The sequence below is a fragment of the Lissotriton vulgaris genome, chromosome 6, assembly GCF_964263255.1.
Source record: "Lissotriton vulgaris chromosome 6, aLisVul1.2, whole genome shotgun sequence".
In the NCBI taxonomy this organism is placed as follows: Eukaryota; Metazoa; Chordata; class Amphibia; order Caudata; family Salamandridae; genus Lissotriton; species Lissotriton vulgaris.
In genome coordinates, this window is record NC_141694.1 from 613,168,995 (window position 1) to 613,313,173 (window position 144,179).

The following is a 144,179-nucleotide window of genomic DNA, read 5'->3' on the forward strand; positions in this document are numbered from 1 at the left end:
ACGTCTCTTGCCTCAACAATGTGGATTCAGTGTCTCCTCCTTTTGGATTCGGTTTTATTACGAAGAAGACTGTCTATTTAAATTCTGTCTCAGTAAGGTTCTTTTCAATGAAATGATTGACCATCGGCGCAGTTGCTACCTTTGTTTGATTCTTGAGCGGTGTTGTACAATGCTCTGTTTGATCTCTTGCTGATATAAAAATATGACCCCTGTTTGCACGAACCTCCGTTCTCTAAATAGACCAATCCTCCCATGATTGGAACTCAAATATGAACTATTGGATGGTCTATTGCATAAATTTTGCTTGAACAAATCTCGTACTAAGCACCAATACTCGCACCTGTTGCTTCAAAAGAACTTTATTAAAAGCAGGGCGTGTATATTCACTTCAGAATAGTGAATTTTTTGGCACAATTTCTGTCAATTTGTCTTATCTTGTATGTCTTTGTCTCTAAGTGTATTAAGTGTAGTGTTTCGAATGTCCCATGTGTTCACAAAACGTTTTGCAAAATGATATATTTTGTCTTTGAGCTGTGATATATTGTCTATTTTGGTATTCGTGTTCATATTGAATGTTTTGTATATACCTTACAAGTCTCTTCTTTTTGAAAACAAAGGTTCATATAAATATATTGTCATAACGTCAAAAAAGAAAAAAAACTTCAAATGAAAATTTAAAATAAAAATAATTATTCATAAGATTTCAGACTAAAAGATTGGTCTTTCTGAATTGAGGATTGTTACTCAATTGTTGAAAACATTGAATTGAAGTGCAGTACTGGCACCTCTTTGTTGATTCTCTATATAGGCGCAGCCTTACTGCCCAAGCCAGAACCCCCATTGTTGTTACTAACTACAAGATATAAAGCTTTTGGCATGGGCATAAGATAGCATATACCACATTCATTGTTTTGCGATTCGAGAACTCTTTCCATGTCCATTTTATGTTATTACGTGAAAACTCGACTCCTTCCATAGTTGGTTCACACACACAACAATTGCCAGATTTAAGGTGACCCACTATTGTTCTGAGATTCCATTGAGATCTTGTCTTTTTTTCTTCCAGGAAAAGCGATCTCATCCTGAACTATTTGTTGTCCGATGCTGGAACTTTTCCTCATTGCACACAGTGGTGGTGGCAATGGTTGTTCCAAATTTTCCACGAGATGCCAGTTTTTCAAAATGATTTAAAGAAATTTGTTGGTGGCAGGTCCATAGGGGATGCACAAACTAATTTTTCCAAGTGTTGTTTTGGTTTCTTTGTAAGGAGACTGTCTCTAGGTGTGAACCACACTCGTTTCATTGCATGTTTAAGCAATTTCTTTGGGTACCTCCGATCTTTAAGTTGATCGCACAATGCACCAGCATGAATTTCATAATCTACCTTTCGTGAATGGTTCCGCCTGATTCTCAGCAGTTGTCCATACGGTATTTATCCTTTAAGCATCTGGGATGGAAGCTTTTGTAGTGTAGCATGGTATTCTTATCTGTTAGTTTCTTATGAAGAGACGTTGTCAGTTCTATGTCAATGGGCTTGACTTCAACATCAAGGAATGTTAAACACATAGATCTTTTGGTAAGAGTGAATTGAATGTCAGGAATAAATACCTGTGATTGATCTAGTCATGAAAACACACGAGCTCAGTTTCAGTGCCATTTCACAAACACCAGATATCATCAATGTACCAATACCACTGTGTTAATCGATAAGAAAAAGGATTATTGTTGAAGATAAATGTATCCTCAAACTGGGCCATGTAGAGTACGGCCATCTTTCAGGTGAAAAGAAATTCTCTTCAAACTTGAAATAATTCTTTTGTAGTGCTAGTATTGCTAGTAGTACTAAGCACTCGGTAGGTACACAGTGAGGGTGTGGTCTGGTTTCCAAATAAAACTCAATTGCTTCAAGTGCCTTGAGGTTCCGTGACGATTCGAACTCGTGTTTTCGACATCGTCGTAAACCCATAATTTCGGTACCAGTGAACCGTAAATGATCCATATAGTATATCCTGGTGTTGTCGCTATGTTATGAGCAAGAGCACTCTTGTTACGAGCACATTTCCGGTACACCGATGGCATCCATTTTAGAATACGGCATCCATCTTGTATTCTTGCCCTCACATAGTCAATGAACAAACGGTGACCTCTGATCAATTCGTTTCGCTAAAGGACACGTAGGCTTTAGCCGGCGATTCACCTTGTTAAAGGACACGTACACCCTAGTTCAGAAACGCTGTGGCCGCATGACTCGGCAGAAGCTGCCTCCTCTGCCTGAGGCCAGTCCTGCTATACTGGTTCTCGTGCTCGTTGGCCTGATCATGATTAGGCAGCCGAAGTCGGTAGCCTTGCCCATTTACGACCCACAAACATCTCTTATCCTGCTTTTCTATCTTCTACACCTGGCTCTGCCCCTTTCCTTCTGGGCCTTTATTAGGGGGAGGTAACGAAATTTACGATGAGGCGGTTCGGCTCTTGAATGAGAAGATGACATGGTATTATGATCGAACAGTGGGAACCCCTCATTCGTAATGTTTGACATCAGAAATTAGTTAACAGTTCCTGTTTGACGCCAAATATTTATTGTTTAGGATACAAAGTTTAAGAAATGTATGATTATGTGAAGAATGTTGCCTACAGCTAAAAAACGTGTATTTAAGGAGCAACCCACTTAGTACAAATCGAACAGGCTCCTAGAATCTGCCGGTGTGTGGTTTCTGTGACTTCTGTGTCCCTGCAGTAATAAACCTTTGGTCTCTGACGCCACCATCGAGAAGCCCGTGTTTCTGTTTTATTTGTGCACCGAGACAGGTAGAACTCAGGGGTCTTCGGGTGTTTTCCCTGACACCTCTGGACCTTAATAAAGTCCAGAACTCCAGCCTCGTCCTTTGGAATTGGAGTATATAACGAGTCAACATCAAAGGATGCAAGTCAATGCTGGGAGGAATCAAAGCAGGAGTCTTCGATTTTGGTGATAAAATCCATGGTATTCAGCAAATACAATGGAATCTCTTGGAGAAATGGTGTAAGAAAAATGTTGATGTATTTTGAGATTGGTTACAATAAGGAATCTGAACCGAACACTATTGGCCTTCCTGGCGGTTTCTTCAGTTGTTTATGATTTTTTGGTAAAAAATAGATACCAGGGGCCTCATTTATGAGAAATGACACATCGCTGCGGGAAAGCAGCGATGCGTCACTTCTCAGGGCGCACTCCTTGCGACATTCCTGCTGCGTCATATTTAATGTATGACACATCATGTCGCAAGGAGTTACAGATACGTCAATATTTCTCATGTATCTATATGGCGCAAAAGTGACGCATTGCTGGAGTGTGTCACAAAAGTGACGCAACTCCAGCAATGCGTCCTTTCACATGGGGCTTTCCCCATGTGAAAGGACCTGCATCAGTCTTACGCCTGCTGTGAGGCAGGCGCAAGATTTTGACGCAACGGCGTCCTAAAAGTGACGCAGTGAAATCTCATACATTTCACTGCGTCACTTCTACGACCCTTCCTTGCGTCAATACTCCCCCCTTGCATACATTATACCTGGCGCAGGTATAATGTGGCGCAGGGGTTTACAAAGTGACGCATCTACCTAGATGCGTCACTTAGTAAATATGGCGCAACAAGTCGCATTTTTTACGCCACTGGTGTGTCACAAAAAGTGACGCACCGGCGGCATAAAAGTGACGCACAGCCTCATAAATGAGGCCCCTGGAATCTCAGGGTGTTTCTTTACTTAATATTCAGATTCCTTTATTCCCAAAACACCTTGATCAAAGCCATCATTTAAGGTTCTTATGACTACCTCTTGTAGCTCACGTGTAGGATCCTCCTTAATTTGTCAGTACCATGTTTGATTCTGTACATGATTCCTTCCTTCTTTGAGGTACATCTCTTTAGGCCAAATTACTATGGAACCGCCTTAATCTGCAGCTTTAATTACTATCGACTCGTCTTCTTTGAGGTCCTTGAATCACTTTCTGTTGACTTGAAGTTAAATTGTTCTTGATGTAAGATGTCTTCTTTTCAAGTTGAAGGATGTATGTTCAAATCCTACAATCTCCTTTGGCATCATGTGAGTTGGAGGAATACAGTTTGATGTATTAGCAAGACCTGAAGGTTCAGGTGACAAACCGCTGTCTCTTGTGGAAAAGAACTGTTTCAACCTTATTTTACGAAAAAATTCCCCTGCTTCAATCTTTATTTGTTACAGAATAAGGGTTGACCTAACGGCACTGGGACCTGGGTAGTTCAATGTTACATATAAAGGGGTCCCAGTTGCAAAATTTATTTACACCAAAGAAAATTGCTAAATTGAACAAAATAGAACTCTTAATTGTTGAGGACGTGGCGGTTGGCAGCATCTCACACGCTGGCATCAGTGATGCGAGCGTGTGAGATGCTGTCAAGCACAGAGCGGGCCAGTTTTACAGCGATTTACTCTAGGATTTACTCTAGTATCTACCCACGAGGTCCTTTGACTACACAGACCTCCAGGATGTTGCTCTCTTTGATGACTGGAGCCCAAGGGCCCAATTATTTCCCCTTCTCCACGTTGCCACACTATTGACAGTGGCGCTTCCAGTGCCCTTCCCCGGCCCCCACCCCTTTGTTCACCACCTCTCCAGGCCTGATGAAGACCCCGCAGTTAGGTGCAAGTGAACCTACACCCACAGGGGTCGAAACGTCAACGTACTCCTTTTGCTTGCCCTACCCAAGTTCAACACAATATTTTCGACTCTGTTTTAACCATTGGGATAGGAATATATATGTATAGAAGTGTGTATTGGCGATACCAGTATGCCCATGTGCTGTCAAATTGCTAAATGTACCGATGTGACCACATGTGACATCAGTCTATTTTCTTTTACACTACCCTGATCCTCACCAAGCACTTACTCCCCCCTCCCTGTACCCCTTTCACCCTCGCCTCTCTTTGGGCATTTAAATGTTTGAAAATTCGAACAAATGTATGCATAATTAATTTATGACTGAGGATGTGAATAAAGAACATCTCTCAACAATTAAGAGTTCTATTTTGTTTAATGTTGCAATTCTATTTTGCAACTGGGACCCCTTTATATGTAACATCAATCTTCATTTGGGCAAAATCTGTACGTTTCCTGGGAAAGAATGTGAGGCCTACCTCCAAAACTCATTTTTCTTCCTTGGTTAGTGCTTTGTTGACAATGGATGATAGAGTTACGATTTGTGAAACTGACTGACATGTCCTACCTTTTACTTACACATCACCTTGCCCATTTGCCTACTTAGGGCCTACGTTAGTGGCGACCTATGTGCAATAAAAGGGGAGTGTAAGACAAAGCAAGTAGTGTAAAATGCCAAATCAAAGTGGCGGTAAACTATGCACACAGGCCCTACAATGGATGGCCTCAGACAGGTTTCAAAGGCTGCTTCTATGGGTGGCACAGGCAGTGCTACAGGCCTACTAGTAGCATGTAATTGATTTACAGGAGCTGGGTATTTGGGATACCACCTTTCAAGGGATGTACAAGTAAATCAAATATGCCAAACAGGTGTACCTTGTTTGGAGGAGAGAGCACATGCACTCTAGCATTGATTAGCAGTTGTAGAGTGCCCAGAGCCCTAAAGCTAACAAAAACAAGGCCAGAAATTGGTGAAGGAAGGCAAAACGTTTGGGGTTAACCCTGCAGAAAGAGCCATGTCCAATAGTAGGTAAGTAACATTTTTGCTGGATTCACAAAAATTGTCACAATGCATCCAAAGAATAATAGAAGAGCACATTTCCATGTTGCTGGATTCACCAAAATTGTCACATTGCATGCACAGAATAATAGAACACTTTTCCATGTTGAAAAATTAATAAAAATAAAAGGATGTATGTGCTGATGTAAGTCTTGTGTTCTATCTAAAAAAGGTTTTGCACAAATAAAAGTCAATTGGTGTAAAAAAGTTGGATTTGCTTTCACATAATTCCCACCTTGGGTCACACAATCAGGAATTGCATACTTTTTTAATTCAATCTCGAAAGCAAGAAAGTGTACATACTTGGGAGAAGCTTTCACAAGACTATTTTAAATCAGTGAAGGACAAAGGTAAAGAAAGGCGCTGCCATGCAAATTCTTGAACACAAATTAAACCCTTTTTGAGTATTTACAAATCTTTTCCTTGACGTATCACCCTAGAAACATAAAGAAAATGAGTCCTGCAAAAGCATATTGCGTGAGTGTTTCAGGTGCAAAATGGAAAGGAACCTCTGCATGGTTAAGAGAGAGGAAGATAAGTAGCTTTACTAAAAGGAACATATTTTCTTAATGGATAAAAAATGCTTCACATGTAAATGCTGATTTACCGAACGCACAATTGTGTGAGTCACCACCTAGTAAAAAATTCATATGATTAATTGTGCTGCAGCTAAAGTACTCATATACAAGTCAATACCACTCTACAAGGGAACTTGAAATCAGTCCGTCAATCAGTGGTGAGCTCCACAACTAAACTTTCTAAGTCTTAAAGGTGGTCTTTTGTTAGTTGAGTAGACCGCCCCCCTGTTGGTTCATCTGCACTTCTCAACTTTTCCTGGTGACGGTCACAATGGTGGCAAAGAACTACTGAACACATTCCATATTATCGCAGATGACCTATCCTCATAATAATAAGCAGCTGAAGTGCATGCTCCTCAATTACAGATCAGCAAATAAGCATGCAGCAGATATCTACGACCTCATTATCTTACACAAATTCGACATTGTTATCCTCACGGAAACATGGTTAAACGACGCATATCATCCCATCATATATCTACTAGTACCACCTTATCTCATGACCATTTGAATCGATGGACCAGAAAAAATAGGAGGTGATATAGGTTGTATTTACCACAATACACTATCAGTACGCCAATTGGAAACAATAGTGGTCACAACATGCGAATATCTTAGCGTCAACATTTCATGTAATAATAAATCCATTTGTATTATACATGCCCTTTATCACCCCAGGTGATAACTCTTTATTCATTGAACAAGTCATTGAAATCATCACAATGAATGACAATACTCAAGGACCCCAGATCTTCCTGGGCGACTTCAATCTACACTGGAATGACCACAATGACCACTCAGTGAATAACCTAAAAATGTTTCTATTAAACCATGAGCTATCCCAAATCTGTGACAGGCCTACACACAACAAGGGGAGATCCTGGACCTAATTATCTAAAAAACCGACACAATTTCCCAAGAATCTATTAGCCCCTGTGACTGGACAGACCATTATCGCATCACCTTCCTCATCAATCTAAAGGTGATCCCTAACAACCAAAGAAAATAAAACAATGGAAAAGGGATCTTCGTAATATAAACCAAAATGATCTAGCTACCCAGTGCAATAATACCTTGATCCCACAGACCAACATGGAGGATGTCAATGAGATCACTGACTACTACAACACTTCCATATTGAATGTCATGGACTCCATCGCGCCTCTTCAACAGATAAACGTATCAAATAAAAATTCAAAGCCATGGTTCAACAACAACCTGAACACAGAAAGACATAATCTAGAACAGCAGAAAGAACTTGGAGATCCTTGCCATCCCTAGAATTGCTAAAACGCCTAGGAACAATGAGGAATACTTACAATAGAAGAATAAGAACTGATAAAGCTAATTTCTTTAGAATGCAGTTCCACTAAGCCAGAAATAGGCCCAAAAACTATTTGAAATAGTCAAGCAGCAAACACATAACACATATAACTCGGCAGTCTCCGGAACCAACCCCCTGCCAAACTGCGAAGAAATGGCCACCTTCTTCTAAGAAAAAACTTCGCAGATAGAGAACAGACTTTAACTAGAAAAGGAACTACTACCAACTACCTCATTTAATTTCTTGTATACCCCCCAAATCACGAAGGGGATGAAACACCCTGCCCCCTCTAAAAAAACAATGCCTCCTTGAACACCTTCTCCCCGATCAACAAACACAACATGTACAACATTCTCTCCTCCTTAAACCCATCTAACCAATTCACATACCCACTACTTCCTCGCATACTCAAGGAAATCAAATCCTGTGTTATCCCTCTATGAACCAAAATAAATGTTGTTTTATGTTTTTGCTACTTTGAGAAGCATTTTATTTTGAATAGCATGCATAATGTAAGCAGCCGCTCTCTGTGAGCTATCACTCAGCCGTTATTATTCTCATAGCTGGTTTGGCACGCTCCCAAGAACATTCGAGGGATTGTAACCAGCTAGCCCCTAAGTACGTAACCTGTAGGTGGCCAGTAAAATCCTACTGTCCTAACTGGAAATTGCATACCATGCATTCAAGCATGCCTTAAAACGGTGCAGAGCCTTCACAATTGAAACAAAGCAAAGTAAAATAATATTTTTATCCTTTGCTTCCAGAATGTTGTCCTTTGTTGTCCACTTAGCCCTGCTCTCAATTATTCTGTTTGGTAAATAGTTACAACCAACAGTAGATGTAAGAAGAACCATTGGGGACAGTCTGGACTCTTCAGTAGATAATTAACCTAGGGCCATATGTATCAAAATCCTCTTTTGCGATTCTCAAATGGCGATTTTTTGCGAATCGCTATTTGAGAATCGCAAAATGCTATGTATGTAGGATTTGCACTAAATTTTGCGAATCCTACATATTTCCTAATTGGGAATCTCAAATTGCGATTCACAATTAAGGAATAACCCCCCATTTATTCCTATGGGCCTAGAGGCCTATAGGAATGAATAGGAAGACATTCTCAATTTGCGATTAGCAATTAGAGAATCGCAAATTGAAAATGCAATTTCAAGGGTGCAAGGGTGTCAAAAGGACACCCTGTTGCACCCCTGAAATAAACATGGGTGCACATGTGGCACACATACATTCCCTAAGGTCATGTATGTGCTTCACATTGCACTTTTAAAAATGCAAAAAATGCATTTTTCAAAGAAATTGCAAATTACCACCAACTTGAAGTTTGTGGTAATTTGCGATTCCTTAAGACCAAATTGCACTTTTTTGGTGCTTCTTACATTGCATTTAAGGTTTTGCAAAATTTGCGATTCCTTAAAAAGCAATTGCAAAATAAGGAATCGCAAATGTTGCGATTCCTTATTTTACTCGCAGATTTGCCATCATACATACCATTTAGCAAAATTGCGATCGCAAACGCTGAAATTCTGCGAATTTCACCGTTTGCAAACACAATTTTGCTTGATACATATGGCCCCTAGGTCTGGATAACAGACACCTTCATAGTATAGATACCCCAAACTATTTCTTAGGTTGTGTGGGAGATTGAATAGCTCCAAAAGGATTAATGGTCAGTGATTCCAAGGCTCAGCTTGTACTTTTCTCTCCACATGCCCTTCAAAGACCTTAAACAATTTTATGTCAAACTTACAAGATTTCAGTGTACCAGTAAGTTCAAGTTCAAGTTTGGCAGTTATATAGCACACTACACACCCATAGGGTCTCAAGGCGCTTGAGGGAGGTGGGGAGTTACTTATCAAATAGCCAGGTTTTGAGTTGTTTTCTGAAGGAGAGGTGGTTTTGAGTAAGTCGGAGGTGGGTGGGGAGGGAGTTCCAGGTTTTGGCAGCAAGATAGGAGAAGGATCTTCCCCCCATGGAGGATCTGTGGATGCTTGGTATTGCGGCGAGGGCTTGGTTGGACGAACGGAGATTGCGGGTGGGGGTGTAGAAAGAGAGGCGTGTGTTGAGGCATTCGGGTCCTAGATCGTATAGTGCTTTGTGTGGGTGGGTGAGGAGACGGAACGTTATTCTTTTGCTGACGGGGAGCCAGTGGAGGTCTTTTAGATGATTGGAGATGTGAGCTCTGCGGGGGACGTCTAGAATAAGTCTGGCTGAGGCATTTTGGATACGTTGGAGCTTTTTCTGTAGCTTGGTGGTGGTTCCGGCATAAAGGGTGTTTCCGTAATCTAGTCTGCTAGTGACCAGTGCGTGAGTGACTGTTTTTCTTGTTTCGGTGGGGATACATCGGAAGATCTTTCTGAGCATACGTAGGATGTTGAAGCATGAGGAGGAGACTGCGTTGACTTGTCTGGTCATCGATAGGGAGGAGTCTAGGATGAAACCCAGATTACGTGCGTGGTCCGTTGGTTTGGGGGCGTAGAATGCTTTTATTTCAGATTTGCAATACTTTTCTAGCATGAACCTCTCGTAATGTATTCAGAAAGGAATTACTATACAACTAAAGTTATAGTTACCCAAAATTGTTTTATGCACATTATTTTGCGTCAAGGAGGTATTCCATGGGTGGTTGATTAGGTGTTACAAAACAACCACTCATGAGTTTTGACACAAATCCTTATCTACAAAGAACTGTAGACATGGATTTGCATCAAAATGGTAAGCTTACTCCAAGAGGCTCAGCAAAAATAAAGTTTTTTCCGCTTTGCACATTTACTGCATTGTACAACATGCATAAAAAATGAGAAAAGTCCTAAAGCATAGGGTTCCATTTCCAGTACGAAGCCTTTTGCTTCAGACAATGCACTATGGGGCAAAGGTGTCTGCATTGGTGCATGGCGGCCTAATTGCTCCAGAGCAGAGAGACAGGAGAAAAGCACCACATTTTATGAGAAATTACACTGTTCCGGTCTCCTCCTTTCACGCATTGCAATGCAGCAACTTTACTTGCTGTGTTCTGTTGATTGACTTCTTGATAATTCTGAGCCCAAGAGTTTACTGTATGGCCCAATAGGGCCTGCTTTCTAGAGCTACATGTAAACACTGTCATAAACGAGTCACCAGACATCCACAGTTGCCTCTATGAATGTGTCAATGTATCCCCTTAAAGGCAAATCATGTGTAATGTCTTACTGTGAGACATTAGTGTGTTGTTCAGTTTAAAACGGATAACTTTAAAACCTTTTTCAGGGGTCCTGTCTCTGGTTTTATTTAGAATTTTCTTGTGAGAAAACACCCATAGGTTTATCAAGGAATGATAATTGCAATAAGTCCTTGTCTTGTAGGTGTCTGAATCTTGCCAGGCTCTCTGGGGCACATGCATCAAGGTAGGCTTTTGCGAGTCCCTAATTGCGATTACTAAGGAATCGCAGTTAAGGACTCACAAAAGCCTATGCATGTAGGAATTGCTATAAAAATAGTGATTACTAAACATTCCTTAATTGCGACTTGCAAATTGCGAGGCGCAATTAAGGAATGGATTCCCATTCCTTCCTATGGGCCTACAGGCCCATAAGAATTGATGGGAAATTGCATGCACAATTTCAAGGGTGCATGAGTGTCAAAAGGACATCCTGTTTTACCCCTGAAATTGTGACGTGCACCCGTGTTGCGTACACACATGCCCCAAGGGCATGTGTGTGTGTAACCTGAAATTTGAAAAAAATGCACCTTTGTGCATTTTTCAAACTTTCTGCAAAATACCATCAGGTTGAAATAATTGGTATTTAGAAGTCCATAATAGCGAAACCGCTATTTTAAATGCAATCTTGCATTGCATTTAAGGCATCTCCATTTGCAATTCCTTAAATGCAATCACAAATTGCGATTTTTGCATTTGGGATGATACATCACAAATGAAAAAATGTGCGGTTGCAAAGGGGCAGATTCTGCTAATCTGCCCATTTCTGACCTCAATTTCAAATGATGCATGTGCCCCTCTCTCCCCAGATATCTGACCCATCTCTTCCAGGTTTCAACGTTGGAGCATCAGGGGACCTTCCTCATCAGGCCCTCAGAAGAATAGAATGGTAGCTATCAGTGAAAAGACAATAAAGAAAATGAAAACACAAGCAAAAATCTCTATTTCCTATTGGTATTGTCTTTTTTCTTCACCCGTTGAAACTTTAACTTTTATGTTTCTTCCTTCAAGTTTGCCTACAATTCTTTTCATAGGTTTCCAATTTTCCCCTTTCTCTCTAACCTGCTGGAGTGTTGTACTCTAATGTACTTAAGGTTAGAAAGCCAAATAGATTCTTCTTTCCGTTTTAATTTATTTATTTCCTGCTCTTCTGTTCATTTGCCTCTACTACAATGATTTTTATGCAACACTTCAAATGCTGCTAGATAGCAGAGAAAAGAAAAACACAAAATACAATACTTGGAAACTGTGGGCTATTGTCACCTACTAGTAGAGTCTGCTTTGTGTTAATATTTAGGGGGGATTGTTAGGATTTCCTGCAGACTAGATCTTTCCTATCCCTCTCCTTTGGTACCCCCCAAGCGCTCCATTTGCAGGTGACTAAAACAAAACACACACACACATAACAAACAAAAAGAGGCAGGGGTTAGGATAAGGGAGGTAACAGAACGCAAAACCAGCCTGAGTCCCTCCTGGAAAGCCACAACCTGAAATGCCACAAAGGGGTTGTGAATTTCCAGGTGGGAGTTGGGCTCATTACTCATTACGCACCTTGGACTGTGGTGGGTTCAGGATTTGAGGGGGTAGTGGATCCTCCTGACCTGCCTTCTCGTCTCAGGAGAGTGCTATTGCATCTGAGGCTTCCAGTTTTTGTTAGGCATGTCGGCTTTTGCCCCCGTGCTGTGGTTGGTGTCTTCGCTCTCTCTCCTACTTTCAGTATTGTGTACCTTCTCCTTCCTTCCTTGCCATTGGGACAAACAATCTGATGTCCATATCTTACTTTTTTATTTAAGTGCATGAGTGAATCCTACTTCCTTAATTTTCATCTGCCTCTTCTCCCCTGTTCTCGTTTTATGTGATTGATCGTAAGTCCGGTCTCTTGTTCAAATAATTTTTCCTTCTTTTTTCTAATAGGCTAATGCAATGGTGATGAGGTCAGCTGCCGAGGAGGGTCATCCTCCACTTCACCAGGTAAGCATGTTTATCACTGACCTAACAGGGTCCAAATTACACAAAACAAAAAACATTTTCCAAATGAAACTCACTACAAAATATCTAGAACTATTTGGTATGTCTTTAATCAGACGATACAACTTGATAATCAGTGGGAGGATTTCTGATGACCACTAGTTAACTTCCCATTACCTATCAAAGCACTCACCTAGGTGTATAAAGACTTCTAAGGAGTTCATCCTTCATATCTGTAACTGAAAGTCCTAACATACAACCCCAAACAATGGTCATCCCAGTTGCTGTAGATTGTTCATCATTCCATGGCCAATTACAGAACAAATTGTGATGGGTTTCTTACCACTATTAATTTCAAGCTTTGAAATATCATTCTAGAATCTGCCCAAAGCACTTTGCATTCCTCGAGTATCTAAAAATCCATAAATTCTGAAAACAGGCTATCTAGTGGAAAAAAAGAATACAACTATGTGTGAATAGATTTGTCCTGGGTACTGTGCAAATGATTAATCAATCTAGAACTTAACCTACAGAGATCACTATTAGATAGAGAGGCAAGGTTAAACTTTCCAGAATTATTGAACATGTTAGAAGAACAATAGTGCTACAGTCAGGTATCAGTTCACGTGAGAACACAAGTGACAATAAATTAGGGCAAATATTGCTTTTTGATGTAGTTAAAATTAATATCTGTAGTTTTTTCCTTGCATGTAGATTAAACAATTGTTAAAATAAAGAATAAATTAACAAACTAAGAAAACTAAGATATATGTAGATATACAATAGAATAGATGGCATGAAGGCTTCTCACTGATAGTTTAGGAGCAATTGTGTAGACTAAAGCAAAATGCTGCAGGGTTAAAGAATAGACTAACATGTCTTGACATACATTTGCACAGTTGTGAAGGACACACATATATACATGCCCATACAGAAACAGCATGTCTACTCAGAGTCATCCTTGAGAGATTCTTGAAATATACCTCCTTAATTCTAACAAATTACTCCTAAATTGTTGGGTACAAAAGTTTGCTTGTCGTGTTTTTATTTCATTTTGTCATCTTTTTTATAATGTTGAATTGTTTCCCCTCCATCTCGACTTTATTAAACTATTATTTATTTATTTATCTATCTATTTATTGTCTATCTTTATTCCCCTCTGTTTTCCAGTGCCATGAGTAATCCCCAATACCCTCTTTTGTCTCTTCCATACCCTCTCCTCTTTCATTTTCAACTTGTTGCTGCCTTTCTCCTTTAGATTCTTTTTGTTTTCCTCTCCCCCTTCTAATTTTTCCCTGTTTGAGACCTCTTTACAGGCAGCTCTACCTGTGTGTCACAAAGAGAATTGTTTACAAGGCTACATAGAGCAGGCTTCTAGGCAGCCCGTTGCTCATGCTTTGATGGTTTTCTTGTCTATCTTAGTTCCCTGCTCTTTATTCGATTGGATTCCTCTTTATTCTCATGTTTGTCCTTCCCCTGGAGCATTTCTTCTTTAACCCTCAATTTTCATTGGCTGAGTTGTGCCATTTCATGGCTGACATCATGGAACGATTTCTCTCCTCCTAACCTCCCTTTGAGTGCTCGACAATGACCACTGCTGCTGCTCGTTGTGGCACTTTCTTCCCTTCTCTGCTTCACTCTCCCCTTCTCCGACTTTCTCTACCCCATATTCTCTCCCTGCCTCTGGACAATGGGAGAGGGCAGTGCTGCAGACTCACGCCAGCGTCAGGGGCAGTTCAGAGCCCAGCAGCGGCAGGAGCTGCTAAACATTGCAAAACGCGGCAGAAGCTGCGGGTCTGTTTTCAGAAGCGGCAGGAGGCGCAAATCAGTTACCCACAGCAGCAGGAGTCGCCAAGCACTTTTCGATGTGGCAAGAGCCACAAATCAGTCTCCCACAGCGGCAGGAGCCACCAAACACTTTTCAGTGCGGCCAGAGCCACAAGTAATTTTCTTGAAGCGGCAGGAGCCGTAAGAACTTTGCAGGACACCGATTGCGAGTGCGATCAACCGTTTTTTTTTTGCACAGCAGGATCCGGCAGCACCACCTCCAACGGAGGGACCTCTCGTTTGCCTTCATCTTTATTTCCAACCACGGTGCAAGAACCTATTGCACGCCATTTGTTTCTCACACCGCGGAGGTGGTCCCCACAAATCACTGACTACATTTCCTAGGGTGCACGGCAGGAGCCAGGAAACCACTCTTCGGACCTAGACCGCAACCTTGAGAGACATTGTGTGTCAGCTACTGAAATCGACTTTACCTCTCTGACACACTCCTCTGTTCTGTATGGTCACAGACGCACTCGCCAAGGAACCGCCCACCTCCCACTTCTCGCGCTGCACTCTGACCTCCACTCCGGACACTGACCTCCGCTCACGGCTCCCGCTCCTGCAGCCGCCGTCGAGACCTGTGAGACCCGTGGCAGGGGGGCTGAGCGTGCCTTGCGCAGGGCTGAAAACTGTGGAGCTTGGTCTTCTTTTACTGTTGCCTGCAGGGAACTGCCAACAACTCAGAGGGTGGTGCTGTGGGCCACGAGCCTGGTTCCAGAAGTGTTGGAGGCGCTGGCTGCGACCCCTGAGCAGCTTGGTTGGCAGCAAATGCTTGTGTGGGGCTGGAGCACGAGAAATTATAACCGGCATGAGTGAAGGCAGAGATTTGGGTTTTAAAACCCACAAAGGAAGCATTGAATAAAAGAATTGAACACTGAACACCCCGGGAAGCTTAAGCTAGCAGTAAACCTTAAGCTTGAGTAATTGGATTAGAGCCAGTCTGACAAAGGAAAGTAGTCGTAATCGAGAGGTGGTGGAGGCAAGAGTGCGGGCCGACAGAACAGAGGTAAGTGGAAAACTGTGAATAGGTTTCGTCTAGAGGATAATTGAAGGGGGTAAAGTAGACTTACGCCCCACTGCAATATCTGAGCAAAAGTGTCTAAAGAAGGGGGAGTAACTCAGAACTAAAGGTCGATGGCCCCGAAAAGGAAGCAAAAACCAGGCAAGGAAGCTTTGGAGTGAAGCATAGGGAGATGTGAGTTACTAGAGGGGTCTAGGACTTTGGAAGAGAGCCAGGAAAGCCAGGCCTCCCCTGAGGGGAATAGTAAGGGGACACGAAAGAAGAGGAAAAATAAAAAAGTCGCCAAAAAACTCCTAGAAGCCCAAAATGGTTGTACCTCAATATCTACCTCGAAAGGTAGCTCATCAGTTACTAAATCCATAAAGGACTTTTTTTAGGGAAACATTATAAAACTACAGAGCAACCTGTAATACATTTGGAAATTGAGGAGGAGCACTAGACTGAGAACGGCACAGGAGTCTTACCAGAAGAGGAAATGGAGGATTCCTTGCTAATAAACCACTCCCTCCTGAGCCAAAACATACAAATGGCAGTGCCACGTCTTTCATCATCCCCAAAACTTTTCTCATGACAAGCTTCAGAGATGGAGAATGCAGGGCTACCGGGAAATGAAAGCCACGGCTCAAGTTTTGTTTGGGGGTCCTCACCCAACCGACTATCGCAACACCAAAACGGGCTAAAAAACTTAATCCAGCAGGATATTTCAAAAACTGGAAGCCAAGCTGCCATCCAAGAGAAACAGTCTCCAAGACTCTGACATTTCAGCGACACCCTCAAACTCCATGATGGACATACTACTGATGATACAGAAAACCCTTCAGGGGATCCTTGAAGTAACAATGCTGAATAATGGGGTCCTGAAATCACAAAAGCTGTTCTTAAAAAAGATTGAAGAGGAGCTGGTGGGAATTGAGGGGCTAATGCCGCTCATGCTAAGACCAGTAGCTACCCCCAGGCCACAGAACAAAGCGTAGTTAGAGATACTAGTGCCATGCAGGGCTCTGTAGGAGACAGGTGAGACTACTGATGGATAACGTAGAAGAGGGTAGCCTCTTGAACATAGTGGTAAACAACTCAGTAAAGGATGACTCCTGAAGCAACTGGAGTCAAAAAAGCAACCTGAGAGAACCATCCGAGAGGTATATGGAGGAAATGGCAGAAGATGGTGGTCTAAGTGAGGTGGAATAGGATGAGGGGGTGCTGCATAGCCTAAGTCTCTTATCTTGGAATATAAATGGCTTAGGCAATGATATAAAACAAGAGCCTATAAAGAAATTAGTAAACAAAGCTGAAATTGCCTGTCTGCAAGAGACCTGGTTATGCGACGAAACCCCTATCTTCGAGGGCTATCTACAATTAAACCGACCGGCCAAGAGAAAAAGATTTGGACGTCCATCGGGGGGATTTATGACACTCATATCGACAAAAGTAATAAGAAATGCAACCTTGCTAAAAGTGAAATGTAAATGCTTGTTGGCATGCAGATTAGCGCGCCTGACCTAGGACAAGAAATATGAAAATGAAATTGTTATAAACGTATATATGCATTGGGACAATGTGGCAGATTATGGAATTGAGATGGGGAACTTTAAAGAGGATATAGACTCTTTATTAGAAAAACATGCTTTTGATGTGTTCTTCATTCTGGGGGATTTTAACCATAAACTGAACCCAAAGAAGGTTGGCCTCTGGCACAAGGAATTGTTGGATGCCTATGGAATAAATTATGCCAGATTTCCAGTGTGTGAACCCTCGAATCAGGACATAGAATTGGGAAACTATCTAGGGACAAAGGGCCTCTTCTGCCTGAATGGCAGATTTAAATTAGATTGCCCGGCAAAGAAGACCTTTAAAATAGGCTCACAAAACTGCACAATTGATTATGTTTTTATGCTAGCCTGGACTTTCCCACTAGTTTGTGAACTTAAGATACCCCAAAGTGAAGGCAGCGACCACAATCCGTTGCAACTGAAGGTATATGGGGGAAGGAGAGAACATAGAGAGAAAGTGATCCCACAAGAAGTTGATTACCCTAAGAGAACAACAACAAGACTAACTGATGAGTATCAGGAAAAATTAAAGTCCTTTTAGCATAAGGTTAAACTGGAGGATTCTGGAAGTAAAAATCTGGAATGGTATGAGGAGAAGATAGCCCAAGTAGTACAGTGTCTCCGGGTAGAACTAAAAAAATATAAAAGAAAGGGTACAATAATCCCGGTCAGCCGACTGAAATGGTTCTCCGTCGACTGCCAAACTAAAAAAAAGGGAGATAAGGACAGTATCAAGAAGCCTAAGGAAAAAGTTCAACAAAGAGAGTCAAAATTAACGCATTAAGCTGAAAAAGGAGTTTAAAAAAATGGTTACTGATGCAAAAAGGTCGTATAAAGAGAAATGCTGGGTAAATCTGCTAGAATCAATTGAAGCAAAAAACCTAAGACAATTTTGGAAGCTGGTAAAAGCAGCGTCCGTTCCCACGACAGGAGAAATGAAATGTGTCGTTAGCGAGGCAGCCTGGGAGAAGTACTTAAAGGAACTTTATGGACCTCGAGAACACCCAGGAGTCATAGAGCCCCAGCATTGGCAGGAAATAACAGAAGAATTCAAATTAGACTTCACCGAACAGAAGGTAGAAAGTATAATAAGGAACCTGAAATTAACCCGAGTGGCAGGGCCAGACAATCTCCCAGCAATAATATTAAAATCACAGATAAAGTGGTGGGCAAGATTCCTTTCACAATTGTTCCAAATATTATTAGCAGAAGGGATAATGCCAATGAATTGGAAGGGCGCTGTAATCAGGCCAATCCATAAAAAAGGTAGCATGGACACGCCGCAAAACTATAGATTGATCAATCTTCTAGATATAGGAGAAAAGGTGTTCTCAAAAATAGTGTTAAATAGGCTAAATGTTTGGGTTGATGAGTTCTCAATCGTACCTACTGAACAGGGAGGCCTCAGAGAAGGGCATTCCATGATAGACGATTGCTTTGCACTATGGGCAATGGCGCGAAAGTCGACGGAACAAAATGGTAAGCTTTGCTGTTGTTTCGTGGACTTTCGGGCAGCATTTGATTCAGTAGATCGGAACTGTCTTTGGGAAACTCTTATAAATAAAATCTTACCAAAAGACCTGCTGGCTATAATAAAAGAACTACACTGAGGTAATTGGGCACAAGTAATTAAGGATACAGAAGGGTTATTGATGCCATAAATACCCATTAAAATGGCCTGAGACAGGGCTGCGTCCTGGCCCCGCAGCTATTCTCCATATTTATATCTGATTTGCCTGCCTGTCTTGAAGTTGAGGGTAGTGCTAGCCCAAGAATGGACGGTAAAAAGGTGCCCTGTCTTCTATACACGGACGACCTGGTAATGCTAGACCAGACTGAATTGGGCCCCCAAGGAAAGTTGAAATCTTTTAACGACTATTGTGCAAGGAAATGTTTAACACTAAACTTGGACAAGACAAAAATGTTATGCTTTGGGAAAAAGGTAATTAAGTTTAATTGGTTTTTAGGTGATCTCAAACTAGAATCTGTTAACGAATATCGCTACCTAGGGATGTGGTTTGATAAGTCCCTAAAGTGGCAAACTCATCTGGAAGTTCAGAAAGCGGAAGCACAAGTATCAATTTCTGGAATACATTTTTTTAACCGTGATTACGGGGATATGTCTCACCGACCGTTACTAAAGGCATTCAGTGCAATGATACCTTCACAAGTACTCCACGGCACAGAAATCCTTTATTTGAGCGGTAAAGGAGCCTGGGACCTAGAGAAAGGAAAATGCCTGAAAACCCTTTTGTCCCTGCCCCCATTATTGATGGTTCAAGCAATAAGGACTGAATTGGGTATAACAGCTTGGGGGGTCCAATCACAAATAGCAGTGATTCGATTGTGGAAACGTCTGGAAAATGAAAATGGTCAGAAAGTAGCACAATGGTGTAGAAAAGAGATTCAATCTAGTAATCTAAAATGGGCAAAAACGTGTAGGAAACAAATGATGCAGACTTGCGGATGTATAAAGGTGGTTATGTGCCGGTAAATCTCTACGAGTAGAATGTACTAAAAGTGATTTGAAGTTTAACAGGCATGAAGTGTCTAGAACAACTGACATGGAATACCTGGCTAAGAGAAAATCCGTAGAGCATATGATGAGCGCTTGGTCTAAGGAAAACTGATTCCCTTATCTAGATATTTTACCGAACCATTGGTATAGACAGGAGAAATTAAGAATGCGGATTGGGATTAACCCGTTTTTGGTAAACAAAGATTTAAAATAAAAAATGTTGGACAACAAAGGGTGTTGCAAGCGTAGGTTGGGCACCAAAGGTGGCTTAGTGCACATCCTGTTAGGTTGTATAACTATTCTAGAACTGCGTAAACTATTCCTGCGTCCAATAATTTTAAAATATGAAATAAGAACGCGGACATAGGCGGTCAACCTTCTTACGGAAATTTTAGCAATAATAAAACATTTTAAAGGGTAGGGACACCCAAAGAAAGTGATGCTTTTATTGGTACCTTCACTTAAGAGACGTATTCACCTGTGTGAACGTTTTATAAATATGTTGTAGAATTTTTTTACTTGTAATTATTTTTTGGTATTGTTGTAGAATATTTTAAACCTGTAATTACTTCTTTGCACTTGTTTAAAGACTATGATCTAAATAAACATAACCTTGACTCTGACTCTCTGACTCTCTCCCTGCCTCTGTCCTGCTACCCGTCTCTTGCTACCCTCTCCAGCTGCCCCTCCCCCACTCTATGCTGGCCACAGATATTTCCTTTCCCAATGTTGGATGCTTTTAAAAAGCACCAGCACTGGCAAGCTAATAGTGTTGACCGGTCAGCTTGAAAGTCTATTTGCTATACTTTCAAGATGGATGCCACGTTGCATAATGCAGCGTGGCATGACACAGTGTGGTGGTCATCTTGAAATGATAGAAATTAATGTTTTCATTCTTTTAAGATGGCTGCAATGATGCAGCATGTCACATTGCATCCTGAAACATCGTGATCATTGTGAAAGTATGAAAACATTTTTTCCATACTTTGCCACCACATAGCACAAAGCCATGTTGTAACAGGCAATGAACCTTAGCTTGCATTGGTGGCTGCCTGTGGGCCCCGCTGGCACATATCTTTTGGCAGGACTCTTTTCTCACTCTCTCTGGGACATCAGTCCTGATCACTAACAGGAAAATGCCCACAGCTTAATGGAAATCTGTCCTATTAATGTGTCTGAGGTCCAGGCATTACTTACCTCTCAGCAAATTGATGAAAGGTCACACAAAAGACTGGCCTCCACCATTGTCTCCTCTGCTGGGTTCACAGAATGCACACCTGCCACGCTACTGCACATGACTAAAGCCCAGACTCAGCTTCCTTGCTGGGGCCAAGGGGCAGGCTGTGCAGATGAATGATGTGCCTTGCCCCATTGAAGCAGTCCAATATGCTCTCTAAACTCCCAGTTCAGGTGAGCAAAGGAGGAACGAAGAAGCTGGTGTTCCTGCGTGTATGTCATGCTATCCACCCATCTCTCTACTGCCGCTACAAAGTAATTTACTAGAGAAACACATAAACAAACATATGAACAATTTCCTTGAATCCTCCAACAGTCTCGACCCCTCACAGTCAGGATTCCGACCCAGACACAGTACGGAATCAGCACTAGTGACAGTCACAGATAATATCAGAATGCTAGCAGACAGGGGTAAGGCAGTACTCCTCATACTGCTTGACCTGTCTGCTGCATTCAACACCATCTCCCACCAGATCTTGCTAGGCAGACTCAGAGACATAGGCGTGGATGTCCAGCTTCCGAGCTGAAAGAACACAAACAGTCAACCTAGGCCCCTTCAGATCACAAACTACCATGGTCACCAAGGGGGTTCCTCAGGGCTCTTGCCTGAACCCTACCCTGTTCAATATATATGTCACTCCACTCGTTAATTTAATAAGAAGCTTAGGGTTTATCCCAATTTCCTACGCCGATGAAACACAACTGCTACTCTCATTTTACAAAAACTGCACCAACATTCAGAACACCTTCTCAGAGAGAATGAGATCCATCACTGAATGGATGAGCGACAATTTTCTCCAGCTGAATGCTGAGAAAACGGAAATAAAGCTTTTTAGAGATGCAGTAACAAGTTGGTCTCCAAATTGGTGGCCGGGAGACTTGGGCCCAACTCCCTCCCCTAAAACTGTGGTAAAGAATCTAGGGGTAAAAATTGACCAGAAACTTAACCTCGAGGAACACGCCACCAAAACTGCCAAGAACTGCTTCCACATGCCCAGTCTACTCCGCAGAGTTTTCCCCCAACTCCCGATATCCACTAGGAAAACTCTGACTCAGGCATTGGTCACTAGTCGTCTGGACTACTGCAATGCTTTGCTGATTTCCGCTAAAGAATCCTCCCTTAACAGATTGCAAGTGGTCCAGAACACAGCAGCTCGATTGGTGACCAATGCTCCCCCAGAACCCCCTCACTCCCTCTACTCCGTAAACTTCACTGGTTACCGATTCGGAAACGGGTCAAGTTTAAGATCTGCTGCATTGTATACAAAGCCTTGAATAAACTAGGACCCAACTACATCGCCGATAAATTGACCTGGTATAACCCCTCGAGGACCCTTCGCTCTGGGGCCAAAGAGCTTCTCTGTGTACCTCGCATAAAACAAACCCGACTGAGGGGTGCATCATTCTCGTATGTTGCACCTTCTCTCTGGAATCAACTTCCTATACACATTTGTCTCTCCACCTGCTACTCATCTTTCAGAAGGCAATTAAAAACCTCGCTGTTCTAAATTACTGGTTTCAGTTGTCCACAGCCGTCATAGCGCGGAGATACCCCGGTTGAAGGGATTTATGCGCTGTAGAAATGACATAAATAAATAAATAAATGAGCAGTGCTGCATTTGTTTTTTATTTTACAAACTAAGCATTGCATGCAATGTGGTGCATTTTTTTCTAGACACTACAGAAGTTTTGAATTTTAAAATGATACCTTTTTGGTATAGCTGTAACCATTCCTGTTTATTTGGATTGACTTGTGCTGAGATCTGTACTTTTCCATTAGGTGTAACCATGAATTTAGTGCAAAGGGGAGTGTCACCTTTTATCATCATAAAAAAGAGAGAGAAGAAATATGTTTTCTTTATTAAATAGCTTAATATCATTGCTTCAGAACATGCACACTGATGAATCTCATTCCACTGAAGAAATTTCAAGTCTATTTAATACTAGCTCTGGTTGAAATTTTAGATTATGCCAGTGTAAATTGCTAAATTTAGGGAAATATTTGCGTTATTCTTATTACATGAATTACAAAATTACACCATTTCGTCTGGTTTTGCCCCTTTCGCAGTAAAAAAAAATACTGCAAACACAGGAACAACGTTTTGTTCTCGGTGCTCTTTTTTGAATGCATTCACTCAGCAAAATTTAAAATGAGGACGCATTTCACTCTAAAATATAGAGCTAAATGATGGACTTGCATTTCATGTAATTTTTCAGTCATTTTGTATAATTACTTAACAGATTATTATATGAATTTCGATCACACATATTTATCACTGTTTTCCAGAATGAAGATTGTTCAAGCAAGATTCAGTAAATCCTAAAGCTAATATGCAGCAGCATTTGTGTTTTACTCAATAAGGATGTATGATAGACATATGCGATGAAATATCCCCTATTGTATATTCTAATGATATTTCAAGACACATACAGACAAATGCAAACAAATACCAAGTTTTCTTTTAAGGGCCAGATGTATGAAGCTGTGTTGCGTTCACAAACTGTGAAAATCGCAAAAAGCAGCCATTTGCGAATGCATGTATACAAGGCTTTGTAGCTGCAATTTAGGTAATCGCAATTTGTAGCGATTACTTAAATTGTGAATGCAAATAGGGAATCGCAATTTGTGAATCCCTAATGCACATGCAAGAAGCCTTTCCTAAATGCGAAATGTGCGTTTAGGAAACTCTATTACCATCAACTTTAAGTTGATGGTAACCATGTGAAAACTTTGAAAAATGCACAAAACTTAATTTTTCAAAGTGCCATGTAGTGCAAGGCATGTGTGTATTTTACATGTGCACACTTTCTTTGTTTGGGGTGCTTCAGGGGCACCTTAAGCCCCCGGGCACCCTTGGTTTTCCCTTAGCTAAGTTGTATGAATGGAGTAATATTTCCTATTAGAGATTCGCTATTTACCGAATCGCTATTAGGTAATATTAAGGAATCGCAAAATCTTTGGTGAGTCCTACATACATAGCATTTTGCAATTACCAAATAGCGAATCGGTAAAAATGCCTATTTGGGAATCACAAAATTGTTTTTTGATACATCTGGCCTTTAGTCTCCTGGTTAACCTAACAACCTTCTCCCTCTTTCCGATGCTTGGTGCAATACTCATTCTTATGCACTTGATCTTCCACTTGCAGGTGGGCAGAAAATGCATATGAATATACTACAAAAACAACGCTGAGCTGGGCAGAATACATATACTTTTTTTTAAAGAAATTCGAAAAGGTGCTTAAGATGTGTGGCAAATACATCAATATGAATAATTAAAAATTTTGCTCATAAATTTTATTTGGCGCTATGATCACCAGGCATGATCCCTGTCAGACGTATTAACTTAAAAAAATATATCACATTTTGTAATCCTGATTTGAGTATAAATTCTATTGTGCCCAGAGTGAGACTACCAGTGAAGGTGGGCTAAGGCAATTAAAGAAGCACTTTTTAATAAAGCAAACACATTGTTGATATAGCTGCACATTATGGTCGGTTTTCTTTTTACATCTTGAGCCCAATGCAATTCAGTGACAAGTGTTGAACCCACTGTATCGCAAGATGTACTGCCTTTTGCAGCTTCTGATGATTTGTGTCTATATTTCTTCTATCTAATTTTATTTTCACTCTTGCAATGGTTTATCCATTATAAAAAATCCTATAGAAGATTCACCCAGGAGGCTAGAGGACAGCTGACACTCATGGCTGGACCTTAAAGGGCGTTCAACTAGGCTTCCTGTAACTAGTGCAAGCGGCTGATCTACTACTCGTTCACAGCTTGGTTGGTCCTCTAGAGGGTTTACCAGTCTGTGTGTAACAGCGTAAGCCATAAACAACTCCTCGGTCACTCTTGGGGTGACCCTGTGGAGAGATTTTTCTTGCTGCATTTATACAGTTCATACCTAGGGTTGCTGTGGCCTTATGGCCACTGATGCCGACTTTAGACCTGGGGAACCATGTTTGAGCCTCGGCTCAGCATCTTTTGATTCTGCGCAAATCACTTAATCTCCCTGTGTCTACCAAAAAAAATGAATGTGTCCTTGTGTAACGTAACTGTTGCGCATGTAAAGCACTCCAATACCTTCGGGTCAAGTTTGTGCTATATAAATCTGCAAGAAAATAAGTATGAAAAGTGTCTGACGCTGTTATTTGTCAATGGCAGAGAAATTAATGTACTTTGTAGGAGTTAGACATTATCCCATAACCTCTGCATCCACTCTAACCTGTGGATGCCAATGGGGTACTACTCCGTCACCCTTGGGTGGACCATAGAAAGCATTTACCTTGCTGTAGGTAATGAGTGTGCACCATAGACGTCTACTCTTTTGCTCCTGGTTTGATACCATAGAGCATTTTTCCTGTCTATCTGTGAACAGAAGAAAAAGAAACAATTGAACAGAGCATATCATGGACGAATGTCAAACCTCGACCGTGGGAATCTGACTACCTGTAACCAGGACATGTCTGTGCAACTGCTGGATGTCTCTAAAGAACATTTACTATGATTGTGTTTCTCTAGCACTTTCATTGATGTTCCTCCTATTCTCTCCTGGGTGGTTGCATTAGACTATTAACGATGGCTGCCTGTAACCTTTACATGCCTGAGGGCTACTCTCCTGTCACTTCTGGGTGGACCATATAGAGCAGTTTCTCCACCTTCATTTAGCCAGTACAGTGAGACGTCCCCTATCAATGTGCTGAGAAATTTTTTTTCTTTTATTTTTCTGGCAACTGCCTCTATTTAACTTTCTTGTTAGAAAACGACCAGAAGAGGTCAGTAAAATACCAGAATCCTTTAGCATTCTCTAGATTCAAGTCCATTGAAATTGTCTTCCACGAACACCCGTAGACAATAATATTGTTTTCAAATCTTGTATTTTCAGGGATATGCCCACAAAAAGGCCCTAATTTTATATTAAAAAGAGAGCTTTGGACTATACCATTTTCCGCTGAAAGGCAATATTTCTCTCCATGTGTTGCCAAACCTGGCGTGTAATGCAGTTTGGTGCTTACTTTCCCTCCATGTTAAAGAACAGTAGATGTTTCAGCACCCAGGCTAATGTGCTGCATAGCTAAATATATATATAACATCCCAAGACCGATTGCATTGCAAATGCTTGTTTTTTTGTAGTTGGGAAATTGGAGATTTACATCACCCAAATCTCACTCACAAAGCTACGTCAGTGCCTCATCAGTGGTCTGAAGTGCTATGTAAAAGAAATTTCAGAGTGATAGAGTACAGTACAATGTTGCTTATAGAGTATATATAAAACGATGGTGGCCATGTAAGCCACTGCTGGGCTGACAGCAGCATTCTACTCAAGCATTAAAAAAAGTTTTTGCCGAGGGGACCCCTTCTAAGGGCTGTGTTTCTTCTATATCTCCTCACTAAGAAAGGGCTAATGTGTCCTGAATTTTCTCACCTCAGACGCGATCCATTTTCCAATTGGATAGCGCGGCGGTGCCTGGTGTTGCTTTTCATTCAGAGTATTCAATAGTCATGGATCTTAAATTTGTAAAAACGGATGCAATTAATTCTGAAAGGCAACCACAAATCACTGGCAAGTGTGCGTGCAACCTCGGCGTTGCCACTTCGCTTCAGGAGGCTATGGATTGTGTTACAAGGCAGGAGCTGCGGGAACGATTTGACCGCATCAGCATATTGTTTCCTTTGCAAGCATTTCAATTAGGAAGTGATCATTCATAGTCATTTACTGACTGTGGCATTTATGGAAAAAACCCTTGCTCGTTCACAGTGAGCAATTCTTAGTAAAAAATAAGGAAAAGGAAAAGATGAGCTCCAAAAGGGAGAGGATAGGCATCATTTTCGTTAAATGAGAACAGTTGTTTTAAATAAAAATAGGAAAGGCTTTTCCAGCTTCTTTTTTTTTTGCTTGCATAAGATTCAATTGTTTGTGGCCTCATAACCTGGATATTTCGGTCACTGAGGAAGAAGAAATGTTATACATTTCACAAAATAAACTACCTATGCTATTGCATAAGTCCCATTAAATTTCCCTTCCGAACAGTGTTCTTTGCCCTTGATATTGTTTAACCATGCAGTGGTACAGGGTGCATCGATAAAGATCATTAAAAGTGCAATATTTTTAATATCTATTAGCATATATAGGGTCGGATCGCAAGACATTTTTGACTGGTTTAAGACAGTGCTTACTTTTACTACCTTATTATAAAAACAGGCTTCTGGAGGTGATAATGTGTGACAAGAGCGTTTGTGCACATTTGCTATTGTGACATTTTGCTACTTTGCTGATGTGTTGTTACTTTTTGTGCTACATTATTGCAGTTCATTTGTTTTGTTGTGCTGAAGTTTTTGTGTTACATTTTTGTTAGACCTGGCACCATTGGCGTGGGTCTCCCTTCCATTTTTGCTGTTGCCTCATGTGTTTTTGCTGGTGTTAGATGCTTTTGGCACTGTGCCACTGCTATCCAGTGCCACAGTACAAGTGCTCCCTACTGTAAAATGATGTACTAATCAGTGGTTCAATGTTTCGCTATTTGGTTTACTTGTCAGACCCCAGTCTAGTGCACGGAGTGTGCCCAGGGCGTGTAGAAACCAAATGCTGCTGGTGGGCCTGCTGCACTGGTTGTGCCACCCACAGAAGCAGCCTTGTAAAATGTGTCTAAGGGCTGCAATTGCAGAGCCTGCGTGCAGTTGCTACTGTCATGCTAACTGGGCAAGTGCACCCACTTGCCAGTCCCTACACCTTCCATTTTTTTTCATATCAGTCACCCCTATGGTATGCACAAAGGCAGGGTGCATTGCAATTATAAGGTAGGACAAGCCCTGGTGTGTGTGGCATGTCCTAATAGTGAATTACAGTCATTTTTGTTTTTCACTATTGCAAGGCTACCTGTTCTCCATAGGCTAGAATGGGCTGTTATAGTTATTACCTTTTATAATCCTAACTGTCTCAGAGATCATGGTTGAATTTCGAGTTTAGTATGTCTGAACTCAGAATAATAAAATACATCTTTTAGTGAAGTTTATTTTAATATTCTGTGTTTGCAAATACCACTTTTAGAAAGTAGGTATTTGCTTGTCTAACCATTCAAACCTGCCTCTGCTACGTTGTGTATTCTATTGTCTGGTTTTGTGAGTGACAGGGCTAGGGAATTCCAGGAGACAGGCTGATTCACCCAGTGGTGAATAGAGAGATCTACATCTAGATGGGAGGGAGGAGTTGCACCTGAAACTTGAATAGGGCTGTGCCTGCCTTCCACAATGCTGGGTCCACCTCCTGGGGTGCGGCTGATGTATCTGCCCTGCACACTGAAAGAAGAGAAGGAGTCCTGTAAACAAAGTGCTCTAGGACTGTACTTGCCTTCCACAATACTGGCTCCACCTCCTGTGGGGCGTCTGATGTGCATGCCCTGCACTGTGAAAGGAAAGGAGAAGTCTGGTAAACAGAGTGCTTCAGAACTGGTTTGGACTGGGCAAAGACCCTTCTCCACTCAGAGAACAAAGGATTTTGGGGTATAAATATTGGGACCCTGATCCCATGAAATTAGATCACTTTGGACTACAAGAAGAAACCTTTACTGAGAGAAGCCTGAAGAAACTGAGGAGAGACTATTCCCAAGCTGAAGTGCTGCTTGGGGGATTGGCCTGCAGTGTTTGCCTTACTGCCAAAGAAAGGAGTGTACTTTGCTTTCAACTTGTGAAGGATCTACAAGGGGTTGGAAAAGAGCTAGCCTACTGCTGATGTCTCAGGGACAACAGCCTTCACCCCTAAGCTCCCCAGAGTTCTTTTGGAAGTGCCTGCTGCTGTTTTGGGCCTTCTGAGGAACTGCGTGCCGCAAGGAGCTGGAAGCGTGACTCAACGAGAAAAAGCGTGTCGCTGTCGCTGTGCCTGCCGTCTCAAGTCCGAAGGAGGGTGTCGCCGGTGGAACTGTCGCACTGCACAGCATCGGAGAGAAGCGTGCTGCAACGAAGAGGAAGCATGTCGCCGTCGTTGCTGCTACCGTCGCAACTCCGAAGGAGGGTGTCGCCGATGTAGTTGTCGCACTGAACCACATCAGGAGAAGAATCTCGCAACGAGGTAGGAGCATGTTGCCGTCGCTGTGCCTGCCGTCGCAACTCCGAGGGAGGGTGTCGCCTCTGGAACTGTCGCATTGCACTGCATCGACCAAGAGCACCTCGCATCCCGAGTAGCACGCCGCCGTCTGATCTGCTGCTGTCACATCTTGGATGTCGCCGCTGTAGTTGTCGCATCGAGCAGAAGCTTCACGCATCATGGGAGAAGAGCTTCGCCGCTGGAGCTGTTGTCGTCGCATTGTAAGGGTATCGCCGCTGCAGTCCACGCATCGAACCGACAGCCTCTCGCATCCCCGAGAAGCGTGCCGCATCTGGAAGATCTTCACGTCTTTCTTTGTATCTGAACTTTGGCGCATTTCCAATCGCTGCGACATTGCTTGTCATGGAAACGCAACACAACTTAAGGTACATTGACACAGAGTGTTGCATCTAAGAAGTGAACTGAACTAAGCTTAAATCTACCATCTTAAAGTAATCATAGTGTGTATTTTTGTCGTTTATGGTCTTGTGGTAACTCTATATAAAGTCGATTTATTTTTTATATAAATCCTATGTGGTGTCCATTTGTAGTGTTGTCACTGGGTTACTGTATGTGGTCACAACTGCTTCCTGCTGATGATGGCTGATAGCCAGAAACCGGTCCTAGGATGCTTGATTCCGGTCCAGGGAAGACATGGCTTGGCAGTTCGGACTGGACTGTTCCCATGAGGCACAGGGTCAAGGCTGATTTGCATATGGCCATGTCTAAACTGGGGTGGTGTGGAGTGCAAAAAAACGATGAATTTAGGCCCAGACTCTGTACTGGGGTGAATGTATGACATTGTTCTGCATTCTGTCCACCAACTGTTGTTTTTGCACAACTGCCACAACTGCTTAACTTACTTCGCCTCTGAAGTAAAGCCCTTCTGCTAATGCCAAGCTACCAAGGGGGTGAGCAGGGGTTATTTTAGGAGTGGTACCCCCTTACCCTGACTAGAGGAGAGGGTCCCTATTTGTCACACGTACCTACCTTTGCCAACTAGAGACCCCCGAATCAGACAATTTTGTTTTGACTTTTTTGTTGTGAAGTGTCATATTGTGTTTTAAATATGGTCTTATGCTGCTGTTAGACTTGTAAGCCTTAGGGTAGACTTCAGCCAAACTTTTTGCCTGTTTCCCTCCATTTTTAGCTGATATTCGTTTTTGCTGGCTTTAGGACTCTGTGCACCTTACCACTGCTAACTAGTGCTAAAATGCTTGCGCTCACTACCCTAAACATGGTCGAATTGGTTTACACCTGACTGGCATATTTAATTTACTTGTAAATCCCTTGTAGAGTGGTATATCATATACTTAGGGTCTGCAAATTGAATGCTGCTAGAGGACCTGCAGCTCTTATTGTGCCACCCACTGAAGTAGCCCCCTAAAACATGTCCCAGGCCTACCAATGCAGCTGAATTCAGTTTTAATTCCAATTCTACTTAGCAATATAACCCTCTTGCCAAGCCTTAAACTCCTCTTTTAAAATGTATAATTAGGCCCTGGGTAGCCCAGTGGGCAGGGTGCATTGCAATTAAAAGCTGGGTGTGTACTTTTAATTTTACATGGCCTTGTAACCCCTACAGTCATTTTTCACTACTGTCAATAGAGTGATCTGCAGACAGGATGGTGGTGCGGAGCTTTGCACAGCCCCACTTGTAATTGACAGGGCTGTACTTTACCTTCACACTCAGGGCTTGTCACCTCTACCATGTCTCTGCAGCCAGCTTGGTGCCAGGGAAGAGAGTCAGGAAAGTGCAAACACTTCAAAGAGAAACCTCTAGAAACATCTTCTAGCTTCAAAGAAGGCACCAGGTATAAAAACAGGGCCCTCAGACCCACTCTTCAATTCACTTTCTGGACCAGCGAAAGGAATTGCTGAGGACTGCCTTCTGCTGTGGACTGCTGTGGACTTCACTTTCGCTTTGCTGAACCTGGAAGGACTGTTTTGCTGTCTACCTTGTACACTAAGAGGCCTACCCTGCTGCCGCAGTTCTGCTTATCCACCTAAATCCAGGACTAACAGAGGGACTCCAAGTGCTAGTTTGCTGGCCTCCTGCTCAGAGCCACACTGGGATTACAATCATCCGTCATCTTGAACCCGCACCTGGACCCAGCCTGAGTGAATCCTCACTCCAAAAGTGGTGCACCTCTGGTCCTGGACTCTTGGTGGTGGTGCTAAAGGTGCCAGATAGTCAAAATCCAGAACTTGTGACTTAGAAAATGTTTGGCTAAAAACTGCTGTTAAGAACCTTGGGAAGACCTGGACCACCCTGCTCGTCGATTCACCCAAGTTCATCGTCGGTTGACCTCACCAATCTGAGGATACTAACTTAATTTTTAGCCTCCAGTTTCAAATTACTTTAAATTTACAAAATGCATTAAATTTTTTAATATTGCATTTTAATTCTTTATTTAGATACACTTTATTACTCTGTTAATATTACTTGATTTTCCAAGCAGTCATAGACCCCTGAGTAGCCTTCCCGGACTTCCAGGGGTCCGAAGAACACAATTTAAAAATTACTGGCCCAGTCCTTTGTCCATCCAGAAAATAGTCCACTAATGAAAAGCTGCTTGAATACAAATCAGTTCAATTTCTTGTTTGTTATCAAATACAAATTCATATAAGTAGTTAAACTTCAATATGTACACAAATGGAAAGCACACATAGAAAAGGTTTTACATCACATTACACATCACAGCAGAAATCAGTTATAACACGAAGTACATAAGAGTGAGCTGGCGTGAGGTGTAATGACTTCAAATCTTTTGGGGACGCAGAGGTGTTACGTACAAGAAGAAATGGTATAAGACAGTTGTTGGTTGGAAAAGATTAAGGCTGAGATTTGTATTGCAATAAGGATGCTATAGGTTACTGTGGGAGAGGTGAAGTTTGCATGGGGAATTGATTTCTAGTTGCAAGTGGGAGGGTGAAGTTTCCGTGTTTCATTCTAATATTGTGTGTAGGTAGAGATCTGGTGCAGTGAAGGTGTTGAGATTTCTTTTTGTAATGGGGTAGTCGATTTCTGAGGTGATGGAAACGACAGAGGACACTAAAGACAGGAGAGTTCTTGTTGAAACAGAGGAGTTGCACGTTATGTTTGAGGGGATAGTGATTTTAAGGTGTTTTCTGTCTGTGGGACCAGTGATATAATCTTTCAATGTTCCATTTGTTTGCATTCTCCTTGTAAATCTGGATGGAGGTCACACCACGAATTGAACTCAGCAAAAGGTAGAAGAACTTGTCTCATTTGAACAGGTAACCCAGGATTTGAATCTGGGCCACTAATAGTAGCTCTTTTCAGGCATGTCCAAAATGGCCATTAAAGCTTGACAGTGATGAGACTTTGTAATCACTTTAAGATTCAAAAACATGACTCTTAAGAAAAAAGTCCATAAATCAAATAAACCATGGCCAGAAAGTCTTCTCAAAGCGTAGCCCAGCATCAGTAATAATGTGTCATAGGATATAGACACAAACATCAAACATCTTTAGGAATTCTGTGTATTATATGAATCTTCTATGCTAGTCCAACCACAATGGAAAAGCATTGACAGGACTTTGACGATGCTCTTTTTTTTGTGATGGATACCAATGTCATACATTAACTGCTGCAGTATTAGTATGGTGTTTTTTGAGTCTACATGCCACCAGAGTTACCCCAATATTCTACGGGCATGGCTAAAAGGTTATAAACAAATATTATTTCAAAGAAGCAGCTAACAAGAGTTGATTTTTGGCACAAATAAGTGATGGAAAAAAATCTCTTGAAACAACACTCACGGTGGAACAATTAACCATACATGGAAAATGGTGGCAGTGAACAATTAATATAATGCCTCCAACATGCCGTGGCGGTGCCGCCTAAAGGGTGAAAGAGCATTGCCCCGCCTGCTGCAAGCGCAGCAGGTAAATGTAAATTAATAAAATGGTCATTACCATTTTATTATATGATGTGCTGCCGGCCCATGCTGCTCTAGTGTGAGGTTAGAGGAGAGGCTGATTCCTGCTGATTGGCGGCAGCCGCAGGATGACTTGACAGTGCAGAGTGCACTTGTCGGATTGGCCAGCTTCCTTTGGCCAGCCCGGCATGAACGCTTCAGACCTCACCAATCCTAGAGGTGTTAAACTGCAGATGAATTGCAGGCACAGGCCCCAAGCCTCAAAAGAAGTGCTGGGTTACCCTGCTCAAACCATTCCTAGCGCTTCCCTCAAGCTGAAACAGCATGAGGGCAACTGCAAGATTGGTTAGGCTCGCTTTGGCTTTTGTAGGAAGCCAACCCCAGAGGCCCGAGCCAACCATTCTGCCTCACGGCTCCTTTGGGGAGTAACAAAATTGATATGTTTATTGATTTATGGTATTTAGCTGTGCCCCTGGGGCATGGCAGCAGCATGAAGCTACAGGGGCTCTGTCTGGTACATGCTTCCATGGTATGGTGCATAAGCAGTGCCTCGGAACAAAGCACTTTGTGAGGCTGCAAAGTTGTGTCTGTATACATGGAGCGGTACAAAAGGGGGTGGTGATGGACGGAGCATCTGAACCAATCAAACTCTCACACCCAGTAAAAAGATCTGGGTTTAATTCATCACCGTTTTTTAGCCCACTCTGCCACCCTAGTTCAGACATGGCCATATGCAAATCAGTCAGACCCTGTGCCTCATGGAAACAGTCCAGCCCGAACTGACAAGCCATGCCTTCCCTTGACCAGAAATAAGCTTCAGAGGAACGGTTTCTGGAATTTCAGCCATCTTCAGCCCGGCTTGCTTGAATCCAGTGGCAAAGTGAGCAAGGGACTCACGTATGAGCATACCCTGCCAACTTATGACGAACAAAGCAGTACAAAAGGGGGTGGTGATGGACGGAGCATCTGAACCAATCAAACACTCACACCCAGTCAACAGATCTGGGTTTAATACATCACTGTTCTTTAGCCCACTCTGCCACCCCAGTTCAGACATGGAGACATGCAAATCAGTCTGACCCCGTGCCTCATGGGAACAGTCCAGCCCAAACTGCCAAGCCATGCCTTCCCTGGACCGGAAACAAACTTCCGAGGACCGGTTTCTGGCATTTCAGCCGTCTTCAGCCCGGCTTGCTTGAATCCAGTGGCAAAGTGAGCAAGGGACTCACGTCTGAGCATACCCTGTCAACTTATGGCAAACAAAGCGGTACAAAAGGGGGTGGTGATGGACGGAGCATCTGAACAAATCAAACACTCACACCCAGTCAACAGATCTGAGTTTAATCCATCACCGTTCTTTAGCCCACTCTGCCACCCCAGTTCAGACATGGCCATATGCAAATCAGTCTGACCCTGTGCCTCATGGGAACAGTCCAGCCCAAACTGCCAAGCCATGCCTTCCCTGGACCGGAAACAAGCTTCTGAGGACCGGTTTCTTGCATTTCAACCGTCTTCAGCCCGGCTTGCTTCAATCCAGTGGCAAAGTGAGCAAGGGACTCACGTCTGAGCATACCCTGCCAACTTATGGCGAACAAAGCGGTACAAAAGGGGATGGTGATGGACGGAGCATGTGAACCACTCAAACACTCACACCCAGTCAACAGATCTGGGTTTAATCCATCACCGTTCTTTAGCCACCTCTGCCACCCCAGTTCAGACATGGCCATAAGCAAATAAGTCTGACCCTGTGCCTCATGGGAACTGCCAAGCCATGCCTTCCCTGGACCGGAAACAAGCTTCCGAGGACAGGTTTCTGGCATTCCAGCCGTCTTTAGCCCGGCTTGCTTGAATCCAGTGGCAAAGTGAGCAGGGGACTCACGTCTGAGCATACCCTGCCAACTTATGGCAAACAAAGCGGTACAAAAGGAAGTGGTGATGGGCGGAGCATCTGAACCAATCAAACACTCACACCCTGTCAACAGATCTGGGCTTAATCCATCACCGTTCTTTAGCCCACTCTGCCACCCCAGTTCAGACATGGCCATATGCAAATCAGTCTGACCCTGTGCCTCATGGGATCAGTCCAGCCCAAACTGCCAAGCCATGCCTTCCCTGGACCCGAAACAAGCTTCAGAGGACCGGTTTCTGGCATTTCAGCCGTCTTCAGCCCGGCTTGCTTGAATCCAGTGGCAAAGTGAGCAAGGGACTCACGTCTGAGCATACCCTGCCAACTTATGGCGTACAAAGCAGTACAAAAGGGGGTGGTGATGGACAGAGCATCTGAACCAATCAAACACTCACATCCTGTCAACAGATCTGGGTTTAATCCATCACCGTTCTTTAGCCCACTCTGTCACCCCAGTTCTGACATGGCCATATGCAAATCAGTTTGACCCTGTGCCTCATGGGAACAGTCCAGCCCGAACTGCCAAGCCAAGCCTTCCCTGGACCTGAAACAAGGTTCCGAGAACTGGTTTCTGGCATTTCAGCCGTCTTCAGCCCGGCTTGCTTGAATCCAGTGGCAAAGTGAGCAAGGGACTCACGTCTGAGCATACCCTGCCAACTTATGGCGTACAAAGCAGTACAAAAGGGGGTGGTGATGGACGGAGCATCTGAACCAATCAAACACTCACACCCAGTCAACACATCTGGGTTTAATCCATCACCGTTCTTTATCCCGGATGTATGACATCTCAACGCATGCTTTTACATAGCATGCTTTTAGATCGCAAGTTTCACAACGCATGCCTTTACACCGCGTAGTGTTGAGGGGTGCTGGATAGTGAATAGTTTCATTTACTATTCCAACTCCAGTCCCCGTGGATAGTAGGGAATGTGTTGGATAGTAAATTAAATCTATTCCCTATCCTAGAGCCCCCCCAGCGCAATGCGTTGTAATGGTTTGCGTTGTAAAAGTTGAGATGTAAAAGCACTGCGTGGTAAAAGTTGCGTTGTAAAGGATGTTTCCCTTTAGCCCACTCTGCCACCCCAGTTCAGACATGGCCATATGCAAATCAATCTGACCCTGTGCCTCTTGGGAACAGTCCAGCCCGAACTGCCAAGCCATGCCTTCCCTGGACCGGAAACAAGCTTCCGAGGACAGGTTTCTGGCAATTCAGCCATCTAAACGATGGATTTAGGCCCAGATCTCTGTACTGGGGTGAATGTATGACATTGTTCTGCATTCTGTCCATCAACTGTGGTTTTTGCATTTGTCACCCCGAGTGGAACGGGTATGCTCCGACGTGAGTCCCATGCTCTCCATGCCACTAGAATCAAGCTATCCAGGCTGATGAGGGCTGAAAGCCCGAAACCAGTCCTTGGATGCTTGTTTCCAGTCCAGGGAGGACCTGGCTTGGCAGTTCGGGCTGGACTGTTCCCATGGGGCACAGGGTCAAGACTGAATGGATATGGCTGGTTTCAAACTGGAATGGCATGGTGAGCAAAAAAACGATGGATTTAGGCCCAGATATCTGTACTGGGGTGAATGTATGACATTGTTCTGCATTCTGTCCATCAACTGTTGTTTTTGCACGTATACATGGAGCAGCACATCAACGCTGGAGAAGTGTGAGTCTGTGGCACCGCGTGGTTTGTCCGCTGAGCTTTGGGAATGCACTTACAATGTGCAAGTACAGATGGGGCTGCGTGAAACTGTTTTGGCTTGAGGTTATGGAGTACAGAGCTTCACGGATATCTTAGTGCATCGGCGCAGTGATAACTCTGCCTAGCTCCTGGCTATATGGCTCTGAGCTTTAGTAGTGCTCCTTGGGCAGCAAATCAGTGTTTGTTCTTCTGTGCGCTACATTAATGAGAGACTGCGTCAGTTCTGCATTACTGAGGGATACCTGGGTGTAAGTTTAGCCGTGCTCCTGGTTCAGCGAAGCAGTATGATGGTGTAAGAACCCTGTCTGGGTTAGGATTACAAGACACCGATCTGTAGCTGCGCACCGGTACAGTGAAGCAGTGAGCTAGTGTGAGCTATCTGTCTAGCTTGTGATCATGTGAAACAAAGCTTTTGCAAGGTCCTGGTGCAGTGAGGCAGTGTGAGGGAGTAAGAGGGAGTAAGAGATACAAGACACAGACCTTTAGCAGTGCTCATGGTGCAATGAAGCAGTGTGATAGTGTAAGATCCCTTTCTATCCTGTGCTCACAGGATACTGAGCTTTAGCAGGGCAGTGTGAGAGCATAAGCGTCTTGCCCTGCTTAGAGTTCCAAGTCAACCACCTTCCTTCCCTTTTCCCCCCTTTCGAACTTGATGGATCAGCTGGACGGATGCTCGCAGAACACAGTCGTCGGCTGAATGCATCCTTTGACGGCTGTCTTCTAGAGACAGGAGGTATTTCCATTCCACTTCCCACTGATGTTTCACCTAGACTCTTGTCTACTTCTCCACACTGGATGCTCCTGCTGCAGGCCTCTGCTTTCTAACCTCCTGTATTGCAGAGCCCATGTACCTAGTCACACGTGCTGCACCGCGATTTTGGAGTGAAAGTCAGACAGGCAGATTTATTACTTTTCTTTCATCTTCACTTGACTGTGTCAATCTTCCTCATGAGCGCCTGAGTTTGACTTTCGCCCACAGCTAGGTATCAGCAGTCTCCGAATAGCTTTGTCATTCAGGTAGGCTATCAGTTTTGCATGGGTGCCAATTCAGTATGCAGGATAATGTAAAGTAATGTTAGCTACTTTCAGGATTTTGTTTCTGTACTTTTTCATGCAGCATATTACACTTGTACAGGTCATACTTTGAACTGAGTGGTACCACTGTTTGCACAATTGAGAGCTGTGGGTGAAGGCACTGAGAGTATCTCACAGGGTCTGTAAATGGGTCAAAAAGGTGTTCAGAATACATGGTCATTGTTGTATTCATTGGGATTCATTCTAGCTTGTTTAGATTGGGCTTGTATTCTATGTTCTGTCTTCTTGTGGGGGGTTCTATGGATGGGCGGTTGGGAGGCAGTGAGTGAAGGTACTGGAGCATGGTGGTTGTATAAGCTGTTCATCTGCTGTACTTGGAATAAACTTAAGGAAATCATCTCACGCACATTGTTTGGATTACTTCATGAATTTTGGCGACAAGGATGAGATGTTCTGAGACAGCGAAGAAGACAGCGTTCACTTGGCTTCAAGGTATTTTTTTTTTTCAATTTATGTTTGTGCGGGAAAGCACCAGCGGCTGATTGATTTATTGTGCTTGTGATTGCACCAGCGGCTGATTGATATATAGTGCTTGTGATTGCACCAGCAGCTGACTGCGAGCGGATATATATATTTTGATTTGAAAAGGTGTTCAACTTTAACTTAAAGTCATTTGGAAGACAAACTTTATACAGACACACTCGTTACGTTATCACGGTGTGCCGCTTCATCCTGTATATTCCAACATAACTATTTTGGTGAAGCTTAAAGAAAAATATAGAAAAGGTAACCGTTACTTGTGCTCGAGCGTTGGATTTCTCCGAGCGAGGTCCGAGCTCTGGATTCGTCACACAAGGCTGGTGTTGCGCAAGCTCATTGAAGTTGTCGCGCAATGCATTCTGGATCGCGCTGAGCTTTCTGGGAAATTGACGTCATCACATACGCAAGGCGGCCATCTTGGAATGATTTATCGGCATTTGTCAGCATTGTGAAGTGATTCACACACTTTTATGTCCACAATTTTATTGCGAACTTCTGTGATTCGCACACTTTCAATTCCAAAGGAAATGTATCTTGTATTAATATTATTTTAATTCGATACATTTATCTATTGTAAAATTATTTAGGAAATTATTCTTTTTTTAGCATTTCCACAATTTACCTGATTACAGTGATGTATACATTCATATTTGTGTAACCAATCTTATTTTCAGGAAGTTAATACAATTTTTGACATTTATTTCATTTATTTCACTTTATACAATTTTATCTAAGATGTCTTCTATTTTAGCGCCTCCACATTTCTTACCGGTTGCAGGAGAACCAAAAATTTAATGGGAGTTATGGTACCCCATGTTTTTGGCATATGTGGAAGTATTGGAGGAAGATGGTTGTTCTCAAAAAAGGAAACTGGATCTTTTGAGCCATTGTTTAGGTGTCCAAACATTAAATCAGAGCTAAGAGGGAATAAGGAAAGGGTCGCCCTCCACTCTAAACATGTAATTCAACTACAGACCCAGTCCAACGGCGTCCAGATATATCAGTGACTATGAAAGAGGGGCAGTCAAAACATATTGCTCCCAGACACTCTCTTATACACGTTATAAGGAGGTGATGCACTGTACTACGCCTACGTTCAAAAACCTGTTCTCCCCGACAGTACCACAGAACAGCACAAGTTGTGATCCACAACAAAAGTTGGTCGTAAGAGTTCACACCTAGTGTTGGACTAAGCTCTTAATAGAGAAAAAAAATGTGCGAGAAGCAAGAGACGCCTCACGGAAACACCACCAACAGGGTAACTGGTATGCAATTTCCAGACAGGCCCCTGTCTCATCATCGGTAGTCACTTGCTTCTCAAAAGAAATAAGAAGAAAGAAAAGAAATGGCCAAAACAAACAACAGAGAATGTGACAAACAGTGGAGAGCAGAAAAATCTGCTGGTGACAAACACACACATAAAACTGAGTGCCTAAAAACACAGCACACAAGTCCCTTAACCAACTTTATTCATAGGGAGGTGATAGTGTGCTGTTTATATTAAAAAGGCTGGTAGCTATTCATGCATACCATTACCTAATGCCAGTGACGACATGTTTCACTGCTATAATGCGTTAAGCAGTTTCATCAGGGCTGCACTCATATGCTGCCACTCCACTTTTGGACACTAGTTCTGTAATGCACTGCTAAGAGAGAACAGGTGGAAGGGCATTGTTAAAAACATGAGGACCCTTGGTTAGCAATATGAATGGAAAATGTGGTGATATATGGGGAATATTACCAGGAGTCAGCCAAGTTAGTCATACCCGCCGCTCCAGATTCAAAAAGGTAACAGGGTACTCCAATCGTGAGTTTTCCCTTTTTCCTTAGTTTTAAGTTTTCTGTTGAAAAAAGAGTGTATAACAGCTTGTATCATGCAGCTTCATAGAAACCACACAGACTACAATGTTACCTTGTAACACCTAGCCCTTACTCCCTTAGTCACCTTCTGGTGTAGGATCTACTACCCCGCTACTCAATTTGTTTCCACATAGAGATTGTACATGCATTAAAACAATACAGCATCTAAAGGTAAATGCCACCTGTATACTTAGTTATAGAGCGCTGCATCTAGCTCGTGCTGCCGATGTCAAATAGGCGAGCCACACCTCTTTTGTATGTTTTACCGGCGCACGCTAGCCGCCTGTTGAAATAGTTACCACAGTGAGCCCAATCATACACAAGCATAACAATATCAATACCCAGCTCGGGGGCGCGTTGTAAAGTTCGATGCATCAGCAACCACACACACTCTCGTGACGCGGCCACCAGCGTTACACCCAGGACTCCCCTTGGTACTTCCCTGTAGGCTGTCTTCCCAGGGCACCAACTCTCCTCACCGTGACGACAACAGGAAGGCGCCTTTCCTCCGCCGTACCGCTGCCCTAGCAGCTCGCATTGAAATGCGGAAATGCGGTGGGACCCCGCCCATTGAATTGCATCACGTGACCCCTGTGCCGGACGCGGCGGCCATCTTAGCCTAGTCAAAGACCGTGTATAGGTGCCTATATGGGGAACTACAGAAGAGTGTATACAGTACGACAATGACTATGCCACACCTAGCTGATAAACTTCAAGCACAAGCACACTAGTGTATTTTACGTACCAGGAGTGTTTCAAGAATGTGTGGTGAAACAATCATAACAGACTATATAAGATGTATACTGGACAACACAGACATGCCTGGGTTGAAAAGAGCACTTTCTGGTATATTTATATAGTGTTGAAAAAACATCCCCACAGAGCTAGTATCCCCCATTCCCTGCGGATAGGAAAGGGATGTGCACTCCATAATGCTTATATGTAAGCAGCAGCTGCCCATCCTGTCTTCTGGATATCACAGCAACTCAATTAAAATACGCAGGACGCAGATTGTGCCCCATAACAATGTAGACTTTCTGCAGTGAGCAGCACCCAGTTCAAAAACTCATAAGTACCCACTAGGGACATTAGGGTGTAACGCCCTCCCCACCCAAGCCTGGGAGGAGCAGGGTGTGCCTGCTGCGTAAATCTCGGGCCCAGAAAAAATGAATGAATAAGTTACCCTGTTGGTGGTGTTTCCGTGAGGCGTCTCTTGCTTCTCGCACATTTTTTTTCTCTATTAAGAGCTTAGTCCAACACTAGGTGTGAACTCTTGCGACCAAATTTTGTTGTGGATCACAACTTGTGCTGTTCTGTGGTACTGTCGGGGAGAACAGGTTTTTTAACGTAGGCGTAGTACAGTGCATCACCTCCTTATAACGTGTATAAGAGAGTGTCTGGGAGCAATATGTTTTGACTGCCCCTCTTTCATAGTCACTGATATATCTGGACGCCGTTGGACTGGGTCTGTAGTTGAATTGCATTGTTTAGGTGGACAGGGAATAAAGGAATTTACGAATTTGCCCCCAATTGAAGGATCGGAGGGGACTGATGTATTTGAGGTTGCTATAAAACAATTGACTATACGTTTTGGCAAGAAAATAAATACCGTAATGGAAAGATTCAAGTTTTACTCACGAGCTCAGAAAGAAGAAGAATCGATTGAAAACTATGTCTCGGCATTACGTGCTCTAGCAGGTTCATGCGCTTTTGATACCATCAACTATGAGCAAGTTTTACGAGATCAAATCATGATGAAAACAAAAAGTAAGAAGATAAAAGAGAGGTTATGGTTGGGTACTGAATCTTCAATAAGTGCTGTGGTGAACATAGCTAAGGGCATTGAACAATCTGAAAAGTTTGTTAATGAGATTAGAGGTCAATCTCAAAGTGTTTCTGTGAAAATTCAAGATTCCACATCTGAAGTGTCTCTTGTTAAGAACCAGTTCTATCTAAAGAAACCTGTGCATCCTGTTAAAAAAGAAGTTGAGTTAAAAGACAATAAGTGGGGGAAAAGAGAATTCACCTCCGCTGAAAATAAATTTGGAGGGAGGCATAATAATTTTATAAAATGTTACAGGTGTGGCAGCTTGATCCTGTCAGAAATTTTAAAAATTGTCCGGCATTGAACAAAATTTGTATAAAATGCAAAAGAGTAGGCCATTTTGGGAAAATGTGTAGAACTAATCAAAAAGTTAATTGTGTAACATCAGGTGAAGAAGGAATGTTTGAACAATTTAGTGAATTAAACTGCATTTCTTGTGTTGGATGTGGTGACACCAAGAATTTTCCATCTTTTCTTATATCAATTGATGGTGAGGATATTCAAATGATGGTTGATTCTTGTGCTTGGTACACTATAATTGGAAAAGATGTGTTTGTGAAATTAAGGGGCAGTAAAGAATTATTGTCTCCTGATATTAGACCTGGAGGTTATACTGGAAAAAAAATTGATTTGGAAGGTTTTTTTTTGGGCAGATTAAAATTTTCAAGGGAGAAGAAATAGAGGCAAAGTATATGTAGCAGCTAAAGGTCTCCCGATTTTAGGATGGCCTCATCAGAAGGAAATGTGAATGAAGCTTAATCCTAATGCCTCACCATCAGTGTATGTTGTGTCTGAGTGTAATGAACAATTTTGTTGCTAGCATTAAGGAAATGTATCCAAGAGTTTTTGATGAGAGACTTGGTAAATATATTGATTTTAAACATAAAATTATTCTCAAGAGCACTGCTATTCCAGTGAGACATAGAGTACGTAATGTACCTTTGGCTTTTCGTGACAAATTAAAAGAAATGTTGTCAGTATTAGTACAAGGTAAGGTCATCGAACCCATTGAATCTTCACCGTGGGTTTCTCCGGTTGTTCTTTCTCTTAAACCTAACGGGGATCTTCGGTTATGTGTTGATCTCCGCAGTCTTAATAAAGAGATTTGGACTGATAGACATCCTTTACCTAATATACACGAATTAATCTCTACGCTATCTGGGGCTTGTGTTTTTTCAACATTGAATGTGGCTAGTGCCTATCATCAGGTTATGCTGATTGAGGATTCAAAATGTTTAACAGCATTCATAACACCGGAGGGTATGTACCAATTCTTAAGAATGCCTTTTGGTTTAGCTAGCGCAGCATCTGTATTCCAAAGATTTTGTACTGGTGCAATAGCCTTTCAGGACGACATATTAATCTATGGGAAAGATTCTGAGGAACATGATAACAATTTGATGAGGGTTTTGCAAAGTATACAGAATAAAGGGTTGACTCTTAAATATTCAAAATGCAAATTTAGACAAGGAAAGGTTGAATATCTAGGCATGGAATATCTAGCCTGGGCATCAAACCTAAGTTCAACCATGTTAAAAGCATTGCTGGAGCACCCGCTCCAACTAACAAAGAACAGTTATACTAATTTTTGGGACTTACTGAGTTTTATAGTAAATTTATCCAAAGTTATGCTTCAAATGTATTTCATCTTAGATTGTTGTTGAAAAAAAATGCAAAATTTGACTGGAGTAAAGACCAACAAATTGCGTTTGAAATGCTTAAGAAGGAGATTTGCTCAGCACCATTTTTGAAACCATTTGTGGTTGGACAGGAATGTGTAGTAGCTGTTGATGCAAGTGGGACAGGTTTGGGGGCAGTTTTGATGCAGAGAAGTAATGGAACTGGACATAATATTTTGTATGCTTCTAGATCATTGCGTGGTGCTGAATACAGTTATTCCACTAGAGAGCGGGAATTATTAGCGCGTACTTGGGCTGCACAGCATTTCAGACAATTCTTGTGGGGAACGAAATTTTGTTTAAGGACTGACCACAAGCCATTGATTAACATGTTAGATGCAGGTGGTGGAGGAACTTTAACTGCACGTTTGGCTAGATTGGCTGCTAAGTTGCAAGAATTTCAATGTAGTGTTGAGTATATTCCTGGCCGTATGAATGTTCATGCTGATTGTATGTCTCGGTTGCCTCTACCTATTGATGTGGAATCTAGTGATTCTGGGGAAGAATGTGTTGATGTTGCATATACTTTTGAAGATGTCAGCGGAATTGGTTTATCTGGAGTTATTTCAGAGGCTGATTGGAGAAGATAATGTTTTGTGCAGAGTGCTTGGATATTTACGTGTTGGTTGGCCAGAAGAGAGGAAGTTAAATGGTGAGTTGAGTTAGTTTTTTAAGGTGAAGGACGAACTTCACAAGATATTGTTACTAGAGGTGACAAAATTGTTCCTCCGTATGGTGTTAGAGAGAAGTTAATGACCATTGCTCATGAGGGACAATTAGGCATGTCTTGTACTAAGAGGCGTTTAAGAGAATTCTACTAGTGGCCAAGCATTGACAGTATTGTAGATAAATGGGTTAGAGATTGTGTTCCTTGCTCTAAAAGTGATAAGTCGGTCAAACCTTTGTCTACTTCCACAACTCCTATTGAGTATGTTGATGGACCCTGGAAGAAACTGGAGATTGATATCATCGGCCCTTTGTGTTTGCCTTCTTCTAAAGAAGTTTTTGCTTTGGTTTTAATAGACTACTTTTCTAAATGGCCGGAGGTTAAAGTTGTAGAAAAAATTACTTCTTCGCAGGTAATAGAATTTCTTGATAATGTTTTTTCCCGTGAGGATTTACCTTCAGAGTTGGTTTTGGATAATGGTATCCAATTTACTAGTAAGGAGATGGGATTGTTTTTGAAGACTTATGGAATTGTGCACAAAAGGGTTTCTAATTATAACCCACAGGCGAATGGTCAGGTTGAGCGTTTCAACAGAGTTATCAAAGAATCCATTCAACTGGCTGTGAAGAGTAATATTGATTGGCGGAAAGCTTTGCGAGCTACTTTGCTTACTTATCGTACTTCTCCGAGTGTGGTTACTGGTTATTCTCCTTTTGAAATGTTGAGAGGTCGGAAGCCTGGGTTGAAACTTTTGCCTTGGTGGTTGAAAGGGAGGTATTCACAAGATGATGGTGTGGATTTTGCTCAAGCAAGAGAACGTGTACGAAATTATCAAGGGAAAATGAATAAGTATAAGTTTGTGCATCAAGGGCAAGATCAGAGAATTCGAATTGGGGATTTGGTTCGAGTAAAATTTGGAGGGACTTATAATAGGAAGGGGTCTAAATGGTCTGATCCTATTGAGGTGATTGAGCTTTTTTCGAGAGCTGTGAGGGTAAAAGATGGTAAAGTTTGGAATTTCAGACGTGTTTCTCTGTTCAGAAATAGGTCTCTTGTTGGGAAACCTCAATTGCCTGTGGTGCATTCTAAAAATGTAATTCATGAGGATTCTCAGAATTTCTTTGACAGTTTCTGTGTTCCTGAACCTATTTCAGATAGTGGTATTGGGCATGGTCAAGTTCCTGGATCCATTTCAAGTGGCCATATTGGGAATGGTCTTGAGCAAACTCCTTTTCCTGTTGTGGGTCAGAATAGTATGATTGGGGAAATGGGAGTTGCTGATGGTACCTCTAAAGATGCAAACAAATTTGTGTGTGAACCTAGAAGGAGTTGTCGTATTAATGCTCCGGTAAAAATGAAAGATTTTGTGAAATACTGTTGAATCTATGTTTTTTTGTTTGTTGTTTTTTGTTGGTTTTTTTTAATAGGGGGAGGTGTGTTGTATTCATCGGGATTCATTCTAGCTTGTTTAGATTGGGCTTGTATTCTATGTTCTGTATTCTTGTTGGGGGTTCTATGGATGGGCGGTTGGGAGGCAGTGAGTGAAGGTACTGGAGCATGGTGGTTGTATAAGCTGTTCATCTGCTGTACTTGGAATAAACTTAAGGAAATCATCTCACGCATATTGTTTGGATTACTTCAGCCATCCAATCATTGGCCTCTCTGCAGAGTGCACAGGACATTGGTCACATATTTCAGTTGTAATTGTGGTTTTATGCAAAGAGGTGCAATGGTGTCCCCATCATGAACGAAAATGCAGAGGTTGCTTGCTACTTAAAGCTCATCCCACTTTTATGGGCTACCACTTTCTAATGTCACCAGCCACCACTCCAAACATGCATCTAATGTAGCTGTTGTAATCATTTTGTTTATGAATTAGAAACATATGTGAAGGACATCCACATATTTGTCATGGCTCCCTATTTATATTTTTACCTCTGGAGCAGCTGGGCCTGCTAATCAGCTCACAGCGGCATGTGCTGTTTGCTAAAACTGAATAATGTTTCTGCATCAGCTATACAAGTATCCAGACATTTTGCACAGCCGCACAAAGTTCAAATCTATTTTCCACTTGCATCTGAAAGAAGGATGGCATCTGCTTCAGGGAAGACCTGGCTTGGCAGTTCGGGCTGGACTGCTCCCATGAGGCACAGGTTCAAGACTGATTTGCGTATGGCTTGGTCTAAACTGTGGTGGCGAAGTGAGCTAAAGAATGATGATGGATTCAACCGAGATCTGTGACTGGGGTGTGTCTGAAAAGCTTCAGCATTGTTTGGTGTAATATGCTATATGTATGTGTGTTTAAAAATAAATCCACTTTTGTGTATAATTTGCCTTAATTCACACTTAGATAAGCGAGCCATAAATGTGTGGAGAGGTTTTTCACAGCACCTGGAGTTTACGTATGAAGGAGTAATTTTCCCCACTTACACCTAAAAAAGGTAACGTATTTAAGAGCAGGTTTTGGCTGTCCTCATGTAACAGCAGTCTGCATTTTTAATCTGTGACAAACTGTCCGTAAGAAAGCTTAACCCATGGTATTTCCAATTCCATATATGAACTCAGAATTACTAGTACAGTTGGTGTATTATCACCCTGTATCAGTAATACTGGATGGGTGTTCAGACAAAACATCGGAGGAAAAATATTGTGTCTATAATATCCAGGACAAAATTGTTTCTATCTTCAAAGCACATAGATGTGGAGTTAAGAATATCAAATCTGTACTTACCTATTTGCACTTACCTTCTTGATATTTTGGCCCTCAATATTTTTATCACGATGTTCTGTCCACACAATATTTCTGTTTCCAATATACTGTCAAGAATCCTATTGGATGTGACATTACAATACCAGGTTACCACTACCAGTCCACTTGTGATGATCAGTCCATTTGCAGATTACACAGTCAGACCTAACTATAAATACATTGGTGGCATTAGAAAAGGCATGTTCTTTAACACTATCAATGCTGCAGCAATTCCCCCTCTGTGCTGCAGATCCATGGAATACATTGTTTCATTGTGGTAAATAAAGTATTACCCTGTCATAATTTCTATACTTAAACAAGGGGTCATTAAATGAGAGGCAGAGTCCGTGGTGTCCGATTCAAAAGGGCTTTATTTCAATAACTCGAGTTAAGGGAGAATCGGGTTCCATCACCACTAAGGTTCAGGAAGGGTCTTCTGAACTTTATTCACAGAGTACAATATTTATACATTCAATCTTGTACATAGGGAGGAGCGCTCCAGACAGAGCAAGAAAAAGAGAGATAAGAGCATGTGGGCGTTTATGAGGGCGTACATGTGGGCGTTCACTTGAGGAGTCATAGGTGAGTCATAGGTGGGTGGATACATGGAGGGGGTCGCATGGCCAGCTGGAACCTTTGCCCTACTTGTGTGCGCAACTTGGTCATGACGTGCAACTAACGTGTAACTGGGGGAAGCTGGGGGGAGCTGACTTTCGATCTAGTAGAGAGGCCTTCAGTGTCAGGACGACCTGCACGTCTGGTATTATCTGATATCTTAAGTCCGGGGATGTATTATCTGAAACAAAGGTCGCTCTTCACCAAGAGCCGGTGTGGGCATATAGTTCATATATTTCTTCGTTCATTGTGTGGGGGCCGTGGGCTTTCTAAGGATGTGAGCTCTGCAAATCACTTAAACGGAGACAGAAAAGCTAGGCCCTATCTCTGCAGACGGGTTCTGTTTACCTTCTTCATCAGGCAGGAATGTGATTCTGTAGAGCAAGCAGATAACTCTTTTGCAAAATACTGTCTTGGCAGCCCGGGCTGGGCCTCTCTCAGCTGAGCCAAAAGTATGCGAGGGGTCAGGGATACGTAGCTGAGCTGCAGCTTTCAGAGTGTCTGGAGGCATGAAAACCTTAATTCGGGTCCTGGCTCAGGCTGAGCCACAAAATGGGTTCATCTCGATATTAAACGTGCACAATACAAACACATGCAAACATAGGCCTCAGTGCAGAATTAACGTTTCTTTCATGGGAGACTTGGTAACTGGCATCCTAAAGTGGGACGGAAATGCAGAGGCATTATTATTGCAGGCCATAGAGGGAAAATACATGGATGACATGCACATACACTAAACGTGGGGTACACGCAGGGGACACATTGGCCATGTAAAATTTCATTTTCCTCATTCCCTCCTTGTCCCCTACTGTACCCTTCAGGACACATCTATATTCATGAGACCGTATATCTGATCATACAGCAACATTTGTTCATCTTTTATCTTTTGTATACGTGGATGGGGAACACAGGCAGTGGCACACAGACCGCAAATCGCCGGGCCACACTGCAGACAGAGACAGCAGCCGAATATCATAAGCAGTATCATTCCTAGGAACGACAATACTTTCCATCCCCATGCTGAGATTACACCCCAGAGCCAACCGGACCAAGTCCATGTGCCTGGGTATTGATGTATATCATGAGCAATCTTGTGGAGCCTTGTTATTGCTGCGTACACAGATGGCGCGTTATTCGGAATGAAAACGCAGCAACTGGAGCCAATCACTCTACAAGCCCCGCCCCTATCTGCCAGGATGACGTCAAGAACAAGACGGTTCTGAAGAACAACAAGTCTCATGGCAGACTGTTCCTGGGTCAAGTTAGCCAGGGCAAATGCAGTCTCATTCACTACTGCTTCTAGAGTTCTTGTTAACCTGCGTATGAGTTTACTGTTTTGGACGGGACCTATGAAGAAAAAGAATCCTCTATTGAAATCTGTATATTGCTCCCAAGCTGTCTCAGTCTGATCAATCACAGAGGAATCGGTCTCTCTCCGCTGTCTAACATGCTCTAGTCGTGAATCTCGATGATAATAGGATGGGGCTAGAAAGACGGGTGGCAGTAGGAACGCTATATAGCACGTCCCACTCCAGTCTAAGGGCAAATGTACATAGGCTGTCTGACCGCAAATGAAATAGGTATGGCGTGATGCTTTGAAAGAAGACTTTCCTTTATCATTAAACTCGACTACAGCATTACACTCGCTGTGTCCCATATGTACTGATCCTTTCTTTCTAACGCACAAATCACCTTTAACTGGTAGGACTGTAATAGTCGGTGGTCTGTATTTTGCTTGGGCTGAACATTCAGAATCATAAAGCTAAGGGAAGCATTTCCTTGCTCGTACTCTTCATTTTCTAGATCGGTCCCCTTCCTTTGGGGAAGACCGTCATCGTCTGGAAAACATGCCTCATTCATTACTTTATTCAAATTACCCCATACCCAGTCGCCCTTGTAAACTGTGGACTTTCTGTCTAGTGATGACATTAAAGCAAACCATGCTCCGCACGAACCATTGTGGGAGAACGGAAAAGGGAAGAAGGGCAGAACTCCCTTTGTCTTTTGATAAGGTGGTAGTTGGCCACATACCCAGCAATCTGTTGCATTGCTGGTCTGATGAGAACGGTGCAACATTCGAATGAAAGTATTGTTGCGCAGGGCTAGTCGATATGACAGTTCATGGGGTGGCAGATCACTAAATGTATGCTCTACAGTGTCATTAATGGAAAAGTGTATATGTGAGGCAATAGGAGGAAAGAAAACATGTAGTATTAAGCTGATACATATTATAGTGATGCACAGAAGAGACAGAAAAATCAGAGTTACTATACATCTACTGCGTAATATCTTGCAGTATTTTTCTTTCATTTTGCTCTTTTCACTATTATGGCTGTTATGGTCTACGATCTTATACATGTCAGGAACCTGTCTAACCGATTCACCACCTAGTGGACTTAAACAATTAAATGCTGTCTGACTTTCTAGATCGAAATTTGGACCTATACTCTTGCTGCAGAGTCTTTTCTAGCAAAGGGGGCTTAAAGTCTGTAATGTCTTTGTTCTTTACCAAAGTTCCAGAATCTCCAAAGTACTTTTTACAATGATGGGCATGAAGCCATCCTTTTCTTCCTTTGACTTTGATGGCTGTCCTTGTGGTCAGTAGCACTAATTTCGGTGTCTTCCAACGCGGCTCAAGGGGACTTGATCGATCAAAGTTCCTCACGAAGACAAAATCTCCAGGGACTATGGCATGCTCCTTAACCTGGGTGTTGTCAGGGAAGGCGGCGGCAACCTGTGAACGACAAGAGAGGAGTGCAGACATCAAGGAAGCCAGGTAATCTGTCAGCATGTTACTGTCAACATCAGTTATTTTCTTAGGCATAGGCGTACCCCACATATTTGGCGGTCTACCGAAAACCACTTCATACGGAGATAGGCCTGTTCTGGAATGGGCTACCATACGCATGTAAAAGAGGGCAACCGGCAAGGCTACCATCCAATCCACGCCTTTTTCTGCACAGATCTTTGCTAGTTTCGTCTTTATTGTCTGATTATGGCGCTCGACAAGGCCTGCTGCTTCAGGGTGTCGTGCACAATGAAACTTCCACTGATATCCTAACAGAAGGGACACTTGTTTCATTAATTCAGAAGAAAAAGGTTGACCATTGTCTGAGTACACGACACGGGGCAATCCATATCTCGGGAAGAACTCTCGTACCAATTGCCTGGCTGTTGTCACAGCAGTATAATCTGGGACTGGGTACGCTTCTGTCCATCTAGATAGTGCACACACAACTACCAGGACATACTTGTAACCTCTACATCTGTCCATTTGGATATAATCCATCTGGAGGACCTCAAAAGGGTGGTCAGGAGGATGAAATCCGCCTTGTTCCACCGGAATGCCTTTACCTGGATTGAACTGGCAACAGATCATACAAGTTTTAACTTTTTACTTCGCTGCTGCACGCAGGTGCTTGTTAAACCAGATATTCTGTAAGCTGTCTAACATTGCCTTCTCTCCCAAGTGTGCTGGACTATGTGCTGTGTTTATGATCACTTGTACCATGGCATCAGGAAGAAACCATGTAGCTTTGCCTTTAGTCATCCAACCTTGGTCAGTCTGGACCCCTCTTTGTTCAGTCCATTTCTTTATTTCATCTGAAGTGGCATGTGTCTGTATGTCGAGTACATCCTGAGAAGGATCCCTGACTGTCATCCTTTTTGTCAATAATGGTACCTCTGTCTTTGTCGTGTTTGTTGGTGTCTGGGCTGTAAGTTTAGCAGTTCGGTCTGCCAGGTCATTACCCTGGGAAATGGTGTCTGTAACTTTGGTGTGTGCTTTGCATTTCATCATAGCTATGGCTGTAGGTAAATGTATTGCTTCTAACAGAGCCTGAATAAGCGGGCCATGCTGAATTTTAGTCCCATGGGAGGTCAAGAAACCTCTCTCTCGCCATAATACTCCGAAATCATGAACTACGCCAAAAGCATACTGTGAATCTGTATAAATGTTCACTTTCAAGTGTTTAGCTCTTGTGCAGGCTTGTGTCAGAGCGATGAGCTCTGCTGCTTGTGCTGACAGTATGTCTATTCTTTGTGTCTCTATGACTTCAGTATCAGTGGTCACGGCATATGCTGCTACTAACTCTCCTGCACTCATTCTCATGCATGAACCATCTACATAAAGTGTCAGGTCAGGGTCTGTCAGTGCAATATCTGTCAGGTCTTGTCTTGGTTTCGTCACTGTATTCATTACCTCCACACAGTCATGTGGTGCGGTGTCTACTGTACTCGAGTGCAAAAGTGTAGCAGGGTTAAGAATGTTACATCGTCTGATTTCTATGTGTGGCTGAAATAACGTTAGTTCATATCCTGTCAGTCTCGCTACGGTCAAGTGTTGTGTCTGTGTCCTGTTCAAGAGAACTTCCACTGCATGCGGTACCTGTACTGTCAGGGGGTGTCCCAGCACTATGGAGTCACTTTGTCTTATGGCTAGGGCTGTTGCTGCAACTGATTTCAGGCACGCAGGCAGAGCCTGGGCCACTGGATCCAGTGTACTAGAAAAATAAGCACAAGGCTTGTGTTTTCCTGCTTGATCTTGTGTGAGGACAGATAGTGCTGTTCCATCCCGTTCAGTTACGAAAAGCATAAAGGGTTTGCTGTAACTAGGAGTCGCTAAAACTGGCGCTTGACATAAGGTTCTTTTTAATTCTTCAAATGCCAAGGTATGTTCTTGTGTCCAACGGAGGACAGTCGAAGACGCTGCCTCCTGTGTTGTCAACTGTATGAGTGGTTTGGCTAGATAGGCATACTGGGGAATCCATTGTCTGCAGTATGAAGTGAGGCCAATGAAGGCCTGTACTTCCTTTTGTGTCTTGGGCTGTGAAAGGTTAGTAATTAACTGAATACGTTCTTGTGTCAGCTGTCTACCCCTCTTGGACAGCAAGTGTCCAAGGTACACCACTTGCTGTGCACAGAATTGCAACTTTGAAGGGGACACCTTGTGCCCCTTGTCTGCCAGAAAGTGTAAAACTATCAGTGATGCATTTTCACAGTCTGGTTCTGATCGTGCTGTAATTAGGATGTCGTCTACGTACTGGAGCAGTGCAGTGTTGGTAGGCATGTTAATACTGTCCAGCTGTCTCTTTAATGCTTGGCTGTAAATGCTAGGACTCTCTGTAAAACCTTGGGGAGCTCTCGTAAATTTAAAGCTGCGTCCATTTAAACTGAACCCGAAAAGATACTGGCTGTCTGGATGAATGGGAACACTAAAGAAAGCATTCTTCAAGTCAATGACAGTAAAGAACGTTGCTTCAGAATCAATAGCAGTCAGTAATGAAGAAATGTCTGGGACCACTGGGTATTGAGGGACTACACATTTGTTCAATTCTCGAAGGTCAACAACTAGTCTGTAAACTGGTGGTGCATTAGGGTCTGTTCGTTTAAGAATAGGAATCACAGGTGAATTACATACATTCGAGTCAGTCTCCACTACCACCCCATGTGCAATGAGTTCGTCAACAATTTTCAATAAGGCCACTACGGCATCAGGTGGTAACTTGTATTGTCGTATACGTGGTAGTACTACTCCTGCTTTGAGTGTGACACTGTGTGGTGTTATGTTCATGTAACCTACATCAGTCGGACCTTGTGCCCATAGGTGCTGGGGTACATTCTGGAGTCTGTGATCAAAATCTGTCAACACATAATGTCCATTAAAATCACGTAAGAACAATCGCACTCCTTCTGGAGAACAACATATAACTGCTCCTAGTTCTTTTAATGTCTTTATACCCAGTAAATTTTCTGGCATGATTTAGTAAGTAGCAAGTCTGTGGTACGTGACAATGGACCAACTCCTAAGGAGACTGGTTTCGATACTTCATTATCAATAGGCTTTCCTGGAAATCCCAGGGAAACATTCTGTGAGCCCGAGAGGGGTGCCCCTGGAACCTCGTCTTGGCTGATGGTAGTTCTGCTCGCCCCTGTGTCAATCAGAAATTTTCTGTCTTGTCCCAATACACAACTATGTACATAAGGACCCTCTTGATCTACAGGAACCTCAATAAGGGGCAGCCCAACTTCCCTCTCAAGGCTGTTTCATGAGTATGCTTGATATTCTGGATAGTCTGACTGTGTGTACTGATACATTTGCTGTGTGGCATGAACAGGCGGTGGTGGGGGTGGAAAATTTGCTACTGTCTGTTGTGTGCTCTGTGGGGTGCTATTTTGCCTAGGAACGTGTGGTCGTTCTTTGGTTCTGCCTGTAGCTATATTGTGTTTCAGGACAGCACATTCATTTACATAGTGACCTGGTTGCTTGCAATAATTACAGTTCCCTTTGACAGGTGTCGTGGTATTTTTGCCATTTTTGTTCATGTTTGCTGGTACTGATTGGGCAACCAGCACCTTCATTTTTGTCTCTTTCATGCGTCTCTTTTCCTGATCCTGCTCTTCTCTAATCCTGTTCTGGTGATATTGTAACATTTGCAACATTTGGGAAGGGCTGTTTGCTTGCCAAGTACTCTCAACCTTCAGTACTCTATTCTTGATCTGAGGTAGGGAATTCTCTACTAGTTTGCTCACGAAAAGATGAGGATATGATTCACTACTGGGCTTAAGGCCACTGTTAATAGAAAAACATTTCTCGAATCTAGAATAGAAATCACTTGTGTCCTCGTCTGGTTTCTGTTTACAGGCTGAAATAGCATCCCAGTCTTCCTTTTTAGTAGTCAATAGTCTCGGCAAAACCTGTATTAGGAGTTCAGGTAGTTCTCTAGCTTTGTCCCCAAGACCAACCCCCGGAAGTCTGGCTTTATCCTCTATTTCCAATTCTGCCCAACTTAACTTTTTCTCTCCCACCTCCCAGTCTTTTTCCTTAAGCTTTTCATAAATACCAGCAGGCAAGAGTACTTTCAATAGTTTCAGAATGTCAGCATACGTATAATCTCCGATGCGGAGAATGTCTTTTAATTCTCGGTGAAACCCCCCCGGGTCCTTATCATGGCAGGGCAGCATCTTTTTCATTTCCAGTATTTCTAATTTCGTCAAGGGGGTGTAAACATACACACGTTGAAGCTCACCAGATGTACTTTTAACTGGATGTACCTCCCGTAGGGGATTCTGTCTGTCTATGTATAGGTGCTTTCTGTCGTGGTGTGGGGCGGGAAACATGCATGTGGTCAGAGAATTTAAGTACTTATGTCGTTGATCCAGAATCACATTAATTAAGTCAGTACCCAGGCCTGTCCATCTTTCTAGAAGTATGTTGTCCAGTAATTTATACAATGGACCGGGATCAGAATATTGACTTTCATACAACGTTATTAAATGTTGGACCATGTAAATACCGGCCAAACGCTGATCGTTCGGCGGAAGGCTCAAGAAAGTCTGAGCCACTATATCATTACTATATATATTGGAATTGGACACCCATTGGGTGGCTGACTGGGCCAATTCCTTTTCGTGTGGGGTGTGAGATCGCTCGCTCTCTATCCGTCGTTTCAGTGCCTTTTCAGTAGCTTGGAATAGATTTTCAAGGGAATATCTTTCTTTTATAGCCTGTCCCTGTTTACGGTAATCGAGGCACTTGGGCCTGTCAAACTGTCGGGCCTTGCCTACATAATTTATCTTGTCCTGTTCCTCTTCTAACTCTTCCGTTGATGACCCACTCTTCTCGTCAGACTCTACTCTGTGTATTGCTACTATATCCTTTCGTATTTTCTTTGTCATGCTATCTGTCTGTCCCTGTTTATCATGCCGACCGGCATCTATGTTATCACTCCATTCTATCAAACCATGCTTTACATCTCCGTCTCCTTCGTCTTGTTCCCTGATGAGGCAGTTAATCATAAAACGTAGGATGTAGTTCTTAGCCCCTACCTTTCTGTGTTCCATGGCCTCTTCTATACACTCGGGTCCCTCCCCCGTTCTAATGAAACAGTATATTTTATCTAGGTGTTCTTTCATGTCTGGTAGTGTGACCAAATAGTCGACGGCTTTTCTTAGTCTTAGTGAAAACACGAGCATTGAACCCTTTCCTGGTACTGGATCATATATACAGCGGGCGATTGCTACATCTACAGTAAACTTATATGGCGTTGACGTTGGCGTTGGCGTTAACGTTGGCGTTGGCATTGGCCCCCCTCCCCCTACTGCACCTGGCCCTACGTCGTCTTTCACGACCTGCTGGAGCTGTTGGAGCTGAGCCGCTGATGGGGGCGGAGGGAAATCCGCGTTTACATAGTCTGGTGCGGGCTCCTCTAGATAGGAGGAAATAAAAGCTTCAGAGGCTGTCGGCTTTTTTCTACGTACCCTAAAGGGTACAGGTGGTGGCGTTCGCGACCTACGGGGTGTTTCTGAGGGAGTCACTCTAGCTAGTTCTTCTGAGAGGACGGGATAAATACCAGTAACGACGGCATTTCTTTCTCTATCAGTCTGTTCTGCCTTGACCCGTTCCCCCTCCTCCCGCAGTTCTTTTTCTTTGGCTTTTTCCGCTGCTTGTTTACTTCTCTCTGCTTGGTGGAATTCTTTCTCTGATCTCCTATGTGACTCTTTGCGCCATAACTCAATGGCATCTTTCTGAGAGGGTCTTACTTTCCTTTTCCATAGCGCTTCCTCTACTTTCATAATGCATTCAGAATCCCATGTTCCTGAGGCAGGCCATCTGTACTTTTCCTCTAAATCCTTCGTGTAATCTACCCATAAGTCTAAAAACAATACGGCATCTAGCCCGTGCTTATTGTACATGTAATGGCCAGGTGTGTCTCTAGGCGGGATGTTAACTGACTCTTCGAGTATGCCTTTCCTAGTCCCTATCTGACGTAATTTCGAAAACAGTGGCATGTTGAAACCAACTCAGGTTACAGATTCAATGAAAACACAATACACACAAAAATACTCTGACTGAAACAATCATTCACACTACAACACTAAAACATTAAAACAGATACAGTTTGACTAGATACATGTACTTGAAAATAGTTAACTTTATGCACTGGAATACAGTACAACCATACCGGTCTCGTAAAGAGACACGTCTTTACCGTGCCCACGTTTACCGTGGACCCGTCTTTACCGTGTTCGTATGAACGAACACGTCTTTACCGTGCCCACGGAAATGGACCCGTCTTTACCGTGCTCGTATGAAGAGACACGTCTTTACCGAGTTCAAATAAATGAACCCGTCTTGAACTTTATGCGTTCCCCATAGTGGTACTCACTGGGAAGCAGAACTTGAAGGCCTCGGAAACTTGATACTGCGTGAACTTGATACTGCGCATGCGCCGCGGAACAGGTGGACCTTCGGAAACCTCGGACCTTGCTCTCTCACGGGTTGGGCTCTGGTTGGGATGATCCTCGATCCTCACCGCCTCGTGTGGATGCCTGGTCACAGTCCGTCTCCTCCGTGGGCCTGAGGGAGTAAGCAGGAAATCCCGCTGGCGTGTACACTTTGAAGTCCGTCACGGCTGTAGAAGGGGGCAAGGGCTGGACCTACATCTCCGGCGCGTGGGGAAGGGGATTTGTCCCTATTCGGGCGCCAGATTAATGTGGTAAATAAAGTATTACCCTGTCATAATTTCTATACTTAAACAAGGGGTCATTAAATGAGAGGCAGAGTCCGTGGTGTCCGATTCAAAAGGGCTTTATTTCAATAACTCGAGTTAAGGGAGAATCGGGTTCCATCACCACTAAGGTTCAGGAAGGGTCTTCTGAACTTTATTCACAGAGTACAATATTTATACATTCAATCTTGTACATAGGGAGGAGCGCTCCAGGCAGAGCAAGAAAAAGAGAGATAAGAGCATGTGGGCGTGTATGAGGGCGTACATGTGGGCGTTCACTTGAGGAGTCATAGGTGAGTCATAGGTGGGTGGATACATGGAGGGGGTCGCATGGCCAGCTGGAACCTTTGCCCTACTTGTGTGCGCAACTTGGTCATGACGTGCAACTAACGTGTAACTGGGGGAAGCTGGGGGGAGCTGACTTTCGATCTAGTAGAGAGGCCTTCAGTGTCAGGACGACCTGCACGTCTGGTATTATCTGATATCTTAAGTCCGGGGATGTATTATCTGAAACAAAGGTCGCTCTTCACCAAGAGCCGGTGTGGGCATATATTTCATATATTTCTTCGTTCATTGTGTGGGGGCCGTGGGCTTTCTAAGGATGTGAGCTCTGCAAATCACTTAAACGGAGACAGAAAAGCTAGGCCCTATCTCTGCAGACGGGTTCTGTTTACCTTCTTCACCAGGCAGGAATGTGATTCTGTAGAGCAAGCAGATAACTGTTTTGCAAAATACTGTCTTGGCACCCCGGGCTGGGCCTCTCTCAGCTGAGCCAAAAGTATGCGAGGGGTCAGGGATACGTAGCTGAGCTGCAGCTTTCAGAGTGTCTGGAGGCATGAAAACCTTAATTCGGGTCCTGGCACAGGCTGAGCCACAAAATGGGATCATCTCGATATTAAACGTGCACAATACAAACACATGCAAACATAGGCCTCAGTGCAGAATTAACGTTTCTTTCATGGGAGACTTGGTAACTGGCATCCTAAAGTGGGACGGAAATGCAGAGGCATTATTATTGCAGGCCATAGAGGGAAAATACATGGATGACATGCACATGAATCTGCACGAAACTTTCCCAAAAATACTCCATTCACTCTATGGAAAGTTGCATGCTGATCTGTCAAGAAAGTCCAGTAAAAAGGGGGATCTCAAAACATAGATTTTTTGTGTTAATTCCTATAGGAAACTTTATTCTCCTGTGCAGAAAAAACTGCAGAACAGAATTGTCCCAAATGGCAGAAGGTTAGAAGTTAAAGAGGTTCTCGAGTGGTCATAAAGGGGTTAATCTCCTGGAGAAGTTAGTGATCTGAACAGTAATGTACCATAGTAGTATCTCAGGACTCCTTCTGAACCAAAAATGTAAAAAAAAACAAATTTCAATACCAATGGCTGATAGAGACTTTTCTCCTATCAGCCAATATAGTGCTGCTATACCTCGTGATCAGATTGATCAGCCACAACAAATCAAGAAAAGTTTGCTGCGGTCTTTACAGGACCCGGGGTGAAGTGGCAGAGCCAAAGCCATATGCAGGGGGGAGGGGAGGTTGCCCAGAGAGGTCTGGCCAACTTCTTGCTGCTGGGGGCTTGGTTGTGCACTGCAGGGCGTCAGCGGTCTACAAAGGGATGTGTACAAGTCTGGTCCCATTTGAGATGTCATCAGTCATGTCACCAGTTATGTCATTTAATACATCGGGAGTGATATCATATGTGAGGTCATAAGCAGTGCATGGCTGGGTTCAAATTATAGTTAGTACACTAAACTATAATAGGCGAATTTCAGATTTTATCAGTTCTCAAATGTTAGCTCTCAGTTCATTTCAACACCGAACGGTAACATCATTTCAACACTTTTTTCAGTGAATTTCTTGGTCACTTTAATCTTTGTTCTTTCATTGAATTTCAGTGTTTTTAGAATCATATTAAAAGTTGGGTATATGCCCAACCCCCTCGAGCAACCTGCACCCAGCCCCATAGAGGCACATAGCCTTTAGCCTGGTGCACAGCCTTTAGCATACAGCCATTAGCCTGGCCTGTCCCCTGCCCCTGCCTCTGTGCAGAACGCTCTGTTTGTACCAAACCCCTGATGTGCATAGCCTTCAGCTGTGCAGAGCGTAGGTTTGGCCCATCGTCCAATCCACTTCAGGCAGTCAACCCTCACTGTACACAGCCTACAGCCTGCGCAGCCTGCTGCAGGGTCTGATATATTACTAGACCATTCTCATTTTTTGTACTTCAGTACCAATACCGGTACTGAGGTACCTCACTGGGGCCTCGCTGGGTAATGCGGTACTGGCACCACAGTTCTAGGTTTGGCCACAGGATCTAGCTTCTGGCTAGTCACTGCGGCCAACTTTGGGTGCCCAACCCCAGCAGGCTTCAATCCTACGGCTAGAGCCTGCCCAACCCCCACGTTCACCCAACCACCACTGCAAATGGTTTTCAGCTATGTAGTGTTGGTTGGTCCAAACCCCACTACAAGCAGCCATCTCCCACTCTGCACAGCCTAAGGACTGTACAATGGCAGTTTGCCGCAAGTTCTGGTCTATGACCAGACCATTCTGTTTTTAAATAATGTTTTTTGTACTGTTATACCACGGCAGCACAGTACTGTCACCATAATTGCAGCACCACAGGGGGTACCATACTGGGTTCTGGATTACCAGTGCTGGTACTGCAGTACCCATTACTAGAATGTCTGTTTCAATCTTGACTTAAGGGGAGGTTCCTTTGGGGGCCCTCCCACATGACTGTGAGGGTGTACCCACCCTTTCCCCTTTGATTTGTTTTCAGGACCAAGTCTCCGAGTCCTGTAATGGCTGTCACAATATATTCTCCATGTTGAAGCTAGCCAATCAGGATCGACCCATCCACTCTGAAATGGCCAATCAAGCATATCTGGAAAACAACTGTGTGCTATTGCTAACATTTTACCAGTGATAACCCCTTCATGCCCACCCTGAGCACCTTTCAAAAAGCTAGTTTCTCAAAAACATCTGAACAGATATACCCCAAATAACATAAGGCATGCCATATGAGTATGTATACCTTAGTCATACCAAGTGTTGACCAGTCTCCTTTAGCACCTTGCCCATAATGGTATCCTGTTAACACTGTAAAGCAAATGAACAATTATAAAAAGCAAAGAAAGTTTACAAAGTGTACGATGGTAGGAGTAAAGCAATACCAAAAAGTCTATGAAGAGCTTACTATTTGATTTTCACCCTGTAGAACGATAGTAATAGCCACCAGTGCTCTTTCTTCCCATAACTCTGTCTTCTTACAGCCAGAGTATGTTCCATTTGTGTTGCTCTATGAGTTCCATATAACAATGGGGGAAATCCCTGTGTCCAGATCAGCAAAAGAGAGAGGAGATTCAGACCACCTTCATTTTACCAGTGCCAGCATTGCCTGCCTGTCTGCCTCACACTTCACAATTTGCTGCTGGAAAAGTATGCGTGCCTTGCTCCTTATCATCCCTCCAGTTCTAGTGCATTTTTACCTTATTTCATAGTCTATCTCATCCCACTATCGGCACTAATGTTTAGCCTTCCCTGGGTGATCCACATCTCTCTTCGGTTTTTATCCCTTCTATCTCTGCTCTGTCTCCATCCTCTTTCTCATCTGAAGAAAAAGGAAACATGTACAGTGAATATAAATGTTACTGCAGAGTATTGGTGTTTCAATGGTGCAATGGGCCCAAATACCCGCTAGGAAAATGAACCCATCTACCTCTCCTTAGTAAAAGATAGGCTAATTTGCTGGATGTGAGCTACAGGGACACAACAAGCACCAACAACCTTAACCCTGCACCTGCAATTGAACTCGTTGGCATACTGGGAGCCAGAGAAGGTCCTGAATGCCTGTCGCTATTGGCTAATATTTGGGAACATCCAGGATCAATCTGGTGGCAGCATTCTGTAATGCCTGCAGCTTCCTAAGTAATCTGGCCTGAAGATTCATATATAGGCCATTACAGTAGTCCAGCTTGGACAAGGCTAGCGAGGTCACAACCGTTTTTCTGGTGTTTCTAGGAATAAAGGGGAGGATTTTTCTTAGAGTTTTGATGGTGAAAAAAAGAGGAGGACACAACCTTAGACACCTAGGTCTCGAATTGAGTTTCTCATCCATGATAAAGCCATGGTTCTTGTTTTTTGTTACTGGGATGGGAGATGGGCCTAGGTTATCTGGCCACCAGGCAGGAGACCAAGTTGGAGAAAGATTACCAAACAGTGCCACCTCTGTTTTGCTTGAATTCAGTTTTAGGCAATCCTTGCTCTTCCAGCTACTCAGGGCAATCATGCAATCATGTAGTTTTAGAGAATGGTTAGCATCCTTATCACCGCAGAATCACCAGGTGGGTGTCGTCAGCGTAGAACGTTGGATTCAGGTTAAAACTTCTAATCAGCGGGCGAGTTCAGAGACATATATATTAAAAAGTGTTGGGCTCAACAAGGAGCCCTGAGGGACCCCACAAGGCAGGGTAAATGGTGAGGATTTAAACTGACCTAAATGTTCTGTTCGGGATCTCCCTGATAAAAAAGGATGTTAGTAGAGTGAGGGCCTTTCCTCTTATCTCTATAGCGTTCAGACGGTGGACCAATAGGCCATGGTCCACTTTATCGAATTCTGAGGACGGGTCCAGCAAAATAAGAGCCGGAGACCCTCCACTGTCTCATATCATGCGTATTTCTTTCGTAGTTTTTATCAAAGCAGTCTTAGTGCTATGATTTGCTCTGAACCCAAACTGACGGTGGTCTAAGAGCTGATTTTCTGAAATAAAATTAGAGAGTTCAACATTGATTATTTTCTCCATGATTTTAGCAGGAAGCGGGAGTCTCGATATGGACTGTAGTTAGCAGGATTACTAATGTCCAGCTTTGGCTTTTTATTAAGGGGGAGGATTCTGGCCTGTTTCCAAATGCTGGGAAATGATCCTTGCATAAGCATTTGATTAAATACTGATGACAAGTAGGGGGTGATGTACTGATTTGCGAGTTATAAAATCGTAGGGGGCAAGGGTCACCTGGGGATCCAGATTTAGCAGCAGAGAGAAGCGTAGCTATTTGGGTTATGGATGTTGGAGTGAATTCTAAAAGCAATGTCTCATTGGTTGCTTCCTGATCTTTATGATTGGTATTAACCTTAGTTTTGTCAAAAAGGTAAAAAATTTGATGAACTTTATTTCTGAATATCTTTCCAAGCAAGTTACAGAAGTCCTGGTTGTGACTAGAAGAATTATTTTTTGTAGCTGTGGTAAGTTTCTTCAAGACCTGAAACAGTTCTTTACTGAAATTGCCAACATTTTCAATTTGTTGCGTGCAATACTGACTTTATTTCATGGATGAGCTTTCTTTTTAATAATTTGCATCAATAGCTTTATAGCAATGTATTTTGAGTTCATCATAGTTTTTTTCCAGTTCCTCTTTTGCCTCCTACATGCTTGTTTTTCCAATCTTAAGGCCTCAGAAAACCAAGGAGCCGATGGTGTCCTTCTGTATTTATTCACCGAGATGGTGGGGGCTAGCTTTGCAAAATTAGATTCAAGCCATGTGGTGTAGTTTATAGCTGAGGAATCAGCTTCCATTTCAAGGTCAGGTTGGATTTGTGTCGCAGAGTTGCTAATGCTGTGGGATCAATTTTATGCCAGGGTCTACTGAGTACCTCAGTGTCTGGTATGATCAAAGTTTTAGATGGGGACAGCTTATAGCTGAATAATACTGCGTGATGATCCAACCACACTACCGCAAGTGCAGAAGGATTGGAGATGTCAGGATTGTTAGTAAAAAGGCCATCCAGCATATGACCTGCTAAGTGTGTAGGGTCTTGTATCAGTTGTTTGAGTCCTATTTCAGATGTCATTTCAAGAAGGTCTGATGTGTCTTTATCTGGGGTTGATTCTAGATGAAAGTTCACATCTCCTAAAATGGTGAAATAGTTGGATTGGAGACCTAATTCTAACTGTGAGTGAAAGCTAGTCAGAAATGTGTTTTTAGTACCAGGAGGATGATAGATTAGTATTCCTCTAAGCGTCTCTAGCTTAAGAGGTGTAACTTTAAAAAGAAAAACCTCACATTCTGTGGAGGGAATCTCTGAGCAATGTGTACTTAACTAACTCCAGTAATTAAAGCCAGACCTCCGCCTATTTTTAGTGGTCTATCAAGTCTAAAGATTTCATATGCTTGAGGAACTGCTATATTGAAATTGGGATCGGTTGCATTTCCTCCCCAGGTTTCAGTTACAAAGAGTACATCTAATTTATTATTTGAATAAAGTCTGCTACTTCGTATTTGTGTTTGACTAATGATCATGAATTAATGAGGGCAAATCGAACCTCACTGCTCATCATAAAGGCCTCAGAGGACCTTGTGGTGTAAACTTTTATCTTGAGTGGGACCAGAGCGATTATTACCTTGCAGTACGCGCATTGAGTGTTTTCTAATGCGGCTATATCATAGATATTTAGTTAATTGCATGTATGGTGTACAGAGGGACATAGAGCACGCAGGGTCTGACTGGTGTATTGGCATGAGGTTTTTTCTCTTGAGAAAGAACCAGAATTTCTGGCCCTGGGCATGGTCCAGGCACAGACGGGTGCAGACAGGCTAGCCTTAGGCGCGCCTTCAGCACACCAGTGATGCATCTGATGTGCTCCCTATCCAGCATCCACCTAAATAAGTGCTGCTGGGAACTAGAGTGCTGCCCCTGCGGAAGCGTATAACCGGAATTGTGTCAACGAGGACTTCCCTCCGCAAACAATCGGGGTGAAGACGCTGCGGACTGGGGAAGCTGGAAGAGATAAGGGCAGATTAAAAAAACAGTGACTGTGCAAACTAAGCATAAGTGCAACTAATCAGATTAAGAGACTTTACAGTCATACAACTATTAAGAACAAGCGAGGTTAAAAATGCGAGCAGTATTTGGAGCGAGTAGTCTTACTGTGGCAGGAAGTCTTACTGTGTTACCTATAGAACAGCAGTATGTCTATTCCGCTGTGTGTACATTCCAGCATCCACCTAAATAGGTACTGCTAGGAAGTGGAGCGCTGACCCTGCTGGAAGCATGTAGCCGGAAGTGTGTCACCGAGGACTTCACTCCGCAAACAATCAGCGTAAAGCCGTGGCAGACCGGGGATGCCGGAAGAAATAAGGGCAGATTAGAAAAACAGTGACTGTGCAAACTAAGCAAAATTGCAACTAATCAGGTTTAACAGACTTTACAGTCATACAACTTTTAAGAACAAGCGAGTTATAAAATGCGAGCAGTATTATGAGCGAGTAGTCTTACTGTGGCAGGAAGTCATACTCTGTCAACTATAGAGCAGCTTTATGTCTAATCCAGGTGTCCCCCGTGGTGAATACAAAAAAAACTGAACTGGTGTTTAAGAGTCTGTGTGGACCTAAGATCATTAAACCAATGCCTAATGATGGACAGTTTTCCCCTACAAAGCATATCAGAGATGGTTTTGCTCTTATGTGGTGCCAAATACTTTACAAGGTTGGATTTAAAATCTAGTACCACCAGATTAAATTGCATGCAAAATCTTAAAGCTTAACAGCCTTCATCACAATGAAATGAATGTTCCAATTTACAAGGCTTCCTTTTGGGTTAGCATCAGCCTCTGGTGTTTTCCATTGGATGATGAATAGGTTATACCTACAACAAATGCCATAGGTCAAGGGTAAATGATGGTATCTAATTCCCTCCTCGACTGAAGCAGGGAATTGCATGCACACATAACAATCTCTCACATCCATAGTATTTAGATATTCATAAAGCGACTTAGCATAAGCATTCAACGTATAATCACCTTTTGACAAATCTACACAAAGAAAGTGACTAGTTTGGTAAATTAAACCTTTTTCAGATCCTAGTGTACCCTCTTTGGAGACAGCAGTGCTGGTGTGTATGTCCAATGTAACCCCACTGCATGTACCTCACTTTTAGGTGTGCTTAAAATGGACTCAGTGGTGACTACAACTATTACTATGATTACCCCTACAATGAGTCTGCCTATAATACATTTGTGCCTATAATTCGAATTTCCAGACTCCATTTTCAAAGTGGCTCAGGTTGTAGTTGTATGAGGATCAACACACAGAGTCTCTTTTCTCTACCTCCTAACAAAGTCTTTGAGCAACTTTCTTTTGGATCTTGAAGATTTTTTAACAGTCTTTGGCACAGTATTTACACAGCTTGGAAGACTTCCCTATCCCTCTTTCTTCTTTTAAATGGAAAATCCCTATTTTTATTCTTTTTCCACTCAGGACTAAGTTATCTTCTTTCAAGCAACTTATTTACAGTTCAAAAGTTCAATTTACATCCATTATGAGATCAGAGCCAATCTCCTCAATTACTCATTGTAATAATACAGCTCTTAATGCTGCAATTTTTTGAGGAGACTGTGGAGCTCCATAACTCGCAAATTCAATTTCATCCTGAATAAAAGTCTGTACAAGACTCAACCTTGGTGTAAAAGGCACAGTCAGTGACAGAAGTGCATTAGCATTTATTCCAGGAACTCTCAACAACATCTGGGTAATCAGTATCGAAAATCTCAGGCCTCGCTCTCCTTCGCAGTTGTTGCTTCAACCTGATGAGACATAGAACGAACCTCAACAGTCAATCTTTTACAATAGCCAAGGATTAATTCATCTGTGATATTGATCAATGCAGTGGCAGGCACAGCAGGCAATCGTATCGATCTTCCCATTAAGATTTCATGTGGCGATAACCTAGTCCTCCTGTCAGCAATTCTGCGCAAACTCATCAGAACCAGAAGTCAGTAATAGGGCCATTTCACAGATGCTGAAGTATATGCTTTAGCCAGTATCTCCTTCAAAGTCCCATTCACTTGCTCCAATATGCCAGATGCCTCAGGCCTGTTACTACTATTTAGCCTTTGATCCACACTCAAGGAGGTACACAACAATTTCATGACTTCGCTATGGAAGTGTGTTCCTCTATTCGATTCCAATGTAGTTGGAAATTCATATCTAGGAATGAGTTCCCTCAGCAATAACTTCGCTACTATGATACTATCAGACTTTCTAGTTAAATTAGCTTCCACCCATCAGGAAAAGATGCACACAACAAGCAAGATGTATCTCAATCCATTACACAAAGGCATCTCAACAAAATCCAAATGGACCCGATTGAAGGGACCCCTGACCTGGTAATGTGGCTCAAGGCATCAACAGTCTTTTTCCCAGCATTCACTTGTTGGCACGTAACACACCAATGACACACTGCTTCTGCAATCACACGAAATCTCGGATTGAACCAAGTCTGCCTGAACAATCTCACCATTGCATCCCTTCCTATGTGAGTCCTGATCTGTGGCTTACATTTGCAAATGCCTGACTTCATCCCATGTGTCTGCAATAGCACCATGCTGAGTTCGGTCTTCTCTGTATTCTCGCCAACGTATTTCCCATTGAAAATACATGCATGTGTAGCATAAAAGCGAGCAACTTCCTCAGCATAGCAATTCCCTTTGGTAATAAAGTTGTCCCTTTTACCATGGGCTGCGCACTTGACTGGGGCAGAATGTTTGCATTGTCAGCCTTCCGTCCGTCATTTGTTTGCTGTAACATTTTTTGCCCTAAGTGGGATGGGTATGCCTAGACGTGGGTTCCTTGCTCACTGTGCCACTGGATCCAAGCTAGCCTGGCTGAAGAAGGGTGACATACCTTGAAACCGGTCCTAGGATGCTTGTTTACAGTCCAGGGCGGACCTGGCCTGGCAGTTCTGTCTGGACTGGTCCCGTGGGGCACAGGGTCAAGACTGATTTGCATATGGCTGGGTTCAAACAGGGGTGGCGTAGTGGGCAAAATAACAATGGATTTAACCCAGATCTTTTGACTGGGGGAGAATGTTTGCATTGTCAGCATTCCGTCCATTATTTGTTTGCTGTAACACTTTTTGCCCTAAGTGGGATGGGTATGCCCAGACGTGGGTTCCTTGCTCACTGTGCCACTGGATTCAAGCTAGCCTGGCTGAAAAAGGGTGACATACCCTGAAACCGGTCCCAGGATGCTTGTTTCTGATCCAGGGAGGACCTGGCCTGGCAGTTCGATCTGGATTGTTCCCATGGGGGAGAGTCAAGACTGATTTTCATATGGCTGGGTTCAAACTGGGGTGGCATAGTGGGCAAAAGAACGATGGATTTAACCCAGATCTTTTGACTGGGGGAGAATGTTTGCATTGTCAGCATTCCATCCATCATGTGTTTGCTGTAGCACTTAACGACAGCCACTTCTCTTGGTAATTGCAATGCTTCCAGCAGCTGTCTCACATATTTCCCATGCCTAATGGGAGAACCTGATAATGTTAGAAACTCTCTCTGCGACCATAGCTGTCCGAAGTCATGAGCCACCCCGAAACCGTACTGGCTGACTGTATAGATGGTGACTCGGATCTGTTCAGAAACTCGACAGGCACGGGTCAAGGCAATGATTTAGGGCTCTTGTGCAGAGTGTACTACCTGTAGACAAGCATCTCCCACCACTCCAGAGATGGTACAGACAGAAAACGCTGCTCTCAAATTGCCTTCATTGACTCCTAGGCATGAATCATCAACAAAAAGGTCTTGATCGTGATCAGACAATAGTTTAATGACAATGCCAGGTCTTGGCTTGGTGCAGAGCTTAAGTACTTCCAGACAGTCATGGTCATCACAATCTTCCCCATCCACATTTGGAACAGGTAACCAGGTAGCAGGATTTAACACAGAACAATGCTTCAGGGTCATTGTCAGTAGGAAGCAAAATCTGCTCATATCTTTTCAACCTGTAAGTTGTCAAAAGCTGTATTTTGGTCCTTGTCATCAGGAGCTCAACTGAATGTGGTACATTTGCAGTAAGTGGATAACCCATCACAATTCTCTCACATCATTCAATACTGACACCTGTTGTAGCAACGGATTTGAGACATCGAGGTAACGCTGAAGCTACATGATCTAATGCCGCTGATAAATGGGCCCCTGGTCTACGGGCATCTCCATGTGTCTGGGTGAGGACAGAAAAAGCACAACCTCCCATTCATGACAGAGTAATGAGAGTCCTTTGAATTCTCATTGATTTATTTTAACTATTGCGTTTAGTGTTTAGGCAGAACAAACAGCTTAGCAAAAGCAGCAGTGGAAGCTTCATGCATGCTGTAACATAAAGCAACCATCTTATTTCTAGTGCGCAGAAGCAAATGTTTCCCTCCAAGCTAGATAGTACGTCATGTCACATGAGTATGACAGACTCCTGCGCAATAAGAAATCCCGCGTAGCAGCAGCCATTTTATTATAAGCGGATTACTGTTAGTGAAAGCACATAGAAAAACTTCCCCTAGATACCTAGTATGTTGTGTGGTGCAATTATTAGTACACAAAACATATTGATTAATATATTACATGTTATTTAGAGGGTGTTGAGTCCGAGCAAGTTGTTTTACATGCGCAACCTTGCTCCATCAATCCCCTCTTTGATGATATTTGATATCATCACTAATTATTTAAACAGATGCCGACTTTCTCATTTCTCCCAATTCAATCTCTTCAAACTTTCTGTTTTGTTTCTTTTCATTATTCATGTGAAAGTTTTTCACTTTCTTGAATATGTTTCCATTCAGTACGTCTAACTCAAGTTCATCAATATTTCTCTTTTTCCCTCTCTTATTCACTGTATATGTCTTTTTGTGCTTACGACATTTGCAACAAATCATTATCCCTAAGATTAGTAGGGCTATTGCCACCATTACCCACAAAACTTTTCCCTATATTAGAAAACCAACTACCTATAGAGGAGAGACCATCTAAAAGTCTCTTCCATGCACTGTCAACCTCCAGTGGTTTGAGTTCTCTATCCAAATGGGTAATGTTCTTTACATACCCTTTGATTTCAATACTTTTATGTGGTATGTAAGTGGAACAATGTTGCTCCTTCAACATTCTACAGACTCCGCCCTCTTTTGCTAATAGGGTATCAAGAGCAAGTCGATTTTGTAAAACCATTGATCTGATCGCAACCAATTCGGTATTGATCATCAAAAATCCTCCAGCAGTGTCAGTCGATAAGCGATCCACCACTGTTGACAATTTACAGATTCTTTCAGTATTCAGAACCACTCCCACTGAAGGTATTATTGCACTAAATATATCACCTACTATTTCAGCAAAAGTTGCTTTTTTACTATGTATTAGTCCATTAGTTTCAACTCCCATACTAATGGTCAGGCAACTTAAAATATGCTTTGTTTCCGCAAATACAATAAATTCCAGGAAACACAGGTTCAGTCCCATATTTGAATCCCCAACCACCTTATAATTGTGTTCACATTCACTGGAACCAATGAATATATTGTTATAATAACTTGTTCTCTCTCTGTGGAGACAGAGTTTCCCTTTCTTTTCGAAATCCAGCAACATAGCAGCTTGAGTCTTGCCATTTGAGGTAAACCCTGCATTTTTAGCCCATTTAGGAATCTCTTGTTTCTGATCAGTGGCTTTTCTCTGGAAATCCTGTCCCCTTTTCTCAACTAAATACAAAAATATTTTCTCCTTTTCATGTAAAATGCATGTTAAATTGTTCTTGTGTGCTTAAGCTATATCTATTGTACCTATTGTTAGGAAATACTCACCCCTATAACGTGTTACATCACTTTTAGTATGTACAGGATTCAGATTACTACGTATAGGAAGTTCAGCAAAGATTACATCTGAGCTAGAATAATAATACTGTAAAGGTCCTTTCTTATAAAACAAACTAGCTAAAATACTACCTGAAATACCATATGTCAGGGGCAAGTGATGATATGTCATGCCCTTGGCTACAGATGTCGGTAATTTCATACAGACATAGCAATCACTTATTTCCATAGCTTCTACATAGTGTACTAATAGATTAGCAAATATATTCAAGTGTGTCCTATTTCTAAATCTAGTATAGTGTAATCCTTCTTCATCTGATGCTTCTAAATCTACCTTCTGTGATTTAATGCTAAGTGCCTTTTCATGTGTAACTATCTTTTCAGGCGCATGTTAGTGTTATTCTTTATGTCTTTACTCATTATATAAGGGATGGCTACCGTCAATCATAACCATACTATGAGTACTATCACTATACTACATGTGCATATTCTACAGCATGTTTTTATACAGTTTCTTTTCGGTCTTCCATTAAGAGTATGATCAGCCATCTCTGACTAAGGAGATTTAACCCCTCTTTGTAACTTTTACAGAGTCTTTTGACCTGTGAACATTTCTCAAGTTGGTCACACTTCTTCGTCAGTCTGATCAGCAATTAATTCGTCATCACTTTCGTCACTTATTTCTAAGTTTTTGAAATCTTCAAGGATGATGTAAGTCCATTCAGGACCTCTGAATTTGTTATTCAGCCGTTTCAGTCGTGGACTTCTCTTTCTTAGTTGTTCTGTAAACGGTTCTGCTTGACTTGTTTTTTCATTTACTTGTTCTGGTTCTTCAATTTTTGCCTTAGGTGAATTCTCAGTCTTTTGATAAACCTAGGCCACTTGTCTGCTTTGCTGAGTCTTTTAGCTGGCACTGTGCTCTGGCCTTCTTCCAGTGTTCTCTTATTTTCCTTCAGTTGTGGCACATCTATTTCAATGTTGTCCTCTGTATCCCTCTCTGTCTGACTTGGTCCAGGTCTTATTTCAGTTTCTTCTGCCTGGTTACTAATCTGGTCTTGTTCAGGTGTTTGCTGAGTTTGACTTTGATTTGATTCACCTTCTTCTTCCTGAACACACTTTTCTACACCTATCTGGTCCTGCTCAGGCTCTTCAAACTGTTGATTTTCTTTTGCTTGAGATTTCGCCCTAGTACCTATCTGTCCCTCCTCAGACTCTGGAGTTCTTGATGGAGTGTCGAATGTCTGAGTGTCTTTTTCTTCCCTTATCTGGTCCTCCTCAGAATTACTATTGATTTGGATTTCTGTAATCTGAGTACGTTCTTCAATTCCTGACTCAACCTCACTATCACTCTGTCTATCTAAGTAGGTTTGACTTCTGGTGCTTCCGAAATCTGCAGGTATGTCAACTACTGGAATCCAATCATCCTGACTGGTGCTTGGTTGTTCCTCTTCAGCTACTTCAGGATCAATATCTTGAGACCCCTAGGCTGCAAAACCTTCAGGTTCAGTTTCATCAGGTTCAGTCACTCTTTTCGTGTAACTGGCATGGATCCAATTTCGAATTCCTTTGGACTGTACAGCTGTGGTGGTAATCAATATCACTCAATGTGGTTTTCCCCACCTTGGTGCTAGGCAAGAGTTTTGAGTATGTTCCTCTATCACTACCCAGTCACCTGGATTCAAGTCATGTGCTGGAGTTGATTGTCTGGCGACAGCATCTTCCCCAACCTGGTGAGAGACAGAACGTGCTTGGTCAGCCAGTTCTTTGCAGTACTCTAGTACTAAGTTATCAGATATATTTATCAGCTTGTGTCCTGGCACCCATGCCTGCCACATTGATCTTCCCATGCGTATCCCATGAGGACTCAATCCTGTGTTTCTGTCGGGGATGCTTCTGAGTCCCATCAGAACAAGAGGTTAAGCATCAGGCCACTCTAATCGGGTAGATTCATCCATCTTTCCCAATCTTGACTTGATTGTGCCATTCAATTGTTCTACCTCTCCAGAAGCCTCTGGGCGATATGCACAGAGCAGCTTTTGCTCAATTTCGAATGCTTCATAGATTAGACCAATTATTTCATTATTAAAACCAGACCCTCGGTCTGATTCAATCATTACTGGAAAACTGAACCTTGGTATAAGCTCTCTGAGTAGGAGTTTAGCTACAGTGATGCTATCATTCCTACGTATGGGGCAAGCTTCCAACCATTTTGAAAACAGGCAAACAATGACAAGGATGTATTTTAGTCTTCGACAAGGGGGTAACTGGATGAAATTAATCTGTAGTCTTATAAATGGGCCTTCTGCTTTCCCAATCTTTCCTGGCAATACTACAGTTTTCTTTCAAGGATTCATTTGCTGGCAAACTAGGCACCTCTGGCAAAGACTCAAAGACTACATTCCTGAACCTCGCATTGAACCAACTCTGTCTGAACAACCTGATCATGGCATCCCGCCCTAATTGGGAATCTCCGTGGTACATCCTAGCCATAGGAGCAAGCCTACAGTCTGGTAACACAGGCCTACCATCAAGATAAACAATGATACCATCTTCAGCCCTTCTCTGACAGCCTATTTTTCTCCAATCTTCCCTTTCTTTTTGTTCTGCTTCATTTGTCAAATCTCTCACTTCCTCCCACGTTCTCACACTTTCAAGCAACATAAGTTGGCAGCTGTTTCCACATGTATCAATTTTCTTGTTTACAGCCATTTTATATTTGGCACAATGTTGGGCTAATTAGTCAGCATATCTGTTACCAGCTGTCACTTTGTCATTACCCAATTGGTGAACAGCACACTTGACCACAGCCACTTCTTTTGGCAATTGAATTGCTTCTAGCATATCTTTTACATAGTGACCATTTTTAAGTGGAGTACCTGAGGAAGTCAGAAACTCCCTTTGCATCCAGATTTCGCCAAAGTCGTGCACAACCCCTTAACTATACTGGCTATCAGTGTAAATGGTTACTTTCCAATTTTTCCCAAATTTGCAGGCTTTTGTTAATGCAACCAATTCGGCTACTTGTTCAGACTTGACTCCAGGTAAATAGGATGCTTCAACTGGACCTCCCAATGTGCACACAGCATAGGCAGCACTTAGACCTCCTTCCTCATGTCTCATGCATGAACCATCTACAACTAGCTCATACTCTGAATTTATTAATGGTTCTTCTTTTATGTCAGGACGTGGTTTAGTACTGTATTCAGTCAGGTCGATACAATCATGTTCGACTTCTCCTTTTACTTCTGCAAAATGTGAATCAGGTAGCAGGGTTGCTGGGTTCAAAATATTACACCTGTCAATGGTTACATTCCCTGCACCTACAATGATTTGCTCATACTTAGTCAGCCGACTAGGAGTTAAGTACTGAGTCTTGGTTCTCGTCAACAAAATCACAACTGCATGTGCATGTGGAATAAACACTGTCACTGGAGGTTCCATAATAATGGACTCACTTTGTTCAAGGCTCATGCAAGTTGCAGCTACTGCTTTCAGACATCCTGGAAATGCAGATGCCACTGGATCTAGTGTGTAAGAAAAATATGCCACATGACATCTCATTAGACCTTGAGTTTGGGTCAGAACAGAAAGTGCACAATTATCTTGTGTATCACAGAATAGTGCAAAATCTTTTGAACAGTCAGGCATCCCTAATGCTGGAGCTGTATACAGACATTCTCATATTTTCAAGAAAGCAGTCATGCTTTCGTCATCCTTTGCTCTCTTCTTTGTCATTTGTATTAATTGTTTTGCTAGGACTGCAAATCCCACAATCCACTGCCTGCAGTAACCTTCAACTCCAAGAAACATTCTGATCTCTTTCTTAGTTTGAGGTAGATTCATGTTTTTGATTATTCTGATTCTTTCTGAGGTAACCCTTCTGACACCTCTTTCTATCTGGTGCCCCAGATATTTCACTGATGTGGTGCAAAATGTTATTTTTTTCAGGTGACACTTTATATCCTCCTTCACCCAAATGATTCAGTAAAGCAATGGTATCAACAACACAGCCATTTCGAGTTTTGGACGCTACCAATAGGTCATCTATATACTGCACCAGGACTGACTGTCCAGGCAGTACCAGAGATTCAAGGCACGTTTTGAATATCTGATTAAAGATCGATTAACTCTCTGTATACCACTTAGGAACGTGGTTGCAGACGTACACATGACTGTCGAATTCAAAAGAAAAAATAAATTTGCTATCTGGGTGTAATGGAATCGAGAAAAATGCGTGACATAAATCTATTACGGTGAACCATCCAGCTTCCCACAGTATCTGATACAGAATCACTGCAGGATTTGGCAAAACTGGGCAGCATGGGACAACAATCTTACTAATATTTCGGAGGTCTTGTATGACCCTGTACTTTCCGCTCGGTTTCTTTATGCCAATTATGGGCGAATTACATGGAATGCTCATTATTTTTTGTAAAATGCCTGTTTCAACCAAGTAAACGCCCACTACTTGCAACGGGGTAGGGGGTAGGTTTGGAACGTCTGCTGTTCTCACAGTAGAACGGGTAATGCCAGTGTCCAATAGAAAGGTGACATCATTTCCCTCAACCTTTCCTTCAATATATGGACCTGACTGATCTACCGGCAAGGATTCGCCAAGTACGCACTCCTCGTCCTCCCCTCTCAGGCACCGTCAGTGTGTCTCCTCCTCGAAAAATGTGTCACTCAACAGGAACTGTGATGTCACTGCGTCTCTCCTACCATTTCCCTCCCAATTTGTGGTATTCCCACTATAGTTTGCTTTGCTCCCAGGATCTGGCATAGGTGCAAGGGGTAACTGGTTTTGTATTACCTGCTGCTGTTGTTTCCTTGGCACCCCATTCTGCGTCTGTGTATTCAAATCGTTAATTTGAACATTATTATTTTGCACAGCTAACACTTGTTCTTCCAGTGCCCCAACTTGCTGCACCCGTGACAAGGGAACTTCTTTTTGGCTTCCTCCCTATTGAATTATCCCCTTTGCTTACCCCCATTACCATCTCCTTGAGTCTGGTTATTGTTCATTTGACTTTATTGAATTTCCTGTTGCTCTGCTAATTTTACATGTGCCCATATTACCTTTTCCTTTCATTCTTTTTGTTTATTGTCAAGTTCATCTTCACAATATTTTGCATATTTAAGTATTTCATCTATCGGCTTGGCCTGCCAACAAATTTTATGATCTTTAATCCATTGTGAAATTTCTGGTCTTAATCCTGACACAAACCGATAGATAAAATGTGTCATGTCTTTCATATCAATATTGTCCAGGCCACTATATTGTTTAATCAGTTGTAACAGACGTACATAATATGCATGCACAGATTCATCTTTACTCTGAGTAGTTCTATCTATTCTAGTCCAATCAGTTTCTTTTGCAGGTACTTTCCCTTTTAGGTACAGTATTACTTGGTTATACCTTTTCATCACGTCTTCTGAGGAGGCTCATGTCTTTGGGTCTCTAGGGTACTCATCACTTAGCCAGTCAACTTTAGTGTACGCCATCCAATTTTCTAACCACACACGTGTGATAGCCCCTTTCAACCATCATGTATGATGCAGGCGTATTTGGTGGGGGAATATTAATCCCTTCTCTTGTTTTTATTGCTTTATCTTTCTTGAAATTTTTTTTAATCCTCTTGATAAATGAAATTTTTCTCTCTTCTCCGTACATGATATAAGGTTTTCCTATTATGTACTGCTATTGCGCAAACCCTTGATATTTTCTGTCGGGTCTACCTCCTACAATCGGACCTATATGCCACATATATTTTAAACCAAATCTTTAGGATGACACTCAATTTGTTTACAAAATACTTTCAATACCAGCGCGTCTTTTATTTTTTAGTGACCAATCAAAAATTTGAATTTAAATGTACTCAACCAATAGTTGCCCGGCTTTTCCCGTAAGACTAGTTCTCACGCTCCTGTGCTCACCCCTCCTTTACAATTACTACCTTATCTACACACCCGCTGTCTCAGCAAATACCAGCGTGGCTCTGAGTGACGTCAGTGCAGCACCACGACTGACTCCCTCCTTTGCAAGGTAATACGAAAACTTTCTCCTTTTCACTTAAAAATGCGAATTTCATTAATCAACAATGTAGAAACATTTGCCACTGTGCCTGAGTGACTAATTCGAAGAAAAGCTAATTTTCACACACTGCGAGTAAATCCCTTCCGCTTACTTTTCACACACTACGAGTAGATCCCTTCCGTCTACCCTTCACTTAAACATTGGAGAACCTGTTACTCCCTCGGACTTACCATTTCTAGGTGTATTTAAGGCCAAAGTTTCACCAGTGAACCCCTTTGCTGTCAATCAAGCTCAGAAGAAAATGCTACTCCTCCAGTGTTACCCTTTCTAGGTGATATCGCACCAAAGTTTTGCCAGCGAACTCTTTGCTATCTATTATTCACGCATTTATACAGAAAATTCTCTAAAACAGTGCTTCTGGTCCTACCTAACCATGCCCTTACTTCCTACAGGCAAGTGACCTCACTGCAGTGTGGCTTCCATTTACCACCCTCTATTCTGCCCCAGGGGTCTCCAGACAAAACATAAAACGGATACGATCAACTTTGGTTAATACATAAAACCAATAAAATCAATATTTATCAATACAATCAAGAATCAAACTTTGACTAACTTGCTATCTTAACTAAACCCTAACCTTACCTCTGCTACCAAAAGAACTGATGGAGTGCGGGCTCACCTGCCCGAGATTTTTTTTACCATACTCACCTGGGCCCATAAATCAACATACACACTTTGAACAGGTAAACCTATGCTCGATCAAATTTTGCTTAACCATTCAGGTCCTATACCATTTGACTTATCAATCCTAGTCACTGGTACCTAGAGACCTATTGGATCAGGGAATTAGCAAGACAATAGGTAGCAAATAACATTTTCTGTAATAAAATTACCACAAACACGGGAAAGGTTTAAACTCTTTATCTATGAAAATTATTAAATGTCAGTGTCCATACTACATTAGTTGAAACTTGATCAATCAGCAAGAATATGATTAAAATGCGAAATGTTCTTTAAGCATTGAAACATAGGAAGGGTAGAGAGGGGAAAACAATACAATGACGAACCCACATTAATTATATTTACCTAGAGTGGTGTGATGATCAACCCTGGCCAGGGGCTGGGATAAAGGACAGAACCCAAAGATGCAGGTGCCAACAGCAAAGAACAGGTGAAAACCAGAATCAGGACAAGTACGGACCAAATTGGATCAGGACAGGACCACCTCAGGCTAGAACCGGCACCCGCAGCTAAAGGACAAACGCCTGCATTGGACCCTCTCTGCAGCTAACAGTAAAACCCCGACTGGGTCAGCAAATCTTCGGACAGAGTGCTTCGCCAGCACCCAGCTCCCAAACCCCGATTGGGTTATCGAATCTTCTGACAGAGGGCTCCGCCAGCACCTCTGCTCCCGATCACCTATTTAGTGCGTTGGGTCAGTGACAGGTCAGCTATTCGGACAAGTCAGACAACTAGCTAACTAAGCCTACTCTAGTTATGCTCTTTTTCTGGGCAGTGTACCACCCCTCCAATGTTGCAAATGTAAGGACTCCCAATTTTGCTTGGACATAAAACGGGGAGATGTCATCGCACCATACTAAAATGAAACTTTTTCTTCTGAATATTAATATCAGCGTTCCTGCCCATCAATTTATTTTTCCCATGCATTTTATTCCACCCAACAATGAATGTTCTTATAGAAATACAATGTTAACAATTTGTCTTCCGCTTGGGGTCATCTGGTTAGGTTCCCAGGCGCATCTTCCAGTGTGCTGTAAGCTTGGCTTTGTTTCAATGACGAATGACTTTAGCTTCTTCCTGAAGTTTGACATGCGCAGTGTGGGTTCACAAAATGGAGTCATAGCACATCCCAGGCCCAAAATAGGATACATGTAAGAATAGAAAAGAAACAGTTTTAGACCACAGAATAAATGCAGGCACTGTATACCATTTATCTCTACTCTATTCCAATTGATTTATTTTAACTATTGCGTTTAGTGTTTAGGCAGAACAAACAGCGTACCAAAAGCAGCAGTGCAAGCTTCATGCATGCTGTAACATAAAGCAGCCACCTTAGTTCTAGTGTGCAGAGGCAAAAGTTTCCCCCCAAGCTAGATAGTACGTCATGTCACATGAGTATGACAGACGCATGCCCAATAAGAAATCCCGCATAGCAGCAGCCATTTTAATATAAGCGGATTACTGTTAGTGAAAGTACATAGAAAAGCTTACCCTAGATACCTAGTATGTCGTTTGGTGCAATTATTAGTACACAAAACATATTGAATAATATATTACCTGTTATGTCGAGGGTGTTGAGTCCGAGCAAGTCGCTTTACATGCGCAACCTTGCTCCAACACTGCCCCCTGTCCACTGATTGCGGACTGTAAAGTGAGGACGCTCAAATAACAACCCATCCAACAAACATTCTTCATTGTTCAGTTCAGTTCATACGTCTTTATTCGAAATATTTCATCATAAAAGACGACAAATAAAACCATCCATAATACAATGTAAAAAGATACATAAAATCACAATGTACTTTGGCAAGAATGACAATGATAAAAACTTGATACCCCATGTAATTTGCATTTTAAATAAACTGTACACTACAATAACACGAGGGTATCGTACTTGGTTTAAGACGTGATTAAATGTACAGAATCAGACGTATTAACTATGCTAAAAATTGAATATAAGTAAAATATACTCAACTCCTGGATAGGTACCTTGTTCTAATAAGCCATGACCAACCCAGAAACTTTGCAATAATCACAATCTCTGTTGCGTTGGTTCTTAGAACCCATAGGGCTTCTGAACTCACTCTCGTTCTTAGCCTAGAACATATTGGCTTTAGCCATTTTCTCCGTGGTGCAAGGTATGCTGGGCAAGCAAAAAAGATGTGACCTATTGATTCAGGTTTATCCCTGCACCACGGGCAATGCTCAGGTGAGTGGTCACGCCAAGATCTGGTAAAAGTCCTCACCGGAAGAGTACCAACCCTAAATTGGTGGAAGAGTTTTCTATCATTACTCCTGGTGATGGTATCCCAATACTCTTCTAGATGGGGGTCTAATTTATGTGCCAGGAACCTACCAGTTAGGGTGATAGAGTCTGATTGTGCAACAATTTGAATTTTAATGGAGGCCCAATAAAGTTCTTTGAATTGTTTCTTCAATGGAAAAGCATTAAGTTCAGGCGCCGTCCATAACCAACTGAGACCCATATTTACCAGCATGGACTTAACAGCTCTAAACCATGGAAGATTGCTAGATCCCAGAATTGATCTTATTTCTAAAATTTCATTAGCAAAGATAGCCAGTTCCGGTGTTGTCCAGATTCTCCTCCACAACCCCAACATCCTGTACCGGGCTACATCTATAATCGACCGTTGGCCCAGATCAAGCATTAGGGGTTTCATCGGGGAGGATTGCGGAAGGCCCACCAGATGACGTAGAAATGTGTTTTGGATTTTAGCCAGTTGGGAAAGGTCAGAGAAGCCTCAGAGATCCGCGCCATACAGGATGGCAGAGCTTATTTTAGCCTCATATATTTTAAGCACCGGTGCTATCCTTTTAATTTGTGACATTCTTTGCTCTTTAATAAGACAACCAGTTAATCTAGCACATTTTAAACAAATGGCATCAAGTTGTGGTTTCCACCTAGTCCTATAGTCTAATACAACTCCGAGATAAGGCATTACCTCTACCTGCTCTAAGGCCGTGCCATTCATACAAGTATTACTCTTTAGTGGCTTATTTTTGGTTAATACCATAAATTTAGTTTTACATACGTTTAACTGTAGATCATTCCGTTTACAAAAAACCTCAAACGTATTTATCGCAGATTGCAGGCCCTTTCGAGTTTTTGAGATAATAAGGGTGTCGTCTGCGAAGATAAGGAGGGGAAACTTTTTACCACCTAATATGGGTGTGTCAGTTGGAAAGTCTGCAAAGTACTGGGTAACCTGGTTGATAAAAAGGAGGAATAAGGTAGGAGCAAGTACGCATCCTTGCCTGACTCCGCGGCTACCCGGAAAACTTTCAGTTACCTGGCCCTAGTTACCCCATCTAACCCTGGCAAAATTTTCCTCATGTAAACGTATTACTAGGTTCGGGAGCTCATAAGGCATTCCCATTTTACCTAGGACCGCCCAAAGCTTTTCTCTATGAACAAGATCGAATGCGGACTTCAGGTCCACAAAAGCAGCGTAAATGGTTCCTCCGCCCAAGTGCACCACTTTCTAATAGATCAAAAGAAATCTAAGCACTTGATCTATTGTATTAACGCTGGCTCTAAAACCTGCTTGCATAGGCGATAGGATATTCTCATTTTCGACCCAATCCTGGATTTTAGCCAGTAACATTCTGGATACCACTTTTTGAATAGCGTCTATTAGGCTTATAAGGCGGTAGTTCCCTGGGGCGGAGCGATCCCCCTTTTTAAATATCGGTAAAATTTTGGCCCCTTTCCAGGAGTCCGGGATCCTAGCCCCATTAGCAATGGCGTTAGCTAGTGTCATGATGTATAGGACCCAGTTCACCAGGTCAAATTTAAATAAATCTGCAGGGATGCAGTCAATGCCCGGGGCTTTACCAGCCTGGACGAGACCCAAGGCAAGCTCTGTGTCCCTGCTCACAAACACTAGTGGTGAGCTTACCAATGAGGACCTAGGAGCTAGAGTTTCAATACCCCATTCTTCAACTGATTCAAAGGCCCTAAACTGAGACGCAAAATACTCCACCCATTTCTCAACTGGGACATGATTCGCCGGAGTTTGCGAATCCAGGTTTCCACACGATCTCACCACCTGCCAAAACTTGATCTGGTTAGATGACATACTCGCTTCATAAAGGTCCTGCCAGCGTCTATAGTCCCAGGCTCTTTTAGCATCCCTTTGAGCTTTCTTATAGGTTATCCTAGCCTGTCTGATGTTCATTACCACCATTGATTTGATTGCATTGACCAGTGAGCTATAAGCTGAACGACATGATTTATTGTACCATTTCTTCCCCCGTGGTGGCACTAAGTCTGTCCCGGGTTTAGGTGGTTTTGTGAGCAAAGTTTTCAGTTTTACAAACAGCTGCTCATGGAGCTCTATCATATGGTCAAGCTGCCCTTGAGTATTTAACTGGGCCTCTGTCTCAGCCCGAGTCGTTAATACCTCCTTAGTTATTCTTTCTAGGACTGTGTGGTCATCAATGACCTTACTCCAATGAACCCTTCGTCTGTCATTACTTAGGAAGGCGTCAGTTTCACATGCCTAGTGCTACTACAACACCCAATATTTACTTCCAGTTTTAAGCTTAGAACCAAGGGGTTATGGTCACTTTCTGGGAGCACTATGACTGCCATGTCATCCAATAATGACCAAAACTCTATTTTTATTACAATATAATCAATACGACTAGAGCAAGTGCCATTATCAAAGGTTGGGCAGCCCATTTTGTCAGAGTGCGAGCGGCCGTTTACAGCTCTCAGCCCCCACTCGAAGCATATTCCCAGCCATTGGATGACAGCCTCAGTCCCCCTCTTAATAGGGTTTAGTGCCAAGTGTGGGACATTCCAAAGTGCATCTTCTTCAGTATGGATGTCATCGCCCTCACACAGGTAAGGTTCGAAGGTACAGTTGAAGTCCCCGGCCACTATCAGAAATGTATCTGACCCGATGGAGTTAAAAAGTGAGTCTAAATTGTCAATAATAGCTGTCGACCGACCACCTGGCAGGCCGCGTGCATATATGTTGACAATAAAGATTTCCCGCTGATCTTTCCTGGCAAGCCTAATCCCTAGGATGTCAGGGATTTGCACTACCACTTCAGAGATTTTGTAACTAAGGGACTGCCTCACCCAGATTGTTAGGCCTCCTGAGGCTCTACCTTTTGATCCCCGAATCCCTTTTCCCTTTCAAACCAGCAATATTCCAAGAAGCAATTTTAAGATGTGGGTCCTGAGGGTAAGTTAAGCTTGGGTTCTGGAGCTCCATAAAAGGACTGGAGGGCTTCCCCCACCCACTGGGGACTCACTAACTGGGGAGTCTCCAGATAGGCAGTCTGGAAGTAATGTTATAGCCCCGTAAACTTCTTTGTATTCACCTGGAACCTTACTCCTAATCCCAGTCTGATCCAGTTTACTAGCTTCAATAATTTGGGGTACCTCGGCCACTGGGAAACAAACCTCAGTAAGACTCATGCTAGATCTCCTGAGCGCTATTGAATTTCCAGAGCTGCCCTGGAGTCAATCAACTCCCTCTAGACCGGAGAGGGGCTCGAACCTATTGAACAGAGGGGGGTATTGGGGGAAATGTGTTGTCCAATCATGGGTTGGTCTCATGAACGGTCTTATCCCTCTGGGGTTAACCGGGGCTCTCCTATTTTTTGGGTAGAAGTAGTTAAGGCCTAACGATTGTACATCTATCTGGGTTCTCTAGGAATAAAATCTACCACCCAAGGATCTTTAAAATTAATAATAACACAATCGCCCTCCAGATCCTTAGGGCAGTAACCCACCCAGCCTGTTCTTCTGACATTTAAAATCTCAGTGTTGGACATTGGGGGAAGGGGTCTGTTCTTATTCAACCAAAAGGTGACCTTATTTATTAGATCTCTATGGGATTCCATTTTATCCACCCCGATAGTCGTGACTCCCGTCAGGATGATTGTGTAAGGTGCAGACTCGGGGGGTAGGTTTACACATGGTGGCCTCTGCTTGATTGCTTCTTTGCCCATTATGCCAGGCCCCGATGGCTGACCACCACTAGCAGGATTGCTTGTAGTAGACCTAGGGTTAGTCGATACACCAACCTGCGGTAGCCTGCTTTTAGTGGGAGCCCTAGGGACTGGTACTATGGGAGCTTTCTCGTTACATGTTTTTTTGTCCTGTGATAACTTTGGAGCCGTTATAGATGTAGGGTCCCGCCTAGTTGTGACCCTAACCCCCTTATTCTGATGTCCTACAGAGGGTTTTGAGATGTTTTCAGAACCCTTAGCTAAGTTACCCAGTCTGACTGAGTTATCTTTTACTAGGTTCTCCAGCAGATCCAGTTTTGTAGTTATCAACCTGGTCCGTCCAACAAGGGTAGCATCAGGGATTTAACTAGATGTTCGATTTTACCCAAGAGTATATCATCTGTACTAAGAGACTGGGGTTGGACAACAGTATCTGCAGGGCCCATTATCGAAGTTGTGGGGCTTACAACAACCAGGGGGGGGCACTATATTGTTGGTTTTAGATATCTTAGCGTATCTCCCTGTCTGGGTGTTGTCCACTCTTTTTCTTTTGCTAGATTTGAAGTTGAGTAGTCCTCCCAGGACTATGGGGTTTTGAGCAGGGCTCGGTGGCAGTGACAAGTCTCCAAAACTATTTAGAGAGCTGTCCATAGATGCACTAATTGTAGGTGTAACCGAGTTTCGCCCATCAATCTCACCCTCCAAGGCCACAGGGTGCGGTTCCAATCTTGGGCATTGTATTAAGCCGCTGTCTGGGAGAATAATTTGAGGTGGGGATAATGCTAACCCAATTTTACCCAGCGACCAGCGTTTGCCATTAACAAGATCCACTGATAATCTCTTTTCAGCGTAAGCAATTTCCTTTTCTAGGATGACAGTAGCCCGCTTAAAAAAGTGATCAAGAGTACCTGATACCACCCCATTCTTGGTAGTGACCTGTGTCACTCTTTCTTTCCCCGAGCGTAAAGACCTAGGGGCATATTACCAAGGGCATTATCGCCGCATTAGCGGGACTTTTTCCCGCTAATGCGGCGATAATTTTATCGCCCTATTACCAAGCTGTGGCTAACACCAGTTAGCGACAGCTTGTAGGCGATAGCGGGCATTTAGGGGCCCACTTTGCATGTCAGCGATAATTATCGCTAATGACATGCAAAGTGGGCGTGCCAAGATGTTAGCGACTGAAAACAGTCGCTAACATCTCTAACTCCTATTAACAACTTTTGGAAATATTCGCGCTAAGCGCGAATATCTCCAAAAGCTAACGCCTGCTAAAAGCAGTTCTTAGCCATGTTATCCAATGGAAGGTGGATAACATGGCTAAGAGCATTGTCACGATAATGCATGAATATCGCAGATTTTTCTGCGATATTCATGCATTTCGCAGGATTTTTACTGCTTTTGAGATAAACCTTGATAATATCAAGGTATCTCAGCGGTAAAAATCCTCGTTGCTCGGCGATATTTTTTTCCCGCTAACCAAGCAATAGCGATAATTATCGCTATTGCTTGGTAATATGCCCCATAGTTAATAAAAAAAGCCCAAATAATTGCCCAGATAACAACACTAAAATATAGGAATTGCGTAACCCTTAATACAATAGATAAAGATTGATAAAAATGTTCTTAGCTCAGCCCAAACAGATTCTTGAAAAGGGGGTGGCCCGACCCGCCCACGTCCGACCTCGGACGGCCCCAGACGGTCCACCCTTTGCCCGGGCTTAGCCCGCGCGCGTTCCCGCGTGCGCGGGTATCGGAGTACCTATATACAGGGGAGGAGTGGGGCAAGAAGAGTCGCAGGTGCGCCTGGTGATCTTTGCGCTCCGCCTGCTGGGACTCGCAGTCCCGCACCCTCTGGTAAATGATGCACAAAGTCAAACACTCCCCAATAGTACTAGTCCGGTTGGATTCCTTGCGGGCTCCTCACAGAGTCAGTCCTCTTTCTATTGGAAAAGCAGTGTTCACCATCAAACGGCTTCGAGAGGCCTTCATTGTCACTGCAGTTACTTCCATTTGCCTTTTTACTCCTCTCCTGGAGACCTCCCTCTTCTACCAGAACCGGGGATAACCTTTATTTTCTATGGTAAGCCCCCCCCCTTTTTTTAAGCTGTGCGTCCCACTGTGCATTCTGATATGAACTCACTGTTTTCTTATTTCTCCCTTCGTATTTCTCCCACTGTTTAGCATGTGCTGCGCGCATCCAGGTATCTAACCTTCAAACTGTGTTGGTCCATGCAAAGGTTGCAGCGCAAACATTGCTACTCTTAACTGATGCAATACATCCAGCTGAAATGAACCAAAGCTTGTAAAAGACTATTCACCCTCCTTTTCAGTGATAGTATGCCTATTTTGGAGCCAAATTATAGTATAGAGCCCAACTTTTATCACCATATAATGTGCTGGAGTACCCTAGGGTGGCGCCCTTTTTCCCACTCAAGTAACAACCCCTTGATCACATCTGAAGAAATCCCGTAACACCCTAATACATCACAGGATTTCAATTGTAATTTGTTCAAAATATTATGATGGAACAATTCTTTTCCAACCACAATTTCTCGATGACTACCAACCAATCCCAGTGCAGAGTTACACCAACTGACCTTTTGCATCGCACATTCTGACGCCACCTTCACTCCTCACAGCGGCTCACCCTCCTTCAAATTTTCACCTACACATCCTTGCATCTCCTTGCATGAGTAATAAAACAAAGATATTATTCTAGCTAGCATGAGCGCTTCTCCACCTGCAACACAAAACATGAGAAAGAACAAATTGCAATGCTGTTTTCTTATGTTAGCAGGCATGAAATTTAAGCTTTACGGGTTTCATGGGAAATGAGACACATTAAAATAATGCATTTACCTACATATAAGATGATACAGTCAATAGACACATTTAGTACATGAATAATTGTTAGTTTCACAACACAAGTTCTTCATGTTAATGTTTCTGCTAGTTACATTCACTTTCTATGTTTAATCTCCATGTTACTTGTCAATGGCCTAGACACATCATGTTTCAAGTTAATACATTTCACAATTCTAATACTTCAAGTTAATTCAACGAGGGATTATACGCGGGTGAGCTCTACACTCGTGTGATTATGATGCACCCCTACAAACAAAATACGATTTCTGATACATCACAAGATAGAGCTCAAAGGATATGGTGGGGACAACATTAAAAGTTTGCATTTAAAGGAAGAAAATCTGAAGGATGTCCAGGGAGGTTCCAGCAATTTTGGGTTGGATACAACATTATGATTTGCATGTTATATTGGACCCTAAAACTAATGAATAAGTGCTGATAGTGCAGGATAAGGAGGGGCTAGACATCATATTCATAACATTTTAGGAATTATTCAAGGATTGAAATAGGACCCTAAAGGGATATGTGCATGGAGTAAAGTTAAAAGAAGGTGCCATGCCGATTAGGCACGGGGTGCTAAAAAGCTCCAATAGTGCTGAGAGCTGAGGTGAAGGAAATAAGGAAATGTCATCGAACAGGTTGAGGCATCAGAATGGCTGTTCCAGTGGTGATTACTGAGTTTCTGAGTTTCTGAGTTTTCGAGTCTTGGAAAGAAATACTAGGCGGCGCTATCCTTTTTTTTTTTACTGCCACGGCGTCGCACGCTATCAGTGTAAGGAGGAAGGCTGTGACTACACAGGCTGCACTACTTTTGAAGGAAATATTTGATGGCGTTTTCTATTTACTGCAGCGGAGCTGTGACCACAAAAAAAACAGCTTCGCGCTTGGGAATTGGGCTGATCTTGGACTGTCTCGAACTCTGTAGTTTGGCTCTAACTGAAAGTATTGCGGGGTGCTGCATCGTGGAGGTCTTTAGGAACACTCTTGTATGCGAGGAAGGGACGGTCCCTGCCTGGCAATTCTTCTGCTGCGCGGACTCTGGCGGGGGAAAGAGGGGAAAAGATATTGCGATGCTGGGCTTGTAGAAGTCTCGCTGGAGCACCAAGGCGGACTCCAAGTCCCAGGAACCCTTACCTGACACCACCTAGGCCGGGAGCAAGCCACGCCTACATGACTCCTCCTATATAACTTTTCTATTCTCCCCGCGTCGGGCATTTGAACAAGCATTTGGGTGTTAGTTAAAACAAATTAGTTTAAGGATGACCTCCCGGGAATTGAGAAATAAAACTATGGCCGCAAGGGGACAGCTTACAGGCACCCTGGATAACTTTATCACAAGGGCTAATTCAGTGATCGACCAGGGAATATCGCTGATGGAGCGACGTGTATCGCAGGACCTTGCCTTGGCGAAACGCTCCTCGATGGTCAAAATTGCTAATGCTCGCACGCCGGAGCGCGAGCAACCACCAGGCACGTTGTTGGTTTCAGCCCTTGTCCATACTTCACCTGCAATCCACATAGAGGAGCATATCTCCGCACCTGGCCCTCAGCAAATTGTGGAATCCCCAGTGACTGTAGACACATCAATTCGGGTCGACCCTCCTAAAGATCAAACAATCTCTTATAATAAGCACAGTCAGAGGAGGGCCTACCCAAAACGTAAGCGTGCAGTGACTTGTGTGGGTGGCAGATGGAAAACGAAGCGTGCCAAAGCCGCGACTGCTAAAGTTGCCTCTGGAAGTGTCACTTTATCTGTGGGCGAGGGAGCTTGTGTGGAAAACATCCGGGGAGTGCAGGGGCCAGAGACATTGTACCAAAAGGATCCATGCCAAAGCACCATGGACATGGCTCACCAGGACGCAGATTCTATCGTAGCTAATGATCATATAATAACTATACTGGGTGACCTGCTTAAGACCTTGGTGAAACCATTGGAACTCCGTCTTCAGCGCATTGAGCAGAGGCTCATCCAATTTGATCAGGCTAAAAGGGACATCACACCAAAGGCAAACTCTAAATTAGTAGAACAGGGGAATCCAGCAGTAAATAATAGGTGTGAGGGTGCCCCTGTTCATAATGCACCCATTCCAACTGTTGGCGTCATTAACAGTAACAATGCGCCCTCAGGCTGTATCCTAGATCCCCCTGTAATTAGCCATGAAACCCCGAGTAATAGTAGCCTCACGGGCATGACAAATTCAAAGGAAAAGGGGCAGACTCAGCCCCGAAAACATCCAAGATGAACCCCAGTATTGATTTGCCACCGGAAACTAGTCCGTATTTGGTCATTCTGACTGGTGTCCCTGAACTAAGCAACATGGAAATGGAAAAGGAGTCATGCATGTCCCTAAAAAACAAAGTGGGCAATTGGCTTAATGTAAATAGACCATTGCCCACTATTGTTGCTAGTGAAATATTAATGGTAAGAAGAGTTCCTTGGGTGGGACGTAGGTCTAAAACTATAGCGGGCGACTGCATTCTGGTTAACTTTAGGAATCCCCGCACTGTTGAGCATATTTGCAACTGGAGTTACAACAGTAGCGGGTCTACAATGTGGCGCTACCCGCTATCCTTTTTCTACCCTCCAGCCAACTTTCAAGATAGGGTAGGAGGTTGGCATTTAATGCAAAATCACTCCAGGGTTAGATTAGAAGGGGCTACGCATAATCAGACGCACACACAGAGTTACCCAGCCCTGCAGAACAGGTTTTCATGCCTGGATACGGTGGACTGACTGGACTGTAACGAGCAGGCCAAAGAGATGGGACTCCAAATTGACAATATGATGGGGGACGACCGGGCACTAAAGAAGCAAATGAGTGGGTCCTCAGGTTCTCAGTTGGATATACATGTATCCACTGGGGGATCTGATCATGTATTAGTTTCGGAGGATCTGGTTGGGCCGGTCTCCCCAGGTGGGGACCCCCCCACTGAGGCAGAACGTGATGGGGAGCCCCGAGTGGGGAGTGTGGCCACTCCGGATCCAAAGAGGATGACTATACTCTCATGGAATCTGGCAGGTATTGCTAACAAATTTGACTCCACTGACTGGGGTTCCCTGGTGGATAACATTGATATCTGTCTTTTCCAGGAGACTTGGGCTAGGGGAGTCTACCCCAGGGAGGGTTTTGCAACTTTCTATGTTCCTGCCAGGTGGGCTGGTCATGGGAGGCCGTCAAGAGGCCTTGCAATTTGGAGGCCGTCAGGAGGCCTTGCAATTTGGGTTGCTACTCATCTAGGTTGCACAGCGGAAAATCTGCTAACTTATTCGGAAGATATCCAATGTGTACTTCTCAAATGGCCCAACACTTATAAATTAGCTGTCGTGAACGTGTACTCACGTCCAGTCAGTTTGGCAATGGAATCACCCACTATAGACGAACTATCCCATTTTCTAGGGTCATTACCAGCTGACTAAGCTTTTGGTGGGAGGGGATGTCAACTGCCAGTTCGAGCCACTATTGGGACCAAATGAGGGCGCCTTCATGAGTGAGAATGACTATTGGGGGATTCCCACTTGCCAATCGCCGAGTCCGAAATCATGGTCTCCCTTGGCGATACAGATTATGTCCCTCACCCTGAACAACGCCTTGAGGGCTTGTAATGGGCGTACTCTGTCCGCTAGCCCCTCAAAGTGTACCTTTAATAGGAAGGGCCATGAATCACGCTTAGACTACATTCGAGTGGAAACAGGTATGTGGTCTAAGGTTCTGGACTTTAGTGTAAAGGAGAGGGCTGATAGCGATCATAATGCCCTCTGTCTGGCAATGGTCTTTCCAGGGCCTAGAGAAAGTCCCACTACTAAAACAAATGACCGGGACACAGGGGCGTTATTACTATCCAATAACAGGCGAAGGATTAAATGGGGGAAACTAGTGGACTCCACAGACAACATAGCTAAAATCTATGATCTAGCCCTACCCCGATTTATTGAGTTGGACAATTTGATCAATCAACAAACTGGGGCATATTCATGCTGAGCTAGTTGATGGGCTGGGAGAAGTTTTTTACCCAGTGACCAATCGAAGGAAGAAGAGGACACCAACCTCAGCCTGGTATAACTCTACATGCATAAAAGCCAAGGCTGAGTTGATCTCAGAGGTTAAGTCTGGCACCAATAAGCATAAAATGCATGAGCTCAGACGGCAGTATAAAGAGATCATGGCCCATGCTAAGAGTGAATGGGACTGGGACAGATGGCATAATATAACATCAGCCCTAGAATCAAGGGACTCACGAAAATTCTGGTCGCTAGTTAATACGGGTTCAGGGGAACCGGAGGAGGCTGTAGAGCCAAATATTGCTCCCTCAGTATGGGAATCCCATTTTAGTGCACTATATTCTGAAGGTCCAACTGTGGCCAAAGAGGCACCCTCCCTAATTGCAACTGCACAGTGTGAGCCATTGGAGTTCACATTGGGAGAAGTGCTTAACACAATAGGTAGACTCTCAAGGGGGAAGGCCCCAGGTCTCGATAAACTGCCGGGAGACTTATTCAGGCACCAACCAGAGATTTGGGGTCCCTACCTGCATATTATTTTTAACTCAATCTTGGGGGGAATGGAGATCCCCTGTACTAGGCTGGGCGCAGAGATAGTCCCGATTTTTAAAAAGGGCTCACCTCTGCTCCCAGCCAACTATAGGCCGATCAGCCTCATAGATGTCCCCCAAAAACTTTCTGCCCGCCTTCTGCTGGATCAACTCTTGGACTGCATGGAGGACAATGCGATCCTTAGTCCCTTCCAGGAAGGATTCAGGAAGAACACATCCACCATGGACCAGATCTTTCGCCTTCTTCTCCTTTTCTGGAAAACGGCAAAAATAGAGGGAGGCAGCCTGTACATGGTGTTTGTGGATCTCAGGTCCGCTTTTGACCTGGTGCCGCGAGCAAAATTGTGGGCGGTTCTTGGGGAATTGGGCGATCCACCGCAGCTCTTGCATGCATTGATTAGGCTCCATGATGGGAACTTCGCCCAGGTCAGATGTGGTAGGGACGGGGCACTGTCATCTAGGTTTCCAGTTGGCAGGGGGGTGAGACAGGGTTGTGTCCTAGCACCGACCCTGTTTTGCCTCTATGTCAATGGTGTAATATCTTACCTTGACAATGTCCCTAACAATGATGCCCCAAGGCTGGCAGGCAGGAGGATTCCGGCAATCATGTTTACCGATGATACCCTCCTGCTCTCCAGATCCCCAATGGGGATCCAACGGATATTGGACGGGTTTGTGGATTTTTGTAGAGATCATTGCCTCGATATAAATGCCTAGAAAACTAAGTTTACGGTATTTAATCCCTCGGCAACCACCAGGCCCAATCCGACTCTAGGGTCGGACAGGTTGGAAAGGGTCACGACGTTCCAATACCTGGGGGTTACTCTGCACGAAAACCTATCCTGGGGACCACAGATAGTAAGATCTCGTTTAAAACTATCGCAACTACTGGGGGGCATTCTGAAGGTCACAAACTTCTCAATCTTCAAGCCAGTAAGCCCACCGCTAGAGATGTACAAACCCCAAGTCAGAGCAGCTGCACTTTACGGCGGAGAATTATGGGGGAACAATGGTAACATAGAACTCACCAAGGTAGAGACAAATTTCCTCAGATGGTTGTTGTCGCTACCACAAGGCACTCCACTCCTACCCCTAAGATTAGATCTGGGACTGCCTTCTATAGGTGACGAGCTCGCACTTAAACCCTTGAGGTTTTGGCATAGGTTATGGTCCACTACAGAATTGTCACACTACAGGCAAGAGCTGAAGCACATACTGAGCTTAAGCTGTTCTAATAGAATACCTTGGATGGCATATGTCAAATGAGAATCCTCACGACTGGGTCTGGATCTCTTGTGGGAGGATCCTGAACGGGGTTGTTGCGCGGTCTCCTGCAAATCCCTGACCAGGATCTTTAAGGACAAAAGTCTAAGTACGCTTGTGTGTGCCCATACAATCGGGACCCTAACTGATCAATTCCTGGTCTCCAAAAGTTCTTTTAAGTTTGAAGAATTTATGGATATTATTTTTCCTATCACCGCAAGGAAACTTTTTATCCAATGGAGGTATGGTACCTTACCTCTCAAAGTCTTCACAAGCAAATGGTCTGCCATGGACGATAAATCCTGCCCAGGATGCAATGCTAGCGTGGAGGATGAAGTTCATGTGCTCTTTTTTTTGCCCCGCTTATAGCAGACCAAGGAGGCATTGGCTGGTACCACTGTGTAGGCATTTAGGTTTCAGAAACTGTTTACATTCGTTCAGAATCCTAAAAATTAGCACTTTAAATTGCATTTTTTTTGCACTTTCCAAGTTCCTACTAGCTATGTGGATCACTAGAAAAAAATTACTGCAAAGCCAAGAATTAACTGGAAGATAAAACCCTAGTGCAGAGTATGTTGACTTTTTTTTTTAATTCATTTTTAGAATGTAATTATTGTTTTTAAGAGCTTTCCTTGCAAATGCTTTTATTGTTAATCTGAATTTTATGAATGGATGATTTTAATGTGTTTTACAGTATCTTTTATGGCCTTGAGGGCCGAAATAAAGAACTTTTGGATTGGATTGGAATACAAAAGAATGCATTGGCGGTTAAGATTCTGTGTGGACCTAAGAGCATTAAGCCATTGCTTAATTATGAACAGTTCATGCCTAGCTAGCATATCAGAGATGGCTTTACGCTTATGTGGTGCCAAATACTTTACAAGTTTGGATTTAAAATCTGCCTCTCACCAGATTAAATTGCATGCAAAATCTTAAAACTTAACAGCCTTCATCACAATGGAAGGAATGTTCCAATTTACAAGGCTTTCTTTTGGGTTAGCATCAGCCTCTAGTGTTTTCCAATGATTGATGAGTAGGTTATTTGAAGGGTTTCTGAATGTACGATTTTTCCAAGGTGACCTATTGGTCTTCATTGGCAAGAGGAAAGAGAAGAATGGAGCACTAGTTAGAGTATTGGAGATAAGTTTTGGTTTTTGTTGGAAATAGAGTATTTGGGTCACACCATCTCAAAGCATGGAGTTGGTCCTAAGAAGGATTTAGTTAAATCCATAAGAGTAGCTCCAGCACCAAAAGGGAAAGTTCAACTGAGGTCCTTCATGGGGTTAATAGATTATTATTCAAAATGTATGGGTAACTTTGCAGAAAAGACGGAGGCATTATGGAAACTGTTAAGAAAAGGGAAGGAATTTGTATGGAGTGAAAGGGAAGAACAAGCTTCTGTAAGTGTTAAACAGGAAATTACTAGTGCAAAGTTTCTAACTCTATTTGAACCCAAAACAGGACCGAAGTAACAGTGGATGCCAGTGTTCATGGCATTGGGGCTGTGTTATCGCAGTACTAAGATGAGGTAGAAAAAACAGTGGCATTTGACTCATGGTCATTAAACCCAAATAAATTGGAGGCATTAGCAGCCGCATGGGTTGTTAAACATTTCCTTATATATGTGTGGGGAATCTATTTCACATTATATATGGACCACAAACCTTTGAAAAAGTGTTGCAACCCGAGGGTACTGATAAAGTGTCCTCTAGGTTGGCCTGGTTTGCATCCAGTCTACAGGAATATCGATATACCATAGAGTTTCTGGCAGGATGGAGGAACATACTGGCAGATCACTTGTCGAGTCCGGGAATCTTAGTGGCAGACAGTGGAACGTAACTCACATCTACTGTTAAGAAAGACTTCTTGAAAGAACATGGTATTAGACATATCCATACATCGTTATATAACTCACAAGGAAATGGAATGGTGGAGCGGGCCAACCACATGATTAAAGGTAAAATAGAGACGGCGGTGAGGAGTAGAAAGGGAGGGAGAGATGTTGTGGAGAGACAGTGTGGGCTTACAATACGATGTAGAATGGCGTGTCGGGCAAAACAGCATTCGTGGGAATTAAATGAAAAGAAGCTAGAACTAAGTTGTTGCCTCAATGGATGAAGCAACATGGAGCAAGGAGAGAGCAAGGGGCATCGATCTAAAGGGAGGTAGGATTGAGAAATGAGATTATGTGGAAAACACATTGGGGAAGAGAAGTGATGGCATCAGCAATTTATTTGATCTCATTGAGGTACAGGTTGTCCATGAGTGGCCTGTGGTGCTGCGTAATGGACAAAAATAAAACAAAAGAAGGATGGCATTGTACTGTAAAAAGAACAATGTAGCACTGGAAAATCAGGATGGTTGGAAAGAAAGGAAATAACAATGCACAGGATTCATTTGGATGGATGATAAGAAATTAACAAAAACAAGGTGTAGTACGAATGTAAGCGAGGAAGTAGAGTTGATTAAAATGAGGAGAAGTTGGTGTGGAGTGAAGGGCGAAGATGCAAATATGAGGAGTAAGGAACAAAGAATATGTCATGTTCCTACCAAGTTCCAAGATTATATAATGAATGATGTGTTCCTTTATCAAAGGGGAGGAGAATCTTGAGGCAATGTGAAGGAAAAGGGGGCTGTGTTGGTGTTGTGTTAGGACAGATATTCAGTTGTGTTAGTGTAAGGATTTAAGTTTAGTTAGCAAACATATTTATGTTATATGTACCTTATTTTATGATTTCAATTGTTAAATGCATTTATCATAATATGGCATACTTTAATGTAAATTTGTGATTTATGTTTAATACAATGGGTGATGTAGAGCATTTCTCAGTTGTGTAAAGAAAGGGGATATGTTATAATGCAGCCACTGCCTGCATAGTTGCCCCTGAAATGTTATTCATATACCCCTATAGAATCTCCAAGAAGAATTATATTTTATTGCAATATAGGCCACAAGTTACCCTAAGAAATTAGCCCTAATCAGGGGCATCAGGGATAATGCACTCAATTACAGGATTATTCCTCCTTAATCAGCCGAAGTGTCGGGATGAAATGCACTAGATTTGCGGAGTTATGCGGATCTTGTAATCTTAACAGGGCTGGTATCTGCTGGCATTGTGATGAATATAGGACTCTTAAAGAAACCCTAAGTAGCTTGTGATGGGTGAGCTGATGCAATATCAAGGAGGGTATTGCCCTTCCTCTGTATAGACCATCATATAAGGCTACTGTACAAGAGCGGCTTAAGCAGGTGATCCAGGCACAAGGCAATAAACTGATCACGGATAAATATTCAACAACATCACATGCTTTGGCCCATACACATTCACCCAAATCCCTGATGCACAGGGGTTGAGTTTGTTAACTTTACTTTAATTTACTCTTGTTTACTCCGACACAACATTTAAACATCCTGTACTTTTGCTTATCGACCAATGTTAATTGACTTTTCATCTATTTGGTTGATGAACCACCTAGTTGAAGAGTTGATGGCAATGGTAACTCTCAAAGATGTAAATCATAAAAACTGGCTAAAATAACCACAAACTCTTGTTGAGAGTGAATACTTTCATATAGTAATAATAAATTCTCATAGCAATTACATTCATAATTTCAAATATACTGGAAACCTCATGAGAGAGAGTAACATTCTAATCATAGAAACAACTGAACTATCAATTCAAATATACATTGCTAAGAGTGGATAGATGAAGAGACATTAGAGTAACATTCTAATCATAGAAACAACTGAACTTGGCTTGGACGGCAGGAGGAATGGCCGCCTAAACCGAGTGCTCCGTGGAAAGGGGGAGCGAGCTCTGTGTTACCACTGCTCCCACCGCCGCTATTCGGTCCAGATCCAAGATACCTGCACCGGGACCCTCGCTGCACCCATCGATGCCCTGAAATCTGTCTGGGACCGCTTTTTGGGGACTTTGCTGGTCTTCGGGCGGCCGCGCGACCCTCGCTCCGGACTTTGCCCAAAATGGCGGTGCCCGGTCGCGGCTGCAACGCCTGATCCCCGCGAGCGCTGATAGTGCTCCTAATGACATCGGACGACCTCCGCCGGCAGTAAAGGCAACTCAGCCTCTGAAAATACTCCTCAAGCGTTCAAATGCCGTCGGAGGTTGGTAGGTGATCAGCAGTGTAGAAATCACCCGTCTCCACGCGCCTGACCCTAAAATGGCGGCGGCGACGACAGCGATCTCCACGAGGACTACACGCTCCGACTCACGGTGAGCTTCTGGGCCCATCACAAGCCCATCCTCTGCCATCCAGTGCCTTAGCCTCCTTCCAAGTGAAGGTATGTGCAGCCCCACCATGCCTCGCCACTTCTGACTGTGAGTGCCTGTGCCTGAGTCATTAAGCCCACGAGGTAATTCTTAACCGGCCTCACTGCCTCATGGTTGCATTACCACCTTAAGAGGAGATTCTCACCCATGATCTAAACGAGCAGCGCACCCCATCTTCTAAGCATTGATCGGTCTCTGCGCCTACATGTTCCTCAGTGCGCTCCCTGCTTTTCCATAAACCTGTAACCAGTGTCATACATCCTATGGAGCCTGGTCCCATCCACTCAACTGTTCCCAGGCGCATAAGTAGTCCTGCAGCCGACTCTTTTCGCGTGGGGGCCCAGTCTCGACAGCCAGCAGTGTCCTCCTACAGTAGTTAAGGTCTGGCTGGTTCCCAGCAAACGTGAACATAATCCAGATGCATTAGTAATCCTGCGGCCGACTCTTTTAGCGAGGGTACCCAGCCTCGCCATCCAGCGGTGTCCTCCTACAGCATTTAGGGTCGAGCAGGCTCCCAGCGAACGCGAACATATACCAGGCAACAATGGCGAATAGAGAGGACAGGAATAATTCTAAGAAGGCGAAACCAGACTCACTTTTGGACTCACCCATCAAAAGTAAAGCCGATATGGCAGCCAATATGGAAATGATTCTCAGGAAGCTGGCAGACGTACATGAACTTTCTAAATCCACCAAATCCAATACCGACTCTATGCAACTTGAGCTCACTGCGATCAGAGCTGATATAAATGTAATTAACACGGGCCTGGGCGCGGCAGAACAACGAATAAGCGACATGGAGGACATCTCAAAGCAATCAGTCTCCAAAATCAAATGTCTAGAAAAGACCACGGAAGAGTTGAAATGCCACAACACGGAGTTGGAGGACAGGAACAGAAGAGGTAACATCAAGATATTTGGCGTTCCGGAGAATTCCGAAAAAGATGCGGATTCCTGCATGGCATTCCTTGAATCATGGATTCCCATGATCACCAAATTGGACTTCCCACACGGCCTTGAATTGGATAGGGCGCACAGGATCCCCACCTTCGCTACCAAGAGCTCCAATGGCCCCAGACCACTGATCTGCAAACCGCTCAGATTTCAGCACGTTGAGATGATCCTCCAATTCGCAAGAAGAAACCACTCCATCTCATGGGAAGGCCATAGAATCATCTTCACACAAGACTATTCAGGAGATACAGTGGCAATCCGCAAAGGTTTCCTGGAGCTCAGAGACAAGCTAAGATCCAAAAGCATTCCTTTCTCCTTTGCTGGTCCAGCGAAATTCAGGGTTGTATTCAACGGCCACCCGAGATACTTCACAGACCCCAAAATCCTTGCTGATCTTCTGGAAGACCGTCGCGAACAAGAAATGGACCTAGCGTCCGGCCTCTCGAACAAGAGGAAGACATGATTTCACCCTCAATCTGGCTCAATCTCAAGTGTCACTGTCATTCTAATTTCAATTCTACCTTTAACAACCTAATTCCGTAATTGATGCCCAGCGCCTCAATGTTCGCCCTCCTGCGTAATATGCCTAGTTGTTCTTAGTAGTGTGCCATTGTTTCCTTTGCTGGACACTTCCTTGCGGATGCAGGTACCCACATCTGTACTGTGAGTAGGCCTTGAGCCCCAATATATTGCTGTACTTTCGTGTTCTATTTACGCATGATGTATGTTCCACCCTATGGTCAATGTTTCTTTCCTTAAAGTTTGCCTATCTGCGGTGGGTGTAGCTACAGCTTTAAGGCTAATAGGCCTGTGCCCTGATATAGCGTCGTAATATTGTTGATCTTTATTGCTCTGTATTGCTCTTTATTGCTCGTCGACACAGATAATTCTATGTGCTATAGTTATATTCATTTCGCCTTACTGCGTAATGCCTTTGCTCTCTAATCACCACCCATGTGCACTGTTATACTTAATGGGTCTTTCCTTTCAACGTCACGGCAGTTTGTACTGGTTAAAATATGTAAAATTACAGAGATTTTTACTACCATTACATTATCTTAGTCTAGGGAAGCTACTAGCTACCATCTATGTATCCCTGACTTCTGCCTTGCACGGGACTGCCGTCAGACTCCCGATGTACGTATATGGGGGGAGGGAGGTTGGGACAGGGGGAGGGGGTTGGGGGAGGGGGGGGGGCAGGGAGGGGAGAAAATGGAGCTAAAAGAGTTCAAAGATCCTTAGTCTTTTTTTATGTTCTGTGCTGTTTTGTACTTATGTTTACCTATTCCACATATGTCAGGTGTATTTTGTTGCAGTCCACTGTACCTTCACACAATAGCCCTCACGTTGTCCGCGCTGAGCAGCTTGGGGAGCTACCCATTGTCTTCCTTAGATCACAACGCACTTTCTCAGCGATGCTCCTCAACCCCAATGGCTAAGACAAATTCACTAGCCGATGATCTCACGATAGTCTCTCTTAATGTTAAGGGCCTCAACCATCCGGTAAAAAGGAGGAAAGTTCTCGAGTATATTACCAAATCCAAGGGGGACATTATTTTACTTCAAGAAACCAAACTGTCCGAGGATGATCTACGCTTCTTGAACATCCATTGGGCGTCACACATCCTGTCTTCACCAGCTTCTCACAAAAAAGGAGGGGTTATCACCCTCTTAGCGAAAAAAGCTAACCTTACTCTAGTCTCACACTCCCACGACGAAGTAGGTAGACTTTCCATTACTAATCTTCTAAGGGAAGTCAACCCCATTCATGTACTAAATATATACGGCCCAAATGCAGACGACCCGGAATTCTGGGACTCTGTCTCCCGCTCATTAGAACCTATTCCTACGGATGACCTGTTGATAGTGGGAGGTGACTTTAATCTCCCCCTTGACCCAATTCTCGATGGGCAATCCAAGTGTGCCTTCCACCACTCCCGCTCGCATGACGCCCTCCTTCGCCTCTGTGACAGATACCATCTGAAAGACTCATGGCGCCTACAAAATCCAGACGGTAGGGATTATACATTTTACTCTGCACCACACAATTCCTATTCACGTATCGACTTCATTTTGGTCTCAAGCCCCTTCACACATCTTATAGAGGAGACAGAAATAGCCCCCAAATTATTCTCTGATCACGCCTGTATCCGCACCAAACTGGCTGGTTCCAGATCGATTCTCCCACCGAAGAGATGGCGCTTTAACGATGAGACACTTTCAGATCCCACGAACAAATTAAAAATATCGAACGCCATTGAGGAATATCTTTCCATAAACGACACCCCCGACACTACACCTAATACCCTGTGGGATGCTCTGAAAGCCACAATTCGCGGGGCCATCATCACCATTAGGGCCAGGACAAACAAGGCGCTTAATAAAGAACTAGAGTCTCTGGAACACCAGATTGGCACACTGGAAGCCCAACACAAATCCAACCCGCTTGATTCTATAGTTTTAGATACGTTAACCAAGAAAAAATACGAATACGACACCATTACCAGCAAACGGGCGGGGGTATGGATTAACCGCTTTAAGGCCCTAAAACTATGCGAGGGCAACAGAGCTGGGAAACTGTTTGCCTCCTACCTCAAACATAAACAGAAACTGACTACCATATCGTCCATTAAAGATACCAGCAACGTCACACACACTAAACAGTCTAACATCCTTGACACTTTCAAAACATTCTACGAAGATCTTCACAAAAATGACAAAATATTAGACGAATCAGCCTGCGCGGACTACCTCAATTCACCCCACATTCCAAAACTTTCTGAATCTGACAGGTCTCATCTGGGCGCCCCAATCTCTAGTTCAGAAATCAAAGCTGCAATTAACACCCTGAAGAATAATAAGGCCCCCGGTCCAGACGGCTTCACTGCACCCTTCTATAAGGCCTTTGCAGACCAAATTAGCCCCCCGCTCCTTAAGCTTTATAACTCTACTGCAGCCAGTGGCGGTGTTTCCCCTTCAATGAGTGAGGCCACGATTATAGTACTACCCAAAGAAGGGAAGGACCCACTACTCACTAAAAACTACCGTCCCATATTCTTGATAAATCTTGATTGCAAGATATATGCTAAAATCTTAGCGACCAGACTAAATTCCATCCTCCACAAATTAAATAGCCCCTCGCAGGTCGGCTTCCTAAAAAACCGGATGTCTAATGACAACACGAGACTATTATGTCATATTCTAGAAAAGGCAAAGCCCTCTCCCGTGCCAATGGTAGCGATAACCCTGGATGCGGAAAAGGCCTTTGACAAGGTCTTGTGGTCCTTTCTACGTCAGTGTATGCACTCTTTCAACCTTGGCGACCCCTTTACCAGGATGGTGATGGCCCTCTACTCTGCCCCTTCTGCCAGGATAGCTATAAACGGCACCCTCTCGGACCCTTTCCGCCTATACCAAGGAACCAGACAAGGTTGCCCTCTCTCACCAGCTCTCTTTCTACTAGCCCTTGAGCCCCTCCTTATAGATATAAAAAATAACGGGGACATTGCGGGTATTTCTTTTGGGGACACGCGAGTCAAGTTAGCAGCGTATGCAGACGACATCCTGATCGCGACGGAAAACCCTGCTAACTCCATTGCTGCTTTAATGACCTCAATAGACAAATACTCCTCCCTCTCCGGCTACAAATTAAATAGAGATAAATCCGAAGTAAAACCTCTTAATGTCCACACTTTGAGAGAAGTGCTCGGCGACTCCGGCCTATTCTGGCAAACAGGCGTGATTAAATATTTGGGGATTGATTTCACAGATGAGCTATTGAGTACCCTTAAACATAATGAAAACAAAACCCTGGACAAAATCAAAAGTCTGTTTGACAGATGGTCACCCCGTTTCATCACCTGGTGGGGCCGTATTGAAACCATAAAAATGATGATATCCCCCCTGGTTAACTACCTCGTCACGATGCTCCCACTCATCCTCTCCAAAGAATTCCATACCAAATTGGAAAAAATCATCTCGGCATTTCTTTGCAGGGCAAAAAAGCCAGAATCAGTTTAAAAAAACTTCGATTAGATAAAAAACTAGGAGGAGTCAACCTGGCGGATTACAAAATTTACCAAATCGCCTTTTTAGCAAAACAGGGGTCGCACTGGATATCCTCCCAGCCTGATTATACCCCAGTGTGGCTCTCTGTGGAAAAGTCAATACTGATCGGGTCTCAGCCCCTGCGCCCTACTCACCGTCAAACCCCATCCCAGCCTAGGTCCGGGCCCTATCTTCAAGAACACTAAAATGGCTCTTCTAAAAGTTAGTAATTACCTGCCACAACAATTCCGACACTCGTATTGGGAGTCACTATGGCACAATGCCGCCATTACATACAAAGGGAAAACTCTAAACTACCCCTCCTGGATAGACAGTGGTATCATATTCCCCCACCAACTCGTCGAAAACTCGCTTCCACTAACCTTTAAGGAAATTCAGGATAAGTTCCGACTCCATAATGTGGAATTTTATAACTTCTTACACATTAAGGTAGCACTAGCGAAGGCTAACCTGAAGGCCGTCACTCCCTCCCTCCCAGGCTTAATCACCTCCCTTAACAAATTGGGGCACCAAGTCTCTAGACTGTATAAATTAATGCGGCCACAATCGTCCTCCCTAAATGCACCTCTCCAACGCTACTGGGATTCATTCTCCTCCACACCAAACTCAGCCACAATCTGGGCCAGTACTTGGGAGTCTACCACTCGCCACAAAATATGCCCTACACTATCACAGACCAAGTTCTGGCTTCTACATAAGGCCTTCTGGACACCTAGGAGGTTGTTTCTTCATAAAATTAAGCCCGACGACACGTGTTGGAATTGTAGAGGTGAGGGAGGAGATCTGGAACACCTAATCTTCAAATGCCCCTGTGTTACCTCCTATTGGGACAGAATCTTTGGTTTTATGAATAAAGTCCTCCATATCACCCTACCAAGAGAATTTTAAACCGCTTTTTCAAGGTTTTGCCAAAGCCGTCACACTCAATGATGATGACAAAGCCCTACTGGACCTATTGCTGACGGCTGGGGTTAAAATCATACTTAATAACTGGAAAAGCACGAACAAAGCTTCTTTTCCCCACTGGTTGAACTGGGTCTCTCACTTAAGAGGTGATGACAACATATCCTTAACTTCTACCCCATGGAGACCGCCACTCAGGAAAATCTGGTCCTCACTAGACGATCACTTTGACTCATACAAACCTCCTTGAAACTTGGTTACTTGGCACTCAGAGCGTTTCATACCGTAGGGTTCACTGCCTATGCCCCTGTACGGCTGGCATTCTAAGCTTTGTACACTCATCGTCACAGTTTGATAATTCCATCTTTCCTATGTATTATAGGTTTGGTTTACGCAAATGTATAACTCATGATGCTTCTGCTCTTGTGTGGTGGTGCCAATTTCTCTCCAGGTCATGTTATACAAGCCGACGTGTAACCTTGGACGCAACTCTCCTATATCTGCCTGTTGGACAGTATATGTGAAACCTTGTTTGTTTTACTGGACTCGATTTGTTTTGCTAGTACCAAATTTTATATTTCCTAATCTTATGATTTTTTTTTTTTACTGTACTTAATTTGATTGAAAATGATTATTCTTGTACTGATGTATCTCTTTGTAGCTCCTAATAAAAAACTTTGAACACAAAAAAAAAGAAACAACTGAACTATCAATTCAAATATACATTGCTAAGAGTGGATAGATGAAGAGACATTAGACACAAGTAAAAATATATCGATTTAATACCACCAATTTGGAACGGACAGATGAAGAGACAAAAGTTTCATAGACAAGAAATACGACTGCAAAATAATTCTACAATGCTAAATTAGATCAGATACAAACCCAAGAGATCTGTAAGGGAAAACCACTACCCAGGCCTAGGCAGCAGTGGGAGACATCTGAACCAAGAGTCAGGCATCAACGATTTAAGAAGCAGGACAGGAACAGCTAGGCTTCTTTGCAAACCGACGAACAGCGACGCATCCCTCTCTCGGACACCTTCAGCCTAAGTGACCTAAATCATACCCCTAAAGCACCTATTCCTATACCCTAAAAGGGCATGTCCATCCCACAATAGTTGCTAAATTCACAATTTCTAGCTCAGGGATTGGTTGAGTTTAGAGGTGGGATGTCACCCCATTATGAAATCATCTACTTTTGACTACACTGTTATTCTAAATATTTTTTTTATATAGTCATGAATACAGCTCTCTCTCATAAGTACACATGTACCAAACGTAACATAATTTTATTAAAATTCATAACATTTGTTAACTTCTTGTGCCGTTCCCACGATGATGCTGGCTTTGGCTGGCTTTTCGATGTTCTGTCCTTCACCAGGTCAGGCTTTTTCTACATCTCTACCTTTTCACCATCTGTGTTTTGTTCACCATTTCTTTTACTCAGTCTTCTTTCTATCTGTCCTTCACTGTTCCCTCGTATTTCTGTTCTTGCAGGTTCAGTTGTTTCTGATCAGTCTCAAGGCCTGGACGGTTGCTTAAGAAAACATCAGGTTGGGGACCTAGGCTGTACGTGTAGGCCATTTGAGGGGGACCTCCTAGTGTCAGGAGAACCGGGGGTGTCTGTAACCAGAGCTCCAGTGGTTCAGGTGTCTGGCGGTACTGCTCCATTTGGGAGGGTGCAGAAGTCCAGAGTGAGGGGTGAGAGGGGGATGTATGCCCCAGTGGAAGAACCAGTGAGTCAGGGATCAGCCAGAAGGGCTGAGTCTCCCAGGAGTGACCATGGTGACACCACTTCTGTCCTGGGGGATCTTCGAGCATTGTCAGGTGGACAGGGGCCGGGAGATCTGCACCAGGCAGACTGTCACAGGACACATGAGTCATGTGTCACCCTCAGGGGTGTACTGCACGAGTCCCCAGAAGTCCTTGCATGCCGGGCAAGTGCACAACCACAGGTATTGGTCCCTGGGTTGGGAGACCAGGTTCAGGATCTGCCTGACATGGAAGGAAGGACATCTGTAACCAGTGTCCTGACCAGTTTGCCTGCCAGGGGTACCCCTCCAGTAGAGAGGGTGCAGTACTCTGGTAGGAGGTACAGAGTGAGGGAGTCCTCGCCTCTTACCCCGGTGCAACTCGAGGGTTTAGGCCCTAGGTTGGGAGACCAGTTGCTGGAGAGAGGTCCTGAACTGATAGGAGAATTGTGTTCTGAGGGTGACTCTCCTGGGAGGAGAGAACAGGACCCCAGAAGGAGCGGTAGGTAGAGGAGAGCCTCGCCTGTGCCCTCTGGTCAGCCTGAGGGTACAGACCCCGGACTGGCGGGATATTGTCAGGATGTCCTACCTGACTTGGCCGGAGGGAGAGTGGAGGAATGGCGCTAGGCACCTGGGGCTACTGCCCCCTACTTTCTGACGCCACAGAGGTTAGAGAGGCCTGACAGGCATGAGGCCTGGCTCTCATCACTGACAGCTGTCAGTGGCCCTGTGGCTGGTTGTCCTGGTGGCCAGGGTTGCCCCTGGCAGGGGGGCAGGGGTCAACCCATTTGGGTGGACTGGGCCACACCATTGTGTTGGCCAGGTGGGTACTGTGTGAGTCCCCAGAAGTCCTGGTTTGTCAGGCAAATGTTCAACGCAAGGGTTGGTCCTTAGGTGGGGAGGCCAGGTTCAGGTGTTGCCTGACCTGGAGGATTTAGAGCCTAGGTTGGAGGGCCAGGTCTGGGGTGTCTTCCTTGACCTGGAATCCCAGTTGCAGGATAGAACCCCTGAAGTGGTGAGTGAATGGTGTAGGACACCTGCCACAGGTGCCCTGACTATTCTAGAAGGCGGCACCACTCCAGGTGGGAGGGTACAGATCCCCAAGGAAGGGGAGGACCGGGTGTGGGGAAGCCCACCCCAGCCTCCTGTCCAGCCGCCGGAAACAGGCCCGGGACTGGTGGGTCAGTGCCAGGATGTCAGACCTCACCTAATAGGAGAGAGAGTAGACAAAGGGTGCCAAACACCTGGGGCTACTGCCCCCCACCCTCTAACGCCACAGGGGTTTGAGAGCCCTGAGAGGCATAAGGCCTGGGTCTCATTCTTCACTACTGTCAGTTGCCCCTGTGGCTTGCTGTCTGCCTGTTGGGACACAGCTGTGAGCAAATTAAGTTTAGATGCTGCACAGATGGTGTCCACAGAGGTGGAGAAGGGTTTCACATGGATTGGCTTGGTGGACCCTGCGAGTATGGATAGAGTGAACCAACTGGTTCAGGAAGGTTCTAGAACAGTAATAGTGCCCTGCTGTTTGGGCCAGTTTCCATTTTCTATCGCCCTAAGCAGGGAATCCCATCGAGGTATTGTTTGGTCTACCCTGGCTTTAGACTGGAAGGGGGTGTGTTGGAAATGGCCCTTTTTGCAGGATTATCCCCAAACTTTTTGCTTCTTCCTCCTTTATTTTTCCTAACCTGTGGTTGTTGGAAATAGGATTCTGGGCACTTTACCACTGCTGATCAGTGCTAAAGTGCATATGCTCTCTGTATAAATTGTTATTGTGATTGGTTATCCATGATTGGCATATATGTTTTACCAGGAAGTCCCTAGTAAAGTGCACAGAGTGTGCAAGGGCTGGTGATTCAAATGATACTAGTGGGCCTGCAGCACTGATTGTGCCATCCACAGGAGTAGCCCTAAATTGGTGTCTCAGGCCTGCCACTGCAGTGCCTATGTGCAGTTGCTACCTGATATACTGACCTGACCAGTGCCCACACTGGCCAGGCCTAACCCTTTCCTTTCTGTACACATTGGACACCCCTAAAGAAGGCCCTAGGTACCCCCCTGGGCAGGGTGCAGTGTATGTGAAAGGTAGAGCATGTACTAGTGAGGTGACATGCTCTGGTAGTGAATTACCGCCATTTTCGGCTTTCACTATTGAAAGGCTATCTTACCCATAGGCTATAATGAGGAATACTGTGTATAATGTTTACCTGCATATCTTCCCATAGGAGCAAGATAGAAAATTGAAGTCTGGTATCCCTGAACTCAGAATGTAATAACACATCTTTTAGGAAGGATGTTTTTTAAATCCTGTGTTTGAAAGCAGCACTTTTGGAAAGTGGCTGCTTTCTTGTCTGACCTTTCTGTGTACCTTTGTCGGTTTGTGAATTGACTGTCTGGTTTATGAGTGACAGGGCTGGGGAATTCCAGGAGACAGAATGAGTCCGCCCAGTGGTGAATAGAGAGATCTAGATGGGAGGGAGGAGTTGCACCTGGGACCTCAAAAGGACTGTACCTGCCCCCCACAGTGCTGGCTCCACCCCTGTGGTGTGTCTGATGTCCCTGCCCAGCACTGTGAAAGGAGAGAAGGAATCATGTCAGCAAAGTGCTCCAGGGCTGTGCTGTCCCTCCACAATGCTGACTCCACCTCCTGTTGGCGTCTGATGTTTCTGCTCTTCACTGTGAAAGGAAAGAAGGAGTCATGTAAACAGAGTGATCCAGAACTGGTTTGGACCGAGCTCAGAGCCCTCCTGCACAAAGGGAACAAATACTTTTTGGGGTATAAGTACTGGACCCCAGACCACTGAACTTTAGATCATCCTGGAATCAAAAAGGAACCTCTGTCAAGGAGAAAGCTGGAAGACTGAAGAGGAAGGACAGTCCTGCTGTGTGTCTGTGGGCTGACCTGCAGTTGCTTTGCTGCCAAGCAGAGGGGAAGGACTTTGCTTTGTGCTGTGTCCCCTTGCTTGAAGAGATCTCCGAGGGCCTGAGTAGAGCTGGCTCCCTGTTAAGAAGTCCCAGGAACAAAAGGACTTCAGCCCATGCTTCCCCCTTAACTCTACTGAGAGAGTTCTGTCCTTCCTAGAGTGCTTGGGCCAGTTGTGGTGCCTCTGGAAGTTGTACCTGTTGTTGGGAAGCTGGACAAGAAGAAACTAAAAACATTCTGCAAAGTTTCACGCCTCGCTCGCTGGCGGAGCGCATCCCCGACAGTGCGAGGAAATTCCTGCCTCTGAGAGATCGATATTGTCGCAGTGCCTGTTGCCACTGCAAGAACCAACGCTTCCTTCGCTAGCGGAACGCATCGTCCCAGTGCGGGAAGATTACCATCGCTGCGAGTATCATCGCAGAGCCTGTCGTCGCTGGATCACTGACAAAATATAGAATACAAAAATATAGAATTCTAAAAATATCAAAGTAAAAATATAGAAAGCAAAAATATCGAAGTCCAATCTACAAACAGGTAAGTACAAAAATATTGAATCAAAAATATCAAAAAAGATATATATAGTAAGTCAAAATATCGCATTTTTTTAAATGTCTTAAAAGTAATTTAAAATTAATGAAATAATAACTATAATTAACTAAAACATACTTAAAAGTACTTAAATAACTTTAAAAGTATTAACTAATTAATTTAATTTAAAAAAATAGACACAATTACATTTTTTAACACACACATATATATATATATATATATATATAAATATATATATATATATATATATATATATATATTAACATAATATTAATTAATAATATACAATATTTTTACTGTAGAATAGGGGGAGGGTAAAATTTACTATAACCACTCCAGCAACTGCAACAGTAGGATAAACGATGGATAGCGTAGGGGTAAACATTACTATTCCCACTCCAGCGAGTGCAACAGTAGGGAAAGCGTTGGATAGCGTAGGGATAAAAATTACTATTCCCACTCCAGTGAGTGCAACAGTAGGGAAAGCATTGGATAGCATAGGGGTAAAAATTACTATTCCCACTCCAGTGAGTGCAACAGTAGGGAAAGGGTTGGATAGCTTAGGGGTGAAAATTACTATTCCCACTCCAGAGAGTGCAACAGTAGGGAAAGCGTTGGATAGCGTAGGGGTAAAAATTACTATTTCAACTCCAGACAGTGAACAGTAGGGAAAGCGTTGGATAGCTTAGGGGTAAAAATTACTATTCCCACTCCAGAGAGTGCAACAGTAGGGAAAGCGTTGGATAGCGTAGGGGTAAAAATTACTATTCCCACTCCAGAGAGTGCAGCAGTAGGGAAAGCGTTGGATAACGGGAGGGTAAAAATTACTATTCCCACTCCAGAGAGTGCAACAGTAGGGAAAGCTTTGGATAGCGTAGGGGTAAACATTACTATTCCCACTCCACAGGGTGCAACAGTGGGGAAAGTGTTGGATAGCGTAGGGGTAAAAATTACTATTCCTACTCCAGAGAGTGCAACAGTAGGGAAAGCGTTGGATAGCGTAGGGATAAAAATTACTATTCCCACTCCAGAGAGTGCAACAGTAGGGAAAGCGTTGGATAGCTTAGGGGTAAAAATTACTATTTCCACTCCAGAGAGTGCAACAGTAGGGAAAGCGTTGGATAGCGTAAGGGTAAAAATTACTATTCCCACTCCGGAGAGTGCAACAGTAGGGAAAGAGTAGGATAACGGGAGGGTAAAAATTACTATTCCCACTCCGGAGAGTGCAACAGTAGGGAAAGAGTAGGATAACGGGAGGGTAAAAATTACTATTCCCACTCCAGAGAGTGCAACAGTAGGGAAAGCGTTGGATAGCGTAGGGGTAAAAATTACTATTTCAACTCCAGACAGTGAACAGTAGGGAAAGCGTTGGATAGCTTAGGGGTAAAAATTACTATTCCCACTCCAGAGAGTGCAACAGTAGGGAAAGCGTTGGATAGCGTAGGGGTAAAAATTACTATTCCCACTCCAGAGAGTGCAGCAGTAGGGAAAGCGTTGGATAACGGGAGGGTAAAAATTACTATTCCCACTCCAGAGAGTGCAACAGTAGGGAAAGCTTTGGATAGCGTAGGGGTAAACATTACTATTCCCACTCCACAGGGTGCAACAGTGGGGAAAGTGTTGGATAGCGTAGGGGTAAAAATTACTATTCCTACTCCAGAGAGTGCAACAGTAGGGAAAGCGTTGGATAGCGTAGGGATAAAAATTACTATTCCCACTCCAGAGAGTGCAACAGTAGGGAAAGCGTTGGATAGCTTAGGGGTAAAAATTACTATTTCCACTCCAGAGAGTGCAACAGTAGGGAAAGCGTTGGATAGCGTAAGGGTAAAAATTACTATTCCCACTCCGGAGAGTGCAACAGTAGGGAAAGAGTAGGATAACGGGAGGGTAAAAATTACTATTCCCACTCTAGAGAGTGCAACAGTAGGGAAAGCCTTGAAAAGCATAGGGGTAAAAATTACTATTCCCAATACCAATAAAAAATTCATTAAAAGTAATTACCAATGTAATATAATATAAGCTTTAATCAATTAAAAATACAAATAAAATTAATTATTAAAATGCATTACTATTAATACAAATTAATCACCAACTAAAAATTAATTAATTAGCAATTAAAAATTAATTAAAAATTAATTCAAAATAAATACCAATAAATAAACTAAAGTATTTAATTATTTACAATTAAATTACTTCCCACCCTATTCCCCTATAAACCCACAACCCGCTACGGGAAATAAATGTATAAAAATAACATAATTATCAATTAATCAATTAATAAAATGTATCTACCAATTAAAATGTAATAATTACCAATTAAAAATTATTTGACAATTAATTCAAGATAAATACCAATAAATAAATTAAAATATTTATTTAATTATAATTAAATTACTTCTCACCCTATTCCCCAAATAAACCACAACCTGCTACGGAAAATAAATTAATAAAATTAACATAATTATCAATTAATCAATTACGTAAAATTAATTGCCAATTAAAATTTAATTAATTACCAATTAAAAATTAATTAACAATTAATTCCAAATAAATACCAATAAATAGATTTTAATATTTAATTAATTATAATTAAAGTACTTCTCACCCTTTTCCCCTATAAACCCACAACCCGCTACAGAATTAAATTACGCAAAAATTAAATAATATAAAATTCATTACTTAAAATAAATTATAAAATAAATATACACTTTTCACACATATACAAACACTTTAAAAAATTCGATATTATTAAAAATTCGATATATTTAATACCTATATTATATACTTTGATATTTTGACTTTCTATATTTATGAAAATCGATCTTAAATTGCTTATCTTAAATTCGATATTTTTGTTGACAATATTCTGTCCATTCAATATTTTGTCCATTCTATATTTTCACTTCGATATTAGTGCTATTCGATATTTTTGATATTATATTTTGGCTGTATACCTTCGTCGCTGGGTGAGATCGTCGCACCACTTGCTTGCGGACCGCATCACGTCGCTGCGAGAGTCATTGCAGAGCCATCGCTTCGATGGGCCGCGAGGGGAGAAGATCGACGCTGCGCTGCGCATTGCTGCCGCACCTGAGATCGTCGCCGTCCCGAAGATCATCGCATCGTACCTTTGCAAAACGCTTCCTACGAAACCCGCGCACAGGAATCCACACAAGGTATCGCATCCCTCCCCATACAGACCGGAATCATCGCAACACGCCTCCTCCGTCCAGCCGGGTTGTCCCATCGCCTCCCCAGGGTCTCAGGAGTGATGCATCGCTTGCTTTTCAACGCTGAAGCTTTCACCTGGAACTTTTGTCGCATCTAAAGGTACTTTTGGCTAAAACGTGATGCAACTGTGGATTATTTTAACGCAATCTTAAGAACTCTTTTGGAACCATATCCTTGAACTGTGTATGTTGGATTTTTGTCGTTTTGGTCTTGTTTAGTTTAGATTAAATACGTTTATTTTTCTAAACTGATGTGGAGTCCATTTGTGGTGTTTTCACTGTGTTACTGTGAGTGTTGTTACAAATCCTTTACACATTGCCTTTGATAAGCCTGTCTGCTCGTGCCAAGCTACCAAGCGGGAGAACAGGGGTTATCTAAAGAGTGTATCCCCCTTACCCTGAGTAGAGGCCAGGGTCCTTATTTGTCACAAGTACCTACCTGTGCCAACTAGAGACCCCGAAATCTAACACATCTGTTATGAAAAACTGTGATGTTATGAATGGACTAACTATGGAGAGGTGCTTACAACTCTGTCACACAATTTGTCTATAAGTTGTTTCTTAGTATGTGCATATGTTTAAGAACTGAGCCCATTATTCAAAGTATCTGATTCACTTTGTTGCTTAATAAGATCCTATAAGGTTCTGCAAAACAGAAACTCCTGTACCGAAGAAGTGCGTTTATATACCGAAGAATGAGAGATAAAAGATTACAAATATGTTTTTGAAATGTTCGAAGGCAGAATGTAAGCATAATTTAAACATAACAGGAGTAACAATCTCAAAGGCTAATGCAATTTTCCGTACAAGACTTTATGAGTCCACTGCAATCATGCATTTCACTAGTGCACTCTATAGTTATATCATATATAAAGCCCCTTTTACAATAAACATCGGACCTTCTATTGAATAGAAATGGTCATTTCACAGAATAGCACATTTGCAGTAATATTCTTTGACACAAGCAGACAGACAGTATTTGCCACTTCTTTTTAGAGGCGATTCTAAATAACAGAGCTCCTGTATAACAGCATGTCTACACTAATGGTGGTTTTCTAACCTAAGTGCTATTATTACGGAAATGGTATTATAATAGAAGCCTGATTATTATTATTATACCCTGCATTGTGAGTCCATTCGCATTACAGGAAATTATCTTCAATCTCTACTTCACCAACTTAGAAAGCGCATCCTTTCCGACTTCTCCCCGCCACAGTGTGCATCCGCCGGACTCCAGGGCTCTGAGTAGGACCCGTGACCAGGCCTTCGTTTCCAGAACACAATGTACATGAGGGTTCTTCAAGAGACGTGTACTTTACTTGCTTTAGTGTTGTATAAGGCCATACTCTTCGCAAAACCTTTTAGCTAGACAGAACAAAATGGATGTTGACCAATATTTTTTGCAATATTTTGCTAATGTTTCTATTTTTGGACTTGTCCCGTACATTCTTGTAATAAAATCAGGTTCAGACCAAATATTCACTTTGTTCCTGAACGTATTTCGATATAAAGCAAACCGAGTGCTGCTCACAATGCATCAATCATAACAGCTGTCTTGTGGGTAAGATATATTTGTTTAAGCCTCGCGTGAGGCGAAGGCACCATATTTTAGGGTGCACTGGCAGCCATTTGCTGTTCTTTGCATAAAATCATCACTTTCCGTTTATGGTCTCGTACTTACTTCTGATTTTAAAATGATTTGCAAAACGTTATTTTGAGAGTGATTACTTCTGTGCATATTTATATATAAAGTACAAATGACATCATTTTATCTATAACACTAGTAATGGCACTATCAATGACATCATTAATGTTATTACTGTTGATTTCACTAAAGTATCAATGTTTTATTCAACGGTTTCAAGTTTACATTAATTACTTCATTGAAGCATTTGGCACTCAGTACATCGCTTTATAAGGTAGAATTTACAACTTGATTTTTTGAGAGTTCACTAAGGGTGGTGGTGTATGAATAGAGGGTTGGTGGACAGCAGCTCTCCATTCCTGCATTCTTTTTCCTGGCAGAAAACCCATTTCAAGTTTTGCCAACTAGTAAGAGCACGAACTGTCTGTTGAGAGACATATTGCCATCTTACAGCGACAAGCTTAAAGACTGCCTATTGCTTGCCATTGGTTGACTTCATTGTCACTCTCTTTTGCTTTTCTACTTGTTCATTAGCTTGTGTGGGCTTTACTTCCTCTCCATGCATTTGTCCCACGGAACATGGACGCATTACGTTTAGCCTATCACTGATCACTTTTCAGGTGCTACTTTTTTTGTTTGTTTAAGCACTCCACAAGAGTGCATGTGTTTCCCAGCTTTATCCCTTGTGTACCTCCCTCTTCTACTGCACTAGTGTTGCTATTTCTGTGCCCATGTGCATATCCCCTCCATGCTCCACGATGTGCTCACCCATATGTGCCTTTCACCCTCATGTGGCTTTCTTACTTCCTTACTTTCTTGCTTCTCTTCCCAGCTCTATGTTTCGCTCTCTTTGATCTGTTTGCTTTCAACGCTACTCCATGTTCCTCTCTCTTCATTTGCTTCCCTCCTCATGCCCTCCTTCTTCCTTACCCTCCCAGCTCCCATGTGTTGCTTCTGTCCACCCTCCTGTTGGTTTCCCACCTCCACCCTCTGTGCTCTTGCTTTTGGAGAAGTGTGGCTCAATGGTTAGAGCGGCAGACCCTGATGCAGAAGTCTAACCTGGGACTAGGGTTCAATTCCCTGCCTCAGCGGGTGTGGGGCTCAAAATTCCACGGACCTGATAATTCTCGCCTCGGTGCCTATTCCAATCATGGAGACCCACTCTACAACTATGGGCAATAGCTTGCTTAATCTCCACAACGGCCCCCTCATCGCTAAGGATGCCTGGCCTCCACCTTGGGGGTGCCCAGGAGTGGACGCCTCACAGGGAAAGCCAGGATGGGTTCCACAGCGGTATTTGTGCAAGCGCCTTGAGACCCTTGCGGGTGAGTAGTGCGCTATACAAGTATCAATTTACATTTACATTTTAGATTTTGTTTACTGATCCTACTCGAATCAGTAAAAACAAAATAACTAAAACCTTGTATAATTTTGCAAGCGTGCATGCTTTTTCCTCTTTTCTTGCCATGCCAAACAGCACCGCTTAAATCATTGGCAAAGCCAATAGGTCCAATGTCAATCCTAATTTCTAAAAGAAACCCTTGCTGCTTTTTCTGAATAAAAAAATGTGGGGCATATTAGCAAGAACCTCGTTAAAATTTTTGTTGTTTAACGGCAGGAAACTGCCTCTAAAAAGGTGATAATGGGCTTGCTAATATGCGTTACAGAATTCCAATAGAAGCCCAGGTTAGATGTCCTGCACATCTAACCTGGGCTTCTATTGGAATTCAATAAAGCATATTAGCAAGCCCATTATCGCCGTTTTAGCGGCAGTTTCCTGCCGCTAAAACAGAGTTAATGTTAACAAGGTTCTTGCTAATATGCCCCTGTATTCCAGACAGGAATGGCTGCAGGGTGAGCAATCTGACTACAGAGCCTGCCCTTCATGTACTGCTAATGTGCAGCTCATCCAGGCAAGGCCTCATACTGCGGCATTTATCAGCTATATAAAGTGTACAGGCACAGGAAGTTTTTGTAGGTACTGTACACACACGACATGGCCAAATATGTTGCCAAACTGAAGGTGACATGGTATGTCCATTTGTCATCTATGGAATGAATATAGTCCAAGACAGTGCCCTGTGGGCCTAGAGTGCAATACACATTTCATGGTCACAAATCCTGCAAATCACAAATGTGTTTTGTTATTTACTAAACCCCTTTCATTAGTCGTAAAAGTATTTTCAACTCTCGGAACGTGCTTTGTGACCCATTACAAATCACAAATAAGGGGCAGGGATGGAGGGGAGAGTGAATGGGCCTTCCTCTTCAAAATGGAAGTAGCTATACTATCTATCGCAACTTTGTGACAGCAAACACATTCGCAAACCATTGATTAAATATTGATTCCCTACTTGGGGTGGCTTCTGTTTTGCACAAGGGATGTTTTCCATCAGGAAAAGGTTCTTCTTTGGGGATCGCCACTGCCAGCCCGCACAATGGTATGTTTTGGCTCCTCGCTCTGTAGAGAGTACACACAGTGCACAGCCTATGGCCATGATCCTTACATAGCACACAGATAGCCTTTCACCATGACTTGCTTGCTCAACATAGAGGGCCAGATATACGACGCGCAAAATAGCGCCTCGCAAATGGTGAGTCTTTTGCGACTCACAATTTACGAGGCGCTATTTTGCATGTCCAACAGTGTGTTTAACACTGTTTGCGATTCCCAATGGGGTCGCAAATTGTGCGGCTCATGAATATTAATGAGCCTCTCATCCATTGGTAATGCCAGGCTCTCCCAGGGATGGTGGCCTGCTGGGCTCAGCAGACCACCATGTCTGGGATTGGTTTTCAATAAAGCAACTTTGGGTTTTTTTATGCCATTTTCCTTAAAAGAAAACGGGATGCATTTAAAAAAAAAAAAAATGAAACGTTTCATTACTACTCTCTTGAAAGGGTGGTAATTTGCAATTACGGTCGCAAAACATACATACATGTCTCTGCAGTTGGAAATTATTTGCGAGTCGCAAAATGGTGTAAGTACATGGCCCAGACTAAAATTGCATGCGCAAACGGTTTGCAATTTTACATCGTACATCTGGCTCATAGTGCACAGACTTCAGGCATGCCCAGTGCAAGATTTAGCCTGTAGCTTTATCATATCCATTTTAAATACAGGGCACAGACCATATTTTGGGGCCGATCAGGATTGCGGTTTTTCCGCATCCTCGGGGCCGGCGGAAGCCACCGCCGGCCCCGAGGATGCGGAAAAACCGCAGCGGACTGACCAAGGACCCACCGCCACATTAGGATGGCTGGTGGGTCCTGGTTTCCGTCCGCAGCTTTTCCGCCGCGGTTGGCTTACAACCGCGGCGGAAAAGCTCTAATATGGTGACGGTGTCTCTCAGACACCGTCCACCATATTAGGATGGGCAGTGAATTATGCTTTTCCGCGGCGCGTTTCCCGCCGTGGAAAAGCATACGGAACTTCACTGCGGGGGCCCGTTGCGGGCCCCCTAGGTGAAGGGGGGGTGGGGGGTGCACATGGGGGGTACCTATGGTACCCCCCTGCATTTGCATGCAGAAAGCGGCAGGCACCGCACGGTGCCTGCCTCTTTCTGCATGCAAAAGCAATGCGTGCATTTTTAACATTGCCGCGGGTGCAGCTTGAAGCTGCACCCGCCGCAATGTTAAAAATAGAGGATGTGACCGCCAGGGTGGCGGTCACATCCTAATTGCACAGGAGGGAACTCCGCATGCCATGCGGAGGTTCCCTCCTGCTCTGGGGTCGCGGACGGACGCAAGTCCGTCCGCGATCCTGATCGGCCCCTTAGTCTGCATTCCCAGTGATGCCTGCTAAGGAATCGGTCCATAATCTCAGTGAAGTCTAATGAAAAGCAATTATAGGTATTAGGCTCTGATATGAATATCCAAACAGCTTTTCTGCAACCTCAATTTTCACCTCCAATAAAGACTGAGGAATGTTGTTTTTCCCCAGTCCTTCTGGGTTTTCCTTTCTTTCCATCACCACTGAAAACGACACACTGGTAGCATGAGTGTGCGCAGTGGTACCAGCCAGCAATATGGGTTTGTACATTAGAATATAGTTTTGTATTAAATCACACACCAAAACGTGTTCTGGGTCATGTTACACTTGGCACTCTGTACAAATTTGAAAAGTGAAACATAGACTGTTTAAAGAAATAAATCTATGTATCTATCTGCCCTTGTGACACACTCATGCCTACAGACCATATCCATGATAACCTCTATATTTACCTGGAAACTCCAACTATATACTTGAAAACCTGTAGATATGTGTAGGCTTCTATAAAACGAAAACGAATTGTGTATTTATTTAGAGATCGTTTTAAGGATATACATGTAGAAGATTAGATTGACGCTGGTGCAATCGTGTTGCACACAACTATATCAGCAAACTAAATTAATGGAGGCGCCTTACATTGTATTGTCAGTCCAGTACAATTTAAATAGTATACATTTGCTTAACTATCTTTCAACATTCAGTCGCTTAAAATTCCACTTCTAAATGAGAATCATTTAAGAAAAAAAAATCCAATACATCAGCTGTTTCGTGATATAACTTTGCTTTCTTAAGGCACCTTAATACATTAAAAGATTAAAAGGTTTTTTCAGCAGTAATAATACCAATTCAGTGGGTTGTCTTCTTTGCAATCTCTTATGTTTTTATACCTCATATAATCTCTTAATCGTCACTGAAGGAATCACCGCATTTCTATTGGTAGTTAAAATCACATAGAAAATTGATTTGCTGCACCTTATGCAAAGGGTTCAACATCTGATTTGCCTTAGCACTAAAGGAGGAAACTTCTAACCTATGTATAGTATTACTAAACGTTTTAGACAATGGAGATTTACCTGACTGCCTTACCTGGATTAAAGGTCCTAGCCGTGATTGAGGTATACAAACAGAAAAGTCCCCATATGGGTCCAAGTAAAAGAATGTACATCTGGAGATGAGCAGCAGTGATTTGAGGAATGTAAAATGACCTTGTAAGACTTAGGTGATGTCTAAGTTAATTAGGATTCAAAAAGCCAGAATGCAAAGGAGGATGTCCTTGAAGCAAACATTCTCTCCACGTTCCCAAGTATTGGAAAATAGTTTTACAAAAGCATCATCCCAGAGCAGTCGGGGGTATGGGGGGCCTGAGGGTGTTTACTACAACACCTAGGTGGAAACAAAAGGATATAATATATCTCTTACATAAAAAAATGCTATCTGTCATGATATATTACTATTACCAAAGATGTAGCTGAATTTCCTTCTAGAAACTGTGCAACAAATGTGTTTCTTCAGAGGATGCCCCTTAGGACGAGGTATGGGGTCCCAGGACCCTCTATCTATTTTCCTAACAGGTGGATGTAATACAAAACTGCACCCACCTGTGGGGACATATCTGCTAACTCCCTAAACTCCTGCTAGTCCTTCTTTATTGAAAGATGGACTGGTAGTTTCAAACCTACCTTTTTTAAAATGCTAAGCTGTCCTCTGACAGCTGAATTTTTGGGGCAAATAGTAAATATGTATAATACATTTCTATATAAAATGCAATGGGTAAAGGGTGAATGTAGTAGGAGGTGAGTAGTAGGGATGTAGTGATGGTGATATTACTCAAAACAAGCACTGGCAAAGCCAATAGGTCTAGTTTAAATATGTTATGGTATGCAAACAGAGTGTGGTATTTTAAGGAAGTATGCAACATTACCCCTCAACACAGTTATCAAAATATGACCTCGAAACCTCAAAAACCCTTTTCTTTGTAACATAGGATCTTTGACACATACAATTTCCCCAACCCTAACTCTAGACTTTTTGACAACACTTTCATTAACAACCTCTTCTCTCTGATATCGTAAAATGCTGCTTTTGTCACTCAATAGCTTAGCCGTTTCACTACCACTCGAAACGTCACAACGCTGACGCATAATGTCCATCTTCCAAAAAGGGCATAATGCAATACCACCTTTCTTCCTCTCATGAGTTCAAATGTACCTCTCCCGTGACCCAATGGGGTGTAGACCTGTAAGCCCAAATCAACTCTCTTAACGCAGTTTCACAATCCATTTTAGATTTGATTGCACTTGTAAACTTTCCACTAACACTTTGTTTAAACGTTCAACCTTTCTGTTGTCTTGAGGATGATAAAGAGGAGTGCATAGATGTTTCACACCACACTTATCCAATAATTCTTTCATGGGAAGAGCAGTGAACTGAACTCCATTGTCTGTAAGAGGTTCCTCTGGGGCTCCTTCTCTTGAAAATACATCGCAGAATACATTAATCACAGACTGTTTGTTAGGTACTGCCACTCCTCACACCTTAACCCACCTTGAAAGATGATCCACCAACACTATGAAATATCTCATTCTGAGAAGCAAAATATGAAACGGTCTAAAAAAATCTACAGCAATCCTCTGTCACACTTTACTAGAACTATTCACAGGAATGGGGGTAGGTATAGTAGTAATCAAATGCTTGTCACTAGAAAAACATTATGTGCAGTTTCTCTCCAACCTGTCTACTTCAGAATCGAGAACCGGCCACCAGAAATCGTTTCTTATTCTGCTTTTAGCGGCAGTCATGCCTAAATGTCCAGCATGCCCCTCTCTAGGATCTGTTGGTGAAAACATGAGGTGGGACCAGCTTAACACCTCTCACCAACACTTCACCTTCCAAAGACAGCTCATCTGCCACTTTGCAGTATGGTTGTAAAGACACATCAAGAGACTTTTCTCCCAGCTATCCCGATTTCATCAATGATACTGCCTTGCTTAATTCCACATCCTCTTGTATTCTCTCACACCACTCAATCTTGTCAGCACAAATCACTCGGCCTTTAACTTTTGCAATTATACACTCTTCAATTGCATCATGCACAACTTCAATACCATCATTTTCCACAGGCAGACAACATAAAAAATCTGCTCTAATGTTTTTTCCAACTGCAATATGTCCTATTTTGAAGTTAAATTCTAACAAATTTGGTCCGGCTAATCTGGCTGGTCATTGTTTTATCTTCATACCTTATAAAATGTCAAATAACAGTTTGTGATCCGTTCTAAGGTCGAATGCTCTTCCAAAAAGATAATTTCTTTTTCTATTAGAGAATATCTCTTTTCCACACAGAGGCATTCCATTGCTTGGAAAAAGCAGCAAACATTGACTGTTTTCTGTATAAAGTGTGTATAGGAGATTGGGCACTGAATGTGACAAAAAGTGTGAGGATTGAGTTTAAGTATCAGATGTAAAATAGTCATCAGCCAATAGCATACAGTTAGAGAGAAATATGCCTCCAGGATGAGCCAAAGCCAACTCTATGTATAATTGAAAGAACTGGTAACAATTAAGCATGGGCGAATTTTGCGAATCTCGCGTTCGCGAATTTTGCGGATTTGCGAACTCGCAATCCGCAAAATCCGCGAATTCTCGCGAATTTGCGGATTTTTTTTTGTGTGTTTGCGCGGGTTTCTGCCAGTTCGCGAGGGTTTTGTACAATGTCGCAAATTGCGAACTTATCTGTCGGGTCGCAAGTTTCGCGAACTTGTTGTTTCTACGTGTCCAGCCTGTTTGGGACACTCTTCTTCATCACTGCCACTCTCTGTCACCACTGCCACTCTCTGACTACTCATGCCACCCTCTGGCCCACCCATGCCACCCTCTGTTTCATCACAGCACCCTCTGGTTGTCCAGTCAGTGTACATTATTGTGGCAACGCAAGCACACCTTCCCTGCCTCAAGTGACCTGAATTAATTTGGGGCTGATTAATGTGTCACAGAATATTTTTTTAGCTGGCACCTGCTTCCTTAGTGCTTCCTGATTAGTGATCTTTTGCACTTGCTAAGTGCTTTCATTGTTGCAAAATTAGTTACAACACCTGCCCTGCCCCAACTGACAATAATGAATTAGGGGCTGATTAATGGATTTGAACTTCCAGCCTGGCTCCTGCTTGTCTCCCTTAGCTGTAATTCAGGACCTTTGTGGCATATGTGTAACTATTCTGAGGTTCAGAGCAGGGTCACATAATAGTTGCAACTGGCAACTGAACTCTGGAGGGGCCCCTCAGGAAGCACTACAGGAAATGGCTACTAATGATGAGCCTGAACTTTTGAACCTGGTAAGTAGTTTCAGTTTTGCTAAGATCGTATTTCTGCAATTTTGCACTTATTCGCGGGGCGCGAAGTTGTACTGGGAAGCCGCGAACTCACGCGAACAGTGCGAGCAGTGCGAGCAAAATCCGCTGCTCGCGGATTTGCGGATTTTGCGGGAGATTCGCGAATCTCGCAGATTGCGAATTTACCGAAAATCCGCAAAATCCGCGAGCGAAACGGATTTTCCGCCCATGCTTAGTAACAATAAGTCTTACAGATCCAACAACAGACCTTTAGTTGGTGATAGGCCTTTAAAAACAGTGACCTGCCACCTTGTAACTACATAAATAGCAATGGCCTACTAGGGACGCATTGCACGATCCTCTATTGCAAAACAGGCACTGTAGATGGGCAGGTAATTATAGAGGGAATTGCGTAATCTTCAGGGAAGTCACATCATCTTTGTCTGTGGTGCAGCGTAATTTTATTTCCACCCTTTTATGTTTTTACAATGCCATATATACGTACACATAGTCTCATGTATTTTCGTGATTTAAGATCATTTAACATAATGTAGTGCACTTGAACAAATACAGAAAGTGCATTTACTGTATACTCTCAACATTTATATGAGTCTGCATATATACCATTGTTTCCTAACTATGTCTCTGATTTGCAGTTCTCATATATATCTGCATTTGTGAGGTTTGAATAATATTGCTAATTCCCGTGTAATCATATATTAATTTAAATGGTAATCATAATTTACCTTATGACTGTATATGTATCCATACCCATACATTTAAACTTGTATTAAATGATTGCTTTGTTAACTTGACCAAAGATCTTAATCATTTGGATTTTAATGTTTTATCTTCTTTTTTTTTTTTTTTTTGGTGTAAGACATTTATTGTGCAAAAGAAAGGTTACACTGCGTCACGCCAACAACCCGGAGGCAGGCCGCGATAGCAACAGATGTTTCCCAAGAAGGAGTACCATATGAGGAGTCATAACAAGGTCAATGTCTGTCCACTCAGGGAGATGCAGGTCCTTGACCTGGGCAAGGAGTACAAAAGTATAACCAATGCAGAATGGATAGTCTTACATTTTTGGGTGCCGTGGACTGGCAAACGAATCCCAGGCTCTCGGTCTCGCCCCGCCATTCCAGGCGAGTGTCAGGGCCGCAGCTCATGAAAAAAGGTGATGCATAGTTAAAACGTCCACGGGCACCTTTTCGCCCAACCCCCCCGCAACAATCGAAGGGAAACAACAAACTTCGGTGCAGAGCTATTCCCAAAAACATATATCACATCTCACATACGCAGGGACACGCGCACAAGGACCAGTCAGCCATAGAGGGACGACAACAGGTGGCACTGGTAGCTGTTGGAGGACTACAAGGCAGCAGCCGTGGGGGCGGGGGCAGAGGGGGGGGGAGGGGTCGCAGCGGGGCAACGCAGTGGGGCGCCTGGCCGGGAAGGGGGACATCATGTCAAATCTGTCTGACACGGGGCAGGCAAGGAACCTGACAGTAGCAAAACATTCCACAGCCCTCAGGCACATCTACAAGGCATGTATCCATCCATCCTAGGAATTGCACACAGGGGCCAAGGTTTTCAGCCCATGTCATCCGAAACACCCGCCCCAGGGGAGTCCACAGAGGCGTCTGAACCCGCCCGCCCTCTAGTCCACTGAAGGAAGGGTTCCCAGATGTCATTAGGCCTAGATGCGGTGGGCATCGTTTCCCAGTAAGTCGTAAGTTGTGTCTGACCATATGTAACGTCACCGACCCATGCGGTGAAAGTAGGTAAGGCACCACGGCCCCAGTGTATCACCACCTGGCGTTTGGCGTAAAGTAGCAGCATCGCATGTAGTTTCCTGTCACAGGGTTCGGTGTCCTTAACGTATCCCAGGAGCCCTAGAAGCGGAGTGGGTTCATCTGACCTGTGTAATATGTGGTTTATAGCCTCAAAGATGCTCGACCAGTACTCAGCTAGCTTAGGGCAGCTCCACACCACATGGAGGAAGGACGCGTCAGCCCCACCACACCTCCAGCATGAAGCATCAGTGCGGAGGCCTATGCGATGTAGCAGTACCGGTGTGCGATAGTACCGGTGCAGGAACTTAAAATGGACCAGTCGTAGCCTATAGTTCGGGGAGAGCGCTGTGAGCTGCTTGCAGCAGTATTCCCACATGTCATCCGTCAGGGTCTCGGCCAGGTCAGTGGTCCAAGCTTGTTTGGCCATTGGCACGGTGAGCGGGGCCTGCTCCTGCATGCAATTGTACAGTCTAGAGACCAGTTTCGCGGGGGAGGGTCGTGATAGCAAGTTTTGAAGGGCATCTAGTTGCGGAGGTTCCTCGGGGAATTGAGGCCACATCTTCTTGCAGGACTCTCGGAGAGAGTGATACAGAAGCGTGTCCGAGAACAAGGTAGGCTGGCCGTCCTCACGGACACCCAACTCTCCAAACATCCCATCGGGGTAGATGTCCGCGAAAGTGGACACTCGCCTCCCCTGGAGCGTGATGGTATCGCCCCTAGCACACAGGCAGGGTAGCATCGGATTGCTCTGCAGCGGAATAGCCGGCGCATATAGCAGGGGAAGGCCCGCCCTGTGTCGCAGCTCTTTCCAGGACCAGTGGATCATCTCCACAGTGTCGACCTCCTTCGATGGGCGGGAAACCTTACCATATAACGCCACCTGAAGTGGCAACGGGGCAACCGCGGCCAATTCTACCGCCACATGCGGCTGGTAGGGGGTGGGGAAGACCCAAAAATGCAAAAATTGAGCCTGGGCGCACAGCGAGTATAGCTTTAGGTCAGGTGCTCCGAGGCCCCCCTGTCGCAACGGGAGTGTAAGCAGGGCCCAAGAGGTCCTCGCCTGCCCCCCAGCCCACACCAGAGACAAAAGTAAGGAGCAGACGCGTGCATGGAAGTGTGCAGTCATGGGCAGCGGAAGATTGACGAACAGATACAAGAATTTCGGGAGGACCACCATTTTCGCCAGGGCAATCCTCGCAACCAGGGACAGGGGAAGCGTGTTCCAGACTTCCACCCTCCGCTCCAGCCAGTCAACTGCTCTGCCGAAGTTAAGGGACCACAATTCCTGCGTGTTACGACTGATCCAGACCCCTAAGTATTTGACCGCGTCAGTCTCCCAACGCAGGGGGTAGTCCGAGGGAGGTTGAACTGTCTCGTCAGTTAGAGGGAATGCAACCGACTTGGACCAATTGATAGACACGCCCGCCAGACCCTCGAAACGTACAAATTCCCGGAGCAGTGGATTCAGATTTTCTGTAGGGTTGTTGACATACAAAGTGACGTCGTCTGCATAGAGAGAGATCAGCAGACTGCGGGAGCTGAAGCCAATCCCTCTCGCCGTGTGGTGTTGGCGTATCCTGGCCGCCAGTGGCTCCATTGCAATAGCAAAGAGGAGGGGCGACAATGGGCACCCCTGCCTAGTCCCTCTGGAGATGGAAAAGGGCTCGGACACCAAACCATTCACTCGTACCCGAGCTCTGGGCTTGTCATACAGCAGTTTGATGAGAGTGAGGAAGTTACGACTGAAGCCCATCCTGCCCAAGACACGAAACAGGTACGGCCACTCTAAAGAATCAAACGCCTTGGTCGTGTCCAAGAACACAACCGCGGCCTGAACGGAAGGGTGGAGATAGTGTAGGATGGAGAAAAGTGTTCTGAGGTTGTGCGAGGTGGCACGGCCAGGGATGAACCCTGATTGGTCCGGGAGAGCGATGATGGGCAGCATCGGTTGTAATTTGTCTGCAATGATTTTGGCAAAGATTTTAGCGTCCACATTAATGAGAGAGAGGGGACGATAGGAGTCAAGGTATAATTCGTCTTTGTCGGGTTTTAATAGGGTGACAAATAACGCCTCGTGCATGGAATCTGGGAGGGAATTCAGCTCCAGTGCCTCAACGAATACTGAGTGCAGTTTCGGGGCTAGTTCTTCAGCATTTGTCTTGTAAAACATTGTGGTCAGGCCATCAGGGCCAGGAGCTTTGTTAGCTGGCATGCTCTTGATAACCTGAGCTATATCTTGGACCGAGACTTGCAGGTCCATGTACTGCCTATGGTTGTCATTGAACCAGACAAGGGCGATAGAGTCAAGAAAACCGTCCAAGGAAGCCGGAGCAGCAGAGTGTTTGGACGTGTAAAGGGAAGCGTAAAAGTCGGCGAAGGCCTGCAGTACAGCCTCTTGGCCCGTGACCAGGGACCCCTCACTAGTATGGATAGTGTGTATATAGTGTGTCTGTGCCTGGGGAGCAATCAATCTGGCTAGTGTCCTGCTCGGTCTATCACCTTCCCCATATCTGCGGGCCTCAGCTCGTTTCCCCAGGAACTTCACCTCCCTCCGCGCCTCCTCGTTGAAGTCCAGCAGTTTGGTCTTAAGGCTGCCTGCTAGTGCCAGCGTAGGGTCACGGCAGAATGCCAGGTCCAGGTCTTTAAGTTCACGTTCTAGCCGGGCTAGAGTCCGACGTATGGTGTGTAGTACCCCTGCCTGCCGAGCAATACATTGGCCCCGTATTACCGCTTTAAAGGCGTCCCACACTAAAGCCTCAGAGGAGGCCGAACCCTCGTTTTCGGCGAAGTATTTGACAATGTCTTCTCTGATCTCTTCAGTGAACACCTGATCTGTAAGGGCGTGAGTTGGCAGTCGCCATGAAAATGCCCTAGGGGCAACATTGGGTGTCCGCAGCTCTAGCATGCAGGGGGCGTGGTCCGAAAGTGACCTAGCTTGAATATCTACCTCTCCCACCCATGTAGCTACCTCAGGAGATAGCAGCCAAAAGTCCAGGCGGGACCAGGCATCATGGTGACATGTGATACAGGTCCCCATTTTCTCCCCAGGGTGACGAAGTCTCCACACATCAGTCAGTCTTCCCTCCTCAAGCACATCAAGCAGCGCCTGTCTCGCTTTAGCATGTGTAGGTCTACTCGCGCCCCTCCTGTCCAAATCATCGTCCAGCACCACATTAAAATCCCCCCCCATCACAATCAGGTTACAATCTAGCAATACAATTTGCGCCCAGACATTGCGAAAGAAATCAGGATCGTCCACATTTGGGCCGTATATAGCAGCCAGAACCAGCGGCCTACCCTGCAATGACCCATGCACAAGTACATAACGACCCTCTTTATCCAGTACACAATTGTGTTCCCTCCAGTCCAACCCCTTTCGTATTAGGACGGCAACCCCCCGTGCATAGTTAGAGTATATAGCAGAATATATATGCGACCACCTGTGATGTTTTAACCTGGGCGATGGGGTCGAGTTTATGTGCGTTTCCTGCAAAAAACAAATGTCCACATTGTGTCTGGTCAACACATTATGCATCAACTTGGCTTTTTTATAGTCCCCAAGGCCTCGAATGTTCCAAGTCCACAATTTAACCCCCCCCATTCCTGTTGCGTATCCAGGTTGACCAGGCCTCCGCCCCGTCCCCCCTCATCATACAATCAAGACCAGTACGTCGCCCGCCCCCGCACAGCATAGAAGTGAGAAAACATATCGCATTGCACCTTTCCAGCACCGTTAAAAAAACTCTCAACAGCCCCCCCCATCCCCCACCCACGCCAACCCCCCAATCAGGTTGCGCTAAAATCCCATTCGTGCTACAAATCGCACTTAAGTGAACTGAGAACAAAAACCACAGGAGATACCCCATGGGGGCGAGGTGCTCCTCGCTGACACCCCTGAGTGCACAGGGTGGCTGCACACTAAGGATATCTGCAACACCCGAGGGGTGCCCGGCCATGCGGACCAAACAGTAATGGCGTAATGGTCTTACAAAGTCGCCACAGACCTGGGACACAGACAACAACCAAAGCTTTCCCAGCGTGAGCAGGCCAGCCCCGACAGTACCAGCAGTGATCTCCATTTTGCGTCACATGAGAGTCGACCAATGCAGCAAGCGCAAGCTGAATCGGAAAGGGGCAGCACAGACCCCATGATCCCAAAACCCTCAATCGTTGTCGCTCATTCGGGCGGCGTCTTCCTCCAACCTCGGCGATTTGCGTCTGGCGTCGGGGGTACAGATGTGTTTGGCAAACTTCAATGCCGATTTGGCGTCAGTGAAGAAGTGAGCAGAATGTTCATGAAAGATTTTCAATTTGGCCGGGTACAACAAGGAGTATTGGACTCCGGCTTGCATCAGGAGTTTCTTCGCAGGCATGAACTCTTTCCTGGCCGCTTGGACGAGGGGAGTGAAATCAGGGTAGAACGAGATATGATTCCCTTTGTGGATAATTTTGCCTTTTTCACGGGCCATCTGCAGGATGCGATCTCTGTCCTGAAAATTGAGTAGCTTGGCCAGTATAGGGCGAGGAGTGGTGCCTGGTGGTGGTTTCTTGCCCAGTGTTCTGTGCGCCCTCTCCACTGTGAATACCTGGGACAGGTCCGGGTCAAACAGCTCGTGTAAAAGGTCAGTGACAAAGACCTCCATTTTCCCGGTGTTATCCGTCTCCGGAATGCCAGTGATTCTGATGTTGGATCTCCTGGAGCGTGCTTCTAAGTCATCCGCCTTGGCACGCATGGATTCCAGTTCGCGCTCAATGTTAGTGATGTGTTGTTTAGCTTGCTGCTGGAACTCGGTACATTCGGTATGTCTGTTCTCCAGACAGTCTAGCCTCGTCTCATGGACATCCACTTTGGACTTGACCGCCTCTAGCTGCGTGGCCATTGCGTCCAGCTTAGCGTCGATACTTTTCAAGCTAGATCTGACCTCCAGCATTAAGGCGCCAAAATCTATCTCAGCTGCAGGGCTTTTGGGAGGGGGTGACGCGGCTCCCGTGTCCACTGTTTGTTGCTTGGCCTTCTGCTTCTGGTCAAACGTTAGTTTGGGCTGCCTCGCATCCTTCGTGCCCCCCATCTCGGACACGCGTGGGACGGGGTGTTCAGGGCGTGGTGTGGCGCACTTACCAGTGCGCCGTATCGGCTACCCAGCAGGTCCGGCAGGCACTGCCCGCGCCGCCGCAAGAGGGAACGGGGGGGCAAATAGCCCCGTTTCGCGGCAGGCCGACCAGCGCCCCACGGCAGTCCTTTCAAGTCCTCACGCGATCCTCAAGGAAGGGGCAGAGTGTGGGACTGGCCCTGGCAGGATCGGGCTGAGTCTTCCAGCTGTTTGCGGCGCCCGGGACCGGAGCGCCCACCAATAGGATTCAATCGCCTCTCTCCCTCCAAACGGCGATCTGCAGGGGCTCTGGGGTATGCCAAGGGACGCGCACAAGGTAGACTTTTGTTGCGCCTCGGGTCAGCAGCCTCTCACCCAGCGACCCGGCCGCACCACAATATGGCGGCGACGCGCGTTCACCCCAGCCCCGGCCGTCCCCAGAGCCGTTACCTCAGTCCGATGGTCTCTCCGCCCCCGGCCGCCGTCCACAAATGTCTCACTGCAGCGGCCACCGGCGGCATCCGGCCCCGCGCCGAGTGTGTCAGAGTAGGCGTCCCTCCGCCGATCGGCGATGGCCCAGAAATCCCCAGGGTCCGGTGAGAGGACACCGCCGCCTCGGGCTCCACAGCAGCAGGCGGGCTCCAGCGCACGGGCCGGCGCAACCCGCGGCCGCCAGACCCGTCGCTCAGCACACTTCGAGCGTTGAGGATTCAGTCGATTGCGCTCCCGGTCTGCAGCACTTCTTTCATCCGCCAACCGGTTCCCTCAGGTGCGTGGGGAAGGATAATGAAGGATTTATTGGCGTGCAGCCGGCGGAGCTCGCTCACAGAGCGGCCATCTCGCTGCTCGGTTAGCCACGCCCCCCCAATGTTTAATCTTCAAAGTGAAAGATTGCTTTGGTTGCAATGTTTTTACCTCCTCTGCAGGTGCATTCATATGATCTCACACCTAGTGAAAGGCACATTGTGAATGAGAGATAGTGAGACTCAAAAGGAGTATCATTGACAAGGACGAAAAGCGCTAACAAGGAAAGGGAGGACCAAGGTCTGTGCTGTATCTGGAGACAGAAGGAATTCAAGGACATTCTAATGTGTGCATTAGAAGAAAGGAGTTTCAAGTGTAATTGCCAAAGTTTTACCATGAGAAGGCATACAAGCCATGAGACACTTGATATGAGATTCTTGAATGTGCTTTGTGGATCATAGAGTCAGAGGGTTACAGACCTCTTTGCTTTTTCTCTGTTGTGTGACTCTATGCTATCCAATGCCCTTGATTTGAGATAACTTCTACAGAAGCTGACACCGTAATACTTTATTGGATAAAATGAGGGTTTCCCCAGTCATAATAATTAGGTTAGGCTTAGTTAGGTAATCTAACTTTACATATGTATGGGCAAGGGGAACGTAAAGTATATTTTGATCATCACATTCAGTTTTAATCTTCTGCAATGCCATTACTGAATTTCTTGTTTGTTTCATGTTGTTATATTAAGATTTAATTTTGTTGGACAGTTTGGTTTGCCAGTAGATATTCTGTATTTTTACAAGTATTGTTACCACTAGTGTATATCAGCTTTGTTCTGAATTTGTAATACATCTATCATTACTCTCATCTACCGACTTTGTGTCCTCACTGTGCGGCCAAATAGGTTACACTGTAAATTGAATTTGTGGATGATCCTAACAAATCTTTATTCTTCAGGCACCTAGAAAGTTTAGTTGAAGGGAGGTTTGGACAAAGGGCCCAAAGTGCTCTAGCTTCTGTAATGCGGACTGAGTAAAGGTCAGCTCTGCACTCCAATTCACGGTAAAATAAAAATGAATAACATTTACTGACATTAATTATTTAAATGAACAAGAGTAGGATTCAATCATTGAAGTTCAGGACTATGAGTCATGAGAATGCCGCACCTTCTCACAGAAAAGTCTACATAAATTTGTCTTAAACTCTATTAAGAGCTAAGTGGCCAAGACTAGGCGCAGAACATCACTTTCATTGAAGTCGGAGATAGTTCGACTCAACTAATGGGATTATAGTTTGGATGCTATAATTTCCAGTTCAGGGAAGTGTGCTATTTGACCAGTACATATGGCAATGTCTACCCTGAAGGCAGTGAGCGAGGCTCACTTCTACAAAGTTTTAAGTATGTAAGTGAAGGAAAGTAATTATCTCTCCTCCTTCTTATGATCCGTGACTAGCATCTGTGCCGAAATGTGCAGTGGGTGGTGAATTAGGGAAGCTTCGGACCTGATCGTCATTTTTGTGTACAGTTACATTGCTTAAGAAACCTACAGGGTGATCTCTTGATAAATTGAGGCCCTTTAATGGTCTCATTGTTTCATATGTCTTTCCAGTATAAAAGGTTTACTATTATCATGATAATTTTGAGAAGAGGCTAGAAGTCTGAAGAATACACATTTGGAAATACAATTTTAATATCTGATAAATACACCTTAATAGTAAAAGAAAGTCTGAATGCATGAAAATAAAATGCACTATTCAATATGTTTGGAAATGAGGAATCACGAGTCAGCAGTACTCTCATATGTCATCGAGTGTATTAATATAGAGTCCGCTCAGCTTTTGAAATTTGATATTATAGTGTACAGTGCATATGAAATATGCCTATAAACAGTTTACCAGAATATATAGGAAATGAAAAGAAAAATTTATTTTTATGAAATGCAATTTTTTTCATATGAAAATCCATTAGATTCTTCTTTAGTGTTACCTTTTTGGTGCAGTAAGAATAGAAAATAATCTAAGTTCCAAAGATGATTACCTTTTTAACATTGAAATAAAAGTCAAGATACAATTCTTTTTTTCGTGCTACAATTCAATTGCACAATCTGCTTAAGATATAGTCTGTGAAACTTAATAATGCTGTATCCCCAGAAGGAATTTTGTTTTTGGATTTTGTCAACAGTTATGATACTCCAGGTATATATTTGTGTAAAAAGAGTTTAATTCACTGTCAATTTTTGGTTGAAAAGAAAATATTTGAAACTGTTTAGTACTTCAATGCATTACCTTATAAGAAGAAAATAAAACTGATATACAATCCTTTCAAAACTTTCGAACACTAAGTAGTCTGTGGCTGAGGAATTATATCTCTTACTGAATTTATTTTGGCTTTTTCTATGTTCACAAACAGTTCGAGAAGTATGACTGGATTGTGCACCAGGTTCAGATTTTAAGGTACACTTCTGGCAATGTCATGTGTGATGCTCCTCGGGTTCCTATGCTTACTGTGTGCAATCCTCCATAGCATAGCATTACGCACAGGTGAAATGGAGCCTGCTGTACAAATGCACAGTTTTTTCCTTTTTTTACTCCATAGGGAAATATTTTTTTTTTTGCGTGATCAATTCCACTTCCGATTCTGGAAGAGAAGCTTTTCCGGCCATTGGCTAGACTAATTTTATTGTCCTTATCAAGGTGGGTAGGGGTCAGATTGAATTTTGTGCATGCTCACAAATGAGGATGTTTGAGGATGTCCACAAATAGACAAAGTTAGCCACGCCTTGTAAAATCCACTTTCCACTCATTACCTGGGATTTACTACTGGGGGTTTTGGCACTTGTGGAGGAGTATTCTGTGGTAGTAAGTGCACCACTTCCTGCCAGCAATCATTTTGTGAATTCCTGACAGGAATTAAAGAGGCACAACTTCAACAGTATAACAAAGAAATTGGCTGCTGATGTCTTTTTGTATTAACAAAACTGCTAATAAAGCTATTCTAACATATAAAAGAGGCACAACTCTATATGGGATTATAACAATTAAAATAGCATTACCAATATTAACAATGAGGAATTAATCTAATTCTTCCAACTCATCACAATGAGTCTAAAAAAGTTTAAAACTAGTAGATCTATGGCTAATGAACAGCGAGTTAATATTTAAGCTAGAATTAGATAATTCAGAAAGTTCTCTGTGGCAACATGTTAGATACATGTTGACATTGTTTGCCCTATTTGGCTTGGCATTAACAAGTGTCTTAAATATCCAAGGAATATCCAAAAGAGAAGAAAAACTGCAGCCACTCCTTTCTGATCACAACAAAGTCATCCAAAATTGTGGCACATCTGCAATCAATGGAGAAAGCAAGTTTTAGTGTCTCTGCAATGATGTACAAAATTGGATCTGGTTGGATTCCATGTCCTCCATTTCTCAGGCTACCTGTGTATCATAATAGACCTTCATACAGAGTTATTCTAAGTGAATGTTTTCCCGGAGGTCATAGTGTATGAAATGTGGCCAGGTTTTTGTTTTTCGCATTATCTGTTATTGACTTTTATGCATTTTCATGTTGTTTTTGCACCAGGCAAAAATGTTCTTTCCAGTGCCCTCCAGCTACCAAGAAGGACAGGGCATAGCAGCCAGAATGGGAAAACTGCTTAATGCTCGCCTTAAAGTTAAAACCAGTCGAGCCCTTGCTAAGGAAGCAAAGAAGGTATCCCGATTGGCCAGCAAAGAGAAGGCCCCAATCTGCTTGGCCTTGATTCTACACTAGAGAGTTCGGAAGAGGAAGATCCTTCCTTTGTTGCATCTTCGGAACAGGTGGGTACGGCAGACGTGGTGGACGGGGCAGACAAGAACATTGTTACAGCTATGCATGCATCATCTCCGCAGGATAATGCGGGGTCCGAAGGTCCTATAAAGGTGAAACCAAAAAAAGAAGTAAAACAAGCAAACAATTTGCACTATTTCTGAAAAAGACTACGCTGCAATTTCCCTCTTTAAGCTCCAGCCCGGCTTCAAAACTCCTTATGGAATCCTCACCTGCTACAATACCATTAACTCCTGTACCAGCAGCAGACCTGGCCTCTATGAGTCAGAATAATTCGCAAGGTAGCCTGAGAGCCGACTCCCTTACAATCATGGAGACATCCGTTGGGCAAACTCCTAGTCCGGATGAGCCAACCCCTTTAATTTCACCGACTGTTCAGATTAGGAGTCAGGCGGGGCATCCGGTTATGTTACAAACTCCTGGTCAGTTTGCTATCACCTCAAGTGCCCCTGATATATCATTATCTCTCCAAGCTCAAACTGAGACTTTGATACAGCTTCAGGCTTCTCCACAAAAACTGGCTCCCCTGACTGGCTCGAGGTCTCCTGAAGGGATTATGGCAAGGGATTTCTCTTCCGCTGCAGACCCCCTTCATGTCTTCCCCAGTCCAAACAGGGAGGTAGCAGGTAAATTTCAGATGAATATCAAAGATATGTTGAATTTAATCTTGGAGGAAGTTCGCGAGCTGAAGAGAACTCAGAAAGCTGAACTCGCTTCTCTTCATCAACAATTAGAGAAAATTGGATAGTCAATGTCAAGTTGACCTATTAGACTGCAGGAGGCTGAAGCTAGGATCTCGGTTTTGGAGGACCAGATGACTATCGTAATGGGAGAAGCCAAAGCGACGGCCAAAAGCAAGAATCTCCTTGAGAACGAACTGGAGGAATTAGAAAATCACTCCCGGAGATCTAATCTCCAGATAGTTGGAATTCCAGAAGGGATCAAGGGCTCACAAACCCTGCAGTGGGTTAATTCATTTATTAAACAAAGTGTTCTCTGAGAGTTCGAGTGTGATCTCACTATCACAAGGGCTCATCGTGTTCCTGCCTGCCCGTTTCCCAACTCTACAATGCCTCAGAAAATACTGTTAAATTTTGCTGATTATTGCGTAAAGGAGGGAATACTTACTAAAGCAATCCAACAAAGACAGTTTGCTGTTAATGAGACTGTGAAAAGTCGTATTTTCTCCGATATGACTGCTGTGGCGGCATGCAGGAGAAAGGAATTCATGAAGATCCTCCATTTATTCAAAGCTAATGGGGCGCAAGCTTCTATCACCTAGCAGTCTAAATTGAGTCTTGGTTAAGGGCACATTTTTCATGTTCTCTGATTTGGAGGAAGCCCAGGACGTATTAAAAGAGATCTCGCAGGGTTCCAGGCCTTAGAAGTATTTGCTTGATGTAGTATTTTGATCACTGTCATTGCTATTATTTGGGGGGTTAGGTGGGTGAGCCTCCCCCGCCTCTGTCAATGTAAGGTCAAGTTGTTTGCTAACATTTTTATTTGATCATAACTGGAGCTTTACCCCCTATAAGATACGTTTTCTTGCATGTTTCATGAATATTCGACAATGTTGAAGAATTGCTGGGGGGGTCAGGGGTAGGATCACTCAGGTGTTATCACATTACACCCAGGTTAGAGGGGGGGCAAAATGTGGTTAGTGTGGTTGGTGGGTGGTTTGCCACATTTTGGAGGGAGGGGTCAAAAGGGGGGGTTGGGAGCATAAGGGGGAAAATGGAGTCCTTTTGTTGCAAATTCATTCAGGTTTTTATACATCCATTTGTTAATTTGACTCTGGGTAGGTTGTTTAGCAGGTTTAAGTTCTGGTTTGACCTCAAGTATGGCTATTAAGGAACTGCTGAAAGTGGTTTCTTTAAATGTTAATGGTCTCAACAATAAAAAGAAAATGCAGGCTATTGAGTTATGGATTAAATCGGAAAGTCCGGCCATGATTCCTTTGCAAGAGACCCATATAGCAGCAGCAAAGCTGCCAGGTTTTTCAATGTTCAGGTCCTGGGCAGCTTATAGAGGGTTTTCTTCATCCTCAGCCTCCCATAGAGGGACAGCAATATTTTTAAGTAAAAGACTACAGGCAGAGGTAGTTAACTCTGATAAAGATGAGTATGGTGCTGGTGCTGGGTTACCTGCACTCTAATACAGAGACAGAGACCTATAACTTTTGTTAGCATATACGCCCCAGTTGAGGATAACCACAAGATTACGAGGATTTGTTTCAATCCCTAATTCAGACATCGTGTGAGTTGATCTTGGGGGGATTTCAATGTTTTAATGAATCCCAAAATCGAATCCCAAAATCGACTCCTCAGCGCGGGCTAAAAAACAGCTGAAACCTAAATCCTTAAGAACTATGCAACATTATGGAGCAATCCTGGATCTACAGGATCCATGGTGTATGGCCTGCCTTTTCAACTAAAACAGGGTACACTTGCTGGTTTGGCAGATTTCGTACTTCGTCACGTATTGATTTTTTTCTGGTCTCTCGGAGATTCTGTTTTAGTCAGCAGAGTTTCCTATAGAATGGATTCTCCGATCACGCTTTGTGGGTGCTTGAGCTACAAGTAGGAGATTGTGCAAGGACCCTTAAAAGTTGGTCACTGAACAGACAATATCTTAAGAGGAATGGGTGGGTTTCATTGGGACAGAGATCAAGGAATTTTTGTCTCGAAATTGTGGGTCTGCACCACTTAGTGTGATCTGGGATACTCTTAAGGCCTTTATCCAGGGGTTAATCATTGGAAAAGATGCAGAATATATATAAAAAAAGGCAGGGAAAATAAGAGAATCTTGGAGCAGAAGGTCCAAGGGTCATATTCTGTATTCCTTAACAACCCCTCAGTGTTTAACCAGCGTCAGCAGGATCAGGCTAAACGTGATCTTAGTTCAAATTACTATACTCAGAGTGAAACCTTTTTTCAACAACTCCATCAAAAAACATATGAAGAGAGTAATTTTACGTGTTAAAATGCCCCGTAAATGCATCTCGTACAGATGACCCAGTTAAAATCGGTGAAATTATGCTACAGCATTATGAGTCTATTTATGGCCAACAACAGTCGGTGGATATGGCCTCACTGAAAAGATTTTTGCTGAATAATGGTCTACCGACACTCTCGAAAATAGAAAAACTATCTATGGCTAGTCCCTTCACAGAGGAAGAGCTGGGGGTGGTCTTTAAGAATCTACTAAATGGCAAGGCATGTGGCCCGGATGGGTTTCCATCTGAATTTTTAAAAGTTTTTTATAGCTCTGTCGCTGATTTTTTTCTTAGTTTAGTTAACTCTATGTTAGGGAGGGCAATACCAGATTCTTTTAGATAAGGCAACATAGTTAGTTTTCTGAAAAAAGGTAAGAACAGTGAAGATCCGAACTCTTACTGTCAGATAACACTGCTAAATTCAGACTACAAAATCGTCACTAAGCTGTTATCGATTCGGTTTAATCAACGCGCAGCGCAATTGATCCATCCGGACCAGAATGGTTTTATTGCCGGTAGGCAGCTAGCCACCAATACACATTATTTAACTGAGGCATTGGATTATTTTGACACTCGGAGGATAACCGCTTTAGTCCTTTTATTAGATGCCGAGAAGGCTTTCGACCTTGTTGTGTGGGAGACATTGTTGATGATTCTAGGTCATTTTGGTATTTCCTCTAAGATCACGGCCCTGATGCATAATTTATATTCTAATGCTGAAGCCAATGTAATTATCAACACTTCGGTGGGCGGGCAGGTTAAAGTAAAACGCGGCACAAGGCAAGGGTGCCCTTTTTCTCCGGTTTTATTTGCTTTCTTCATCGAACCGTTGGGAATAGCAATAAGGAATTGCCTTGATATTTGTCCTCCAATGCAATCTATGGCGAAATTGAAATTATACGCCGACAATATCATGCTAATAATTAAACCTAAGATAGAGGTTCAGGCTAAAGCTTTCCAGGTCTTTGAGGATTTCGAGGTTTTAGGTGGATACCATATTAATAAAAAGAAAACCGAGATTTTACAATGTGGTGGAGCAGATTTGGATCTCCACCTCGATATTCTTTCTTGTGTCAACAATAAACCTAAGAGATATCTGGGGGTATGTTTTTCTGAAAATATCAGGGACCTATATCACCTGAATTTTGTACAGCTCCTTCGAAAAAGGTAGGAATTGTTTTCTCATTGGAATTCTCTCCCTTTATCCATCTTGAGAGGGGTGGCTTAGATTAAAATGTCTGTTCTTCCCTTGTTTAATTTCTTGTTTTCAACCATCCCCTGTAGCTTATCAGGCTCCTTTTTTTACTCAAGTACAGTCTATGTTTACAACTTTTTTGTGGGCACAAAGATCATCACGTATTGCACTTAGCACTTTATATGAAGAACTAGAACAGGAAGGCTTAGCTCTTTCGAATCTCAGGGATTATTATTATGCTTATTTTGCACAATTCTTATCTAGATTCAAGCCTCAACTACAATCACATCTTTTTATTAATAGTTTTATAAACTTAATGCGTAAGGAAAGTCAGATCCACTCCCCTTTGACAATCTTCAAATCTCCTAATTTGGTTCACTATAAGTGCCTTCAATGGCTTTTTAAAAAATGACAGGCCTTTTATAAAAGATATTCCATCCCGGTAATTAACTCAGCCACTTTATTACCTGGCATTTTACCATTGGCAGGTATTGCACAGTCTGCAGAACTTATAGCCAAGTGGGCTTCAGCTGGCTTTCATTAGGTCGCAGATTTTCTGAGGAATGGAAGATGGTTGACCATGACCGAAATGTCACAATTGATTGTTAATGACTTTATTCTTCTGGGGTCATATAAAGTCTTCCATAAATTCCATGCTGAATTAGATGTATCTCAAATCACAGAACACCACCAGCTAGTCCATGATCTTTTAGAGGACGTGCCAGGCAGAAAACCGGGGGCATGGAAAAATTATTTCGCTCTAGTTAGGGGCCCGGATCTTGAACAGAAGAAACTTAAAAAAGTGTCTGACTACGAAGACTTAGAAATCTCAGCCAACATGTGGTCAGTTATTAACAAACTCAATTTTAGTACTTTAAAAGGTGCAAATTGGTGTAGGATGTTATTTTTAGTAAATGGCAACTTTATCAAACCCCTCTTTCGCTTTCGAAAATGTATGCTAGTCAATCAGCGCATTGTTTTCGCTGTATCAGCCACCCTACAGCTAATTGGTCCCACATTATGTTGCAATGTCCTAAGATGCTGAGGTTCTAAGAGGACATTTTTTGTTATCTGGAAACTGAATGTTGTATTCGATTAGAAGTGAATGACTTGTTAATTATTATTGGTTTCGATCCAGATCTCTTCCTTGCTGACCATTTTGTAAAATTCCTGTATATTGCAATGGCTGTAGCAAGATCACTGCTGTTGCAAAGGTGGAGTACTGATCTGATTCCTTCTGTCCTAGAGTGAGTTCAGAAGATGAGAGCGGTTAAGAGAAGTGAACGCACTTATGCACTACGTGTTGGGGGGCTTAGGAAGTTTGAAAAAATGTGGGTTACGTTCATTGGTTACATTTATGAGGGGTTACTGCCTTTTGAATGTTTTGAAGCTAGTAGTTTTCTGTTTGTTGTTTGTATTTGTCCCTGATTCTTCAATGCTTTGTAAACTACATATTTATTCTTGCAATTCTAAATTTTTATGCCTAAAGATAATCTCTTTTTATGGATGTATTATGTTAACTGTATGGTCATTTTTGGACTTCAATTGAAAATTTAAAATTTTAAATTAAAAAACATTGCACATGGCAGAACATCTTGGACAAGGTGAATGCAGACTGAGAGCGGGGGAGGATAATGGAAGAAAAACAGAACATCAGGAATGATGCGAAAGGCACAAAAAAGCAGAAACACGCCAACAACAAGAAGGCAGCAATCCACACCGGTGGTGGGAGTCCAGCGCCACACTGGGAGCTGGATGACTAGGAGGAAATGGTGTCCACCACATCAGTCTGAAGATGGTGGCAGGACTCGGGGACCAGAAACTGCTCAAAACAACAGACTTAACATGAACAGGGAGAGGAACCAGCAGGGACTGGGGTGACAGGAGGGAGATGGGCACAATGGCACACATCCACAATTGAGCACAGCACAATTGCAGACAAACCATGCCGAAGAGTAACAACACCAACTAGGAGCACAAGTCACACAACCCGGCAATATCACACCACAGAAGTGAAAAACAAGCTGCCTGAAAGGGAAAAGGGTGAGCCAAATCAGAGCTGAAGGGATATCTCACACACAGTGCGGCACACACATATAGGAAGCAGAGCACCCCAACATCAAACACAATGTGGTACAAACACCAACTTTTGCACAACCGAACACAGGACACAAGTGCACCTGCCTTTGTACGGTAAACGGCCATGCGCATCTGGCTAAGCACGAAACAGGGACATGATAATGCACAAGTACAAACCCACAGTCCTGATAGGGTAGCAATGCACATATGGCAGAGAGCCAGAGAGATTGTGACACACACATTGGCATACAAATCAAGACATAACACAGTTGGAGACAAGTGAAAGTGCAGAAAGTTTATCAAGAAGGGCGTGTCAGTACAGCCAAGAGAAGTGCCACAATATGCAGACCAATACAGCAGCATGTCTGAATGAGGAACGTAGGAAAGCTGCCATGTCCACCTCGGGGGAGTCCATCACCAACACAAATCAGTGCCAACCCACATTGGTTGTCCGCACCTGGGTCATGAGTCCAGGCCAATGCAGCCATGTCCACTGTCATCTTGGGACATGTGACCAGATTCCCAACATGCAACCAGGCATCGGGACATGTGCAATGGGTCACATCCAGTTGTGGCTGCAGGTACCTTGTCACTCGTCCATGAAAGCTAGTGCAGATGCGTAGGCCAACATCTCCAATGAGCGATCGTTGTCCACCACATCTGACATGTCGTGGATGTAATCCATCAGCTGAACCAGACAGATGTGCTGACTCCAACCACTGGACCCAATGTGCACCAAAACCCAATCAGGTAATGTTGCTCTGCCCGTGACCATCATGCTGACACAATGATCACACAGACACTCTTGCTCAGAGGTGTGAATGGCTACCGGCATGTGCGCACTGCCACATTTATTAGCAGGCACACATACCGAGTAACACCTGTGTTGGATGTGTGTGGGGTGTGTGCACACCAGCCGGCAAGGGCTGCCCGGTGCAGTCAAAAATCAACAACAGTGTACATCATAAAGGACACAACCATTCAACCATAAAGGCCCCATGACATGTGCTGCACACAGTTAGTGGCCCTGGATGCACAGCATCCTGCACAGGCCTACCTCCATGGGCCACTGACTTGTGGGGCACTGGGGCAGGGTCACGAGTGCAGAGCAGGTTTCCGTAGCTAACAAAGGGGCTTGTCGCGGAGTGTCTCTTGGATAGTGGAAGGTGTACCCTCAGGGCATGATGTAGAGAGCAGGACCACGCTGAAACAGTCACTATGGTGGAGATGAATGGAACAAACACTTGTCGAACTCAAGTCCGGTCCAGCCAGATAAAGATGCAAAACAACACCAGGCCAAGGACTCAAAAGCCACCAAGTCCAACCAGATGGTGGCCATGACTCATTGTGCACAGAGTTAGTGGCACCAGTGCTGTTAGGGGATGCTGCCTTCGATGAGGCGTGTCCAATGGTGTGAACTTCTACACATCTTACCCAAGACACAGTTCCAAATGTGTGACCTACTGGACCGCAGTGTAGGCCTGAAGCAGCGGTCTGCACGCCGGCTTAGGTTGGATGGCGACACCGTCCTGCGTAGTTCAGGTTCAGTGGCACCATGGGACGCGGACTTGTGGTGAACAGGGTGGATGGCACTAGGTCAGTTGTTGATAGTGTTCGATCACCTCCGTGACTCTAATCCTGCTTTCGTCCAGACTGAGCCGCATCTTCCTCTTACTCCTCTCCGTGCATTCACTGGTGTGGACACTGCCATTCATGATTCATGACTATGTGCTGGATGTGGGACCTATTGGTCTGCAGGGTAGGCCTGAGCCGTCATCCACGTGTCGCCGGCTTGCGTTGAACAGAGTTAGTAGCACCACGTGTCACCCGCTTGCGTTGAACAGGGTTAGTGGCACCACGTGTCGCCAGCTTGCGTTGAACAGGGTTAGTGGCACCACGTGCCACCAGCTTGCATTGAACAGGGTTTGTGGTACTACATGTCAACGGCCTGCGATATGGAATTATGCCTCACTGATCAAAGGGAGTCTGGTGCTGTGGCTGCTGCCACAGACTTGGGGTCACTGCCATTCAGGACTCAGGACACAGTTCCACATGTGGGACCTACTGGGCCAAAGGGGATGGCGGTGAGGTATGTCAATGAGAAAGGAGTAATATGGGCCAGCGTCAGGGGGGGCCAGAGGTCACGGGACTCTTGCTTGGAGCTTGCACCGGTACGTGGTGGGCCCTCTTTGACACACGCTGGTGCAGACAGGTGAGCGGAGAATCATTGGTGCGCTGGGGCAGGCATGACAGGTTTGGGGACCAGTGGCCCGTGTGCTGCAGGCGCACAGGGACGTAGGCCCCGCCGCACTCAGCACAGGACTCATGGTGGGGTAAGAGACACCGCCCTGGCAGGCACGTTGTCCATTCTGAATGAGAATCACAACCAGTGTGACAGGCTTTTTCTCCTCACCCCTATGCAGGCCTGGTGTACGCAGGTCCAACCCACTACGCATGAGCATGCAGGGGCGGACATAACGTGTGACATTTCCACGTTCTGCCCCACAGCCTGTGGGGACAAGTTAGTGTCCACTGACCACTACGCTCCATGCACCAGCACTTTTCCGTAGATGACAAAGGGGCTTGTCGCTGAGTATCTCATTGTCATTTCCATGGTTAGCACTCTGTGGTCTGTCCGGCACCACCACGCCACACCTGGCATTGGGTAGTTTCACATTCCTTAGTCACTTGCTGCTCTCCCACATGCCTGCTCCATGCCTCTCCTCACATCCTGCTATTGTGTGTCTCTGGTGCCATGCAATGGCTGGGTTGTTGGCATGGCAAGGCCAGATTGCCAATGGAGTTGTGTTGTCGCGTCTGGTTGGTTGCCATATTGTGTGTCATGTTGAATCAATCAATCAATCAGATTACTTGTAAAGCGTGCTACTTACCCGTGAGGGTCTCAAGGCACTGAGGGGGGAATGCCGCTACTGATCGGACAGCCAGGTCTTGAGGTCTTCTGAAGGTGAGTAGGTCTTGGGTCTGCCGTAGGTGGGTAGGGAGGGTGTTCCAGGTCTTGGCGGCGAGGTAGGAGAAGGATCTGCCGCCGGAGGTTGTTTGTTGGATGCAGGGGACATTGTTTGTTGGATGCAGGGGACAGCGGCGAGGGCGAGGCTGGCGGAGCGGAGCTGGCGGGTGGGGGTGTAGAAGCTGAGTCTGCTGTTCAGGTAGGCTGGTCTGGCATTGTGGAGTGCTTTGTGTGCGTGGGTGAGGAGCTTGAAGGTGATCCTCCTGTCGACCGGGAGCCAGTGTAGGGCTCTCAGGTGGGGGGTGATGTGGCTGCGGTGGGGGGATGTTGACGATCAGTCGGACGGAGGCGTTTTGGATGCGTTGTAGTCGTCGTAGATGTTTGGTTGGGATTCCAGCTGGGAGATGTTTGGCTGGGATTCCTGTGTAGAGTGCGTTGCCGTAGTCCAGTCTGCTGCTGACGAGGGCCTGGGTCACCGTTCTTCTTGTTTTGGTCAGGATCCACTTGCAGATCCTTCGGAGCATGCGGAGGGTGTTGTAGCAGGAGGAAGAGACGTTGTTGACCTGTTTAGACATGGAGAGGGAGGAGTCAAAGATGAATCCTAGGTTGCGTGCATGGTCGGTGGGTGTTCGTGGTGTTCCCAGTGTGATTGGCCACCAAGAGTCGTCCCAGGCTGAGGGGGTGGGTCTGAGGATGAGTACCTCCGTCTTGTCCGTGTTTAGCTTCAGACGGCTGTTGCTCATCCAGTCAGCGACGGCCTTCATTCCCTCATGGAGGTTGGTTTTGGTGGTGTGCGGGTCCTTGGTGAGGGAGAGGATGAGCTGGGTGTAGTTGTGCTGCGTGCCCATTGGCAGTGTCGTGAGTTGCATGACTGTGGCTGGGGGTGTGTGGTGTGTTTATTTTGGACTTACCAACGGGCACTGCATTTCCATGTGTGCCATGCTGGGAGCGCTGGGTGATGATGGACTGTCGGGAGATGTGAGTTTTATGCACTCTGCCTGGGGAGTTGGCCACAACATTGTTGAGGAGTCCCGGGTGGTCCACTATTGCCTGCACATTCATGGTATGTGTGTGCTTTCTGTTGTGGTAGTTGTGTGCAGTGTGGGCAGGGGGCACAAGAGGTACATGTGTGCAATTGATTGTCCCTGACATGTGAGGGAATCCAGCAATGGCGTAGAGGCCTTGCTTGGTCTCAAGCTGCTCCTGCACAGTGTGGGTGACGTGGGGGTGCTGGGGTACCAGGCTGATGTTGGCATCCAGGACATATGTGATGACCTTGGATGGGGCTGGCTGTGTGACTCCCCCGACTCTGGCAATTGTCGGTTGGATGGTACCAGAGGCGAGTATGTGCTGCGCAGCCAGGTTGGTGGCGTCAGCAGGTTGGGGATGTGGGTCAGGATGCAAGGGATGGTTGTCTTTTTGGACCTGTGCTCGCCAATGTCCTCTGGTGTTGGGTCTGGCTGGCACGTGCGTTTCAGGTGGGTCCGCTGTCTTCGTGTACGCTGCCTCTGTGGTGTCCGGGGAGGGGGAGTCCTGGGGGTGGTGGCGGGCCTGGGGTGGTTGCGGTGGGTGTTGTTGCTCTCATAGTTATCCCCATTGCATGATCATTCTCTCCATGGCAAATGCGAGTCTTCCGGTGAGGCTCTTGGCTGGGCTCCCTTTTATGCTGCAGGTAACCGTCCTGTTTAAGACCAGCAAAGGGCAGGTGTTAATTCCCTGCTGCTACCGCAGCTTATAGCCTGTTTTTGGTTCGCATCGCAGATCTGGCAGTTCATTGTGAAAGTGGTGTTGTGGTTTTTTCGCGTGTTTTTGCATGAAACGCCTACTCTGCATCTCATTAGAGTTAGTTGGTGGTGTCCACAGTGGAGTAAATTTTGGGGCAGTTATCGCTGGAATAGTGGCGATGTCTGCAGTTTGCACCAGCTTGTGAATTGAGTGTTAAATCTATCTCCACTTTTGATGCTGGTGAAGATAAACTGGAGATAAGTCCTTGTGAATATCCCCCTTGGAGTTTTGCCAAATTGAAACACTTACCTGGAAGTTCATGTTATTTTGCTTCCTCTTTTACCATCAATAACTACACCACTTGGGCAAATTCTGATGTGTCTAATTTGATGCCATCTTGAAATGTGATTACAACAATCTAAGTGCATTTATTATATGTATCATTGTCATACTCAGTACATCCATTTGGCAGCATTGTGTTCAACTGATTGCTCCAAAAGGTTTCATTTTGATTTAATGCTTATATTTGTCCCCCTTTGAGGTAGCCAAGGTATGTGATCCAGTATTTAAAAGTATATTTGTGATATTGTATGGTTTATTGTTTTAAAATGATGTACCAGGGGTGATCTTTTGATCCTGAATGTAGATATTTATTTGTGGTCATTCTGCGTTTGTTTTGCTTAATGTGTTGTTTTTCAGACATAAAGAAGCTTTTTTATAGTTGATTCTTGCTAAAATAAGTGCACTAACCATCTAGTCTAACCCTTTTTCCCAGATTGTGGTTGTTTCAGAATAAGTCCTGTTATCACATTTTTGCTATTCCAACAAGAATGACATTTAACTATCCCAATCTATTTTTCAATAATTTTCAGTTTTTCAGACTTAGTTGTTTTTTTGCCTATACTAAATTACCTTCACATTGTCTGATTGTGTATGCTTGAAAGAATTATAGCTTCATTATCATCTTAAATGCAAATGTGCTTGTTATGTTCTCTGTCCATCCATTTCTTTTATAGATTCAACTAACTTCCCTACTTCTCTATTTTCTGTCCCGGAGTGCCCTGCCCATCTTGGCCCTCTCACATAACACCACTTGCTTTTGGGTGGCATGGTGTAGCACTAGTTAATCCTACACCTCGTCCCTGTGTCATGAGTTTCATACAGGGCCTATTGTAGTTTACCCAATGTTAGCCTCACTGTGCATGAAACAGGCCGTATTAGCTTTGCACAAGTTACTACATAAGCACATTTGCTTCTGTGCAACATTATATTTTTACACAGAACCTGCAATTGTTTTCTTGTTCTGGTCTTTCCTGGGTTTTAATCTGACCATTAAATAATGTTAAACAACAATTTCCCTTGTTATTTTGTTCTGGTCAGGCACTCCCACCTAGACACAACACGGAAATGGAGCTGTTGTTCATGAACATATCAACCTTGTCATATAGGTATCCACATCACTATAACAAAGAGAGAGAGAGAGACTGATATTTCCTGAGAGAGATGACGGCTGTATCTGAGATGTAATACATTCATCTACGCATACTAAGGTATGGGGTCCGCTACTATTCCCAGAGATCTCTGCTGTATAATCAGTTTGCTTCTGTAGAAGGGGAAGGAGGATAGACTATTCTTGCTAGGCAGGTGTTTTCTAATTATGGCACATATACTGCATTTCATAGCACAATACTTGAAATAAACATTTCAAACTTTCTTCATTTTGCTTTCATATCTTATTGTACCCAAGTACGAGTATGTGAGTGAAAGGGAGTGTCCTGTCACCGTGATCCCTGAGAGGGTTGGGTGTGTTGTGTTCTGGGTGTCAATTCACTTGTTCCTCTAACCCACAGAAATGAGTTGGAGCATAGAATAGCCGTCTTACTCCCGACATGGAAATTTGACTGGAATGGTAAACCCCCCAATCCACTACCTGGAACTTTAACTGGACATTGGTTTATTTGATATTTCTGCATTTCATGTAGTATTAGGATTTGAGCAATAACCCAACACTGATGAAGTCAGGAAGGACGAAATACATTGGCTAGGCAGATGGGCAATTGTTATAATGAATAAAACTTCAATAAAGTGAATTGAAACTGATGCATAAGACTCCTGAGGAAATTGATTGGATATTCAATCATTAACGTTTGAGGGCAGAACATCACATTGAATATGTTGTAATGCTGCTAATTGAGCGAAATTAATCATACAATTCTATACTCCTCAT